General features: G+C 35.6%; 4 protein-coding genes and 3 long non-coding RNA genes across 8 annotated transcripts; 4 read left to right on the forward strand and 3 right to left on the reverse strand.

Annotated features, from left to right (window-relative positions):
- The first annotated feature begins 23,022 nt into the window (after positions 1–23,022).
- Positions 23,023–33,014, forward strand: LOC128221278 (inositol 2-dehydrogenase-like). Its single transcript, XM_052929832.1, has 9 exons — positions 23,023–23,059; positions 24,110–24,177; positions 25,025–25,184; positions 26,039–26,109; positions 29,927–30,035; positions 30,304–30,431; positions 31,054–31,277; positions 32,139–32,304; positions 32,905–33,014. Exons 2-9 carry the CDS (start codon positions 24,132–24,134, stop codon positions 33,012–33,014), a joined length of 1,014 nt encoding a protein of 337 aa, XP_052785792.1. The 5' UTR covers positions 23,023–23,059; positions 24,110–24,131.
- Positions 33,015–34,999: 1,985 nt separating this feature from the next.
- On the forward strand, positions 35,000–49,063 carry LOC128221276 (fibrinogen-like protein A). Its single transcript, XM_052929830.1, has 10 exons — positions 35,000–35,072; positions 35,517–35,669; positions 36,536–36,571; positions 39,473–39,552; positions 39,810–39,878; positions 40,536–40,662; positions 41,228–41,355; positions 41,798–41,894; positions 45,490–45,654; positions 48,778–49,063. Exons 1-10 carry the CDS (start codon positions 35,051–35,053, stop codon positions 49,014–49,016), a joined length of 1,116 nt encoding a protein of 371 aa, XP_052785790.1. The 5' UTR covers positions 35,000–35,050; the 3' UTR covers positions 49,017–49,063.
- A 6,795-nt stretch (positions 49,064–55,858) lies between these two features.
- On the forward strand, positions 55,859–78,481 carry LOC128221270 (angiopoietin-2-like). 2 transcript variants are annotated; one of them, XM_052929821.1, is made up of 9 exons: positions 55,866–55,954; positions 60,146–60,246; positions 63,526–63,652; positions 69,592–70,324; positions 71,210–71,380; positions 71,926–72,053; positions 73,874–73,970; positions 76,351–76,515; positions 77,856–78,481. In XM_052929821.1, the coding sequence occupies exons 3-9, from the start codon at positions 63,527–63,529 to the stop codon at positions 78,104–78,106; spliced, it is 1,671 nt and encodes a 556-aa protein (XP_052785781.1). In that variant the 5' UTR covers positions 55,866–55,954; positions 60,146–60,246; position 63,526; the 3' UTR covers positions 78,107–78,481. The 2 variants fall into 2 exon arrangements, with proteins under 2 accessions (XP_052785782.1, XP_052785781.1); XM_052929822.1 differs by lacking the exon at positions 60,146–60,246 and having other exon boundaries at positions 55,859–55,954.
- A 9,651-nt stretch (positions 78,482–88,132) lies between these two features.
- On the forward strand, positions 88,133–97,028 carry LOC128221288 (uncharacterized). The gene is made up of 6 exons (XR_008258941.1): positions 88,133–88,613; positions 89,356–89,499; positions 91,647–91,757; positions 92,781–92,858; positions 93,862–93,964; positions 94,761–97,028. It is a non-coding gene; the product is annotated as an uncharacterized LOC128221288 (long non-coding RNA).
- Positions 97,029–100,949: 3,921 nt separating this feature from the next.
- On the reverse strand, positions 100,950–104,899 carry LOC128221718 (cartilage matrix protein-like). The gene is made up of 7 exons (XM_052930319.1): positions 104,660–104,899; positions 103,671–103,929; positions 103,235–103,457; positions 102,751–102,835; positions 102,129–102,272; positions 101,603–101,750; positions 100,950–101,089 (listed from the first exon to the last, which is right to left on the reverse strand). The coding sequence occupies exons 1-7, from the start codon at positions 104,897–104,899 to the stop codon at positions 100,950–100,952; spliced, it is 1,239 nt and encodes a 412-aa protein (XP_052786279.1).
- An 11,348-nt stretch (positions 104,900–116,247) lies between these two features.
- Positions 116,248–117,688, reverse strand: LOC128221291 (uncharacterized). The gene is made up of 3 exons (XR_008258944.1): positions 117,581–117,688; positions 117,067–117,184; positions 116,248–116,361 (listed from the first exon to the last, which is right to left on the reverse strand). It is a non-coding gene; the product is annotated as an uncharacterized LOC128221291 (long non-coding RNA).
- A 318-nt stretch (positions 117,689–118,006) lies between these two features.
- On the reverse strand, positions 118,007–122,488 carry LOC128221298 (uncharacterized). The gene is made up of 3 exons (XR_008258951.1): positions 122,467–122,488; positions 121,760–121,861; positions 118,007–118,035 (listed from the first exon to the last, which is right to left on the reverse strand). It is a non-coding gene; the product is annotated as an uncharacterized LOC128221298 (long non-coding RNA).
- Positions 122,489–144,179: the final 21,691 nt, after the last annotated feature.

Here is a 144,179-nt window from a genome sequence, read left to right on the forward strand (position 1 = left end):
CAATTATAATCTGTCCATTTCCAGACATGACCGGCATCTGTAACGTTTTAATTTCGCGTCAGTTGGAATAATTGTAACGGATGTTAAACTCCAACTGCATAAAACAAACAACCGTAATTGGATGTTTAAACATCAAAAGAATGCTCAACGTAAGACCGTCAGGTTTATGCCCCCAACCAATCACCAGCACGTCCATAATAACAGCCCACGAACGGACTCAAACACATCGGAATGATTCGTAAGATTTACTCTATATTACAGTTCATTGAAAAAAATGTGTCCAAAAAACAAGACAACAATAATATAAGTTCCGCCGTAAAGGAACCTGAATTATCTCGATATTCCATTAATAATTTCATTGATGACTGTAACTTGAACACAAAAGTACTGTTCCAAACATTCAAAGGACTTAAAAAGCCACAAACTTAAATATGTGACAGTAGCAAAATCCTGGATCTGAACAGATAAGTATGAGGTAAAATCTTGTCTCTGTCGGCATTCCAGAACAATATCTAGAAGCATCAGACACAAACGAACAAACATATGTTCATGAAAAACACAGAAGCGATGCAGGAGTAAGACTCAAACGTCGCACAGAAATGGACATCGCATTCATTTATTCCCAATAATGAAACACTTCAAACCGAATCCAAATTGCATTGCAAAGAAAAATGCTAAATAGTCCGCATAAAACTGTTGGTTTGGAAGAAATATATGATCCAAAAACTAGAACGCTTGTGTTGCCTAAAGATATCAACAACAACATCAACACATATTTGCAAGTGTAATAGACCTTTCAGAAACAAACAGGTCCGAAACAAAGGCCCGTGTCGATCCATCCCTCATCACAAACGTAGGATCTGTATTTTACGACGCCCAACAGATATGTCACACTTTCTGACAATGCCAGTGAGTCCCAGTGAGAATCAAAACCATATTCAGATCTTCTCACCCCCCTTAGAGAGACTTATTTGAAAACACTACGGAGCCTTTCGTGTTATTCATGGAAAAATTGTGCAAATAGGTCATAGATGTCGATTTAAGGAATGAATTGTGGGTTGACGTCATTATCGGAGTAAACGCAATTGGGTTGGTCAAAGTGTGTGGAGTCCGATATCCAGACATGACAGACAACTGTAACGGACTGTTTGAGAATCGTAAGTCATACCATCGTATTATTTCATATTCAGACAAGAGAGACAATGATAGCGGAATCTTTTCAAATCGCCACAAGACAGACCATACATACTTTTTTTATATCCAGACATGACACACAAATGTAATGGAATGTTTTAAAATCGCTACAAGTCAGACCACTGAAATATATTCATATTCAGAGAAGACATACCAATGGAATGGAATGTTTTAAAATCGTGACAAGTCAGACCACCGTAATCTTTTCATATCTAGACATGACACACAAATGTAATGGAAGTTTTAAAATCGCTACAAGTCAGACCACTGTAATCTACTAAAATCTAGACAAGTCACACAAATGGAATGAAATATTTCAAAATCGCGATATGTCAGACCACTGTAATATATTCATATTTAGGCAAGTCACCCAAATGTAATGAAATGTTTCAAAATTGCGACAAGACAGACCATTGCATTTTATATCCAGCAAGATATACTATTTTAATACAATTTTTAAAGATGAAGATGAGACCAACAACTCTGAGTGAATGTATTGAAATAGTGACAAAACAGACCATTGTAATCTTTTAATATCCAGACAAGACAAAACAACTTTAATATAATGTTTAACATAAATACAAGACCAACAACTCAAATTAAATGTTTTAAAATCGCGACAAGACAGACCATTGTTATCTTGGCATATCTAGGCAAGACGAAACACTGAAATGGAATATTTTAAAATTGTGGCAAGACAGACTGTAATGCAATGCAATAATATTTTGGCAAGACAGACCATTGTTATGGAATGTTTTAAAATCTTGGCAAGACAGACAACTGTAATGGAATAATTTAAAACCGTGGCAAGACAGACAATTGTTATGGATATCTTTAAAATCGTGGCAAGACATACCACTGTTTTAGAATGTTTTAAATCGTGGCAAGGCAAACCACAGTAACGCAATGTTTTAAAATGCATCAATACCGACACTTGCAATGTTATGTTTTAGAAAATAAACAAATAGAATATTGCAATGGAATATTTTCAATTGTGTCAATGCAAACCACAGGTATTTATTCATGTTGTTTTTGAGAATTAAGCAAAAAAATACAAATTCATGTTATTTTATCAGGCACCGCTGATCTTGTTATTCTACGTCTGGCATTCTTGTTCTTGTATTATTATTTATTTTTAAATTGATAACAAAAACCTTATTAACAAGTTTTAACCAAAATATACGTTATTGAAAATTTGAAGTGAATAAAAAATGTGTTCCATACAGTTTGTCATGTTAAACACATGCATAATATGTAAACACTAATACTGGATGCAATTATTTTAATTACAGTATCAACATGTTTATGAACTAAATGGATTGCAACTTTTATAAAAAATGCTTAAAGAAAATCAGTTATTGAATATCCGTGATAGAAATGCTTATATATAACTATACATATATATTATTTCTTCACACAAATATGAATCGTTATAACTTTTTGTTGATTGAACACTTGTGTGCGTGCATACTGTAGTTGTGTTCATTATATTACTTAAATACACATCAATACAAACCATATTCAATAGTGAACACTGTCACAAGTAAACATATGAAAGTCCTCATTGTTTTACTATTTTCTACACTTTAAAAATTTAAGTGGTTCCTCTATAAATGTCCGCAGCTGAATGGGGCTTACCGTAGCTAGATTTTGGAGATCGGCCAACATGTCTAGGCCTTGGTACAAAGATACGGCGAAAATGTAATAAATGCTACCTTCCTTTCTTAAAATTCAATAAACTTGAATCGGCTTTGTTCTTTTTTGTGTTTCAACAAAGACTGTTTACGCGCGATAGTAAGTTTACTGCTTAAAGGACCTAACTGAAACGTATTGGATACTAGATATGGTATAGTGTTGCATCTACAAGTCTCCTGATAACACACTATTTCGTGGAATATTACGAAATTTCACGATACGCTTAACATACATCACATTGAACAAAGAGAACACCCTGGGTTTCTTAAAGCTGTACTCTCACTATTTCACCATCAGATAAGTGTTACAAACTTGGCCTAATATGATCAATGTGTATAATTATTATAGAAATGAGATATTCGAAGTTCAGGATAGAATGCATACATACATGGGACTTTGTATTCATTTTCAACAAGTTTATATTACACTAAGTACATATTTTATTTTCCCGTTCAATATTTCTTTATCTACTTTCTTCTGTCAACAAAGTAAGTGTTGAACATCATAACTTCTTTTAGTCTTTAATATAAAAAAAAAAACAATACTGTGAAATGCTAGTATTTCGTTAAAGAGATTTCGATGTTTCTGTATTAATCAGCTAAATCACCAGATCAAATTCAAAAGCTACTGACTGCGGCTTTTAACAAATATGACTTACGGACCATGTCATTCGTGAGGGTTTCCATGCGGGACAGTCTCTTTAAACGCCCTCTTAGCCATTAATTACTTGGGTATACACCTTCATTTTCTCAATGCCTGTTAAATTCAACCCTGTTAACTATTCAAATTGTCACCCGAGCTTTGTTCTTTACTTTATCATATCGAAATGAAATCGTCGTACAAAGATACCATTTAGGCTTGTTTATTTATATAATAGACACACAGATTCTTTATTTTCCTAAACACCATAATATAGAACAGAACAGAACAGAAAATTTATTTTGACTTAATCATATAAACAGCTCATCGTCACATTACACAACATACACAATACGTATATATATATATATATATATATATATATATATATATATATATATATATATATCTATATAAACCAACTGTATGTAGTTCTATTGGCATACGATATATTAGTTATTTGGATTTACCAGAATTCATATCAGATCGTACTAAATAATCTGAGCATTAGACACTGATAAATACCGACAAAAGTAATATGATGTGAATTTAATATAATATCAAGCAATGCAATTACCGGTAGAAGGCGAGATTCAGAGCCGGTAGTGACGGGGATACCTGGAGAGGGCGAGAGCGGAAGGCGGAGAGTGACGGGATACCGAGAATGGGCGGGAGCGAGAGCCGGGGGAGAGTAAGGTTCCGAGAGAGGATGATAGCCGAAAAGTGACGGGAATACCTAAAGAAGTCGGGAGCGAGAGCCGGAGAGTGACGGGGATACCGAGTGAGAGCAAGAGCGATAGCCGTAGTTTGACATGTATATCGGGAGAGGGTTAATGCGAGAGCCGTAAAGTGACGCGGATACCGAGAGAGGGCGTGTGCGAGAGCCAACGTCTAACGGATATACCGAGCGCGGGCGAGTGCGAGAACTGGAGTTGGACAGCTATACCGGGAGAGGGCGAGTGCGGTAGCCGGAATTTGACGGATATACCGGGAAAGGGAGAGTGCAAGAGCCGGAGTTTGACGGATATACCGGGAGAAGGCGAGTGCGAGAGCACTGGAGCGACGTTGCTACCGAGAGAGGGCGAGAGCGAGAGCGCGAGCGAAAGCCGGAATTTGACGAATATACATGGACAGGGCGAGTGCGAGAGCCGTAATGTGACGCGGATACCGAGAGAAGGCGAGTTCAAGTGCGGGAGACGGAGTTTGACGTGTATGCCGGGCGAGGGCGAGTGCGGGAGCCGGAGATTGATTGGTATATCGGGAGAGGGCGAGTGCGAGAACCGTAGAGCGACGCGGCTACCGGGTGAGGGCGAGAGCGAGAGCGAAAAAAGGAGTTTGAAGTGTATACCGGGACAGGGCGAGTGCGAGAGCCGTAAAGAGACGCGGATAACGAGAGAGGGTGGGTTCGAGAGCCGGAGTTTGACAGATATACCGGGAGAGGGGCGAATGCGGGAGCAGGAGTTTGACGGGTATATCGGGAGAGGGCGAGTACGGGAGCCGGAGTTTGACGGGTATACCGGAGAGAGCGAGTGCGAGAGCCGGAGTTTGACGGATAAACCTGAAGAGGGCGAGTTAGAGAGCCGAATAAGACGGGTATACCGGGAGAGGGCGAGTGCGAGAGCCGTAGGGTGACGCGGCTACCGAGTGAGGGCGAGAGCGAGAGCCGGCGTTTGATGTGTATACCTGGAGAGGGCGAGTGCGAGTGCGAGGACCGTCAAGTGACGCGTCTACCGAGCGAGGACCAAAGCGAGAGCCGGTATTTGACGTTTGTACGGGAGGGGCGAGTGCTTAGGTCGTTAAATGACGCGGATACCGAGAGAGGGCGAGTGCGAGAACTGGTGTTTGACGGGTATTTCGGAAGAGGGCGAGTGCGAGAGCCGGAACTTTACGGATATACCGGAAGAAGGCGAGTGCGAGAGCCGTAGAGCGACTTGGCTTCCGAGTGAGGACGAGAACGAGAGAGAAAGCCAGAAATTGACGAATATACATGGACAGGGCGAGTGAGAGAGCCGTAATGTGACGCGGATACCGAGAGAGGGCGAGTTCAAGTGTGGGAGCCAAAGTTTGACGGGTATGCCGGGAGAGGGCGAGTGCGGAAGCCGAAGATTGACGGCTATATCGGGAGAGGGCGAGTGCGAGAGCCGTAGAGCGACGTGGCTACCGAGTGAGGGCGAGAGCGAGAGGAGAGCGAAATCCTGAGTTTGACGTTTGTACCGTGAGGGGGCGAGTGCTTGAGCCTTACAATGACGTGGATATCGAGAGAGGGCCAGTGCGAGAGCCGGTGTTTGACGGGTTTTCCAGAAAAGGGCGAGTGCGGGAGCCGGAGTTTGACTGGTATACCGGGAAAGAGCGAGTGCGGAAGACGGAGTTTGACGGGTATTCCAAGAGAGGGCGAGTGCGAGGACCGGAGTTAGACGGGTATAGCGAGAGAGGGCGAGTGCGAGGGCCGGAGTTTGACGGATAAACCGGGAGAGGGCGAGTGCGAGGACCGTTTTTTGAAGAGTATACCGAGAGAGGGCGAGTGCGATGGCCGGGGTTTGACGGATATACCGTGAGAGGGCAAATGGCTGAGCCGGAATTTGTCAGGTTTACCGGAGGAGGGCGAGAGCAGGATCGAAAGAAAAGATTGGACTCTAGTCCACTCGTTGTTAACAGAAACGGTGGGATGGAAGAGTTTTGTACTAGTATTCATATCCGACATTTTATAACTTGACCCTTTAACTGGTTTTTATGGTGGAATTGGGGTGAAATTAATATTTATCTAATATCGTGACCAAGACTTCTTCTTTGAAACAGTTAGACTTGTACTGTTTTGCACAATAATCAAAACAGTTACACATAATGTTTAGTGAAATCTCGGTTTGGTGAAATTTGGCGGCCATTCTGGATGAAATCTTAAATAGAAAAAACTAATAAGTTGTCTACGTAGAATAAGAGAAGTATAAGAATAGTGATTAGTCGTGAAATGTACATACAGTTATTTTTTTGTAATGCCGAAGATCAAACATTACAAATTGAATATGAAGTACAAGATATTTTTTCTAGTTCATAACACTATTTTTAGTAATGTAAAATATTCAAACACATGAAAGGACAAAACATTTGCTAGTGAAATATCTCATAGTATCGAGTATCTCAGGCATTAAACATTATATTTTGTCATTATCATTTAAATGCAATCGTTTTGTATAAATACATTTCTAAAGGATGAGCATCGTTAATCTATTCATTTTTAAAACATATCGTTTTTGCCAATATTCTTGTTCAGACTATCCTAGATACGTTCATATATAAACCCATGACCACATCCTAGATCTTTCTTCAATTTAAGTGTTAAGCCAGTAAGATTAAAGGCCGGTATTAAAGTGTCCCATGTGAAGTGTTTGTTATGTAGAATAAATTATGTTCAGGTATTTTTGCGGTTAAGTATCTAGGCACACCTGCAAATTTAGTTACTTTTTGAAGTATTCACAAGTGTTCTGACATCACCATGTGGGGATTTTCGCTTAGTCACAGCATTCTGCATTTAAATATAAAAGATAAATCGAAAAACGTTAATGGAGGTCTAATGTGTATTAATGATTTCATATCCTCTTACAAAACAATTTATACAATTTATTTCAGGAAGAAAAAAAGGACAAACGAAGTCCACTCCTAATATTGCTTTTTAGTTCATGTTTGAAACAATAGATGTAGATTTGCACAATAATGAAAACAGTTACAAATAATTTTAAGCAAATTGTCGATTTGGTCAAATATGGCGGCCATCTTGGAAGCCATTTCAAAGACAAAAAAACTACAAAATGAGGCCTGAGGCAATTAATATTAAATAAGAGGCAATTTGAAATTAGGGAGTGTAGACTATCAATGTACATCAAACCATATTAAATACAAAACCACAGAAAGTTTAACTACCGACGATATTTGGATGCCTTTCTGTATAGGCTGGATAATAACCACGGCCTCTAAACGCCAGCTCCACCACTTTACGGTGGTGCAAAGAAAAAGAGCTGACATAACGTCAACAAAAATAGCATTAACAATATCTGTCATGTGTTTCCGTTCCGGGTAGAAAAATCCGACCCGAGGGCACCTGCGTTGCCAGGTAACGAGGCTTGCCGAGTTACCGGCAACGCAGCGTGCCCGAGGGTCGGATTTTTCTATCCGAAACGGACACACATGATAGATATGTTTTCTAGCATACATTAAATAACATATTTTGTGAAGAAAATATGTAAAAAGGCGCATTTTTGTACATACCACCAAAAAGCGCGTGCGATGATGTTTACTGACGTCATGACGCGCAGTAATTTGTATTCACTGCATACGTCAATAAGTTCCTTCGACATAACGTCTTTTAAGGGTTATTTTGTTTTGTTTTTTAAAGTTTTTACGTTAATGTTAGTGAAACTCATCTATTTAAATTTCATAATTATGTTTACATAACGTGTATTATAAAAGAAATTGAAATTATTACGTCACAGCGCGTGACTCATCTGGCATGGGGGGGATGCCAGATGGAGTTTTTCAGCACGGCTGAATTCACCGGAAATGCCTATCCGGTGTGCTAGAAAGGGTTATTCGGCATTTGATGTTACAGCACAAAGCTACATAACATAAACAACACATTGTCGTTTAGAGCGAAGATATGACCAACAGGCGTGTGATATCAGTTCAGAACTTCATACATATGAAATACCTTAAAACTAAGTATCTAATTTGTATATACTTATTAATATAGAGAATCGGATAACACTCATTGTTAATCTTTTGGTGCGTAGGTAAATGGTAAAAACGTAATTAAAGGTATACTTTTCATAAATTACTTTGTTTGACTCATACCAGGATGCAATTAACTTTTGTTACATAGGCCAAAGTCAGATATACTTCTAAATAATTCCTTCCTTAAATTATAATACTTGGGTCATTACATGAGGGAATATTATTCAGTTCTGGTGACATTCAAGATATGTTAATATCAAATTGTACTGTGTTTGAGGGTTTCTTTATTTCTTCGTTTTTCGTATTCCTTAACTTCAAATAGGATTTTTTTTACATTTTAAAAAGATGTTGGGCAAAAAAGAGCCTTTATATGCTTATCCCTTTATATATTTAAATCGGTATCGATTTATTTCAAATCGCTCAAGAAACCTGTCATTGTTCAATCATTTTCGGCCATCGTTAAAAACAATTCAAAGTGTATAATGATACGAAAAAGTAGTATGCAATGAAATTAAAAAGAGGATTAGAAAAAAAAATGTTATAGGGAAACAAATGAAATATGCAAAGGGCAACAACTCTAGTAATTCAAATGAACGCCTGATATAAATATATGTAAATGGAATCTCAAAACGGCATATACATATAATTTTGATGACATTTTTGTTTTTTGCTTTTTTCCAAACCTACTTTTGCACTGTGGACATTCCTATAGATAAGAATAAGGATTCATGAATTTCCCCTGCCTTTCTCCTTAATCCGACTTTTACGTAGGGGAGTATATGAACAACATATGTATTATTATATACTCATTATAAATCCACATATTTATTATAAAATACTCATTATAAATTCGCATATGTATTAGTATATACTCATTATAAATCCACATATGTATTTGTATAAACTCATTATAAATCCACATGTGTATTATTATATACTAATTATAATTCCACAAGCAATTCGCATTGCAAAGTGCAGTTGTCCGTATTCCATTCTAGTGAAATACGTTATATGCCACTCTGCTGACGTCACATCATACACGTATCATTGCGCAATACTTACATGACGTCATTAAAGAAAAACGTGCGTCCTTTATATGATCAATACTTTGTTATATAAAAAACATGTGATTCAACCAGTATATAAGTACTTTGTTTTGATCCGTAAAGTCATATAGATTACTCTGCCTTCGCCTCGTGAAATCCTATTCAGCAAAAGTTCACTCGTATCGAATACAACATCCCGGTTCAAACCCTATTGAATCTGATTACATATTTATGGATACATCTTGAGGTGAAAGCGAGAAGGTTATCTTGAGTTCTTTATTTGACATTCGCAGTTGCTAAGATTTTTGTATAGATTAAACTTAACGTTTATACTATATAACACTTAAGGAGGTATTTAATCTATTGCTTATACAAAGGCCTTAAAACACTTGTAGGCCCGATCGTTCTTCATGAAGGTGAGTTTGGAAATACCCATCCCAAAGATTTTTGTCTAAATTAGAAGCGTAATAGTGCAATTTGGAAGCATTCCAGGAGAAAAACAAAAGGCACAATGACATCCGTTTTATATGCACATTACACAAAATTAAATATATATGCAATTATCACAATAAAATCAAGCGATGCACATAGTTTAAATAAACACCAAACTTGCTATTGTTATAATAGCTTTATATACATCTTTTGAGTTGTTATAAATTTTTATTGCATTTTGGGGTTATTAAATTTTTGTCATTTTTCAAAAAAGTTGTAGGCCCAGGCCTACAAGGCCTATATGTAGCTACGCCACTGCTGGTAGGACTTATTCTTGCTATTTCAGATATTGACTATCATCAGGATTATTTTCTGACATAGCTCAAAATCATCGAAGACATGTGCAAATAAAATCGGGATCATTATTTTCCTTTGTTTAAGGCCGACAGCACAGACAAAGTTATTTGACAACGAGCTCTATTTTGGTACGCATGATTTCACATTGGAATCCATATTCTTAACAGTTCTAAGCATTTTTCCATCAACTTCTGGTCTATAAAGCTTTTGCCAGAGCTAGAGGCTATGTAAAGTTTCTGTATGAAAAGCACGTGTCATGTCAATACAATATATATCAAGTCTTCGTTAATTTCAATATTGCGCTCCGGTTGGATTAGCTCGACAACAATTAACCAATATTGTACGCCATTACAAACATCGGCTATTCTTTTATACAAACTTTTTTTCAGTTACATTTCTTAAAGAAGAAACACTCAATTGCTGAGATGATGCTAATGTTTAGCTGTATTGCATAATTATTTTAAAAAAAGTAAATACAAGTATTGATTGCATTTTTTTCTTGCGTTTATGCTGTATGCACGCAGAAGGGCAAGCGAGCAAAGTACCTAGATGCGAGTACGGCAAGCCAGGAAAATTACTTGAAGCGAAAACGGCAAGCGAGCAAAATACCTAGATGCGAGTACGGCAAGCGAGCAAAATACCTTGAAGCGAGTACGGCAAGCCAGCAAAATTAATTGAAGCGAAAACGGTAAGCGAGCAAAATACCTAGATGCGAGTACGGCAAGCCAGCAAAATTACTTGAAGCGAAAACGGCAAGCGAGCAAAATACCTAGAAGCGAGTACGGCAAGTGAGCAAAACACCTTGAAGCGTGTACGGCAAGCGAGCAAAATACATTGAAGCGCGTACGGCAAGCGAACAAAATACGGCATACGAGCAAAATTTGAAGCGCGTACGTAGTGAGCAAAAATACCTTGAAGCGCGTACGGGAAGCGAGCTAAATACCTAGAAGCGAGTTCGGCAAGCAAGCAAATAACCAAAAAAGTGCTAGCGCTAGTGCCTTCATCAAGCATAAAAGCAAGAAAAAATGCGATCGATTATTGAATTGAACGTTTTAGCTTTTGTGTTGCAAGTGTTCTGTTCACCTCGCACATACTATTACATAGTGTTGTCTATGTCAGACGCTTAACAACGGAAATTCATGTCAATATGTTTCGTGAGTGCCAGTAACAAAAACCAGATAAACTATTTTTTCGATAAAATCGTGTCACAACATCTCAGCCACGGTCGGTCGCAGTAGCAGTCAACACCTAAGATACTAACGCGTTCATCACCTTCTGTAATATCTAATAGTCAGGTGTGATATTTGTTTTATACAACAGACAGGTGTAATATTCATCTTATCTAACAGGCAGTACATTTCACACTGTTTCACTTTACCGTTAAGCATTCACACATGCGACACGAATTGTATAATGTCATTTTATATAATAATACAAAAACACCCACATAGTAACATCACTGTTATTCAAGCTCTCGAAGTTAAGCATTATTTAATACTGTATGGTTTTATATATTAGATATTCATAATTGCATTTTTGCAATGGATTTAGAGGTAAAGTTATTATCAATTATTTACAAAACTTTTATTATCTTTCATATGTGGTATTTTGGTAAACAGAAATAAATTTTAGTTTTTATGCCTATATTACGTGAGTAAAGGCGTTATGTGTCGATGACATTGTATTTGTATGATGTTTTTATTAGGCGATTTCATATTGGCCCAGTTGTTTGTCCGAGGTTAGCTGTTTTTGTCTGAGCTCATGTATTTTATTGATTTTATTAATTAAACATTACATACGGTTCGACATTTTGGTTAAAAGCGTTCAAATAACTTTCCTTACGTTTATTATTGAAGCCTGCTTATCGCATATTTATTCATGGTGTCCGAACTTGACATGCATCCTTTAGTGACATTGCACATACTTATGAATAAAGCGCTGTACAGTCTACGGAAGCATGTACTTTTTATCTTTATTTCGTAATCGTTTGTATAAAAGTCAAATATTTCACCTTCGTTGTCGATTTTATCGATGTAAAAAACATAATAGTCGTAAAAACCACCAACGGGTTAAACACAACTGATATATCTTATCATGGGTATTGTTTTATCCTAACGGAATAACGACATTGTGCCATTCGGAACTCCTCGGCCATTTTGATCGAAAACAACCTCGGATGTATGCCGGTACATTGGTTAAAGTAGTTCGTATTTGTTTTAATAATATCATTAATGAAATGCAGTGTTTTAGATTTGCATTAACTGATCTAAGTTTTAATTGATTGCCAATGAAATGAATTATTGCAAACATAATTAAGATTCCCACGAGTTAAGTAATAAACTTTAACTGCTAGATAAAATTACTTACTACGCGATCTACTTGCAGCGGACTTTAACGTACCGCTTTGAGTATGTACACCGTCCAAATATATCCGAGGTTGTTTTCGATAAAAATGGCCGAGGAGCTCCGATTGTGGGTGAATATGAGTTTGGTGCCTGACAATCCGTAACACGCCTTGTTGGTGTATGAGCGTGCTTACTACGACGGCTACACGTTTACACACGCACCTCGACATGATACAGGATGGTATATATAAATTAAACAGTTACATATATAGCCCACTACTTTATAAGTCTCATTAGAAATTGTGTCGAAAAGCAACAGAAAAAGGATAAGAAATGAGTAATAATTTGATTGCATAACATTGTATTGTCTGTTTCTTTCAGATTAACACAGAAAACCGTACTAAGAACAGTGAGTAATGGTTTACTTAATTTAATTAAGTTAAGTAGAGTTGAGTTGAGTTGTGCTCGTTCTCATTTCATTGGTTTTTATATATTTCATGTCAAATAAGGTTCATACGACAGCGTTAATTTTAGCGAATTTCTTCAGAAAAGATCTCAAAATTAAATCGGAAAAATAGAAGCTTATAAAATTCGTTGTCATTTTACATTTAAAACTTGGTAACCAGGGAAAGATATTTTTTTTTATTTAATTAAAGGCGCACAGCATAGGTTGATAAACATTTTTAAAAGGATTATCATGTTTTCCTCATTTGACTATAAATGACGAAAAACATAAAAAAGATTTTGATTCAGGTGCAAACACACTACATGACTTTTTTTAAATAAATAGCTACGTGGCCACAAAACGCGTTAAAATAGCGCTAATTTTCTTTGAGTTAAACTGATAATGCACTAATATTAAAGATGCACTCTTACTCCCAGATAATATTTACGACATTTGATAATATTGTTTTAATATTCTTAAAAATATAAATACATGTCGAAAACAATGGTCTTATGAAGGATAACGAGTTTCATTTGAGAGAAATGAGCATAAAACACGGTATTTCTACCTTATGAAACTTAAGTAGACCACAGTTAATATTTTAGCATTCACCAATCATTTAATATTATTGCGCGTTCTGCTATTAAATACACGGTTACAAAATTGTTATCCGTAATTAATATTATCCAAAAATACATTATTTAGTAAGCAGTTAAAAGTTTATCAGTCTAAATTGATGTTTGTAATACATGTGTATGTATTGATTTTGAATAAGAGTGTCACTTTAAAAACGAATGTTTTTTTTCTTTTACCTTATAGCGTCAACCTATATCGCGTTCTTTTCATTTGGCTGTTTTGATTTCCTATGCAAGGTTTATTACAAAAAATTGAAACTTCTCTTTTTGTATGCATGATTTTAATATGAGCTCAGTGATGATTCCTTTTTTCGAAATGGCATTTTAAAACGAAAGTATTGCGCTGAATTCTGGGGCTGTGATTACGAACAGTCTCATGTCCTCATAGACACAGACTCAGATAAGCATTTTTATAAATAAACAACAAGTCATATTTATTCCATTTGTATTACAATATATATAACGAATGACTTACGCATATGTACTTTTATACTGTTTTTATTCCTCAAAGCCTCTTTCCCCCCTGATGGCATCGTGGTATCCGTCCCCTCAACTCCTGTTCCACCACCTCCATACACTGATGACGTCACATGTTGGACGTCACTGAAGGGAAACTTGTTAGATGGTTCGTGTGTTTCGTCATTGCGTCATTTCTGATCGCGATCATCGGGGTTAGCCTCTTTTTCACTGGTAGGTACAAGCTATTCGGCTATGCGTGGTAAGGGTATTGAGTTGGTAACATGAACTGATTTATTATGATCTTTAAATAGACTTTTTCATGGTATGTAAAATGCGCTCATTTACGAAATTTTGTTTGTAACCAAATATTGTGTGGCAAACTTTACGAGCGTTTAAACTAAGATCTGACGACAGGATCCATTCCACAAATGTTGTAAATACCGCAAATATTGTCAACAAATTTAAAATTTGTTACTAACGCTATTTAAGAAAAGGCTGTAGCGTGATTGGTTGATTGCAATATCATGTGATGCTACCAATGTTTTCAAACAAAGTATAATATCCTTCACCTAAGTATGAATTCCTGTAGCAAAGTTGATAAGCGTGTGTTTTCTTTCAATCATTCAAGGCTCCATATTGTTGATTTTCTTCCAATATGACTTTGATACAAAGGCAAAACGTTAATTCTATGAACCGGTTACGTCCCTTTACTGTATATGATATTAACTACGGTTACTTTAATCACGTGCTTGAGATCTAAATCACGTGACTGTATTTCCATTCTCGATTATGTTTTTCGATTAAATTTAAACAATTTTTTATTCATAAAGATGCATTTGTGCGACAATAAGACAAACACAAAATGACAAATGACGAATGATGTAATTAGCTAAAATCCGGCTATCGTCGTCATCTTCTCTGCACTGCAAGGGAATTACTAAGTAGGGTATTGATCCAAACTGTCAAGCACAACACAGAGGTTTATTTCCCTTTTCTGTGTACACACTTGATTTGAATACCTTCTATTGTGTAAACACTGACATAACTAACACAGGAATTAATCATAAACTTGCTTTAAAAAAATAAACTTAAATGCACTATTCAAATAAATCATCCTGGAGGGCGATAAACAGCCACAATTTGAACACACTGCCAGTATTATTAAAAACAATTCATTTACTTTACTTTAAAGTAATTTTTCTAAGTTATATATCGCACTGGTGATATGCTATTATACATAATTTATATCTGAAAATCATGAGTGATTTAAATGAATAAAAAACTCAATATTACCAACACTTATTCTTTTCTTCAAATATCGCTTCTTAAATTTTAGGAAATAGGTTTGGAGGCGACTTAATGTGTTTTATGAATACACGTCTTAGGTAGTTTCTAAGTTTTGATATATTCTTTTTAATTGTAACTGAAAAAATCACGTACCATACGTTTACACAATTGGAACGTTTTCAGCCGTCAAGGGATATTCAATGTTTTATGTAGAAGAGTGTCAAGCTGTCAAGCTGTTTATGATTTAATGTTAATTTTATTTCAAGTGTTTCCAAATCGTAATAGAGACACGTATAAAAAGCATTAATTTCGGGTAGATTGTATAGCTATCGAATGGGTCTATTAAGCGTAATGATAATTGAGCAAATCGCTGGCAACGTCATTAAATGTTCGTAAACATGTATTTTGAAGCGTTTTCACAAGTATATCCCAAAGCTTGCCGATGATGACCGAGTATATAACGACTCTATTTAACCCTATATCTCATTCATCATGAACAATTACGCTATATGAAAGAGTCACGAAATAACAACTGCACTTTGGTGGCAGTGAGTAATAACCCCAAAACACCAACCGTAACAATTCGGCCATATCCGGCATGTTCCGGAATATACCTCGTACAATGCTTTCAGATGTACGGAAATTTGATGAGGCCGGCAGCGTTTAAAGGCCTAGTTTAAGGAATGTTTGGCATGATATTCCCCTGCTGTGCATATCCTGCTAATCGCACTGGTGTCACAGTTGGGGCCAATTTCCTGTGTATTTATTATTGGGTCAGGGCCATTTAGAGTCCATTTATATAATAAAACATCGAATACTGCACAGCAGGATACTAAGATTGGAGATCTGATAAGCCAATTAGGCAATATGATTAAGATGAATTAACAGAGGTTGTGTACTAATACACGGTATTTGTTCGTTTTTTGGGGCGGGGGGGGGGGGTCACTTGTAGAAGGTTAAACTAGGCCTTTAACTAAATTTTCGGAATGCTAAGTAGACCCTTTCAATAACGTAAAACATGTACTGAAACGAACAATTTTGATTCGTGTGTTAATAACGCTTTGGAGAAAATTGAACATTATATTTAGTAAAAGCATTTAGTGAATATTTTAAACTTAGTGAGAATTTTGTCATTTTTTAAATCGAATATTTTACATATTCGCTACATTTCATCATATTTATTCATAGGCATATATTGTTCAGACTATTCCCATGCTTATTTTTATTGTTCGTTTTAATAATTCCCAGATAAGATTTTTTTTATTTTTTTCAAGTAAGTTGAAAATTGTTACTAAGATGCTTATTGAATATGGCCATAGGACCGGTACAAGGTCTTAAATTCTCCTCCCTAAAACAAATATAGCCCTTGACGTTTGAAAGCGCAAACAACACGTTCGAGGTGATTGATATTTTCAGAGACCTAATAAGTTTCGGAGGTCAGTTGGATAATAGCCGAGGTGTTTCGATTTCGAAAGTCACGTGCCATTTGTTTCAGTTTTCAACTCCCCTGAAGGCGTTGACGGACATGGCCGACGAGGTGATCGTAAAAAACAGCAAATAAACAAACCAAGAACTAATTTACAACAAGGCCTTCGCGGTGTCAAAGAAGACGGTTTCCCTGATATCGATCATTTCGGAATACAAACAGGACTCCCAAAACGCAACACTGTTCCGGAGGACATAGCAGACGATACCAAATCGAAAACAGCAACGTTTAAAGGGCCAATTACCACACGACCTGTTCCCATGGCACTACGGCCATCTCCATTTCCACGGGGCCAACCGGGTGCTAAAAAAGACGGCCCCTCGCGACATCAAACAGGGCTTAAATTACCAGATGTTAGCGCAGATGCTCAGCCGAAAATCCCTTGTCCCTCGGACTGGATGCAACATGGAGATCGATGCTATCTCTTCATTCCACATCCCGTGCATTTCACCAACATAACGGTTAGTTCAGTTTATCGAACATCAAATAGCATAATCAATTATGCAAAAACTTAATCATTTTGTGAGAATATCAGATACTACGAACATCTGGCTCTGACTAATTTGTATACTGTGTACTACTGATTAAGAGTTAAAATGATTTTATGTTTTGCTTATTTAGAGTTTTAAGACTAAATTCATAAAAATCTGATCCAATATTTATAAAAAAACTACAAAAACAAGCCCTGTATTCGAAAGTTTAGACATTAACCCCGTTTAATGGCACAGGGTCGACGCCAAAGACATATAACGAAAAAACAAACAATCACAAACCAGAAACATGTAACAACTACAAAAAAACTACAAACAAACCAGTACACATACACTTTATAGAGATAGGAGTAAAGTGACTTAGAAGATTATTTAAACAAGTTCAAGATGAATAATGTTTCTGTTTTTCATGACTGTTTTGCATATAACTTTTTGAACAAAGCTATGTATAGATAGTATGTTTTAAGAATATTTGTCTGGAAGAAATCGGATTTGCCGAAAACGACCAGATATCCAAGAAATCTGACATCAATGAAGAAATCGAATCACCTTTAGAGGTTGACAGGACGTTCAAGAAAATATACCCTAAATCTCTTACATTTCATTGTTTGGTTGCAGAATGACTGTCTTAAATATAGCGGATCCCCACTACTGGCTGAGGTCGATATGCCATTAATACTTCTGAAATGATAATTTGTTTGTTTTCAGGAGTTCTGGTCTGAAGATATCACCTTCACGTTTTGCCCGGAGACAAACGGGATATACAAGAAATAAGCCCGAATATCCGATATGATTTTTGTTTTAGGAGTACTGTTCTGAAGAAGGCGGTTCACCTGCAGTACTTGAGGACGATAAAGGGACATTTGAGAAGTTTCTAGTGTCCGGAGCTCGTCCAATTTTAGGTATGCCATACTGGCGACTTACACTAATGGACTGTGGTCGCACGCCATAAGATGGGTGTAGTATGGGGTAAATTTTGACTTGAAAAATGAAAGCAGATATAAGTTGATTGGTTAGTAAATATTGACTATACACTACTATTACTTATGTTGGAAATACATGTACATATATATAAACCTAACATGTTAATATTTACCTGGTACTGAGATTTAATGGGGCGAAATGTTTAGAATATGTTAAGTACATGTAATACTTTTAATAAGTGACATTTTTTGCAGAGTTTTTATATATGGTAAATTAAACATCGTTTGACACATTGGGCTAACATGACCAAGTCTTAAATTCACCGAAGTACCGTATGTTTAGCAGGGTTGAGTTTTATTATATTGTTTTTATATTTTATCACACAGAATGTTGTCTGAACGAAAAAGGTAAACGGGACGGAAGACCAGAACTTTTACAGCGTCTAGACGATGATCTCATCAAATTTATGGGTAAAGAATGATGGTCCTTTGTTTGAACGTCCTAAAATCCCTTACACCAATACCACGATAAACATCATCAGTCATATCATACCTCAATATCAATGATATCATCAACGACTATAAACCACACGCACACGAACGCGCGCACGCAGGCACACACGTACGTATAAACAACACATACACAAACAAAAGAACAAAAAAACTAACACATTAATAGCTGTACCAAGTAAACGAACGGTAAGTGAAGCACGAATGATCAGTTGATGTTTCAAAACAGAAAGGTATGTTTTTAAATGTACTTTTAAATAGCGAAGCGTACTTTCCACTTGATGTTGATGAACGCCATTGCTCAACAATCTATAAAAACAACAAAATCTGGAACAAAAATAATAAATTAAACTTGAAATTTCAATTGAAGTTTTAGTTCTTTGGATTAAATATTGACCACCTGCTTTTATTAAAATAACGAGATATTGAAACAAGTAATGCAGAATAAAAAAAACTCCTCCTATGCGGTTATTTGGTAAAATGAGTTGATACTGAGATAGGCATTGGTAATTCTCTTAAATACTTTGTGTGGTAGAAGAGCCTGTCATATGTTCTCCATAACCTTGTTCCTAATCCGTTAATGCGGAATTCTTCATATACATTCCCACACAAATCATCAGTCAATAGCTTTTGCCATTTGACCGATAAATAAGGAAGGGTAAGTTTTGATTTACTTCATTTTTGGCTACATTTCTAATTTAGGAATTATATTCAAAGCATTATGTTTGATATAAAAAAAACAACACATAACTAGCCATGTTCTACAACGCTGATTTTGTTGATAAATATATTTTAAGATTGAATCTTAAATCTTAAATTGACGCATTAGTACGGTACTTGTTGCAAAGAGGAAGTGTTGGTTACATAACAGTAAGCAACCAGGGAAGTCTCTCCGGAATATTTGAATATTAATTTCGGGTGCCCGATACACTGTTAACCGCTAATTGGTGTGATTTGTGTTCTATAAAATATCGTCATGTGATTATTATCAAATCCAAGTAACGTCATTCATATTTTTCTTTTATTTAAAACTAAAAATAATAATAAGATATTTTTAAAATGGACCCTAAACAACGTTTTGCATACCTACATGCTTAACACTTCACTATTGTTCGAAAAAATGAGTATGAAAACTCACTATTGTCGTTCTTGGTGGCAGAGGTAACTTTTGTTGTCAGGGGCGATCGCTTTGGAAATTACATTCAATTTGGACCATTAATCATGCAACAACTCGAATCCGCCATGTTTTATGACCAGTATCTAAAGCGCATCACATTCTGACATATATTTATTGTTAATGCTATATTTATTATCCTCAGCCAAATTCAGTACCAAATGGCCCCAAGAGGAGGACAACCCGAAACCGGGACCTAACAACCGAATAATACCTCGCCACTTGTTGCTACGTAAAGGAGTGACAACCACATCACCAACGATTCCGGACATTGCCGGTTTGTAACTCCTAGTAAAAACATAATGATAATAATAATAAAATTTATCATCACAATCATTATCATCATCACCATCATCATCATCATCAATAAACGAAACATTGGTTACTCATGTATTGCCATTTTTTCGAGTCCTGTTCGTTTCAAAACATGAATAATAGAAAACAAAGTAATGCACAAGTAAATTAGTCAAAATTAACCACCATCTACGTCCCCCGCTGACCTAATCGCGCCCCTTTTCACGTTCATCAACTGCAGTTTTGTATATTAACAGCGACAGGAACATCGTCGTCCTTTATACAGACGAAAACGGATTCCATGCAAACTAATGCCGACAATGGAGGACAGCTGGATGGAGGGTTCGGCCTCATAAACCACGAAAAAGCTAACTCTACCACAACAACCACCACGACACTTAGCACCTCCATCATTTTTGCTGACATCACAACGAGTAGTAATGATTCTGAGTTAGAAGTTCCTGTAAGTGGAGACAAAAACACAGACCAGTTCTCCACTCTCGATGACGTCACACGAAATCGACTTGCTAAAAATGAGAATAAGAATGCTAAAGAGTTACCCATATTTACCGCAATTCAAGAAAAAAATGTGTAAAAGCTATCTAGGCGCGTACATGGACGAGTGGCTGAGTGTTGATTGTAACGTGGTTTATTTGCAGGTTTGTGTGAAAGGACAACAGTGACATCGACTAAATGGCGAACAATATACTAGGAAGAGGCCAAATGATTGTTTATATCATTTTAATGCATTACCGTATTTAACCTCTTTGATTATATATTGATCAAATAAAAAATTATAAAATAAAAAAATAAAAAATTAAGATAAAAAACAACAACAACCTCTTAGTGATTTTTGTGTGTGTTTTTTTAGCTGGGAACATGGTGGCCACGAACCTATTAGTTAAAACAATTGTTTGAATAATGGTTTAGATATGTTGTGTGTATCTAAACCATGTGCATTTTTTATTTGGTCATAAAGGTTGAGTGAGTTAAACATGATAATGCATTGAAATCAAAATGGATCGACTATAAGTGTGCGCCTTTATAGTGGACAACTACGTCAGTAGTTATATACAATCCAAGATAAAATCAGTGCATAATGTTGTTGTTGTTGTTCGTATATGAATTCCAACCGTTCAAATGAAGAATTGTGTATTCATTCGTGTTTGGTCCTTTTGCAATGAATTTCCAATTTACGAGAATGAAATATAATGCAAATACTATATGGAGAATGACATACAATGCACACTGATAATATAAATAAACTAAATGTTGTAATTAACAATTTTCTAAAATGAAAAAAAAAACAAAAACAAAAAACAATATGTTATGTAAGCATTATCCTAATTTGGGTCAAATTTACATATTTGACATGTCACGTTGATTGTGTACCAATGTTGTACATATGAGACGGGAAGATGGACACACATACCAAGCAAAGACCGTTTATGTATAAGATGTTATACGTTAGGAGATTAGTATCTCTTTTCAGTTGAATGCTGAACGTGGCAAACATTTAAGAAATACTGCAGTGAACACAACGCTGCTGATCTATTTCAATTCGAGATTGCATACATCTTTAAAACGTGGCTTAGTGCGAGTAATTGGCCATACATACTATGTGAGTCCCCTATAAACTCGTGTTTAAGTGAACTCGTGTTACACTTGCGGTCTCAAGACAGTTATCCCATGTTTTGTAGGTAAGAAGTATTAATAGCGCTTCAAAATTTGTTCTTCTTCTCCTTTAGCGGCGGGAACTGTTTTAGGCGGGAAGTTTTCTCGTGGTCTGTGTTTTACTTACGAAAACAGAGTGAAAAAAGCTATTTTGATGCATCTGTGGTATTTTTGTTGTTTGTGTATTAATTGTGTGCATGTGGTGTTAATACATTTTTGGCTCCATTGTATTGTCGTTCGGTGTCATAACAGGGTTATATATTGAATTTTGCTCTACTTGGTTTGCCCATGTAGTTCTCAGTAATGTTATTATAAATGCTATTCTATTTGTGATCAGGTAATTTATTTGACACCCCTTATACGTTTTTTGTCTCTAGTTCATTGTCATTCGGACTCTAGGACTCTAAGCAGGGTTATTTTTTTTTAAATTTTGTCCCTTCAGTTCTTATTGTAATATTCGTATTTGAACTCTGATAAATTCGTTGATAAACCTGTTAGTCTTGCTTGCCGTATTATCATGATGTCTTTAATTTAGGGCACCAGTATATGACATTAAATGATAAGACATTTATAAGTTAAGGCACACAAACAGTTTAGTTTTTCTGGCTCGCCTCAATCATTCTTTTTTATCGAATTTTATTATAAACCAAATGTTATTTATATCAATCCTCAGCCAAACAGTGATTTTAAAATATATTTGAAAACAATATAAGAAAACAATTTGTTTTGTTGATTGTTGATGATAGATTCTCCATTTAGACATGCATATATATACAAAGCGGATATGGGTACTTTCTGGAAGATATTCAACAATCTAAGAATATGTTTATAGACTGCTAATTCACCATTTGGGACCGTTCGGAACACATCACGTTGATAAAAAAATATCGTCATATTTTTTTTAATTTACTACTTGGGACTGTTTGAAAGACATTCAAAATCTTCAAAAATTAAGAAATTTTCGTAAAATGTTCATTAACTTCTTTGGACCTTTTAGAAGACATTTAACGTCTTAACAATATTCTTCTTAAATAAAAAATGAACTATTTTACATCGTATGAAAGGCAATACATCAAATAGTAATTGAGTCATTGTGGAGCAAAATACTATAATAAAAATGATAAGTGAACTACAACAATATCCTTCACTAACTTTAAATACATGGGAATCTAGAGTATAGTTTGTCTTGGCCTTCCTACACTATCTACATTTTCATTTGAAAGGAATACTGAGGACACCACTGCTCTAAAAGTAAGTTAAAGTTTAAGATCATTTAAAGGTTATTTCAAACAATCCTATTTGATGCTTTTAAATAATTAAAGCGAGCAGCATTTATTTATTAAGAAGTGTTTGTTTTCTGTTGATGTATATTAAAATAATCCAGTCAGTAGTATAATTTTATTTCATCATGGTATTGACTTAAGTAAAATGTTTAGCCGGTATTAATATGGTTGTCTTATCTACTTTAGTTCACACAGAGTACACAAATATTGACCTTCGTTGATCTTCAATTCAGAACTTGAAGATGTTTAAACATTCAACATAAACGTTAGGTCAGGGCGAAAGAGATAACGCATTGCTAAACCTGCTTTAATAAATGACATTGCTCCTTATAAAATAATCACTTTAAAAGTTTGGTTTAAAAAATCAATTCACAACTGATGTTAAAGGCCTAGTTTAAGGAATGTTTGGCATGATAATCCCCTGCTGTGCATCTCCTGCTAATTGCACTGGTGTCACAGTAGAGGTCAATTTCCTGTGTATTCGTTAATTGGCTCAGGGCCATTTAGGGTCTTTTTTCATAACAAACATCCCCAACTGCACAGCAGGATAGTTTGGAGATCTGATAAGACAATTAAGCAAGAAGATTAAGATCAATTAACAAAGGTTGTGTACAAATACACGTCGTTTGTTTTTGTGGCGGGGGGGGGGGGGGGGTCACTTACAGAAGGCTTAAACTAGGCCTTTAAACAAGAAACTGCCTTAATGTATTTGTGGTCAACCTTTCTGTTTGTTTAATGAGAAGGCAGTATTTTGCATTTTTCCAATTCATTTATTTCAGTGAATAAGCAGTCAGCAGTTATTGGTATAAAAACACGTGAAGCGTTTTATATTATTGTGACATATATAGTTTACACAATATAATGTTGACCACTTAAAAGATAAAGGTTGTTAGTCGCTTCAAACCTTTTTTTGTAAGGGTATACATACACATTTAAAACATTTGTAAAACACTCTTGTAAGCTCGATTTTACATCATTATTTAATTCTTAGTACATTGTGCTATTCAAATGTTTTCAGAATCAGAATTATATCCAGAAAAATGACCTCAAAAATTGGCCTGGCAGTATTTGGTATGGGCAAAATGGGTGAGCGTGTTTGTTTGTATGATTTGTAAAGCAGGTGTCAAATGTGTGTTAATATACGTCAGCTTACACTGATAATCATGTTGTTCCTTTTTGGGCTATAATTTACAGTGGATCCATATTCATATAATACTCGTCTTCAAGATGTTTTAAGTTTGAATGGCAAAAGCGGCAGTACAAAAGCCTGTGTCAATAAACAATGCACATAGCAATAGGATGTTTACAATTCTGAAAGTTTGAGTTAATAATTGCTATTAATAAAAACATTTCCAAAATGCATTTTGTTAAACACAGAGAATTTGTATAATTCAGTGTATTATCAAAGTATGAAGTAACGTCAACAAAGATTTAAGGACGTCGTAGAAAAGTCTTTTAAATATGTTTGAACCCTTTATGACAGATTTATCTATTTTGTAAACGGACTGTTGTCACATATACAACGGCTGTTTTTTACATTTAAACACTTTTCTGCTTTATTAAGGCTGATTAATTAATTATTGCTCTTTTCAACTAATGAAAGGTAAGATGGAAAGAGTAACCGTGGAGGTTGAGAGTTTAAACCCTACCAGGGTGTCAGTTGTCCAGTGATATATGTGTCCGCCCATCACGGAAAAGGTTCTCATTCTGACCTCGAACAGGATTAAAGTTGACACAAGTGCTGAGTTATATTCAAATAACGGAATCGAGCGTGATCCTATATTCAAAATATAGCTACAAGACATCATTATGAACTAAAAACATTACAACACTTTTATGCTTAGTTCCGCGTTTTTTTGTTTCATATATAACTATAAACATGTTTCATGAAATGATAATCAACATATCAATGCAAACCCATTTCCGTTGTCAGGATTAGAGCACGTACGGAATATTCTGCGATCGCCACGTGCCTCTCTCAGATGGATCGTTCGTGAGAACGTTGAAGAGGCACGTGCTCTGACGTCATCATACAACCTTGACACGCGCTGCGAGACGCCTGCTAATGCTCAAGTGGCCATCGAGGACCCAAAGTCGGTAGTTCGTGAGATAAATTTGATGAATAATTTGTTAAATGTCCGTTTTAGTCAAAATTAATCGTCAGCACATTACTATTGATTTATATATATATATGTGTGATCAAAAACGAGTCGACATATATTATGCACCTCTATTTAACGAGTCCATTAAATGTGTAAGTAAGCGAGCTTTTGGTGAAATTGGGTATATATGAGTTGGGCGAGTGGAATAAATTTGGCAATTATACATACACGAGTGTCACAGTATTTTTATCCCATGCTTTTGTCACCAATAAGACTTTAGCTTATGATGTGCCGATCACCAAAAACTGACAAAGCATGCCATTTCCCGCGGTACATGCAGTGCAGAAATTAAGTACCCGAAAAGAAATTCGACCATTTTAATTCCGTGTATAAAAAAAAATAATAATGTGTTGATATCTTATACGAATCATAAAATCGACTCTACATCTTTAACGAATTGTTTTATGTAGTATTTAAATGGTGAAATAACACCTGTTGGATCATAAATTTGTAATATGATTATGTCTTCATTGCCCATTTAATGCAGAAAGTGTTAAACGTTTGATTATTGTCTTTTATGAAATCAAGGGGGAAAAATCATGTTTGCCTCTAATTATCTAAAAGGAGAAGGAAGTACTTAAGACAAATAAAATTGTATCATCTTAAAACAAAATGAGAAATAAACGTATGCTTTACTGAAACATTATCAAGTTATCAGTTATTGGAACCAAATATACTGTTAACAAACAAAAGTGATATTGTTTTCTTGTTTAAATTTGTTAGTGAAGTTATCTTAACGTAACGTCTATTTGAAGAAATTTGAAAAGTGTTATGGTTGTTATCAGTGTAGAAGCAGTGCTGATTGTATCCCCATCATCCACCCACGAGGATCTCATTACCAGATCTCTTCATGCAGGTAAAATACAACAATACTCTAGAAGGCTACCAATTGCCTGTTAAAAAAGCATCAATGTCTTGCTTACACAAAGTACATACCATTTAAACGTAGATGGACAAACTCAACGGGCAAGACTTAACTATGACCCAAGCATTAAACTGATCTATTGGTAAGTAAAGATACCAACCAAGCAGCCAAAGCATTACCAATTTCATAGTTTTTATTGAACACAAGCGAACATAATTATGTAAGTGAATGTACAGGGATAAGCAAGTAAGAACGCCTTAACAATTATCATCTTTGCAAACACATAGCCTAATACAAAAACTAAAACTACACAGAAAAGCCCAGAAAGCAAGCCTTGACAATGTTCGTGTTTAAACACACGTAGCTCAATACAAAGTTTGAAACTACAGAGACAAGCCCAGTAAGCAAGCCTTGACAATGTTCATGTTTAAACACACGTAGCTCAATACAAAGTCTGAAACTTCAGAGACAAGCTCAGTAAGCAAGCCTTGAAAATGTTCAGGTTTAAGCACACAAGTTCATGTTTAAACACACGTAGCTCAATACAAAGTCTGAGACTACAGAGACAAGCTCAGTAAGTAAGCCTTGACAATGTTCGTGTTTAAACACACGTAGCTCAATACAATGTCTAAAACTACAGAGACAAGCTCAGTAAGCAAGCCTTGACAATGTTCGTGTTTAAACACAAGTAGCTCAATACAATGTCTAAAACTACAGAGACAAGCTCAGTAAGCAAGCCTTGACAATGTTCGTGTTTAAACACAAGTAGCTCAATACAATGTCTGAAACTACAGAGACAAGCTCAGTAAGCAAGCCTTGACAATGTTCGTGTTTAAACACAAGTAGCTCAATACAATGTCTGAAACTACAGAGACAAGCTCAGTAAGCAAGCCTTGACAATGTTCATGTTTAAACACACGTAGCTTAATACAAAGTCTGAAACTACAGAGACAAGCTCAGTAAGCAAGCCTTGACAATGTTCATGTTTAAACACACGTAGCTTAATACAAAGTCTGAAACTACAGAGACAAGCTCAGTAAGCAAGCCTTGACAATGTTCATGTTTAAACACACGTAGCTTAATACAAAGTCTAAAACTACAGAGACAAGCTCAGTAAGCAAGCCTTGACAATGCTCATGTTTAAACACACGTAGCTAATACAAAGTCTGAAACTACAGACAAGCCCAGTAAGCAAGCCTTGACAATGTTCATGTTTAAACACACGTAGCTCAATACAAAGTCTGAAACTACAGAGACAAGCTCAGTAAGCAAGCCTTGAAAATGTTCATGTTTAAACACACGTAGCTTAATACAAAGTCTGAAACTACAAGACAAGCCCAGTAAGCAAGCCTTGACAATGTTCATGTTTAAACACACGTAGCTAATACAAAGTCTGAAACTACAGAGACAAGCTCAGTAAGCAACCTTGACAATGTTCATGTTTAAACACACGTAGCAATACAAAGTCTAAAACTACAGAGAAAGCTCAGTAAGCAAGCCTTGACAATGTTCATGTTTAAACACACGTAGCTCAATACAAAGTCTGAAACTACAGAGACAAGCCCAGTAAGCAAGCCTTGACAATGTTCATGTTTAAACACACGTAGCTCAATACAAAGTCTAAAACTACAGAGACAAGCCCAGTAAGCAAGCCTTGACAATGTTCATGTTTAAACACACGTAGCTCAATACAAAGTCTAAAACTACAGAGACAAGCTCAGTAAGCAAGCCTTGACAATGTTCATGTTTAAACACACGTAGCTCAATACAAAGTCTAAAACTACAGAGACAAGCCAGTAAGCAAGCCTTGACAATGCTCATGTTTAAACACACGTAGCTCAATACAAAGTCTAAAACTACAGAGACAAGCTCAGTAAGCAAGCCTTGACAATGTTCATGTTTAAACACACGTAGCTCAATACAAAGTCTGAAACTACAGGGACAAGCTCAGTAAGCAAGCCTTGACAATGTTCATGTTTAAACACACGTAGCTAATACAAAGTCTGAAACTACAGACAAGCCCAGTAAGCAAGCCTTGAAAATGTTCATGTTTAAACACACGTAGCTTAATACAAAGTCTGAAACTACAACGACAAGCCCAGTAAGCAAGCCTTGACAATGTTCATGTTTAAACACACGTAGCTTAATACAAAGTCTGAAACTACAGAGACAAGCTCAGTAAGCAAACCTTGACAATGTTCATGTTTAAACACACGTAGCTGAATACAAAGTCTAAAACTACAGAGACAAGCTCAGTAAGCAAGCCTTGACAATGTTCATGTTTAAACACACGTAGCTCAATACAAAGTCTAAAACTACAGAGACAAGCCCAGTAAGCAAGCCTTGACAATGTTCATGTTTAAACACACGTAGCTCAATACAAAGTCTAAAACTACAGAGACAAGCCCAGTAAGCAAGCCTTGACAATGTTCATGTTTAAACACACGTAGCTCAATACAAAGTCTAAAACTACAGAGACAAGCCCAGTAAGCAAGCCTTGACAATGTTCATGTTTAAACACACGTAGCTCAATACAAAGTCTAAAACTACAGAGACAAGCCCAGTAAGCAAGCCTTGACAATGTTCATGTTTAAACACACGTAGCTCAATACAAAGTCTAAAACTACAGAGACAAGCTCAGTAAGCAAGCCTTGACAATGTTCATGTTTAAACACACGTAGCTCAATACAAAGTTTAAAACTACAGAGACAAGCTCAGTAAGCAAGCCTTGACAATGTTCATGTTTAAACACACTTAGCTTAATACAAAGTCTGAAACTACAGAGACAAGCCCAGTAAGCAAGTCTTGACAATGTTCATGTTTAAACACACGTAGCTCAATACAAAGTCTGAAACTACAGGGACAAGCTCAGTAAGCAAGCCTTGACAATGTTCATGTTTAAACACACGTAGCTCAAAACAAAGTCTGAAACTACAGAGACAAGCCCAGTAAGCAAGCCTTGACAATGTTCATGTTTAAACACACAACACTCAATCCGAACACCGAAACTACAAGAAAAGGTCCAGTAGCATTAAATGTTATCATATGTCCTGTATATAAACACAAAAGTCAAACACCTAAACAACATATAGCGCTGCAAGACAACATGTATTTCCGAATAATCATAATATAATCATTATTAAATGAACCGACTTGACACTGTCCATAAAAACTAAGACAGAAATCGCCTAATCGGATAATGATTAATAGTCCCAAAATGCAACGAAAATCTAATATGACTAACAATCTTATCGGCAAATCGGCATTGCCAGAGTGCTAGTAAACTTACACACCACCCTGAACATTATTTCTAGTATAATAAAACTGTAACCACATAGAATTGCTTCGCGTTCAACAATGAGTCAACTGTATGACCGAACGACATTATTTATACTGGAGCCGTTGCGCTTCTAGCGTATGTAATGCCATGACATTATGCCTCCAAACACTGAATTCGTTAAGCATTCGGCTACTTGGCAGGTCTCTCAAAAGTTGGATGGTGTTTTCTTTGATTAAATCTACAAAATAAATCAAATAGCGGAACGATAACAAGAATTGAAGCAATAACTAACGTGTGAATAAATAACAACGCCTTTCGCTCATAAGCTAGTAAGTTATTGAACGTTGTCCATGATAGTATGGCTCAAAATGATTACTTCATCCACAACCTTCGACAAAAATAAACAAACGACTCGTACTCGAGTACAATTTCAATAATTCGGATGGTGGATGTTTTAACATTAACATAAACACAAAACTCTTTTATGGATAGCCATCAGAACACATTATGTTTGCTAGTATATTTTAGGGAAGGCCGTGTTTTGCGAGAAGCCGCTGACCACGAGTATACAGTCCACCCGGGCATGTTATGACTTAGCTGAACAAAAAAATAAACCACTCTTTTGTGCCTTCCATAGGTGAGTAAACCGTCTACCCAGTAAATTACTATCTTGCTAAACAGAGAAACAAACCAAGTCTGTGTGCCTTCCATGAGTGAGTATTGTGTCCAACTGGGCATGTTACGGTCTTAGTGAGCAGAAAAAAAAAACACCTTATGTTGTGGTTTCTATAGGTGAGTATACAACCACACTACAATTCGAATACAATTATCAATATTTATTGGTGTTTACCGAGGACTTAGGAACACATTGTACCTTTTGAATAACAATTTTTTTTTCGCTTTAGGCGATTCGACCCCAGTCATTTCTCGATCTATCAACAAATTCTCACAGGAAGTACAGGACCGGTGCGCATTGTAAAATCTACCAGTCGTGATTTTAGCCACCCACCTATAGAATACGTCAAAACGTCAGGTGAGCTATGCACCAGCCATGTAGCCACGTCCCAAGGTCCTGGGGTATACCGGGGATAGCGGGGGAAATAGGCCTCCTCACCTAGGATGTCCCCGGGTGCGGGAGCATTATGCGGGGATCTTACAAGCGTTTTGTTCACGAAGGGCAAATATTTTACTTGGGATCGGCTGGACCGAGAGTCAAAGTCCTCATGAATGCTTAATGGCTAATATAAAGACATTTGCACTAAACACTTAAACACCTAAACAGTGCGGGCTGGATCTGTCGAATCGTTAAGAATACTTTATATAAGCACAAACTCAGCTTACAATACAAACTTCATATGTGCATATGCAATCAGTAATCTCATTAATATGTATAGCTGTTTTTGTCCTCAATATTAGTATATTATAACAGGAGTTTCCTCTGGGAAAAAACACATCAGACACCACTATCTAGGTGACAGTTGACAGATGTTCTTCAAAAAACATTGTTAAAATGACCAATACCGTGTACGTTGTAAATGATGTACAAGTATGTTAAGCGATTGCAGATCAAGAACATTTTGAGGGTTTTGCGAAAGACATGCGTTTTTCCTTATATTCATATGTACGCACGTTTCTCCACACGATTGAATTTTTAGGCGGAATTTTCCGGGACTCGACCATCCATGACCTTGACATGGGAGGCTGGATCATAGGAAGCCGACCGACAAGCGTCTTTGCACAAGGCCACGCCCACAAAGATGAGCTAAAGGGGGCAAGCGACAATGATCAAGTGGTTGTTGTAGTAACGTATGAAAACGGCGCCATTTCTGTGATAGACAACGGGAGATGGTGTCCCTTTGGCTATGATCAACGGCTGGAGGTATAAAAACATATAATTCACTCTTTCAGTATTGTATAAGTAAACATGTGGAGGTGTCTTTATTTCAAATATGGGAAAGGGCTTTAGAGTGCAATTGTTTGAATGGGAATAGCATATTACAGTGTAATACTTATGTAAACAATTAGACGCAACGACAGCTTACATAAAAATAAGAACATTGATTGGTCAAAAGTGCATTCAATTATTGATATTAACCAATCAAATGAATTAAACGTACAGACTAAACTTAACCATGGTGACAACTTTTCAAGATAATATATATACTTATATTAATTAATCATGGTATGCTTTGAAAACGATGCTACAAGATAAAATTATGTTGTGACGGTACAACATAGTAACTAGTAACGATAAAAGTTGTTCATTTGCTATCGCTTAAAGTGATCAATTAACAACAATACTTATTTATGTGTCGTGAAACATGGGGAATCATCTGTTGTGTTATCATATCTTTAACTTTTATCGTATTTAAAATCTGACTCTTTGTTAAATTGAAACGCGTTTTACAATTCAAAATATATTAATATGTATCTAACAATATCTGTTTACATTTGGGTATTTCACTTTTACGGAATGTGACGATGTCAAATCATAAGGTTTTTTTCGTGTTGATTTTCAATGGTTTTTCGATCTTTGAAATTTTGGTATTTCATACCGACATGCACGTGCCTGATACGAGTAAAGTGTGACGCGATTTTCTGATTTCTTCGAGCTCAACATCCTTTAAATGTACATCTTACCTGCAAAACAGTAGTCCCATAAACATGTGAACCGTATGGGTTGTTGCGGGGGGCCTTTTCCTTTTAGTCCCGATACATTATTTCTCCATCTGTTCTTTAGGTACTTTGTGAAAAGATGCAGCTCTCCGTTGAAAACAGGGGAGCTAACCACGTGGTTAGCGGTACGAACCGAGGTATGTTACAATCGGCTCCTGAGGCCAACTTCATGCGCAGGTACCCGGAGGCGTACGCCAACGAGCTGGAACACTTCCTTGACGTACTTGAAGGTAAAGAGAGTCCATCGACGGATAAATTTCAGCAGTTAATGTGAACCTTGTCTTCTAAGTAAAGTATTCAAATATGTATCATCCATACATTTTAAATTGTATTAGACAGGATCAAATCCAATATTTAACGTAAGAGGGGAAGAAAAATGTGGCTAAGTTTTTTTGTTTTTGTTTTATTTTGGCGTGGGGGGATCTTCTCCCAGGAGAGTGTGGCAGTTTTAGTTTAAAATGAAGCAATCTGATGTATTCATATTTATTATATAGACATTAAACTTCATTTGGTCAATTAACGCCTCCCCTTAATACGCTAGGGTTGTATGCAAGAAACTACATTTGAAAATTACACAGTATAAACCACAAGTTTGTAACGTTTTAACATAGCTTATAACAATTAAAAAGGTATTATTTCGATTCCCTTCAGGAAAAAAGGTGAAATACGAACAAAAAGCAGGGCTTAAATTGTGTAACTCAACATAAAAGTATGAAATAGTAGAGTGTAACCTAAGTAAGTGTTATGGAACCAGTAATTAATACTTTCCTTCATTCTCGTGTATCACATGACAACATACTTTTATCACACAGTTCCTTCCCCTGTTTCAGAAAAGGATGAGTTGCGAGTCACGAGGAGAGATACTTTACAGGCCATGCGTCTGGCTGACCTGTGTTATGAGTCACTTAGGACGAAAACAGCCGTACCGTACACGGATTAATATCTATGAATTAGGATTTCATGTATAGTACATTCTAATTAAACATACAATTTACGAATATTAGAATATTAGAAATACTTGCTACATTTTTAACCATGATAATGCAGATAGGCAATGAAAAATTGTTTAAGGTCCGTCAGCAGCCACTCATCCGATACACACTCCCTGACAATGTGCCGGCCAATGTGGTTATATTTGTATGACAGTTAGATGACCTGATGTAATCGAAATTATTAAGAAGGGCTCGTTTGCTACGCCCTCACCGCCTATTCTTAATTATTTAAATATGACTTCAGGAAATCTAACTATTACATTACTGCATTATATCAAGAAAATTTGAATACACAATAGATACTACAGGGCAAGACCAATACCCGAACAAAACACATCACCATAGCGGGATGAACATCCGTAGGTCTTTCGGACCATCTTATTTATGTATATATACATATCGTTTTAAACCGCATCGGTATCCCGACAACATGCTCAGTATCAAGTTAAAGTTTCTAAACAGAAAGTATAATGGTGGTTTTATATGGTCGTAGAAGTGTTGTTGTGGTGAAATGGTTGCATGTGTAAACCAACGGATCGTTTTCCTGCCTATGTGTGTTAGGAATACTTTTTCTCTTTAATATCTTTTTTTTATAGATCTTTGCTTTTGTACATGTTCGTCAATCGCCACCGTCTTTATCTTGTTGTGAGTTCATGTTATATAAAACAATAATTTATACAACATCACCAACTTCTTTATCTTATTGTGACCTAAGGAAGTTATATATCCGTCAATGCCTTTTTGAATATTGATGTGTTCGCACTGTCCCAGAATGACCATGAACAGGTTGATGAACTTTGAATGACTATCGGCATTCACTCACCAAAATCCAGCCGATGACTGACATAAATAAGCTGCTTATCAGTCGTCTACTGGTTGCCAATGTCGAACAACGATCTCTTACTAGTCGCAAGAACAATCGTTGACCAGTCCCCGACTGAGTTTGACATTTTGGTCGCCATTGGTATTCGTTATACGCTGCTAAAGTAGTTATTTGGTACTAAAATATGTGTGACAGGGGCTTTATATAGATATTCGAGACTAGTATCATCAGAAAACATAAATTACGTCATAAGAACAAAATATGAATCACAGCCGGATACGCTTTTTTACAATCAATACGTATGATTAGAATATTTCAAAATACTAGAAAGAACAAACTATAATCGTTTTCTATGCAACATTTTTATCGATATTTGAAGATAATTCCAAACTTATACACTCGGCTAATATCCTTAATATCCATCGTTGTAAAAATGGCAAATATTTAATTATATCATGTTCCTTTGTAACCCGAGTTTGGGATATGATAAACAAGTCGACAAAATGGCTCAGTAATTAGAGCATCGTGATAGTATTCTCGGGGAAGTTCGTTCGGGCCCCGCATGTCGTCACACCTGGTTGTACAGGTAATATGATACATATCATACATTTGTTTTATTTTTCTGAGCTGATACAAGAATGTATCCAAAACCGAGCCACTGGAAAGTAATTTCTACTGTTTACTGGTTTGTTCACGAAACTATACATATGCAAGCAGGTGTCTCAAGAGTATCTAGAACAACACGACCTCTTTCATTAATACGTATTTTAACATGTTTTGATATTTTGATTTGAATCGCACGAATTCAAGCAGGCGAAGTGCGTCAAGTCTGAAATGTTTTACCATCCGTCTAAACAATCTATGAAATAAATGGCCAACATAATAAAACCCATTGATAACTGAGTATAACTCTTTCGTCAAATGCGTTATGAAGGATGAACCAGAAGCCGTCCGTCAAACTGAATGGTAGGGACATGAGCTTCAAGACTAAAGCGTATTTTTGCTATCATATAAAAGAAAGTCCTTATATATGTTGTTCAATTATACATATCGTATAAAATTGTACTAGTTTCCACAATCAGGTCAGACAGAGCACGAACTTAAGATAAGCAGGACTATAATAGTTCTGTAATATAATATTTAATCGGAAAAAGTAAGGCCATGGCTTCTGTCAAAGAGAAAGGTAATTGAGCTTATTTTATTTAAACTATATAAAATACTTTAATGTTATAGAATATCATATAATATAACGTAATATCAATGTGGTATTGACTCGTCGACGGAGTCTTAAAGCTGCACTCTCACAGATTAACCGATTTGACTACTTTTTGATTTTGGTTTTATAATCAGTTAATTGTTACGTTCATGTTTGGAAACCAGTGATACAAGACTGTTGTCAAAAGCTCAGATCGTAGGTTACCGTATTTACTACTTTTGTATGCAAAGAAACCCTCAATTTTCTTAACGCGTAAGTAACGCTTTTAGCCATATAGCATAGCTTATTAAATGTTAATAAAAAACTGCGATCTAATCTTTTGTCAGCAGTCGTGAGAGTGCAGCTTTAAAAACGTATACTTGTTTATGAAAAATGTCAACATTATGTGAGATAGAACTAATTTCCTTGCAGCAATAATACTGTTTTGGGCGGTTTGCTTGCACGTGGACACAGGTTCAGGGTCATGCGTGGACCTGGATGTGACCGGCTGCCGGACCAACCCACAACTCTGTCAAGATCCCCTTCTTGCAGAGGTCACTTGTCCCGTTATGTGTAACAGATGCCGTGAGTATAGTGAACGGTTTTCTAGGCCATTGTGTAATATATTGTTATTAATTGGGTGATTTCATATTGGCCTAGTTAATTCCAAGGTTAGCTGCTGACCGATGACAAATAACTCCGCAAATATGACATCAAGTAAATTATTAGTATTTTCTAACATTTTAATAACTTACCTTAAGTATATATCGAAGCTTAGTAATCCCTTATTCATTCAAGGTGTCTGCTTGTGCTGATTTTGACATGAATCCTTTCAGTGACATTGCACATACTTATGAATAAAGCACAGTACAGTCTTAGGAAGCATGTTTCCTCTATATTATTCCGGAAATCGTTTGCAAAAAGTTCAGAATTATCACCGGCCATTTTGTCGGTTTTCGAAAAGATAATTATCGAAAAATCCACCAACAGGTTGAATACAACTGTAATATCAAACCGTGCAAAGTGGTTGAAATACTTTGTTTTAATGAGGGACACTCTTTTCAAAACAGTCGGTAACACGGAAAACATAATGGCTGTCTTTTAAGATAATTTTCTTCATATTTCTCACATAAGGGCGAGTTTCGACAGCCAATGAAAACGGTCCATTTGTCTAATCCAATATTTAGCGAGTTTAGTAGCCAATCAAAAAGGTAGAAACTCATATTGGCCGACTTTGTTCGATATTGGGCGAGTTTTGGCATACATTGTCGCCAAATTTTTGGTATGAGTGCTACGACTGCCCACGTATCGCGTCTAATACGTAATAGTTCATTAATAAAATCAACACTTTTGAAGTGGAACAAGTTGTGATTCAGTTGGTTGACAATAATAAAGACAATCAGTTCGAATTAATTGAAAACAGCAACTCCATATAAGATTATTTTTTCCAGCAACTGTTCCACAAACGACACCATCTGCATCATCAGGTAAAATACTTTTAACAGTTTTAGAAACAATTTTTGCACCATTAGAAGGCCAATACTTAATTTGAAGGGAATTGCACAAATGAACACACTAGAAAAAAACTAGGTGTAAATAATACTATACGGTTATTGCATTTAAGTGAAGTCGCTATGATTTCTTTTGATCTGCTAATAATCAGAATTGACATCGATCGAGGGCGTAGTTCAAGGTTGTAACACATTCACAAGGTCGATAAATCAACCCATTGTCCGAAATAAAAAAGTTTTAGAAACAACCTTTGTACCATTTTAAGAAGGCTGAAATACTCTTAGACAGATGTACATGCTAGCTTTTGTAACTATTGTATTCGCAAGCGATAACATTTGAATTATTGCATTTAAGTGAACGCGAATCGGACATTATTCCATCCGCTTACTTGACATCGACAGTGGGCCTAAGTCGAGATTCACTATGTCGATTATTCAACACATTGACCAACACTGAAATGCCCGAATTGCTTGTTATCAAATACAATGATATAATGACTGATACAATTAAGTAAGTGTAGACAACGCCCCAATCAAAAACATGACCAAATGATTATATATATACATAGGTGGCAAACTTATCATGAATGAACCGCAAGAGCGATGTAATTGAAATACATTGTACACATGTACTGAGGAATTAGAAAAGTATTCAATATTTCACAATATACATTTAACAATGGTACAATGTAAAAGTCACTGTTAAATTGATACTACTACTACTACTACTACTACTACTACTACTACTACTACTACTACTACTACTACTAATAATAATAATAATAATAATAATAATAATAAAATAATGATAATAATAACAAAAACATTCATTTATTTGCCCACAGACACCGAATTAATTGAATAACGTACACTATAACATAACTTACGGCGCGGCGAAGGAGAGATATAACCCAACGCAATATTTTTCATATTTTTTTTATATAAGTAGTGTTATAACTATGCACATAAGTTACCGCCACCACAGAAAAAAGTATTCATACGCGCTGTCAAAAAAGTAAACAAACATTAGAAACGATGTTTCAAAAGAAATCATGTCGGTGTCAACAAACTCAGCACCACGATGAGCTTAATCCAAACAAACACTTCCAGACAGTGCCAGAAATTACCTTGTCCAGAAATTGAATGCCAACAATGTTCCTACGAACTAGATTATGCAAACATAGGTACATAAGAACATTGTATCTATAAACAACTATAGCCTAATTAAATCCAAATCAAAACAAAAACATGTACAGCATCCTGTACTTCAGTGAAAATACCCCGTCTACTTCCTCGCAAAATGCTCGATCTATGCAGTTCGCCAGCAACGCTTCAAAGTTGACACACTGTCAGAGTCACTGATTCCTAATGAAATCCAACTTTTTCTGGTGGATTTTACCACATGTGTATAGCTCCAATTCACGGAGGTATTGTCCTTGTGTACATCCATTAAAATGACAAAATTCCATGCTTTAATCGACCAGCTACAAATCGAATTCGCACTATTGAAAGCGACTGTGACGCTGACTCATGTTCTTTTTAAACTTCAATCGCCAAATGTCATGTACACACTCGCGTGATTACTTATGACGTTACGCAGTTATGACCTTGCTTTTATTGTTGATTTGCTTGATTTAAATGGATTGAAATATATGTTTTGTTTGTTTTAAAGTAAAACTTTTGAAAATCAGTTGATAATTGAGACATAGTTTATGCTTTTATTGTTAATAAAATGATTATAGGTCGGGCTATTTTCTTTCCTGCGGATGAATCATCCTAATAACATACAGTGTAAATTCGTCCCACTATGACAAGAGAAGAGTATTGAAGAAACTTCGTCCTATATTTCGACTGTAAATGACTTATGTTATAAATAAATGTTTATTTTGTATCAAATTTATTAAACTCTTCATTTCAAACGATAAAAACTCGGCAGAGCCTCGTTTTCATCGTTTTAAAATGAACTCGTTTAATAAATTCGATACAAGTTAAAACACTCATTTGAGACACTCTATTCACATTGTTGTTATGGACTTTATATCTGTCATAGATAAAAATATTTGCAACGAAATTACTGAGGTGTAGTTTTCAAAAGATGTGTCTTATGTTTATATTTGAAGGTTGTTAATATCTTCTCATTTCTTATGTCATATGGAAAGTGATTCAGTATAACATTGTCCACAACAGATAGAGCAGACCTATTGTCCAAAATATAATGTTAGAATATTCACCACTATTTTTTCGTTATTCTTGTGTAAACACCAAACAGCATACAAGTAGATTATCAATACAATTATTTAAAGGTCGAAAAAGGTAGCCTTAAAAAACACATATCAATGATAAAGTTCAAAAAGAAAATATTAAGCAGATACATTGAGATATATCACCGGACGTGACGTGTTTAATGTAAACTGTACAATTTTTTTTGGGAAACAAGTGGCTTAATTCAAAGCAATCATGCGACTCATTCGTTCCTCTTGTATTTATTCTATTAATGACACCATGATAAATATTAAACTACTAACGGTACCAATGCAGGTGTCACACCATAGATTAAACAATTTCTAATAAATAATTTACTGTTTTTGTTGTGATTTTTACTCGTGAATTAAATACAATCGGCTTATTTGATTGTGGTAATAGAACACACTGCTTCTTCAATACTTAATATCTAAACTTAATTTGTATCAGTTAAACTCATACTTAGCCTGTATAAATATTATTATAATAAACATCTAGTGTCAAAACTTATTTAATACCGGTTGTTCTCATAATTAGCCTATGGAAAATAGCTCGTTAAAAACAACTTCAATATAAAAACGCATGTCCATATTTAATTCTGCTTCTTGCGCGTTTAAGTCTACTTTTGAATTATAGGCTCCCTCGAATGTTACAGTTGTCAGAATATAAAGACACCATCAACATGCAACCAGACCCAGATGTGTAGCTCGGGACAGGTTAGTGAAATGATTACATAAGCACACACGGTTATCATCTGAGCTTGGGAGTAAACGAATAGACGCACGTTTGGATTTTTTTAAAAATACCAAAATTCTAATACTTAATCTCAACAAGATAATGCTGAATTATGTTATGGCTAAAGCACACAAACACTTAACTAATATAAGCGTGTTGAATGAAATATCAAAGTACAAATATTGAAGAAATAATTTGTACTTGCATTTATATAATAAAATACATTTTATGTTTCCAGTCATGCTTTATGGAAACAACAGATACGGTGCATGGTGTTTTATATCACACGGGATGTCTCAGCAACAACGTTAGTACTTTCGTGTATAATTTGTATCATCGACGGGATAAGGTTTTACGGATCAAAACGGTTATGATGACATACTTTAATTGTAGAATATGCGTAATGATAAATAGTGCAAGCAATTACCAATTTACTTGTAATATAAACAATAATGCTACCACGTTCAATTGGACTTATATATACCGATAGATACAAGAAACAATCAATAAAAGACCAGCTCATTTACAAATAAAACCAATTACAAACAAACATATAATTGATAATCACTTGCCAAGACAAATCAAGCTTAGCTGCAAACATAGGGTCGCTAATAATGGCGACATTCTCACTATGACAGTACACAAATTAAAGGCACTTTATCAGGTATTTCCAAATACGTGGTAATAGTTATATACACGTCTGGACATATTGAACGATACGGATATTTAGTGGTCATTTGTTAAATTGAGATAATCCATAACTTAGTATCAAATCATGACTAGCTTGTTGATAAAACGTATCATTTGATGACATCGCAAACAGAAACTCATGGAATTCGTCGATTAAAGGATAGAAACAGTTCATTAAATTTACTTCTACTCAGGTTGACAGACTCGCCATCGTTAATTGTCGCACAACAATTTTGAACTGGTTTCAAGGATTTGTGTATTTTGCACATAACAGATGTGCACACCACCGGGATATGAGCATGGGATCGTCGGTCGCTCCACTGAAAAACGACAACGAACATCCTGCCATGAATGTTGCTTTGGAAATTTATGTAACGATCATTTGTGCACAAGCAGCAAATGTAAGCATTCCCTTAATACGATACACGTGTACATATTGTCCATATGTTCATGTATATAGCATTATAAAGAAGCTAGTATTTAATATCAGCATTCACTACAAGTATAACAGCCTCTTTTATTATTACAAAAAGGTATTACGTGTTCATGTAAATGTAATATAAAGGTTTTACTGTGCATCTGTGTATATATGTAAAAAATCCTTTATTCGCTTCTGTTACATAATTCTTAAGTATAGATTAAGAGACATTACAAAATCCCTTGCATATCATAGTTGAATTAGTGACAAAGAATTTTTTTTTTGTATATTTATACTTCATATTATTTTCAGCCATTGTCCAATAAACCTGAAAAGCTGAAATCATAAATCCAAATAAATGATCACATTCCTTCATTTGCCTTCCAGAACTTGAAAGCCTTCATTAGCGAATATAATCCAAATAGTCACAATTCATGGAAAAGTCATAGGCTTTATCCCATTTTATACTATTAAATTTGAAGCATTTTGAATTATGACATAATTGTGAAAAAAGATAAATACACTTTTTTTATATATTTACTCAACAGATGACTGCAGTGATGTGTTAAGATCGGGTCTTTCGCGCGGGTCGGGTGTTTACAGAATCACGCCCTGGAATATGCACAAGGAAGTGGAGGTTTACTGTGATATGGATACCGAGGGTGGGGGATGGACGGTGAGTATTATGTTATTCATGCTTATTGCTAAGTGGTAGTATTACTTGTGGTGATAAAAACTTTGTTAATTGTAAATGAAAATTATCGATTTTTTATGAAAATATATTAATCATTAAAGTCTGGTTTAAGCATCTTGAGGAAAGTATAAGTACAATACATCTATTGAGACCATGAACCATTTATCTTGATAAAGCTCAAAGCGAATCTGAAATATTTGTGGCTTCACAATCATCATGGTATCATTGGTCTTAATACTTGAGCCGGTATTCACATGATACCTTACCATGCTATCTAAATTGTTCATCATTCAGTATTTTCCTTTATTTATCAAAGCAAGTAATTTCGGGGGCCTTCCTTATCCGATTAAGCGTCATATCAAATCTGATATTAAAAACCATTGTCCTTTAGCCATTTAAAATACAGCCTTCTATTATCTTAAAGGTATTCCAACGACGCTTGGATGGGTCTGTGAACTTCAACAGGAACTTTTCGGACTACGAGCAGGGTTTTGGCTCCTTAGATGGTGAATTTTGGCTGGGTTAGTTTGATTAAGCTTATAGTTTAAATTCTGCAGTTATTAAGCACTGGGAATGATATGGATGAATATTGGGAAAACTTTAGGGTTGAGGTTTTATGATTCATTTAAAGAAGCAATTGACTTTCGTTTAAGCGTACTGTCACATGTAGTAGTGTGTGTCATTTTTATTTTGTGTATGTAAAATATTTGCCTTGCAGCTTTACGTATGATACACGTTGACGGCTTGGCTACTGGGTGTGTCACGTTGATTCTACTGTATCGCAAAAAGCACGCAAACGTTAAATTTTAGAAAATATTGTGGAGTAATATAATAATACAATGAAAGATGTAGGGACAAGCCGTAGTCGAAAATTCAAAAATAAACCCTGTTTATGGTACAAAGCAAGAACCAAGCAACAAACTTTAGCCACAAAGATTAAATACAATTACAAACATCACAAACAAACCATACCCTCATCAATAATGTTTTACCATTAAATGATGGGATTACCGCATTGAAACAGTCATTATAACAATAATTCACTGGAACTGGACTCCACAAGAGGCTTAAACTTGTAAGCATGACCATAAACTCACGCTTCTCCCACTATTATTTATAATTGCTAAATAAAAATATATAAGCCTCATCAGAACACGCATCCTCTTAAAAGCAATGACAAATACGGGAAAAATCCCCCATAAAACCTGATAATTTTAAGTACTTTATGACACATTGCTTTTTTCCAAACGCTTTGCGTTTGACATTATGGTTGGCCCTTTTCCCAGTCAATTGCAAATAACGCAATGTTTGGCGATTCTCTGAGCCTATTTGTATGAAACCATGATTGGTAATTCTCACAGCCCATTACATATTACGCCATGGTTAGCCATTCTCCCAGTCAATTTTATATGACACTATTGTTGGTCATTCTCCAAGTCCATTGTATATGGCACTATGGTTGGCCATAATCCCAGTACATTGTATACGGCACCATGGTTGGCCCTACTCCCAGTTCATTGTATATGGTACCATGGTTGGCCCTACTCCCAGTCCATTGTATATGACACCATGGTTGGCCCTACTCCCAGTCCATTCTATATGGCATCATGGTTGGCCTTACTCCCAGTCAATTGTATATGGTACCATGGTTGGCCCTACTCCCAGTCCATTGTATTATACAACATGATTGTCCCTTAACGGAGTCTTTGTTTACGACGCGTTGATAAGCCCTTTTCTTGGTGCATTGTACATGACACAATGGTCGGCTCTTTTCGAAGTCCATTTAATATTGCGCCATTGTTGGCCCTTCTCCCAATCCATTGTATATGACGGCACGGTTGGCCCTTTTCCGAGTTCCTTGTATATGTCACAATGGTTAGCCCTTCTCTTTGTCGATTGCATCTAACACCATGATTATTTCTACTCCCAGTCCATTGCACGTGGCTTCATGTGTATCCTTTTCTCCAGCACGTTGTATGTAACACCATCATAAGCCCTTCTCTGAGTGCATTGTATATGACACAACGGTTGGCTGTTCTCCCAATTTAGGGAATATGATGCCATGATTAACCATTCTTTAGGTAGTTAATATACGAAACCATGGTTTGCCCTTTTCCGAGTCCATTGTATATGACACTATGATTGGCTCTTTTCCCAGTCCATTGAATATGACCCACCGGTTGGCCCATCATTTAGTCGGCAATTTATTACGCTATGGTCGACTCTTTTCCGAGTCTATTTCATATGACACCATGGTTGGTCCTTTTCCGAGTCTATTGAATATGACACTACGGTTGGCTCTACTCCAAGTTTAGTGTATATAATGCTATTGTTTGCCCTTTTCCGAGTCCATTGAAAATGACAGGATGGTTGGCTCTACTCTCAGTTTAAAGTGTACGATGCAATGGTTTTCCCTTTTCCGAGTCTATTGAATATTACACCACGGTTGGCTCTTCTCCCAGTTTTAGGGTATATGAGGCCATGGTTAACCATTCTTCAAGTACTTAATATACGAAACCATGGTTTGCCCTTTTCCAAGTGCATTGTATATGACACCATGGTTGGCTCTTTTCCCAAACCATTGAATATGTTCCACTGATTGGCCCTTTATTAAGCCTCAATTTATTACGCCATGGTCGACCCTTTTCCGAGTCTATTTCATATGACACCATGGTAAGCCCTTTCAAAAGTTCAATGTTTAAGCCACTGTGGTTGCTTTCTACAAGTTAATAGTATGTCACTGCTGGCTGCCCATTTCCCCATGCATTGTATATGACACCATGGTTGACCTTCTCTCAGTTCGATAAATATGACACGATTGTTGGCTCTCCTAAAAGTACATTTAAAATTGACAGTTAGTGTATGCCATTCCCGTAGTTCATTCCAAATGAAACTAGCTTTTCCTCCTCTTCTAGCTAATTGCACATTATGCCATGGTTGGCACTTTTCAAGTCAAGTGTTTGCCCTACAGCCTTTTCATTGCATATGACATTATGGAAGGACCTTCTCCTAATACATTGCACATGACAACATGACACCATGGATGGTTCTACCCCCGGTCCATTGAATATGACGTCTTGGATAGCCCTTTTCAGAGTATACTATATTTGAAACCGTAGTTGGTCATTCTTCCAGTCAATAACATATCACACCATGGTTGGTACTTTTCCCAGTGCGTTATACATGACACCATGGTTGACCTGACTCCCAGTTGTGTATATGTGTTATCAATCTTTGCCATTTGTTAGTAAATTGTATAAGACATCGTAATTGGACTTTTCCAATCCATTGTATAAGACACCATGGATAGCCCGTCTCCCAGTCCAGTGTGTATTTCCTAGTACAATGCATACGACACTATGTTTTTTTTTATTTTCCTAGTTCATTGTTTGTTCATTTGGCACATTGGTTGGTTAATGTTGTAAGGGTAAATTCTAACGATTAACTTCTAAACTTCTATCGTGTACGCAAACGATAATGTGGTGATCCATTGTGTAATACATTCACTACACATTTGCATACCACCAACCTAAGCATTTTCAATCAGTGATATGTTGTTATTTATTTCTGAAGACTAACTGAAATTAAATAATGCTCATTTCCTAACACATACTTTGAGGTAAAGTTGGACGCGTCATTTTAATAATACTGATTGTTTCCTCATTTCGAAGAAAAGTTGATTCTATGTTTAACTTATTAACCGAATTTTTTTGTCTATTCGAATATATAAGAAGATCATGTACTGTTAGTTGTCAGTATATGGGCGTTATGAAACATCAATATATACTTAATTAACGAGATAACTTTCACACACCCTTTCATCCTTTTTTTTCAATTTCCAGTTAAACATCGAAATTCACACAATTCTCTGACTGAAAGATCATGTATTCATTATTTCCATGTAAAATGCAATGTGCACACAAAGATCTCACTGATAAACGCACATAGTTTGTAATCACAATTGCGGATAGGCTTACTACACTGGCTTTACGAGATGCTCAACGTGTTTGGCAGTAGGCTCTGTATAATGGTCAACAAAACAAAATCTTGATAAGTGAACGAGGAGCGTGAAATACACTAGTCATCAAGTCTAAATTAAATGTATCTTTCTCACAGGTCTTAGTCTTCTTCACTCAATGACAAGCCGGGCTAACATGACATTACGACTGGACATGAGTTTCTCGAACGGAACTACGGGATTTGACGAGTACTCGGGCTTCTATATTTCGCCACCAGAAGGGTACAACGTTAACGTTGACAAGAGGATCAACTCAGCCGGAAGTACGTTTTTTTTGTTTAAGACGCTAGGAGTGCATACAGTTAGGTCGAATACGGTTACATACGATCATAGAAATGATATGGACTTTAATTGGTGGCATACACGCGTTATTCTCTCACCGACATAATTTTATGAAGAATTTGTCACGTGTCGTCAAACAATACATAAAAATATTAACATATATATAAAATGTGTAAGTTAGCGATGATTTGTAATATACTCATAACTCCATTTTCTTGTCTTTGTGCAAAAAATGATGAAAGTCTCAGATATTTATATATAAAATTAAGAGAAAATATCACGTTTCCTCATTAATGAAAAATAAATACTGTATTCAAATAAATATTTATTATAAACAAGATTAACAAAATAACCGTATGTCTTGCAGGAATATTACTAATGAAGCAATTGTTGTTTTGAATTAAAAAGTTCATTCTGATTGATTTGGTATATAACACAATTTACATCATGTGTATACAGGACAAAAGGAGACGAATATAGGTTTACACGTTATTCGTGTATTGGTATACTTAACATTATTTTACATGTTAGGTATAATAAAAAAAACAAATACGTTTTTTAAAGTAAGTTGGTTCATTATGATAAGAACAAATCAATACGTGAAATAGCGGAAACATTTGTATCAATAAATTCATAAATATTTAGCATCTTTAAAATGGTTTATTATAACAGCCTATAAATGATAAATTTCTCTTATTAACAAAAGGTTTCATATCAGAAGAGAATTGGATTTATGGAAATGAGTGTTTTTGTTTAAACAAAGTATCATTGAAAGTAATTCAGATTCAAGACTCAAAACATTTATTCAGTATTTGTAAACAAGCGGGTTCTTCATTACATAATCAAAATGCTAATTCATTTATACATATATACATCGATAACGCAACGAGGTGCACATATGAGACAAGAAAAATGTTATAAAATAACCATTAATAGTCACCATATTAATATAATTAAATATGACACTTGTTTATAAAAAAGTTTTATATTAGCATTGAGGATGCACAAACAAGCGTTAAGTAACGTTTGCATGTACTTTTTCTCAAGCACAGAAACATATCATATTACAAACATGTACATTGTCAACAATTATATTGTATGTTATATTATAAATATAATTTTAAACGTAAGCACTTAACTAAGTAAATTTGGTAACGAAACAATATTAACAATATGAAGACAATTTAATCCTTTAAAAATACATTTGAACAGATTTAGTTGAATAGGATAGTTAGTAAATAAGATAAGGTCATCGTACTAGGTCTATCAAAGTATTTTCGTTTATGTTATGCGTAAATCATTATGAATATTACATATACAAACAAAGTGAAACTCATCTTCAATATCACCACATTTGCGTTTGGTGCACGAGCGTTGATTATAAGCAACTGTAAAATTACCATAAGGCCCAGTTTTAATACGTAACTGGTGAGCCGAAAGTCTTTAATTATTAAGGGAATTCGAGCGTTCGAAAGAAATTTAAAGAGGATTATACGTACACAAAATGGGACTGTTATTAATCGAGTTGTACCAAGATTGTTTAAATATGGCGTTATAAAAAAAACACTAAATTGTGCTATTTCATATCCTCACAGCTAGTCTGGTAAAACTTTACAGTACTTGCTCAATGGGACTTGTCCTTCCGTACAGTCAGCTACAATATCGTTTTTCTAGACATTGGTATCTACCAAGTTCACCATATATTGGCATTGTCAATTTGGTCTGCTTCACGGGTAATAATGATTTATAACACTTTAAATAAACCCTCTCAATCTCTTTATTAATTCCAACACCCCAAAATTCACAGGCATATTTCGAAATTGATGTTACAAATGCATCAAATAATTGACATATCGTTCTTGAGAGGCATGTTTTTAACTTTAAAAGGCCATAGAAAGCTTTTAAGCATATCCCCGTTAGTGTTGATTGGTGCTTTTTTGTGGAGACGGGCAATCCATGGTGTCTTCAGTGGAATGACCCATTATAACCATGTCATTTGCAAATAACATTCGCATAAAAATAATTTCCCCTAAGGTTATAACCGAATTAACATTAACCGATTAAACAAGTTGAACTCCAGAACTTCTAAATATAAATAAAATAATATCGGGGGTATATTCTTCGCTTGCTTTAAGCCTATGGAACAAAGTCAAAAAATGTGTTACTGGTTTTCACAGTGCCTTTTCTCATAATACATATCACGTAAGATTTTTTTTGCCACGTCCACCTAGATTATACAGTTTTAACCATAGGCCATTTCTCTATTTAATGTCCAATTCCTTCCCATTATCTAAAAATGCACAGGCTGTTCGTGGTTTTTCCTTTTGTTATTATGACAGCATTATACAGCAATCCTTAGTATTGCTATGATTATTTCAAAACTGCCCTGCGTGGTCATTCGATGCGGTCGGCATATCCTCATTTAAAGTATATAGTACACATCATTAGTACTATGTCTTATATAATACAAAAATCTAAAAAATTAATACAATGAACATTTTAAGTATTATCTTGTGAACGACACTCAACGGGCGAATTTGGGCAACATTCCGCATCATCAATATACATGTACACTGCGATCACACTCAATAAAAATCCTTCTGCTGCTTCCGTAAGCAGCATTCCAATCGCTTATAAACATTGTTTTACAAACAATTTGATAATGACTAACATCATTTTATACAATATCAAACAAACCATATCTATGAAATTAAATGTCCCTCGACCCATATATATACACCAGCTAGAAAAATACCAGAATCAATATTAAAATATAATTTACTACATTTGAGCCCAAACATCTGTATCCAAATTAATTTCAACAATTACTACGCCTTAAATAGGTAATACAATTAATCTCTAATCTCTCCAGATTTAGAAACATTACAGATTATCTCATTACGTTAAAACAAGGTATAGTTTGTGATAAATAATATTTATGAATACGTTAAATGTGTGTAGAAAAGTAATATGACTCTTAAAATCTGCTTGTAAATCGATACGTTTTTCTTTATCTTATTATCATACTGGTAATTAACATTCGAATTTATAATGATACACTCATATGATTGTGATATAAATGAGATACACCGATATATTTACAGTGTCGGATACCTCTTTATTCTCCGACCACAGTACCCCGTGGGATACAAACCACCGTCCGTTTGCAACATACGACAGGGACGTGAACGACTGTTCTAGAATCTCCGGAGGAGGCTGGTGGTTCAATAGATGCTCGAACAGTAACCTGAATGCCCCGTACAACACTAATGCTTTGTTTTACAATACAATGTACCCAGGAAACCCGAAGACGACAAAAATGATGCTACGATTGAGTTATTAAGATTTGACCGGTGTATTGTATGCATTAAATAAAACAAATATTATTCATTCCGAAGTGTTGCAAAATTACCAACAAATTTTGTTTAAAAGCCAAACCTCACTCGTACAGGCGGTCTTCTTTTTCGAATGTGTTTCAGTAATTATATGTTATTATTAAAATCATAGGAAGACAATTGTTAAAAATACATATTTATTTATTTCACTGAATATTTCATCGCAAAAAATACTGCTTTATTTTAAAACAATGTTTACATCTGATTAAACTAAAAAAAAACATGTGTATGTCCTTTGAGGCTAGTATGTATCAATATGCAATAAACAAACCAACATTGCATTCATCATTAACATGGAACTTTTAAGTTGCAGTTTAAAACACTTGATTCTTATTTTGTGTTAACAATTTGCTAACAGTTAAACAAGCATGAACACATAAAAGTAATCGCTTTTTAACGCACTTGCAATAATTGAATACATAATTTCGATATTTTTTACGTATAATGGCATACACATGGGCAAATATTTGGCAATCAAACCGGTAGCGTAAAGTGGGTACATAAACAGGTAAATTTGGTTAAAAATGTCATTGAGATAAAATAAAATGGCATACACTGCTATTGGTTAAAAATGTCATTGAGATAAAATAAAATGGCATACACTGCTATTGGTTAAAAATGTCATTGAGATAAAATAAAATGGCATACACTGCTATTGGTTAAAAATGTCATTGAGATAAAATAAAATGGCATACACTGCTATTGGTTAAAAATGTCATTGAGATAAAATAAAATGGCATACACTGCTATTGGTTAAAAAGGTCATTAAGACACAATAACATACGGGAACACGCCAGCGCATAAGCCATTTCTAAATTTTCTCAATACCTCAACGTTAACGTTTAAACGCCTTTCTAGCCTAGTCTAACTGCAAGTAAAAACTTAGTTTTCTGAAAGATTATATTGATTTGGCTCGTTTTATGAGGGAACCAATAAGTTTAATATCATGATACAAATATCATGGGAATTGATTCACTGGATACAATGTGATATGTTAGAATCTCTTTAGCGACCATGAAGCATACATAGTGTATAACTCGTACTATGAATGATAATATCCCTTTAATTTGATCATCTGTTAATAGATGTTATATGGAATGTTTGATAACACTTTTATTTCTATTGCATGATTTCCGATTGATATTAGAGATTTTTTTCATTGAATACAAATATGTTTTAGTGTTTAAAAGATTGAAATAACATTATGACAGTGTTAATTGTTTAGAAATTTTAGCCCGCTCATGATCACAAATCGAACTACAACGTTAATCAGACTAAAGTCACGCAGCGCTTACCATTAACAAAAAAGGTACTTAGTATCAATGATGTGAATATAATTTACACCAATTACATTACGGCCTACAGAAAAACAAATATTTTTTTCACGATTAATAGTAATATGAAAACTAGGTGTTGGTATAAAGTGACTTACATATAAAACGAGAAATGAAAATAAGCATTGTGAATATGTGATAACCATGACATATTTGTGTCGTGTACATGCCAATTCTAACTCTCAGACTTTAAGAAATCAGAACGGTTTGAACTTTCTAAACTGGAAGTGGTTCATACATGGTGGTAAATATTGCATGGACATATCTGAACCAATATTTACCCATACAACATTTTTTTTATCAATAACGGCTTAATGGTACAAAAAAGGAGAACAACAGCCTATGTCGGCAACTTGTGCAATACGTGGACCCAGATAATGGCGACATCTCACCTGCCAGAGTACATTGATTGTATTCACAATATACTCAAAAAGGTGGTTAATGGTCACACGAATCAATCCACACATAAACGGACAATCGACGACAAGTTAATTTAGGCAGTTGCGAATATTTTCCGATTAATGCAACATCCTCGGGTCGCGATGCATATTTTGACCAGCCAAACTTCATTTTAACACGTATAATGGCATCAATCACGCAATACATTCCTTAAACGAGCCATAACCTACCGATGTCGATATGGTTGCAATTCGAAACAAAGTCACAGTAATAACGTTTAAGTGTTGTTGTTTGCAAATGTGACTTTGTAATAATACTCGTTTTATAAAGTTAAATTAACACTACTGATCTGTTATGTTTAAAACCGTGTCATGTGACTATAAAAAGGGCAAAAGAAGCAATGCTACAACAAAGCCAACAGACCCAAGTCCAGTCAAACATTCAAACATAACCCTTATCTAGGACACTGACCTGTAAACACAAACGTACACATTCACGAATTCAAACGTCACACACAAATACGATTAACAATAGGAATAACGCCTTGTATTGGTCAATGAAAAAACATATAATATAAAAAGTCATTACAAAATGTGCTTCTGATATAAAATAATACGTCTGCTATGAACATCTTTCCCTGAAAATGAAGGTATGACAACATATGTGAAATAAAGCAACTCATTAAATATAACATATTTTGTGTCCACTCGGTGAAAGCAATCTCCTTACACATATTTTTAAATACTTTCAAAATTATTCAACTCACATGTAATTGTAATACACTCGATTGTTTTGTTTTTTCGAACGTACGATATCAAAGGTATTTCTATCAGTTGTAAACACATATTATATAGCAATATCGAATACAAACTTGAGAAAAGCGAGAAAGCAAGAGCTGAGTAAATAAAACAGGTCCTCTATTGAAACAAAAAAGATGCTGTTTTGTAATTAAATTATGTTGTTGTTTTGGTTGTTTTCTTATAGTTCGTAAACATCTCATCGGCATATGGTATTAATAATTTAAAAAAAAATGAAGGTATTTCCTCGAAGAGGTATATTTTGTTACAAAATTAATTATATGTGTTTAGTGTTTTGTTCATTTACCAAAACAAAACTTCCTGGCAGAAAACAACACAAAATACTGTTTATATAAACCCAAACCAGAACATATTATTTATAATTTCACTTCTTTGAGATAAACAAAATATAACAACTTTGTCGGAAAAACAATCCATAATAATAAAACAAAAAACGAAACTATTCTCTTGCAGGTTTATAAATGACTAAAGTCGTGTTTACCTTGATAATACACTTGCAAACATGTCTTCTGTAGTTTGGCTTCAAAATGATATTATATTGGTTTTGAGACTGATAAATTTTATAATGGCAAATAGGTTTGGAATAACCTTGATACAAATACAGTTTTTTATAGCTTTAAATGGTTGCCCTGTCCTGTATGTTTATGCATTAATTTTTAGGCCTGCTTTGATGATCGTTAAAGTTGATCGAGGAGTTTTTAAGTTAATATTAAGTAGAAAAATGAGTTGTTGTAGCTTTAGGAGAAAACATATAAACTTTATATACAGATATTTATTTTTTATTTTTTCAAAACCTTTTTCATTTGAGTACAAGAGTTTTTAGTACAATATTTGAGCATTTGTGTGAGATAAATTTTGTAAATTGCAATTAATGGTTTCTGATGTTAAAGGTAATATAGATGAACCCGTTATTAAAATATACTTTGCCTCAATGGCATTACACAAGGAGTGTGCATTTGTTCTTCGAAATGTAACCTAGTTTGCTTGTTAGGACATTGTTTAAAGCATTAATTTGGCAACACGTGTTCAACAGGTACTTGACTTCAATAATAAATCTAAGCAAATAAATAGTGTTTCTATGGCAATTTCTCATTGAAGAGGAGGTATGTTTGTACATCTTAATAGCTATTGCAATAGTAAACATATACTGTCAAATGTTTGTTGCAAAGGCTTTATAAAACTGACTAATATGTTCAGCAACAAAGTCCAAAATATTGTATAACGTATGCTTGGCTGTTTGGAATGACTGGGAAATACCATGGTGATTGTTACCTCAATTCATAATCCGGAATAGCGTCTTTCTTTAAAAAATAATATCCTACATTGTTGTCCAGATACAGCAGTCACATTTTTAGCTTTGGAAGATACCAGTTTAACAGTATGCGTATGCATAACACACATATATTGTGTCTTGTTGATATTACTAGTTAATGACAACCCGTTTATTTATATATAAAAAATAAACAATAATTACAATGTATAAAATGTGTTGTAACAACAATTGTTTAACGATTGGGTTAATAGTCAATATGAATAACTGCTTAAACATTATACAGTAATATTATGAACCAAATCGTTATAAAATGCATTGTTGTCGGTTTCAACCTCCTTTCATGTATATCATATCAGACACGTATCCGTGTGATAGAAACTAGGAATAGCTTTATTGCGATCACATCGGAAAGCACGTTCGTTGTCATATTTAAAAAAAATGATTTCAAATCAGGTAGCGTTGCTAAGGTTTCGTATTTGTAACTTTATTCAACATGTAACGTCTCTTAGGCTTCATTTGTGTGTCTTATTTCAGTAGGTAACATTTATTTGGCATTATAATTGTGCCTTAATCAACAGATAATTTCACATTAGTGTCTTTGATCAACTGGTATTGTTTCTTAAGCTATATATTTGTGTCTTTAATCAACAAGCAACGTATCCTAATCTTCACGTACGTTTCTTTTATATCTATGTACTTAATCAATCAGTAACGACTCTTAGGTTTCATACCTGTGTCTTCAACTAACAACTTACATCGATTAGGAGTCACATTATGCTTTAATTAAGATATAACGTCGCTTACACTTAATATGTGTGTCTCAAATCAAGGTAATATTTTCCAGGCTTCATATGTATGCCTTTAATTAGAAGGTAACGTCTTTTAAGCTTTATAGTTTTGCATCTGAGTAATAAGTTACGTTTCCTAGGCTTCCGTCCCGTATGCTCTATATTGATTGCGTACCTTTTCTACGAGACGGCGGGTTTTACAGAGTAAAGAACATTCACTATTATGAATCATTTTGTGTTGTTATGTTGTCATAGGAGTTGAGATGGGGAAATGATTTAATTATCAAGTGGCCTCGTAAACGTGCGACTAGCACAGTTGCACAATACATTTCCCCAAATCTTCCTTGCCGAACAGACGAGAGCATTACAACTACCTTTGGAAAAATAGATGGCTTTCGGATATATATTTGTGTTTAAAAAGTATTGCTAAATACTTTATTAAATCTCCATTTATAACGTTGTTGTTTTTGCTGTTTGAACGACGTCATGTGATTTTGATAATCATTACAAGATATGCTTTAAATCAATGACAACGACAAGTATAACCAATGCAAGCCATTTCCTAACTCAACTCCTACGACCTCAAAGTTATGTGTTTACCCCTTTTAAATCAATATTTTAAAAACAATATTTATTTAAAAGTTGGATTCTGGAGAATAATATTTATAGGGGGACTTTAAATAAAACTATTTTTAATATTTACAGAAATTATGCAATTAAAGTCTGTGTTCTACAAACGACACTTGTTACAAAATTGATAAATAATGTTTATGAACATAAACATAACAAAATGCGAAAATTAAACATGGATTTATTCATACACCTATGTAGAACAATCATTGGGTCTTGAGAAAGAACATCATTAATTAAATTTAAAAAAAAAATGTTGAGATTCGGTAAACATGCGGAGATTAACATTAAAATTTGATTGGCTTAAATGAGACATACTACTACTACTACTACTACTACTACTACTACTACTACTACTACTACTACTACTACTACTACTACTGCTGCTGCTGCTACTACTACTACTACTACTACTACTACTACTACTACTACTACTACTACTACTACTACTACTACTACTACTACTACTAATAATAATAATAATATATAGATAATGTTAACGATAATAATAATTATGATGATGGTAATGATATTAATAATGATAATAATTCGGCATGCAGTTATGTATCGCATGGCACTAACAGGAATCCATTAGAAAAACATGATAATTATCTGGCAAAGGTACACGTTGTAGTATGAGGAATTTATTCAGGGTACGTGCATGTTTTCTTCTACAGCAGATGAGCTGATTGTTTAGTCTTCGATACCGGCAAATAAACGGAACGTACAGGTAATGCGGTATGTTTCTAGTTAGCGAAGAACTGTCTGCTCGTAATGCCAATTCAAAGACAACAATGCAATTCTATTGTACACTATCCAAAATGACACTTGAAGAACTAAAGTACTGACTCTCATGACACCCATATCGCTGATGGCCGGATAGACTACGCATGCAGGGGACGTTGATAATGCACGGACGAAATAGGGATTATCTTATATGTAGCCCTCGTCCGTTTTTTAAATGCAATACACTATATTCCCAAAATAAACTCTCCGTTTTCTTAATAACTTTAATTTTGTTGACTTGTAAATATTATCTTTAGTGGAATAGACTTATACTATATTTTAATTTACAGTGTCGATATCACAGATGGATTACGTGGTTTAAATTGTTCATAAAATTATCTCGTGCCTCCTTTTATTACAAAGAACGGTGTTGTGTATTACTTGGGGAGGGGTAACCATCCAAAAATTAAACAAAGTGTTTAACAATTCTTTCAACAATTTTGCCTTTAATTTCGAAACAGATACTGATGAATTAATGTTTGCTTTTTATGCTTTTAATTCAGTGAGTAAAAATAATACTGCTCGGTCAAAACATTTCAAAAACACTTATTTTAATCTTCAATTTAGACATTACTTAATAAATGTTTTACTCGACATCCGGGGAATGTGTCTATAAGATGTGCTGCTACTTGTTTTTTTCTTTTGATAAACATTCTGCAAACTGCAGCAGTGCGCAAGAAATAGGGCATTTAAAAATAAACCTGCACGAGCGGAAGCTCGAAATAGCTACCTATATAACAGTGCTGGTTCCTCCCAGAAACCAGACACGCGGATGCCTGCCTGCTGTAACATTGAGAAACAGTGGTAACGTTGAACTGGATAAAGTTAAGGCGTAGTAGTCATTTCAATCTGGACAAGGTATGTTTGTATAATAGTAAATATATTTTTTATAAAACAAACGTGAATTTTAAGTTATTCCCAGTGGTTTTCAAAACAATATTATGAGCTTATGTATATTATAACGGAGAGTTGTATACATGAATAGTTAGAGTGTATTTTCTTATTTTTCTAGAGCGCTTTTGCTTTCAAATTACATTAATTCGCAGAAAGCAATACGTTTTAATATGATACCAAAAATAATGTGATCATTCATTATTCATATAAAGCATAAATGACTCAATGCCAAGACAAGTACGTTTGCATATCGAATATATTCAGATAACACAATTTTGAGGAATCATAAATTAACATTAGCTATTGGTGCAATTGCAACAATTTTTTGTGGTAGTTTGGCTTAAGCCTGTTGCTGTTTATAAGCTTATGGTGTGAGACAACAGTTATTTTTGCTATATGTTTCATATAGACACTAACCTGGCTTTTGACTTTATACACATCCCAGTTGAAAAACAAGGACATGGCATCTCTAGAACAATTCAAGAAACAAAATATAATCACAAGAAAACACCATGTTGACCATTGACCTGACTGTCAAAATTGAGTTCAAATACATAACCCTTCCGCCAAGGAGTCAATCGGCTACAAACAACTAATTTTCAGACTTACACAAGCTATGATTTTTCAAATATTTACACTAAAAACTATCAATTTCTGCAATGGAGTGTCATATTCAGTCAAGTTCTCTGCAAATAGAACATTTTTTGCTTCTTTTTCATTCAATATTAATAACATATTGATACTTGAACACAAGCACTCTTTTTTCTGTATTTACATCCGGATTTTGGTCAACGGGGGGGGGGGCAGATAACTGTGGTCTTGAGCCATATGCTAAACGTTATCATTTACTACGACACTTGTTTATTGCGCATGCGTTTTAACAGCCCGCTCGCTTTATTGCTTATCAGCACAGGTATATAAAGTATTCTAAACGAATAACGCGTGTTGTGTTACAGTAATAGTAATTAGTATGTTTTAATGCTACGAGTGTATCATGTTCAAAACGTCGCGAACACTTCGGACGAAGATAAACTTGATTTGCATTTGTGCATTTTAAGAATTTGTTTTTCCGACCAATCAGTTGTAAATGTCTTACTGGGAACCGAGGGAAATGGAGTTAAGATTTAGACGGGCAGTCAGGGGAATAATATTTCATCAACGCAAGTTCAATACTAAGCGGTAAAATTAGAATAACAAGCACCTGAATCCAGACTATTATCATACACAGGTAACCAATGGGAATTTCAAGGCAGAGACGGCAGATAACGTAGAAGTTTATGTTTTAGCATTCCCGTGCACTGATTAATCATAGCACTGCACGTAACCTTTATAAAGTCAATTGATGTACTATATTCAATTTGAAAATATTTTGCGTGTCAGAACATTGTTTAAAGCATTAATTTGGCAACATGTTTTCAACAGGTACTTGACTGCAATAATAAATCTAAGCAATCTATGGCAAGTTCTCATTGAAGAGGAGGTATGTTTGTACATCTTAATAGCTACGGCAACATTAAACATAAACTGTCAAAGGTTTGTTGCAAATGCTTTATAAAACTGACAGATATGTTCAGCAACAAAGTCCAAAATATTGTATAACGTATGGTTGACTAATTGGAATGACTGGGAAATACCATAGAGGTTGTTACCTCAATTCCTAATCCGAAAAAGCGTCTTTCATTAAAAATTAATATCCTATATTGTTGTCCTTAAACAGCAATCACATTTTAATGTTTGGAAGATACCAGTATGCATAACACACATATCTTATGTATTGTTGATATTACTAGTTAATGACAACCCGTTTATTTATATATAAAAAATAAACATTACGTACAATGTATAAAAAGTTAATCAACAGATAATGTATCTTATATTTCACATTAGTGTCTTTAATCAACTGGTATTGTCTCCTCAGCTATATATTTGTGTTTGTAATCAACAAGCATCCTACTCTTTACGTGTGTTTCATTTATATTTGTGTACCTAAACAACCGGTAACGACTCTTAGGCGTTATATATGTGCCTGTAACGAACAGCTTCCATCCATTTGGATTCATAGTATGCTTTAATTAAGATGTAACGTCGCTTACACTTAATATGTGTGTCTTTAATCAACAGGTAATTCTTCTAGGCTACAAAATTATGCCTTTAATTAGAAGGTAACGTCTTTTAAGATGTATAGTTTTGCATTTGAGTAATAGGTTAGGTTTCTAGGCTTCGTATTTGTCCCGTGCTCTATATTAATTGCGTACCTTTTCTACGAGACGGTGGGTTTTAAAGAGTAAGGAAAATTCACTATTACGAATAATATTGTGTTGTTATGTTGTCATAGGAGTTGAGATTGGGAAATGATTTAATAATCACATGTCATCGTAACCATGCGACCAGCCCCTGATTATCAAAGTTGCACATACAATTCTTCCTCGCCGAACAGTCAATAACATTACAGCAACGTATTGAAAAGTAGATGGATTTCAGCTATATATGTGTCTTTGAAAACTATTTTTACTCTTTTTATAAAAAATGATTGATTAAAGCTCCATTTAATAACATTGTTATTTTTGCTATTTAAATGACGTCATGTAATTCTGATCACCATTATAAGACATGTTTGTAATCAATGACAACTACTAGTATAACATAGGCGAACCATTTCCCATCTCAACTCCTATGACCACAAAGTAATGTTTTTACCGCTTTTAAACCCATATTTTAAAAAAATATTGATTTAAATCTTGGATTAATGTTATGGAGAACAAAAATTATGGAGTGACATTAAATAAAAACTATTTATAATATTTACAGACATTATGCAAGTTAAGTCTTTGTTCTACAAACGATACTTATTATAAAATTGAGCAATGAAGTTTATGAACATAAAACATAACAAGATGCGAAAGTCAAACATGATTTATGTTATACATATATTTATCATGGTATACATCAAATGATGTTCTGTAGAACAATGAGTGGATATTGGGAAATAACTTAATAATAGATCAGGTGAACATGAGGAGAGCAACTTTAAAATTGGATTGACATAAATTTGACATCATGATAACTATAATAATAATAATAATAATAATAATAATAATAATAATAATAATAATAATATTAACTATAAATAAATATAAATAAATAATTATGTATTGCATGGCGCTAACAGGAATCCAGGAGAAAAAACAAGACGATGATTTTAGTTTCAAATAGCATTATTATTATTTGGCAAAGGTACACGTTGTAGTGTGGGAAATAAATTCAAGGTACGTATGGCGATATTTTTACTTCTACAGCAGATGAGCTTGAGCTGATTGTTTACGCTACGATACCGGCAAATAAACGGAACGTACATGTTATGCGGTATGATTCTAGCTAGTGACGTACTGTAACTGTCTGTTTGAAATACAATTTCAAGCACAACAATGCATAATTATTGTACACTATCTAAAATGACACTAGAGGAACTAAAGTACTTACTCGGAGATTCTTATGACACCCATATTTCTGACGGCATGACTACACATGCAGAGGACGTTGATCTTGCACGGACAAAATAGGGATAAGCTTATATGTCTCCCTCGCACGTTCTCAATTGCAATTCAATAGAATACCACAATAAACCCTCCGTTCCCTTATTAACGTTTATGATTTTGACTTGTAAATATTATCTTCAGTGAAATAAATTCATGCTATATTTTAATTTACAGTGTCGATATCATAGATGGATTACATGGTGCATGATATTTCATAATTTGCTCTTGTGCCTTCTTTTATCACAAGTTACTGTACATAACTAGAGGAGGGGTAACCATCCAGAAAATAAATATAGTGTTTATCATTTGTTTTTCACAAACTAATATTGATGAATTAATGTTTGCTATTTATGCTCTTAATTCAGTGAGTAAAAAATAACTGTTCGATCAAAACATTTTAAAAATACTTAATTTAATCTCCAATTTCGACATTGCTTTATATCTGTTGTACTCGACATGCGTGAAATGTGTCTGTTAGATATTATGCTAGTTGTGTTTCGGCTAATAAACATTCTGCAAACTGCTGCAGTGTGCAAGAAATAGGGCATTTAAAAATAATAAACATATGTGAGCTTAGGCTCGAAATAGCTACCTATATAACAGTGCTGATATATCCCAGGTATCAGACACGCGGGAGCCTGCTAGCTGGAACATTGTGAATAAGTGTTTACGTTGAATTGGATAAAGTTAAGGCGTAGTAATCATTTCCATTTGGCAAAGGTAGGTTTGTTTATTATTAAATATACTTGTTTATCAAACAAGCGTAAGTTTCAGTTATTCAGAGTTATTTTCAAAACAATATTATATTAGTAGGTATGTTATAGCACAGAGTGGGATAAATGCACAGTAGGTGTGTGTTTCCTTTATTTGTTAAGAGCGCTTTTGTTTTCAAATAACATTAATTCGCAGAAAGAAATTCCTTAAAATATGATACCAAAATTATACAGGGTCACCATGAAGTTATATTAAGCATTATTGACTCAATTCTAAGACAAGCTTATTTGTACATCAACTATTCTCAGATAATTAATTTTGCCGAAGAATAAAAGAACATTAGCGTTCGGTGCAATTTACATGATTTGTTTTAGCACTTGGGCGTAAAAGTAAAAAACCGTGTAAATAGGGGTTTTTGTTGCTGTTTATTAGCACGTGCTAGAAATCGTCTTAAACTATACAACTTTTTAATTTTGCATGCGTATAAACAGCCCGCTCGTCTTATTGCTTTTCAGCTCGGTTGGATAAAGTAATCTAAATGTTTGTGTTACAAAGAATAACGAGTAGTTTTTCATGTCACTAGTGTATCATGTTCAGAACGTCGAGAACACTTTGGACGAAGATAAGCATGCATGTGTGCATTTAAAAAAAAATATTCTACCGACCAAGCAGTTATAAATCTCTTATTCGGAACCGATTAACATTGAGTTAAGATTTACACGAGCAGTCAGGTGAATATCATTTTATCAAAGCCAGTTCAATAATAAGCGGTAAATTTAGAATAACAAGCACCTGAATCCAGACTATTATCATACACAGGTAACCAATGGGAATTTCAAAGCAGAGAGTGCAGATAACGTAGAAGTTTATGTTGTAGCATTCCCGCTTACTGATTAATCTTGGCACCGCACGTAACCTGAATATAGTCAATTGACGTACTATATTGAAAGTAGCATGCCCATTGAAAATGTCACGGTTATGAATAATTTCAAAGTTTGTTCATGGATTTGGTCTGTTTGAAGGCCTACATTCTACCAATCTCTAAATTGATGATCCGTCCGTATGTCAAAAATGTAAAGCACGACATTTGGGAAAATTAACGGGAGTTACATATATAGAAGAATGGGACTTCGGATATCACAAGATGATTAAAATAGGAATATGGAAGAGGCATTCCAAGTCTTCATTGACGTTGATAATTTATTGTAACGGCGAAACGAGGGCCGAACGAGACAAACGTTTGCGCAATTTGCTATTGAGAGCACGCGATTAAGGTGTTAATACTAACCAACAATAAACGGTCATCGGTCATGTATGATAATTCAGTCATTATGACGTCCACAAATAAGGACAAACATACCGCAATACTGAACTTGAAGACGTTTGAATCTAGGTCAGATAAAAAACACTCCTTGACATGGTAACGTGTTGTCAATGCTCGCGCCAAATCTTGCAGAAATAAAGGACACTCACACAGAACTAAATGCGATGGGCTTAAATTGAAAAAAAGCTAGCAATAATGTTTGTGGTTTGTAATTCAAACAATACGTTTATTAAAAGCTGACGTTATTTGTGATCGATTGCAAACATATTCACTCGGAATTGAATAAGCCGAAAGGTGCTGCACCTGCAAGGTTATAAAGAATAATGATGCAAAAACAGTCCTTTGACATATATTTTCATTCACAAAAAGGCACATAAATACCAATCGGTGACGCTTAACAGAAACTTTTATCCGGAAACCTTCGCGGGAATTTTCGTAGACGTTTATCCACACGTGCACACAGTTTAGAATAAATTAGATACAAAACACAAAGCTATGAGACTCTCCAGGACGTGAAACAAATCATAATATAAGTTTGGCATGAAAAGCGTAAACTAAACTAAAGTTCCCAGGTCATATTTTTATGTTTACACTATGTTGCAAAAACTCATTTTTATGAATATTAGTAAAGTATTGGAGAAAACTCTTCTTCGAAAGAAATTGTTTGATAACAAATACATACTCTTTAAATAAATAAATTAACACTCACGATATAAAGGGTTTTTGTTTCGTAATATAACTAAATATGAAAAAGAACATACGACGTTATCCTAGTCGGTATCAAAAAAACTGATTCAACAATTACCCATGATAACAAGATATTCAAAGCGAAATATCCCACTGCCACGGTACTTAATTGTACAAAGGTTAAAATCAACAAAGGGTATAAGACGATGCATTCAAATATGACATAATAATGCTTTTGACATTGGAGCACCATTACATGTATATGAATTGCAGGATTGATTTCAGTTGTTTAATTTGTGTAAGAAAGATAAAATCGAGATTAAACAATTATTATATTCTTATGCAACTTCTAACATCTTCATCGTTTTCGATTTAATGATCATACAAAGGATATAAGAGAGTTGCCCGCCTTTTCTAATTAAACATGATACAAATATTTTTAATCATTTATAAAATTCGTACATTATAGTAAAACAAGGAACACCCTTTTTTGATTACTTTAATGCAGTCATATGTTGTTTTTTTGTAATTTCTGATTGCAATCCTTTTATTTTCGTACACTCCTTATATGCATGACAAGCATAAAAAAATACATGGAATTATAACATATTCGTTATCATATCATCAGGGAAAATTAATAGCTATGATATATATTGAAGGAATGAGTTGCAGGATTGATTTCACTATCGGGATATGAACGCAATTTAGATTGTTAAAGCGTGTGGTGTTCTAAGGCCTCCACGCGCACTTCGACCAGCCCAATTGCATTTTTTATCCCCGATAATTACAATTACACGCAATTCATTACTTATATTTACACCAAACGTTAATCTTTTTTGTTTTTTACAGTAAATACTTTATTTTGCAGAATTTTTTCTCATCTAGTATGTTATTCCGTAATCGAAAGCAGTTTATCAAATTACGCCAAACAACGCGGGAAATAATAGTAACTACAAATATATTTTTAAAGTACAATTTAAATACTATGAAAAACAACAGATTTAACATATCATGTTTTCGGAACCTGCTGGCACATTATAAACAAAACCACGATTTGTGGCCAAGATTCCATGTTGTGATGAAGTTTATACTTAAACAGGTCAATTTTACGTTGGCTAAACAAACGAAAAATATATACTATGAACGTATGATACAGTCGTATAATACTGTCGTATTGTTCAGACTATAAAAGTTTCATATGTTTTAATCATTCACATGTAAAGACTATTCGTTTCTTATTCTAAAAATATTAATCTTGTCATGTATTTTTACAGTATGATGTTCTTACGTCCGTTCGTCATCGTTGCGCTGGTAATGTTGACGACCTGTGAGGCGGACAGGTTGAGAAAATTGGAGTTACAAATGAACGGGATGAAAGCTGTTCAGTCCTACGTAATGGCGGTAGGTGTACATTAAACAATTATATACGTCCGTTAACGTCAATGTGAAGTTTGACTGACCTGATCAACGGTATTGAGCGAGAAAGTGAACTACTTGATCATACTTAATGGCGATTGGTAGAGATTGTAAAATTATATATTTTTGGTTTGTGGTCAATATGTAGTTTTGCTGTACAATTAAATAATTATGATGAGCGCAATATGTGGTTTTGCTGTACACTTATATACTTTTGTTGAGGGCTATATGTTGTTCTGCTGTACAATTATATACTTCTCTTGAGGGCAATATGTAGTTTTGCTGTACAATTATACACTTCTCTTGAGGGCAATATGTAGTTTTGCTGTACAATTATATACTTCTCTTGAGGGCAATATGTAGTTTTGCTGTACAATTATATACTTGTCTTGAGGTCAATATGTAGTTTTGCTGTACAATTATATACTTCTCTTGAGGGCAATATGTAGTTTTGCTGTACAATTATATACTTCTCTTGATGTCAATATGTAGTTTTGCTGTACAATTATATACTTGTCTTGAGGTCAATATGTAGTTTTGCTGTACAATTATACACTTCTCTTGAGGGCAATATGTAGTTTTGCTGTACAATTATATACTTCTCTTGATGTCAATATGTAGTTTTGCTGTACAATTATATACTTGTCTTGAGGTCAATATGTAGTTTTGCTGTACAATTATATACTTCTCTTGATGTCAATATGTAGTTTTGCTGTACAATTATTTACTTGTCTTGAGGTCAATATGTAGTTTTGCTGTACAATTATATACTTCTCATGAGGGCAATATGTAGTTTTGCTGTACAATTATATACTTCTCATGAGGGCAATATGTAGTTTTGCTGTACAATTATATACTTGTCTTGAGGTCAATATGTAGTTTTGCTGTACAATTATATACTTCTCTTGAGGGCAATATGTAGTTTTGATGTACAATTATATACTTCTTTTGAGGGCAATATGTAGTTTTGCTGTACAATTATATACTTCTCTTGAGGGCAATATGTAGTTTTGCTGTACAATTATATACTTCTATTGATGTCAATATGTAGTTTTGCTGTACAATTATATACTTGTCTTGAGGTCAATATGTAGTTTTGCTGTACAATTATACACTTCCCTTGAGGGCAATATGTAGTTCTGCTGTACAATTATATACTTCTCTTGAGGGCAATATGTAGTTCTGCTGTACAATTATATACTTCTCTTGAGGGCAATATGTAGTTCTGCTGTACAATTATATACTTCTCTTGAGGGCAATATGTAGTTCTGCTGTACAATTATATACTTCTCTTGAGGGCAATATGTAGTTTTGCTGTACAATTATATACTTCTCTTGATGTCAATATGTAGTTTTGCTGTACAATTATACACTTCTGTTGAGGGCTATATGTAGTTCTGCTGTACAATTATATACTTCTGTTGAGGTCAATTTGTAGTTTTGCTGTACAAATATATACTTCGGTTGGAGTCAATATGTAGTTTTGATGTACAATTTTATACTTCTGTTGAGGGCAATATATAGTTTTGCTGTACAATTATATACTTCTCTTGATGTCAATATGTAGTTTTGCTGTACAATTATATACTTGTCTTGAGGTCAATATGTAGTTTTGCTGTACAATTATACACTTCTCTTGAGGGCAATATGTAGTTTTGCTGTACAAGTATATACTTCTCTTGATGTCAATATGTACATTTGCTGTACAATTATATACTTGTCTTGAGGTCAATATGTAGTTTTGCTGTACAATTATATACTTCTCTTGATGTCAATATGTAGTTTTGCTGTACAATTATATACTTGTCTTGAGGTCAATATGTAGTTTTGCTGTACAATTATATACTTGTCTTGAGGTCAATATGTAGTTTTGATGTACAATTATATACTTCTCTTGAGGGCAATATGTAGTTTTGCTGTACAATTATATACTTGTCTTGAGGTCAATATGTAGTTTTGCTGTACAATTATATACTTCTCTTGATGTCAATATGTAATTCTGCTGTACAATTATATACTTGTCTTGAGGTCAATATGTAGTTTTGCTGTGCAATTATATACTTCTCTTGAGGGCAATATGTAGTTTTGCTGTACAATTATATACTTGTCTTGAGGGCAATATGTAGTTTTGCTGTACAATTATATACTTCTCTTGAGGGCAATATGTATTTTTGCTGTACAATTATATACTTCTCTTGATGTCAATATGTAGTTTTGTGTGTACAATTATATACTTGTCTTGAGGTCAATATGTAGTTTTGCTGTACAATTATATACTTGTCTTGAGGTCAATATGTAGTTTTGCTGTACAATTATATACTTGTCTTGAGGTCAATATGTAGTTTTGCTGTACAATTATATACTTGTCTTGAGGGCAATATGTAGTTTTGCTGTGCAATGATATACTTCTCTTGAGGGCAATATGTAGTTTTGCTGTACAATTATACTTCTCTTGATGTCAATATGTAGTTTTGCTGTACAATTATATACTTGTCTTGAGGTCAATATGTAGTTTTGCTGTACAATTATACACTTCTGTTGAGGGCAATATGTAGTTTTGATGTACAATTATATTCTTCTCTTGAGGGCAATATGTAGTTTCTGTACAATTATATACTTCTCTTGAGGGCAATATGTAGTTCTGCTGTACAATTATATACTTCTCTTGAGGGCAATATGTAGTTTCTGCTGTACAATTATATACTTCTCTTGAGGGCAATATGTAGTTTTGCTGTACAATTATATACTTCTCTTGAGGGCAATATGTAGTTTTGCTGTACAATTATATACTACTGTTGAGGGCAATATGTAGTTTTGCTGTACAATTATACACTTCTGTTGAGGGCTATATTTAGTTTTGCTGTACAATTATATACTTCTCTTGAGGGAAATATGTAGTTCTGCTGTACAATTATATACTTCTCTTGAGGCAAAATGTAGTTCTGCTGTACAATAATATACTTCTCTTGAGGGAAATATGTAGTTCTGCTGTATAATTATATACTTCTCTTGAGGGCAATATGTAGTTTTGCTGTACAATTATATACTTCTCTTGAGGGCAATATGTAGTTTTGCTGTACAATTATATACTTCTCTTGAGGACGATGTGTAGTTTTGCTGTACAATTATACAGTTCTGTTGAGGGCAATATGTAGTTTTGCTGTACAATTATATACTTCTGTTGAGGTCAATTTGTAGTTTTGCTGTACAAATATATACTTCGGTTGGAGTCAATATGTAGTTTTGATGTACAATTTTATACTTCTGTTGAGGGCAATATATAGTTTTGCTGTACAATTTTATACTTCTGTTGAGGTCAATATTTGGTTTTCTGTACAATTATACTATTGTTGAGGGCAATATATAGTTTTGATGTACAATTTTATACTTCTGTTGAGGTCAAAATTTGGTTTTCTTTACAATTATACACTTCTGTTGAGGGCAATATGTAGTTTTGCTGTACAATTATATACTTCTCTTGATGTCAATATGTAGTTCTGCTGTACAATTATATACTTGTCTTGAGGTCAATATGTAGTTTTGCTGTGCAATTATATACTTCTCTTGAGGGCAATATGTAGTTTTGCTGTACAATTATATACTTGTCTTGAGGGCAATATGTAGTTTTGCTGTACAATTATATACTTCTCTTGAGGGCAATATGTAGTTTTGCTGTACAATTATATACTTCTCTTGATGTCAATATGTAGTTTTGTTGTAAAATTATATTCTTGTCTTGAGGTCAATATGTAGTTTTGTGTACAATTATATACTTGTTTTGAGGGCAATATGTAGTTTTGCTGTGCAATGATATACTTCTCTTGAGGGCAATATGTAGTTTTGCTGTGCAATGATATACTTCTCTTGAGGGCAATATGTAGTTTTGCTGTACAATTATATACTTCTCTTGATGTCAATATGTAGTTTTGCTGTACAATTATATACTTGTCTTGAGGTCAATATGTAGTTTTGCTGTACAATTATACACTTCTCTTGAGGGCAATATGTAGTTTTGATGTACAATTATATACTTCTCTTGAGGGCAATATGTAGTTTTGCTGTACAATTATATACTTCTCTTGAGGGCAATATGTAGTTCTGCTGTACAATTATATACTTCTCTTGAGGGCAATATGTAGTTCTGCTGTACAATTATATACTTCTCTTGAGGGCAATATGTAGTTTTGCTGTACAATTATATACTTCTCTTGAGGGCAATATGTAGTTTTGCTGTACAATTATATACTACTGTTGAGGGCAATATGTAGTTTTTACTGTACAATTATACACTTCTGTTGAGGGCTATATTTAGTTTTGCTGTACAATTATATACTTCTCTTGAGGTAAATATGTAGTTCTGCTGTACAATTATATACTTCTCTTGAGGCAATATGTAGTTCTGCTGTACAATAATATACTTCTCTTGATGTCAATATGTAGTTTTGCTGTACAATTATATACTTCTCTTGAGGGCAATATGTAGTTCTGCTGTACAATTATATACTTCTCTTGAGGGCAATATGTAGTTTTGTTGTACAATTATATACTTCTCTTGAGGGCAATATGTAGTTTTGCTGTACAATTATATACTTCTCTTGAGGACGATATGTAGTTTTGCTGTACAATTATACACTTCTGTTGAGGGCAATATGTAGTTCTGCTGTACAATTATATACTTCTGTTGAGGTCAATATGTAGTTTTGCTGTACAATTATATACTTCTCTTGATGTCAATATGTAGTTTTGCTGTACAATTATATACTTCTCTTGAGGACGATATGTAGTTTTGCTGTACAATTATACACTTCTGTTGAGGGCAATATGTAGTTCTGCTGTACAATTATATACTTCTCTTGAGGTCAATATGTAGTTTTGCTGTACAATTATATACTTCTGTTGAGGTCAATATATAGTTCTGCTGTACAATTATACTTCTGTTGAGGTCAATTTGTAGTTTTGCTGTACAAATATATACTTCGGTTGGAGTCAATATGTAGTTTTGATGTACAATTTTATACTTCTGTTGAGGGCAATATATAGTTTTGCTTTACAATTTTATACTTCTGTTGAGGTCAATATTTTGGTTTTCTGTACAATTATATACTATTGTTGAGGGCAATATATAGTTTTGATGTACAATTTTATACTTCGGTTGGAGTCAATATATAGTTTTGATGTACAATTTTATACTTCTGTTGAGGTCAATATTTTGGTTTTCTTTACAATTATATACTTCTGTTGAGGGCAATATGTAGTTTTGCTGTACAATTATATACTTATGCTGAGGTCAATATTTTGGTTTTCTGTACAATTATATACTTCTCCTGAAGGCAATATGTAATTTTGCTGACCTATTCAGCGATACTGACCGAGAACGCGAGTTTCTTGATACTACGTAATGCGATTTGTAAAGATTGTGCAATTATATACTTTAGCTGTGGTAAATATTTACTTTTGCTTGCATGTCAAGTGATATTGACCTAGGACGCTAGCATATAAGTGGTTCTGAATTGTGAACAAAACATATCGTTCATTTATATATGTTTGAGGGCAATATGTAGTTTTACTGACCTGTCAAGTAATATTGACCGATGACAGTATAATACTCATTGGTAATGGCGTAGGGTACATAGTAGCATTATGAACTCCTTTTGTGGTCAATATGTAGTTTTAGTTTTATTGATATGTCAAGTGAAATATACCGGCGACGCTAGCTTCTCAATACTTCTTTATGTATTGACAACTTGATAAGTGATAACAATCTTAAAATAGGTCGTATAAGTTTGTAACATATCTAAGATAAAAAAAATCTTGTTAGAAATGACTTTTCTCCATTTGCAACTTAGATTTTATTTCTAATGAGTTAACAAATGTTATCATGCAGTTACAGCCCTTTTTTAAAGGAGGATTTGTTCTTGTTTCAGAGATTGGACACAATTGAAGGAGATTTTAGTACATTAACTGATAGAGTTTCAATGCTTGAATCACTTGTTAACACATCCTATAGCGATACTCGGGAGACGGACAGTGTCGAATCAAAAACCGGGCATACTGTAGGAAATACATATTCAAAATCTGAAATTAGCGACATCACAAAAACGCTTACAATGTATAAACATTCGTTTAAAAAGCATAAAAAAGAACTTACTAATGTCAATAGCGTTTTCAAAGACACATTGTCGGCCTTTGTTTCGAATGCATCCTCGACTGTAAGCTCATTAGTTAGCATGGTCAATGCCCACGTGCTACAGAGCGCTGAAAATATATCAGCTACTTTGCAAAAGGTCAACAATACAGTAGCTGAAAGTGGGCGGAAATTGCGCTCTGATAGTTTTATATATTTGAGCAACTTAAGCTCCGACGTTAGGACTGATATGGCCATACAATTTGAAAATGAAAAACAAGAAAACAATAAAACTTTGCTTGCTATTAATTCTCAAGTGGGAAAACATGTCGCAAATGAAACTGATACTCTTGAACGTTTTAAAACAAATATCCTTCAAGACCTTTATGCTGCACAGGCAAATGTCCAAAACGAAACAATTGAGATGGAAAAGAAGGTTGAAGAACTAATAGGCAGAGCAAATGAAGTTGTTGGCATCATTGAGGAGCAGAGATCTACAATAGAAGACCGTATTATGGTCACCATCAAGGCGCGTAAGTAGCTCGCACCTAACGTGAGTATATCATATATTATACAACCGTATTCTTGCTTACTTGTTTAAAGCAATTATATCTTCTACAATTGACTACCTGTATTAGTTACTCAAACATATGTCGATTAGGTTATAAAAAAGGTTCATTAAAAGGTTAATAGATGTGTTTAAGCGGTGTACCGATCAATGTACTGTGTTGTATGGTCACTTCAACAGTGGAGTAAAGTCAATATGACATAACGTTATTTAATCTGCCATGAATAGATACTATTTAGGACAAACATTGCTTCGACAACCTTTGTAAGCATGGTTATTAAGGATTGGGTCATGTTGGTAATTCTACATTTCTAAAATGGCTCGCGTCAAAGAGACAACAGCAGACGTTTGTATACAATTGTAGCAGTGTTAACACATCATTACTGAACATTCTAATCCATGTCTCCCATTTACAACATACGAATCAATGAATGATCATTTATGAAATTGACGATGCATTTTATTGATCTATTTCCCTATCGAGATCCGACTTAATGGAGTGACTAGTCTGGATTATCGTTTTGACAGGGGCAGAAGAAATATTCAAAGAACCTGCTTTGCTCCACTGTTTTCAATATTTCTCCGTCTAGTTCATAATATATAAGTATGGTTTTGTATGGTCCGACTGATCGCAGTCAAGGGACCGGGCGTAATAGAATGAGTTACAGAACCTTGGCTGCTCTACTGCCGTTAACTAATTCTCTATACCTCTATCTATGTTACAGTTCACGACAATAATGGTCGTCATGGTATTTCTGTTCTAATTCACGTGACACGTGCAGCAGATTTAGTTCCAGCACTAGCGTTGCTACACCGCCTTAAAATATTGTTTTTTGTTTTTTCTATCTAGTTCACATTTCGTGGAGTGACTGGTCTGCATGGTCCGATTGTTCTCGGTCATGTGACAAGGGCAGCAGAAGTAGACACAGGTCATGTGATGTAACTCCGCCTTTTACTGATGGCATTTGCATTGGAAGTGATACGGATACAGAGGAATGCGTCATTCACGAGATATGTCCATGTGAGTACGTGGTGTTCACTTTTAAAGATGAATAGTCTCTCACAAGTAAATATTGTTTGTGTATGTTATACCTTTAGCTTTTCAATTTTTGCGAGAATAAAGAAGAAGAAGCTAAACTGAAGTGTTTAATATATCGTACGAGTATAAGGTTTAACATGCAGCTAATAATGTTAAAAGGAGACAAAGTTTTAAGAGAACATTATGTTCAAATGAATGAAGTAAATCACAGAACTAGAAGTTTTTCTGAACGTATTTATCAAAATAATATACCAACTCGAGACATGCCTGTTGTCAGCCGAATGTCTACGTAGTTTTACTATTTATAGTTATTGCAGCAGTTTTATACTTTCAATATAATAATATTTTGTTATTTCAAAGCATTTTTATTACAGTTTTAACCTCAACGATTTCAATATCAGTGATTATATATATGTAGACGTAATATGTTGATGTTTAACTTAATGCGAATGCAAGTTCTTTCACAATTATACATATGCCAATAATCAAACTTTCTTTCTTAATTGTGACATTATTATACTAACCAGATGACTGCAGCGATGTGTTAAAACTAGGCATGTCACGTGGGTCAGGTATGTACATAATCACGCCCTGGAACACGCACAAGGAAGTGGAGGTTAACTGCGATATGGATACCGAAGGTGGTGGGTGGACTGTAAGTATGATTGTGTTTAAATTAATGTTACACTAATCTCATTAAATTCTAGTTTCTTATAAAACGATATGTTTATGAGCCAGGCCCCAATTTCTCGAAACTTCTTAAGTCTTTTATAACAGGATTAAGCTTATTTCACTATTTTTGTTGTTCTATAAAATGTGTATTATTTACTTCTTAAGAGTTTGTAGAAATTATGAAGGAATATTCTAAATGACAATAAAAGATTTTTTATTTTTCAAAATCCATTTTTAGTATGTTTTTAGGCTAACTGAAATAAGCGACTTAAGCCTGTTAAGCTTAAGAAGTTTCGAGAAATTGGGGCCTGGTCAGTGAATACCTTGGCATTGGAAGTAAGATACGAATTAACGTTTCTTAACCGAAAGATGTTTATAAGAAAGGCATTGTGACATTATGATTATTGATAAGAGTATGAGTGGGCTACTTTTTGCGCTCTACGTCATCAACATATATTTATTTCGTACAAGTTCTAAATGACTTATTAAATTACACGAGGAAAGTGATAAATGTTTGTATCATCAAACCTACGAGCAAAAGTTGAAAGTAATATAGGAGAACGAGTTTAAAATTCAACGGCACATTTTACATGCACGTGTAACTACACTAACGTGCTCATGTCGTGTTTTGCAATATCTCTTTTATCTTAAAAGAAATAACGCAATAATCTTTTCAATCATATTTTGTGCAAAATAAAGACATTCTATAGAGATCAAAACTCTTATCTATCAAATATGTTTATGATGTTGTCCCATTAATAGTAAAAGTATTGTTGTTCGAAATGCATGACCCATTTATGGTAAAGAATAATGCAGGTGTATGTTCAAAAATAGTAAAGATCAATGCTATTTAAAGAAGTCTACCCATACACAGCGAATAAAACTGTTGCTTAAAGCAGTCGACCAATAAGAATTACGACTTATGCATAAACTGTTCCCAGATATATACAGTAAATGTTTATGCTGTTCAAGGCATTCGACGCATATAAGACACCTTACATATGAAATTATTTGGAACATACATACTAATGAATAATGTGTTTTAAGGTATGTAGTCAATACTTAGTTCGAAAAAATGCTATATGAAATATTCGACACATTAAAAGTAAGAATCAGAGTGTTTCAATGTGTTGGGCCTTTTTACCTCAGAAAGTATGCATTGTGTTCGACTTTAATATAAATATATATGATGAAAACTGTTTCGTATATTTTAGCATATTTATGAGTGTGTATAATGTAACGACAGTATGACACTAGACATGAATAGGTGGCATTGTCCTTTACAATAATAACTATATTATATAGAGCTATGGAACATTTAAATGAAAACATGTCGAGTTTCTTTAAGCTTAATATTCCGTAGTCTTATAATGTTTAGTTAGAAAGGAAACATGTTATTAAAAGTATTTGACAGAGCGAAGTTACAGCACGTGTATTTGACCTTTATACATTAGAAATTATTGGCAACGTTTATAAGTATTTGAGATATAATGTTTTTGGATATATTCTGCACAATTTTAGAGTAAATCATGTAACTGCATAATATAATCGACATACATGGGGATAAATATAAACTTCACAAAAAATGATTATATTTTCAATTAATACACATCGGTTTTCTTTAAGGTTTATTTAGTATTTTCAATGTCATTTAACCGAAAAATGACGTTTATGCCAACTTTTTTTCGCGGCTTTTTTTTTAAAAAGTATTGCTTTTAGTCAAGCTCAGTGCATTATCCAGGTATTCGGATATACAAATGGTTTGTAATCAAATTAGTTATTAACATTGCTTTCCATATGTAGGTGTTTCAAAGACGCTATGATGGTTCTGTTGCCTTCAACAGGAGCTTTGCGGATTACGAGAGGGGATTTGGTTCATTGGATGGTGAATTCTGGACAGGTGCGTTCTTACGATAACGAAACCTTTCATCGTATGAACAAACGATAATTGAATGATACTCTTCGTTATAATATACTAGACATATATATATCAAACAAGACATCTCAGAAAGTAAACAGAAATTTAAAAATGCCCGTTCACAAACATTAATTTTGACGTAAGGGTTTTCAGTTGTATGCGCCACGTAAATAACACTAAATGATATTAAGTGTTAATTTGCGAATAAACTAAAACCATGAGTTCAAATGCCTATAACTAATGTATACTCTGTTCGAAGAATGGTTTATTTATAGAATAATTCATGGTTGACCATGGCTTTTGGTTGATAATTGCCTCAGTAGAAGGAATAATTGCCCGAGAGCTTTAGCCCGAGGGCAATCATTTTATTTGGGCAATTACTCCTATATCTTATGAAATGGGTACACATAGAGTTCACTATTAGACGCCCACGTTTCTTCTATATCCAGTAAAATATGTACACATAATATTCGCTATTAGACGGACAAGTTTCTTCTATATCTAATGAAATATGATCACAAAGTCTTTACCGTAAGACGCACACGTTTCTTCGATATTCAATGGAATATGCACACATAGATTTCATGGTAAGACGCCCAGGTTTCTTCTATATCTTATGAAATATGTACATATAGTCTTCATTATTGACGGACACGTTACTTCTTTATCAAATGAAAAATATGTACACAAAGTTTCCACTGTTAGACGCATTCGATTTTTCTATATCAAATGAAATATGTACATATAGTTTTCACTGTTAGACGCATTCGATGTTTCTATATTAAATGAAATATGTACACATAGTTTTCACTGTTAGACGCCCTCGATTTTTCTGTATTAAATGAAATATGTACACATAGTTTTCACTGTTAGACCCACTCGATTTTTCTGTATTAAATGAAATATGTACACATAGTTTTCACTGTTAGACCCACTCGATTTTTCTGTATTAAATGAAATATGTACACATAGTTTTCACTGTTAGACCCATTCGTTTTTTCTGTATTAAATGAAATATGTACACATAGTTTTCACTGTAAGACCCATTCGTTTTTTCTATATTAATTGAATTATGTACACGTAGTTTTCACTGTTAGAAGCACACGATTATTTATATAAATGAAATATGTACACATAGTTTTCACTGTTAGACCCATTCGATTTTTTATTTTAAATGAATTATGTACACGTAGTTTTCACTGTTAGAAGCACACGATTTTTCTATATTAAATGAATTATGAACACGTAGTTTTCACTGTTAGAAGCACACGATTTTTCTATATTAAATGAAATATGTACATGTAGTTTTCACTGTTAGAAGCACACGATTTTTCTATATTAAAAACGAAATATGTTCACATAGTTTTCACTGTACGACGCACACGTGTCTTTTATATCCAATACAATATGTTCACATAGTGTTCACTGTAAGACGCACACGTGTCTTTTATATCCAATAAAACATGTTCACAAAGTGTTCACTGTAAGACGCACACGTGTATTTTATATCCAATAAAATATGTTCACATAGTGTTCACTGTAAGACGCACACGTGTCTTTTATATCCAATTAAATATGTTCACATAGTGTTCACTGTAAGACGCACACGTGTCTTCTAAATCAAATGAAATATGCACACATAGTCGTCATCGTAAGACGCACACGTGTCTTCTGTAGCTTTTCGCATAAATATTTATATATCTTATGGCATTTGTACACATAGTTTTCCCTGTTAGACGCACACGTTTCTTCTATATCTAATGACATTTGTACTCATAGTTTACACCGTAAGACGCACACGTTTCTTCTATATATAATGACATTTGTACACATAGTCTTCACCGTTAGACGCCCAGGTTTCTTCTTTATCTTATGACATTTGTACTCATAGTTTACCACGTTAGACGCACACGTTTCTTCTATATCTAATGACATTTGTACTCATAGTTTACACCGTTAGACACACACGTTTCTTATATATCTAATGACATTTGTACACAAAGTCTTTACTGTAAGATGCAATCGTTTCTTCTATATCTTATGAAAATGAACACACTTTTTTTCTCTGTTCGACGCCCATGTTTCTTCTATATAATGACATGTGCACATATAGTTTTTACTCTATCACAAAAGTTTCACGAGTTGTTGAACTTAAATGGCAATACGCCGTGTCCATCGATATAAAGAGATTTTAATCAATTAATTATTAGGATGAAAAGCAACTAAGTCACATAGTGGCCTTCACAACCTGCTATTTGTGTTACTATATATAGTATTGTTCGTACCCTTTACCTATAACGCTCGAACACGAGTGTACACATCGCATAAGATTATAGTTGAATTAAATTTATCTTTTTCACAGGTCTGGATGTTCTCCATTCAATGACAAGCCGTGGTAACATGACGTTACGAGTGGACATGAGTTTACCAGATGGAACTACTGGATTTGACGAGTACGCGGGTTTCTATATTTCTCCACCTGACCAGTACAACTTTAACGTTGATAGGAGGATCAACTCAAGAGGAAGTATGTTATTCGAGGAATTTGGGAGAAATTGATACACTGTTTAAATACAATACGTCTAACTAAGATCATTACCCTTTATTAGTTTCCAAAGAGACATAATTATACTAAATTATCCTTTTATATCAAGTATATTAGAACAATTTAATGTATTTAAAACGGAATAATTCACCACAATATTTATTTTGTCAAAATATATTAGTGCCCAGTATATTTAAGTCTTAGTCGATGCTAGAAGTTGCTATATTATTTTAATAAAATACGTCGCGATTCGATAATTATCATGACATGCCTTTTAAAGGTAAAACTTGTAGATGGGTGCACAAGGGAAATGTTTTAATTATAATGAATGATAATGTTTAACGCATTCGACTTTAATTATTAAAAGAAAAAACACGTATAATTTGTGCACATATAAACAATCTTTATATGTGGGGGATGTAATAAAACTAAGGACTAGAAACCAGATGATATAAGTGCAAGGAAAAAATATTTTTTTCAAAAACTTACATTCAATTAAATCATTGTATACAACGCATTAAATCTTACTAACTGATGTATTACATCGCTGAAGAAACAGGCATTTTTTTGCGTATTTTTCCAATTCGAAATGTTCTGGTTCTGACTTCCGCGTAAATCCCAGTTAATTTTAGAAAATAAATTAGGTGTATGTATCTGTACTTATTACGTGACTTTCACATGCTAAATATACGCACTTTAAATAGTTGTAGCCCGGAATTAAAGCTTTTTCTGGTTTTCCCTACCTAATCCTCCGGTACAAACAAAATTAAACCGTAATATACTTCTGAAAAACAATAGAGTCATTGGACTGTTAAATGAATTTCAATAGCTCGAAATTCACTTTTTATTTGTACCGGCATGGGAAAACCCAGTTATGTTAATTCCGGGCGATATGTATTGGGAAACCATTATGCGCTATTATTATACGGCTAAACTCAGCTGAGACAGCGACAACAAGGTGATCTACTATTATAAAATGATGTATTATCGGCTTCATATTAGCTCGTATTGACAGATATAAGCTTGTGGGTTTTTTTCCGATTTGGGGACCGTCTGGTGTCTAGCCCTTAAATAGCAAAGCCAGCACAAACTCTCCAGTTAAAAAGCGCCAAAATATCGCATATATGATTCTAATTAATTAATATCTCTAGACACTGTACCTTGTGTTCCAAAAACGAATATATTATCTCATCTACATTCAAGAAATTAAAAAAAAAACAAGTCTGTTAGCAATAGGTTGACTTGTTTATACCTTAATATGATTGACAAGCAAACCCTTTTATAGAGATCAAATAATACTTATACTAATTGTATATTCACAGTGTCCGATTCCTTCCTTCTGTCCAACACGGGTGGAAGGTATGATATCAACCACCAGCCCTTTTCAACGTACGACAGGGACGCGGACAACTGGCCTGACAACTGTGCCCAAAACTTTGGAGGAGGCTGGTGGTACAATGGTTGCATGGGCAATAACCTCAATGGACCGTACACCAGTGATTATTTTTATTACCTGTCATTTAAACGGGGCGATCCTCAAAGACTGAAGACGTCTACCATGATGTTTCGATAGAGCCGTTAAGATTTGAGTAGACTATTAAAGCATTTCATCGTTTGTGTGTTTGTTAATTATCAGTAGCTATAGTATGCAACATTATAAACTTGATTTTATTCATCCCAATGATATAATTGATACAGATGTAATGCAACTAAAGCAAAAACGCTGTTCTCAACAATATTGTGAACATAAATTTATGATAAAAATCATGGGTTGTTCCATTGTAAAACAAATGCTCATTTGAATGAACTCTCTTATATATTTAGTAAAGTAGCTATCAAAACCGTTTTATCATTTTTTTAAATTGTTAGTTCTTGTAATTTATCTATTGTGTATATCTTTATGCTGAGAAACCCTAATGGTTTCAGTCGAATAAACTCTGTTCAGATATGTTATTTTCTGTTAACCAGAGATGACTGAGAGCTCACGTCATACAGGCTGTTTCTATAAATTATTACAACAAGTCTTTAATTTGAATATCGTGAATAATGTGATTGAGACAAACACATATCAGGCAGTACAATGCATTACTATTTCTAGTACACCGGATAGGCATTTCCGGTAAATTCAGCCGTGCTGGAAAACTCCATCTGGCATCCCCCCAAAATAACCCATAAAAGACGTGATAGAGAAGGAACTTATATACGTATGCAGTGAATACAAATTACTGCGCGTCATGACGTCAGTAAACATCATCACACGCGCTTTTTGGTGAAATGTACAAAAATGCGCTTTCTTATGTATTTTCCTCACAAAAAAATGTAATGTAAGGTATGCTAGAAAAAATATCTATCATGTGTGTCCGTTCCGGATAGAAAAATGCTTGCACACCGGACGTGTGTTTCCGGTCATGGTACCGGTGCTGGAAAAACTCATCTTACACCCCCATGTAAGATGAGTCACGCGCAACAACGCGCCATTTCTGATTTCTTTTATTGTATGGTTTATGAAAAGTATATTTTGCAGTTTCTCTAAAGCGGAATCAAAAATATAAGTATACAATACTTTTAATTCAAACTGAAAATAATCGTAAAAGCGCGATTTGTAAAGGAACTAATATCCGTAGATAATGATTTAAAACTAATGCGCTTTCTGACGTCAGTACACAACGTCACACGCGCTTTTTTGTGAAATGTACAAAAGTGCGTTTTCTACGTCATTTTTTCCACAAATTCATAATTTTAGGTATGCAAGAAAAAATATCAATCATGTTTCTTATTCTTAATTTGATTGCAATTATTCACGTTTTTCTCCTGTCATGTTATAGGTTCCTACCATTTCATTTCAACAAAACGGTACATTGTTTTCCTTCCATAAAAAACTGTTTGGTGCGATTTTATGAAATTGCTTATTAAACTAAAGCCGTTCATTGCTATTAAAATTGTACCCCGAATTCTCATTTGTTTGTCTTTGCGTTTAACAATTCAACATTAACAATTTATTACCACAATGCATTCGCATACTTTCGTTGCCATTGCATATACATGAACAAATAAATGCATATTGCATTAAAATGGTGGATATACAGACAACCAAAAAACATCACGAGCGTTTTAGTTTTTATAGCCCTCTCGATGGAATCACATAGATTCTAGAATATTTTCCGTGCTTTGTACTGCCTATTTTACTCTTGTAATATTACCGCTAGCCGGGCTAAGTATTGCCTATTATCATTAAGAGTGCCGCCTTTCACGTTCGTGAATACTCCTTTGGCCACCATGTGCACCGTGGAGTACTGCCTATCACCATTGTGTGTACCGTCTATCACCATTGTGAGTACCGTCTATTACCATTGTGAGTACTGTCCATCACCATTGTGAGTACTGCCCATTACCACTGTGAGTACCGTCTATCACCATTGTAAGTACCGCCTATTACCATTGTGAGTACTGTCCATCACCATTGTGTGTACCGTCTATCACCATTGTGAGTACCGTCTATTACCATTGTGAGTACTGTCCATCACCATTGTGAGTACTGCCCATTACCACTGTGAGTACCGTCTATCACCATTGTAAGTACCGCCTATCACCATTGTGAGTAACGTCTATCATCATTGTGAACACCGCCTATCACCATTGTGAGTACCACCTATCATCATTGTGAGTACCGCCTATCGTCATTGTGAACACCGCCTATCATCATTGTGAACACCGCATTTTACCGTTGTGTGTACCGCCTATCATCACTGTGTGTACCGCCTTTCACCATTGTGAGTACCGTGTATCACCACTGTGAGTACTGCCTATCACCACTAACAGTACCGTCTATCATCATTGCGAACACCCTCTGTCACCATTGTGAGTACGGCCTATCGCCATTGTGAATAGCGTCTATCACCATTGTGAGTACCGTCTATCATCATTGTGAACACCGCCTATCACCATCGTGAGTACCACCTATCATCATTGTGAGTCCCGTCTATCACCATTGTGAGTACCGTCTATCACCATTGTCAATACCATCTATCATCATTGTGACCGTTCACCATTGTAGTCACCGCCTATCACCATTGCAACACCGCCTATCACCATTGTGAGAACCGCTTATCACCATTGAGTACCGTCTTTCACCATTGTGATACCGCCTATCACCATTGTGAGTACCGCTATCACCATTGTGAGTACCGCCTATCATCATTGTGTACCGCATATCATCATTGTGAGTACCGCCTATCACCATTGTGAGTCACCATTGTGAGTACCGTCTATCACCATTGTGAGTACCGCCTATCACCATTGTGTGTACAGCCTATCACCATTGTGAGTACCGTCTATCACCATTGTGAGTACCGCTTATCACCATTGTGAGTACAGCCCACCACCATTGTGGGTACCGTCTATCACCGTTTTGAGAACTGTCTATCACAATAGTGAGTACCGCATATCACCTTTGTGAGTACCGTCTATCACCATGTGAGTACCGCCTATCACCATTGTGAGTACCGCCTATCACCATTTTGTGTACAGCCTATCACCATTGTGAGTACCGCCTATCACCATTGTGAGTACCGCCTATCACCATTGTGAGTACCGCCTATCACCATTGTGAGTACCGCCTATCACCATTGTGAGTACCGTCTATCACCATTGTGAGTACCGTCCATCACCATTGTGAGTACCGCCTATCACCATTGTGAGTACCGTCTATCACCGTTTTGAGAACTGTCTATCACATAGTGAGTACCGCATATCACCTTTGTGAGTACCGTCTATCACCATTGTGAGTACCGGCTATCACCATTGTGAATACCGTCTATAACCATTTTGAGTACTGTCTATCACAATTGTGAGTTCCGTCTTTAGCCATTATGAGTACCGTCTATCACCATTGTTAGTACTGTCTTTCACAATTTTGAGTAACGTCTATCACCATTGTTAGTACTGTCTATCACAATTGTGAGTACCGTCTAATTCCATTATAAGTACCGTCTATCACTATTGTGTGTATTGTCTAGGACCATTGTGAGTACCGCCTATCACCATTGTGAGTACCGTCTATCGCCATTGTGAGTACCGCCTACCACCATTGTGAGTACCGTCTATCACCATTGTGTGTACTGTCTAGGACCATTATGAATATCGTCTATCACCATTGTCAATACCGTCTTTCACCATTATGAGTACCGTCTATCACCGTTGCGAGTACCGCCTACCGCCATTGTGTGTACCGCCTATCACCGTTGTGAGTACCGTGTATCACCTTTGTGAATACCGCCGATCACCATTGTGAACACCGCCGATCACCGTTGTGAGTACAGTCTATCGCCGTTGTGTGTACCGCCCATCACCATTGTGAGTACAGTCTATCGCTATTGTGAGTACCGCCTACCACCATTGTGAGTACCGTCTGTCACCATTGTGAGTACCGCCTATCACCATGGTGAGTACTGTCTACTACCATTGTGTGTACCGCCTACCATCACCATTGTGAGTACCGTCTTACGCCATTGTGAGTAACGCCTATCACCATTGTGAGAAACGCCTATCACCATTGTAAGTACCGCCTATCACCGTTGTGTGTACCGCCTATCACCATTGTGAGTACCACCTATCACCGTTGTGAGTACCGCCTATCACCGTTGTGTGTACCGCCTATCACCATTGTGAGTACCGCCTATCACCGTTGTGAGTACCGCCTATCACCGTTGTGTGTACCGCCTATCACCATTGTCAGTACCGCCTATCACCATTGTCATTACCACCTATCACCGTTGTGAGTACCGCCTATCACCGTTGTGTGTACCGCCTATCACCATTGTGAGTAATATCTATCACCATTGTGAATACCGCCGATCACCGTTGTGAGTACCACCTATCGCGTTGTGTTTACCGCCTGTCACCATTATGAGTACCGTCTATCACCATTGTGAACACCGCCGATAACCATTGTGGGTACCGCCTACCATCACCATTGTGAGTACCGCCTATCACCGTTGTGTGTACCGCCTATCACCGTTGTGTGTACCGCCTATCACCGTTGTGTGTACCGCCTATCACCGTTGTGTGTACCGCCTATCACCGTTGTGTGTACCGCCTATCACCATTGTGTGTACCGCCTATCACCTTTGTGAGTACCGCCTATCACCATTGTCAGTACCGCCTATCACCATTGTGAGTACCGCCTATCACCGTTGTGTTTACCGCCTATCACCATTGTGAGTACCGTCTATCACCATTGTGAGTACCGCTTATCACCATTGTGAATACCGCTTACCACCATTATGAGTACCGTCAATCACCATTGTAAGTACCGTCTATCACCATTGTGAGTACCGTCTATCACCATTGTGAGTACCGTCTATCACCATTGTGAGTACCGTCTATCGCCATTGTGAGTACAGCCTATCATCATTGTGAGTACAGTCTATCACCATTGTGAGTACCGTCTATCACCATTGTGAGTACCGCCGATCACCGTTGTGAGTACCGCCTATCAACATTGTGAGTACCGCCTATCATCATTGTGAGTACAGTCTATCACCATTGTGAGTACAGTCTATCACCGTTGTGAATACAGTCTATCGCCATTGTTAGTACAGTCTATCACCATTGTGAGTACCGCCTATCACCATTGTGAGTACCGGCTATTACCATTGTGAGTACCGCCTATCACCATTGTTAGAACCACCTATCACCATGGTGAGTACCGCCTACCACCATTGTGATTACCGCCTATCACCATTGTGAACACCGCCTATAGCTAATGTGTGTACCGCCTATCATCGTTGTGAACACCGCCTATCACCATTGTGAGTACCGCCTATCACCGTTGTGACACCGCCTATCATCATTGTGAACACCGTCTATCACCATTTTGAGTACCGCCGATCACCTTTGTGAGTACCGCTTATCACCATTGTGAGAACCGCCGATCACCATTGTGAGTACCGCCTATCTCCGTTGTGAGTACCGCCTACCACCATTGTGAGTACCGCCGATCACCATTGTGAGTACCGCCTATCTCCGTTGTGAGTACTATCTATCAACATTGTGAGTACCGCCGATCACCATTGTGTGTACAGTCTATCACCATTATGAGTACCGTTAGTCTACTCGTGAGTACCATCTGTCGTCCTTTGAAAATGGCCCTTTTCCATAAAGAGGGCAGTGTACCTCATTCTTCAGAATCGTTTTTTTCCCACTTCGAAAACTGTGTCAAATGTCACATTCATTTGTAAACATGATTTTTCATCGATATAAACTTTGGTAGCCTAATCGGAACTATTATATGAATGAACCAGAGAAACTTTCATTTTCTTCAAACCCCATTTTCCAAGTACCAAGTTTGACGAATCAATGTGAATTTATAGCCTTGAGGCCCGGCAATGTCATGTGGAAAATACTAGGTGATATTAATAGTCAACATGTAGGTAAGGCGATGACGATGAAAGCCGTAGACCTTATTAGGCCCATGTTAAGCCAAGATCGCTTACCCTTGACAGATAGTCAAAATCTTGAAAGACAGGCCCTCCCGGACGCACACATGGGCAAATATTTGCGAAACAACATTTACGGGAATTGAAAGAACTATGTGCAACATAATGCCGAAATATAAATACCCCTGAAGACATAGAAACCTTGTAACCAAATTTTGGCCCTGGTAAATCCAGGCGTTTTTGTTGCATCTAGGTCAATCTGGAATGTAATAATGGTTTTGTTTAAAATATTGAATTGGTACTGTATATAATAGCATGTGAGTTCAAACTTGATCTACCATTGTCACGTTGAAGTTTAATGTGTTATAACAGGCAGAATAAACAACAAGATTGTTAAAATAATACGTATATATTGTAAATCAACTGATGCTGTTAAACTCTGAGTAAGTGTACTAATGCAGAAGCGTTTTGACCAATATTGTGCTATACCTCAATAGCTTTTTAATAAACAACAAAGTGATAGCCGCTTAGGAATAAAACATTTGGTTACAATCAATGATGAGATCAAATGCAAGTGTTTATTTCGGCAATCATCAAAAAAGTAGATATGAAAGTCGTACAGAATGTTGTTGACGTATTTGCATAGATGAGCTGAATTTATCATCAACCATGTCATTTATTATTTTTTTACAATTGAAATACTTATTTTATGTCTCCTACCAAACTTTTTCTTTTTGAGGTCTCGAGGACCTCTTTTATTTGCCCAGTAATAGGGGCCATCCTCATAGGCCCTTACAACATTCAAAAACAGTAGTAGTCAAGTGCATGCAGTTATCAAGTTAAAGTTTTAACAAAAATGTTTAGATATTTAGAATAGCAGTAATATATATTGCATATGTTTAATAAATCTGAGTTTGAAATGTTTTTACCTTCGAAAGCAAAAGTGGTAAAAGCATAGCAGCAGGTACAATGCACTTCAAAAGTGCCTTTTTAATGATTGAGATCAATATAAAAATGTACATTGTACTCGTATGATTTTGTTTTTCTTGTCCGAAATAAGATATTATTTTACTCTCGAAAGGAAAATGAGTAAAATAAGGCAACGGATGTTTATCAACAAATTATAAATAAATAACAGCTAAAGCTTAATAGTAAAGCTGGTAAACACTTATACTAGTTTACACATGACAACAGTCGTCCTTAAGGTATCTGACTAAGTGTCATACATTCTGAAAAAAAGAGCCAAAATGAGACATCAAATAATAAAGTACCTACCAAACTTAACAAAACTGATTGCCCAAACAGTGAAACAGGCATTGATATGTTATAGGTAATCATTTGTAGTGTAGATCAAACATTTTTAAGCTTGATGTTTGTACACTATTCATTCACACAGTTTGAAAAAAAAAATGATCTGAGCTATCTTTTCTGAGAGTCAATTGAGTTCAAATTAAAATATTTTTGTCATATTTCTAAAGCTGTAACAGTTCTCTTTATAAACATTTGAAACTGTATCGTTGTGAACCTGTCCACAATAATACATTTTTGTAATATAGACTACTTCAAGTAATTGTTATTTCACTTGTTTACTAATAATATGTTAGTAATGGTAGGAGGTTGTTAGTATTTAATTACAAATAAAACTTCGTTTGATCCTACGCAATGGAGCCGTTAGAATTTTAAGACTGTGGAATAAATCAAATTTAGATAAAGCTTTATCCTGGGCGTAAGACAAAAATCTTAATTTTAATAAAACATTGTCTCTACTTAATTAGTTAAAAATGTTTAGATGGTGTCTTCAATTTGTTATCTTCCATTGTTTCAGCGATACCAATTTGAGGAATTTCCAAACATGAAAACATGTTGTCAATCATGTCAAGTTACTTTCACAGCTACATTTCAACTTTATTTGTGATTTTAAACAAAGCGTCAATAAATATCTTTGTAATAAGACCCGATTCTAAACAAAAAGTACAAGTTGTGGTTTAATATAGTCGTAAAAGTGTTGTTGCCAACTTATGCTAAAACAGGTGTCATGAGAGCTTCCTCTGAGTTATGGAGGAAAACGCATTCGGAGCTCCTCGGCCATTTTTTTCAAAAACAACCTCGGATGTATATGGACGGTTTACATACTTAAAAAGTGGTACGTTTAAGTCCGCTGCAAATAGATCGCGTAGTAATCTTATTTAGTAGTTAAAATTTATGACTTAACTCTTGGGAATCGTAATTATGTTTGCAATAATACACTTCACTGGCAATCAATTTAAACTTAGAGCAATAAATACAACTCTTAAACACTACATTTAATTAATGCTTTTATTCAAAAAAATACGGACTACTTCAACAGATGTACCGGCATACATCCGAGGTTGTTTTTGAAAAAATGGCCGAGGAGTTCCGAATGGAGGAAAACGTTGTTGAACTGCTCCCAAGCATGTGTAAACTAACGGATCGCTTTATATCGATATTCGAGACTAGTATCATCAGAAAACATACATTACGTCATAAGAACAAAATATGAATCACAGCCGGATACGCTTTTTTACCTTTACAATCAATACGTATGATTAGAATATTTCAAAATACTAGAAAGAACAAAATATAATCGTTTTTCATGCAACACTTTCTTCTATATTTTAAGATAATTTCTAATTTAAGCGAAAACGGAACACACTCAGCTAATATCCTTAATATCCATCGTTGTAAAATTGGCAAATAATTAAGTATATCATGTTCCTTTGTGACCCGAGTTTGGGATATGATAAACAAGTCGACAAGATGGCTCAGTAACTAGAGCATCGAGATTTTTTTGGGGGGGTCATTGGTTCGAGCTCCACATGTCGCCACAACTTTGGTTGAACAGGTAATATGATACATTTTTAATACATTTTCTTTTTCTACTGTTTTGTGAAAGAAACTATATATATATATATATATATATATATATATATATATATATATCTACTACAGATATTAAGGTGACCATATATATATTAATCTAGGCATTATGGGGACCGCTGGATTAAGGCGACAAAAATTGGTCTCCTTAATATTTTCAGTCCAGATTTGATGTATCAAATGTCAATAAAAATGTCCATTGACAGTAAGTTGATAAGCTTGAATGTTTATTTACGAGATCATTTCATTGTTTTAAATCTTATTATCTTTTAATATTAAAAAAAATATTCTTAAACTTTTGTGTGTGTATATTTGTGTATCCATAAAAATAGCTATTAAGGCGACAGGGAAAAAATCATAATTTTGGTCAAAAATAGCTATATACTAAGCATTTTTTATTTGTTTTACTTTATTTAAAGCCTATTGTATAATATCCCGAAGTTTCATTCCATAAAATACAGAAATAAGGAAATTCGATATTTCGTGTACCATCAACATCCAAATTTTCAAGTATACAGAAATTTAACTTTCCGGAATATAACGGAAATTTTCGGGTATCTCCGTGGTACCATCTCCGTGCAATTATGCAGTATGGCGTTTCATCTCTTACGGAAAGAGAATGGTAACTTGGTAAGTGTTTTAAAAATACATATTCAACGTTTTTTCGTTTATTTTTATGACTTTTGTACAGTAGTATAAATCGTCCACCCTTTGGATGAAAAGCAAATGATTTATCCGGATTTTGTTCATCCGAAAACTAAATCACTAGTATCAACATCCGGTGTAATTTTTGCTTGTATTTTGGAGAAACTCGATTGATTTCTAACAAACTTGGTTTACCACTACATCGTCGCTTATTATTTTTTGGTATGTTCCAATCTAAAAAGGGATTTGCTCCCTTAACATCTCAGATTTTAATAAATAAAAGACGAAATGATACAAATGCCTTACATTTTGTTCGTCAATGTCATGTCATTAGTCATTCTCACCACCTTTAAATAGCAGAACAGAACGAACACTATCACCAATTCGTATTGTGGCTTTTTGCATGTGTCTTAAATTCTCATATTTGATAATAAATGCAACAATAAAATATTTCCCTTATTCTGCCACAGTTATGCACCAGTCAATTGTAACCATGGCCCCCAGGCAGGTCTTGTTTATACCAGGGATAGCAGGGGAAATGGGCCATGTTTTTACGTTCCAGGTGGACCGGCAGTGCTGAGTGAATGCGTGGTTATTGTTTTTTGCGCTGAAAAACAGGGAATGGGCCTAACCTAGGATGTCCCCAGGGGCATTTGACGGGGATCTGGTCATTTCGTAACCTTACCATTTCGTAACTGCTGAATCTTGGTTATTTCGTAACCATTTTGTCAGTCAATTCGTAACCGTCAAGAAATCAATTGCTCATATGGTAACCACCATTTAACAAGGTGATAAATAGTACACTTAGCACCTCGTTAAGTGTATTGTTCGAACCTGGATGTATATGGCACAGCAACCAAGACACCAATTGGAAGACATTACTCAAATTCTCACTAGTAACAAGCCAATAATTTATGTTACTCAATAGTTATTAGATATATATATATCATGCTAAATTAGAAATGATTTGTCATTACGTCAAAATTCTTTCAGCAATCGTATAGTTTCAACTTGGAATAATTTGCCACATGAATTAGTGAACACCACATCTCTACCAGACTGCAAGATTCATCTCTTCCAAAGGATGTCGTACCTTTCCAGGTGGGTGTGCATTGATTGATTGATTGATCGATTGATTGATTGTGAGTTTGTGTAAATGAATAACTGTGAAACCATAACCAAATGTTGGGCTGTAAAGGTGTGTATGTGCATGTTTTCACATATTCTCCGTCCTGGTTGGCATACTGGATACTCAGACACTCTGCCATGAATGTTAGAGAGTTTAAAGCTATTTCTTATTTTCCTGTGTAACTATATTGATGTTAGATTAAATTTACGCCGCCGTGTTACTGAGTAACAATTTGAAATTGGGCCAAAATCATCAAGCTAGAGCTTTGCATAATCTTTTTCAAACTTCTGCGAGATTTCTGCCCTTGACAATATTTGCTCGCAGCCCCCCTCAAAGTTGCACTTCGTTCAGTATTTCAAAGCTTACGGATACACTTTTTTGTTAATTTGATATCTTAATGTGGCTACTTCTAACTAAATAGATGCTCAAAGTAACAAGATGCTCTGGGTGTTCACTGGGTGACAAAGGCTACCCAGTATTGGTTGTTTCTTTTTTCTGAAAAGATGTTTCTAGTGAATTGCCCAGTTGCAGTGGTTTTGACGCCACAGAACCAGCATAGCTCCATGACAGATATATATGTTTTCGTCAATGATGTCAGTACTGCTGTATTGGAGGCCTCACAATTTCTGTGTGGAAATGTCATCTGATACACTCATAACGGCGTATTTCTAGCATAGCTTTCATAAGTGCATGGCCATTCTCTGTCATTTTCAGATACACTGTGTTTTGTGTGGATAAGAAATGCAGAGTGGTACCACCAATCACCTAAGCCACCATTCCCCTAACAGACAATAGGCTCATGGGGACAGTTCCTGCAATTTACAGAAAAGCTCTCAATTGTAGCCCTACGAACATCAGGTAAGCGATAAATCTGGACTTCAAGATATCTCTGTACTCACTGTAAGTTTATACTTCATTTGAACAAAACATAGGGCCGAATTCAGAACAATCACTCTCACTCACACTCAATGAGTTAATCCTCTGTAATCACATAACGGTCGAGATATTTTCGAGTGAAAGGTATATCTGTATTCACAGGTGTGAGTGAGACTCAAGTGTTTTGCGTGAGTGGGACATTTGTGAGTGCTCGGCTAGGCCACTTGAACTGCCCTTGAGGATTGGTTGTGAATAGGAATTGAATGAGTGTATGTGAAAAAAGTACATGGCAAGTAGAAAAGATGAAATATATCAAATATTTGGAACAAATAAGGGACATGCTCGTTCCCAGACAATATTTAAGAGAATGGGATAATCCATTGAAGTACATGTTCATTCAATAACGTGGCCATCTATAAACAAAACAAATTCAAAAGGATGCGCCTATCATATATTTGTTTTGTTTCGCAATGATCTTGATCCCCCAGCAATGTTGATGTTTGCAATTCCTCAATGGCTGCAAAGACAGGCAGCTAAAGGTACGTGAAGTTAGCATCCTAGCGGCATGAAGTTAGCGGCCTAGTGGCGTGAGATTGGCGGACTAGCGGCCTAAATTTGTTATCTATTTCAAGGTTCAATGGTTTAAATGGGAAATATGATAAATCAATGTTTTTAGTCGTACATTAGCGGCCTTAAATTGTTTTCTACTTCAGAGCATTTTTATATGAGTTTTCGTCTAAATCAATGCTAAAATAATTGTTTTCCTATGCAAAATACATCACGCTTGAGCGGTCTTGCAGCGTGAACTTGGCGGCCTGGTGGCCTGGCGGCCTAAAAATCCCCAAAACTCAATCCAGAAGCCCAGGAAAAGGGGGAAATGCTGATATTGGCTAAAGGATGTTGATTTATGAAAAGGACATTTAATTCATCATTGTTTTAGAAAAGAACGCATATAAAATGCTTTGGAATAGGAAAACAATTTTAGGCCGCTAGTCACATGAGGCGGCTAGGCCGCCAGGCTGCTAACTTGACGCCGCTAGGCCATTTCATAGCGTGGTAAGGGAATTGATATGTATTTTCCAGCCTACATTCAGCTGGATTATTATTACTATTATTATTATTATTATTATTATTATCATTTTCATTATCATCTGACATCATCAGCAGCACCACCACCAGCAGCAGCACCACCAACACCACCAAATCATCATCAACATCATCATTATTATTATTATTATTATTATTATTATTATTATTATTATTATTATTATCGTCATTTTCATCCATTTTCCCCTACATTTCTTGAGTTGTTTTTCACTCCGAGGTGTTATTTCCCCATAAGAAGTAGATTCATTCGCTAATTCTATCCATCTGCTATTTTTTCAACTTCCATTTTTTCAACTTCCATATATTATTTTCAAACGCCCAAGACCGCTTTATGTAGAATACAAAAGGCAAGATTATATATGAATACATATTTAAATTACGTGATACAATGGAAAACGGCTACATATTTAAAACAGCAACAACAACGACAACAACAAAAAACATGCATTTAAACGTATTTTGCAACAGTTATTTACAACCCAAAACGTTTATTTTTATTAACCAATTGTTAAATGTAAATTTCAGTTTCAGAATAACACTTATTATCATTTGTTTGTTGCTATAACTAACAATAAGGTACTCAAATCTCAAATAAACATATGTTTACAATGTATAATGTAAACATCACCATAGTCAAACAGATAATCCGATATGATCATGTAAACATACGTGTATAATTATATACTGTATTGCTCACTTGATGAAGTGGAGTGTTAGCGAGGCGTGTGAATACGAACAGATCACTTGAGTGTCACTCCCCATATTCCACTCAAGTGATCATTTGAGTGTCCCTTACGGGAATGTGGTTGGAGTGTGAGTGGGAGTGGATGTTCTGATTTCGGCCCTTACAATTTCAGCATCAAAATCCAGGTTAAGATCCCAGACCGAACTTTGTCTCCTTCATTAAACTTAATTTCAGATGTTCTATAAGCCACATACATGTTCACTACTTATGACGGATAAGAACTTTCGCAAATTGATTATAAATGCGTTTTTCCCAGATTTACACCCTCCTCTTGCAGATACTGCCAATGGTGAAGCTTGGGTGCACCGGGCCGGTTTTCCAGCCGTGTGGAATCAACATCTCCAGCTGAACTGGGGCCGGGAATTATATAAGACTCCTTAGCAGCATGGTGAGCTTTTGCGTATTTATTTCCAGGCTCATATACCCGGCCAGGCTTCTGCGTTTAAGCTTTCCTTTCGTCATTTTTTTAAATAACGTATCTCAAGTCTTTCAATGAAATCACAACTGTGACACCTTTGGAGACTAGATTTAAATTAAGGAACCATTATGTGTAGAAAGCCTTTTGGGTGATTTAAAATCAAATTAGTAAACAGGATTCTCATGGTTCATGGTTTATAATTGGCCTTGTGGACCTTTCATTCTTTACTTTGGTAACAGCCGCTTAAGTATGTAAGAAGGGGGGGGGGGGGGGTACAGATGTGATAGTAAACAGTGTTTAATATGGTATATTTGTTTTTATTTTATCACCATTTTGAAGGTAATGATTGTGTTAAATCAGGGATAAGTAACAAGTTTAACACAAACACTGTAACATGTTTTTTATTTCAAATAAAATCTATAAATTATCTCTGGAGAATTTAGTCTGATCTCCATTTCTCAGAAAATGTAGCTGTCTAAGTGCCTATTCCATCAATGAGTATCACTGTCTTTAAATTGCTGTTGCGGTACAGTTTAAATAGCAAAAGTTTTATGGCCCTGCTTGTTTGCAACTCCTCATTCATTTTTGTACAGCGAGAAAAGTAAGGGAATTCTAGAGATTTACTAGAATTATGGATTGTTTTTCTTGAGTTACACAGTACATAAGGAGGAATAAGTGTGTACACAACTCCTCATTTTATTCCTGTTTATTATTTATATATGTAACATAGATGTGTACAAGACTTAGAAACATGACATAAAAGAGCTCACTTTGATAAATTTTCTCAGAGAAAGATATCTTTACTGTTAAAGTAAGAACTTTTACTGCATAGTAAGTAATGTCTTCTGCTCATCTTTATGACATCATTACATGGAATGGAAACTTCCCAAGATACATTTCCACATGGCGCAGCTCATTTATATATATTGCTGATGGATTGTTTAGAAAGGGACAGTTTTAATAGGACAAAATGTTTTAATCGCCATTTTACAGAGTGCCAGCCAGTCATTGCTGTTCTTTTCATTGCTGAGGAGGACAGTCCTGCCAACATAACAGTTTGTTCAATAACAGGTAAAAAACTGGTCTCACTTTACATTTTCAACCACTGCCAGATAATATAATCTTATATAATGATAACTCCTTCTTCACAACTGGTGTTAAATATATAATGATTAAACTAACAATAAAATGGAAATTATGCTCTTTAAACTCAGAACCATTATTGACTGTCTGATGCTACTGGTAAATGAACTGGTCTTGATGTCCTTTTCTTGAGATAATAACTATTTGCATATTACCCCGGTACTACTATTGTACATTCAATAGAAAATCGTCTTGTTTGTATCGTTAAATGGCTTTATAATGTTCCCCACTTCCTGATTCTTGAAAATTATGTGAACAAATGACAATCCTACTACCATTTAAAGTTTGATTAAATTTCGGACAAATGTGTGTGTTTAAATTTGCCTTCTGCTTAAAGTAAGGGTATATATACTGGGCAAGAAGTGCTGAATTTCATCGTGAATGACAGTGATTATCCATAGTTTGAATTTGGTTCGGACATGTTTGACGGGAATTTAAAGACATTTTTTTTGTCATCATTTTCGCATACATTGTTTCATTCCAAGATAAAAAATATAACCTTTTTCAAAATGTTCAATCTGTGAGAGTGCAGCTTTAATAGACCAGTAAAGACTTGTCGATGTGAAACTAAAACTCTCAATCAAACTTTGGTAAAAGATCAAATGCGGGGCTCCGTGTGCGGCATAGACTGTGTTAATATTTATTTAATATGATGAAGAGCTAGTTAAGTTATTTTTGTTAAAAGTCTTCATTTGAAGCAAAATATGTTGCAATACCCTGTATGAATTTTCTTCACTGGATATTGATTCATAAAAAAACATTGCTCCAGGGTGCGGAGCTATTTTTTGCTATATGTCTATACTGAAAAATCTTCTCCTCAGAAGTCAACTTTGTTCCCCAATGTGCAAGGCACAATCGGTGAAAATAATTTCAATAAAAGTCACTGATTATTATTATTGTTATTATTATTAATAAACTTTTACTATTTCAGGAGACAAACAGAAACACAGAGGTGCTATACATTCTGATTGAAAAACAAATGCTTCTCCCATCATTTTGGCGTGGCTCAGATCAAGAGGAGAATTTTAAGAAAGGTAATAACTGAGCAACTAAGAACATGCAAGTTGCACTGGTTAGAGTGTAAGACCCATCTCCCTTCATAAGAATTGATAATCATCACTGTATTAAATCAAGAAATTGAAACGTAAGTGTCTTGTCTTTTGCAGTGTTTTTGAATATAATATAATTTAAAAAAAACTAATTATTTAATATGATTGTGAATGTGTGATGTTTTCTTCTGATCATTCACTCTCAAAAACCAGATACTAAAAACATATTTGTAGATTTTTTTTGTTTTACTTGTAAATATAGTTTTAAGGTTGTATTTTAGGCAAAGCCTTTTATTCTGCTCAATACAAACTTAAATATTGTAAGAGTTATGGCCCTTTGTAATTTTTAAACAAATACATTTTTTCATGTTTTTGTAAGCCCATTATTAAGGGACTTTTAATATTTTCACCAGCTGCATTATAAAGTCAGACCAAAAGTGTTCAGTAAGTGTCCAAACAATAAGTTAGAACAAATATTGTTGTAGAATGTTTTGTGAAGACATACAATTGGATTACTTTTGTGTCAATAGGATTAAGGTTTCTGCACATAAAAATTATTTAGAATTGCATTTGGGTCAGTCGGTTCACGTTCAATATTACTTGCAGTATAAGTGGAAGCAGTGACTTAAAATTAATTACCAAACAGTTTCTGCTCAATTGCTTTGAGTTAACATACGAGTTATGAAACTTGGAATACTAGTTCTTGGTGGCATAAATGAAAGACCTTGTTTTGTCACATTGACTTGTTAGCAAGCACTAACTTCCTCTAAATTCTCTTCAGGTGATGATTGGGCACACACAAGAAGACATAGATCACAGGTGTCTAGCCATATGAGTAGATAGGAGTGTCACACTCTGCCAAACTTACTTCATCAGACGAGCAGAAAGCTTCTCAAGATCCCGCACTGCACACTAAGACATAGTCTTTGACTACAACAAGGTGATGAAAGTACAGAGAGGTCCAATTGAAATCAATTCTGTGCTGCGTCATTTCTTCATTCTGGAAGTCGATGGACGTGATTTATCATGGCATAAAGTGTGCAGTTTGCCGACTATCAGCAGTCTTGTTCACCAGCTGTGCAACTTGAGCTGGTAGCTTTATTGCTTGAAGCCACTGCACAAGAGGGGGGAAGGTGCAGGCTCATCAAAAAGTCTCAAAAGTTGAAACTAGGAAAAGAAGTTTATCAAGAGTGTGAATCTATTTTGAAAACAATCGTTACAATGATTTGGTTTCCTTTGAAACTTGATACATACTATGAATTGAGATGCTTAAATAAAAAACCGCTATTCAAATATCAGGAAACTGCCTTTTTCATACTAAAGGGTAAATGATGTCGCCATTTCCTGTATGTATTTAAATAAGATATGTCTCCACAATTAATATTTTTAGGGAATTTTTCTCAACCTAATGAATGAGATTAAATTGTACAGCGTTATATGAGCTTAATATGTGTTTTCTCATTCTTTAAAATTGGTGAAAAATTGTCAGAAGATAATTAGACCAGTATCCATTACTGCAATCATACAATCAAATATACAGGGACAAGCCCACTGGGCATATAATATAATTAAACCCTGTTTAGGGGCACGAGGCAAACAGAGTTACTTTCAAACGTTAAAGCTGCACTCTCACACTTTAGATGTTTTGACAACCTTTTTCATTTTATGTCTTGGATTGGAACCATCCAATTTTTGCGAAAAATTAAATCCCAGATTTTTCTATTTAAGTTAAAACATTGATGTTTTTCATGCACTTTTCTTAAACCGTTAGTAACATTAATTTTCGAACGGAAATATGAAATCTGCGATCTGATCTTTTGTCAGCAATCTTTTATCATTGGTTTGCAGATAATTACGCAAAAACTTGCTCATTCCAAGACAAAAAAAGTTGTGGAAACGGTATATCTGTGAGAGTGCAGCTCTAAATGTTTAATTGCTTGATTTTACTACTGTATTAGAAATTACAGGGATTGGGGTATATTTTTAGTGTTTTTATTGCTTGTTTTTGATTCATACAGTCATACTTTATTCTTCAGGGCACAACTTACAAATAGACAAAACTGGAAAATGGTCATATCAAAAGGTCAAAGATAATGCAAGTTGAACAATCATATTGTTCATGGCTTGTATTTTTGGTATATTTTGTTGCATATGCTATAGAAAAGTTGAAAGTTAAAAATAAATTCATAGTTGAAATGATGGCTTTGAATGGTATTGTCAGATGAGAAACGGCACTATTAAGAAATAGGTATAATGGTACTTTATTTATTTTAATCAATTTTAGATATTATGAAAATTATTATCTTATTTAGTACATGAGACCTTTTAAACAGTTATTGACAATATAACAATGTGTATATGAAGCTTTAGATCAACACTTAAAGCTGCACTCTTACAGATTGTCAGTTTAGACACAAAATTGTCTCAAAATCGGCTGATTTGGTTATCATTCCTTTAATTCAGTCATATTAGATAATTCACGATAGAACCAATCAAAAATGTTTGGTAAAACTGCCGAAAAGTTCATTTACATTAAATTGTTCGTAATGCTTTTAGTCATTGTTCGTAATGCTTTTAGTCATAAAACATCATTTTTTTAAACATAAATATGATGAACTGCAATCTAATCTTTTTTCAGCAGTCTTATATCACTTAAAATTGGGTCTAGACATTTCTGCAAAAAATACTCCATTAATAGACGATCAATAAAAGAGTACCGGTAGTCAAAACGATCAATCGGCGAGATTGCAGCTTTAAATACACCTTTTAAGACCGCTGTAAAATTCCAATGGTTTGCCTAAATCTTTAAAGCTAGCATACTGTTTAATTGACAACCATACTTATTGTTTTAAAGTGTCATGATATCTTTGTACAATGTTTTTATATAATTCATTAAAGAAGTCAAAACAAATTTGTTTATCTTGTAATTTGTTATCTATTATTTAAATGACTCAGACAAAAATGGGAACGTCAGTGCTAGTTCTTTTACTATTAACATCCCATGAAGTTTCTATTGGTGTAGCAGCAAGGAGGTGTTACATTAAGGATGCATCATTTAAACCAAATTATACATTCATATGCACATCATACAGGCGTGTAGCCGCCTATACGTGAATACGCCACTGAATCCACATGATTCTGACAAAAAAAATCAACCAAAGTTGCAGTATGCGAACTTGACTACATGAATCTAAAATAGGTTATTTTCCAGTACTAAATAATGCACATCGGAACGTCCAGAATGCACTAGATTGCACCATGGTTTTCAAAATTTTCTGAGGGGGCACGCCCCTGAACCCCCCAGCACATTTATGAATTCACATGAATAGAGGGGTAGCTACGCCCCTGACATAATTGAAACCACAGTGTGGCTAAACAACACTTGTATGTTTATCATACGCAGTGATCTCCCATGGAAATGCAATCGTCAAAGAATCTGAAGGGGCTGTTTATATGGACTAGATTTGAAATGCACCAAGTGTTTAAAAAGTTGATTTCAGTCACGAAGAGAATCAACCATACCCCACACTTGTTGGAGTAAGATGAAATGTCCACTTTCCGCGAGAAAGAAAGTACATTGAAAATGTTCATTTGATTCAATTGACTTTATCTTTTTATAAATATGTTGCAATACATAAAATACGTTATTTGTTATAATTGTTTACCCATGTTGAATTTTATTTGGCAAATTTATAAGAGATTTATATATTAAGAAACTCAGCCGCTAAAGAGGATATGATTATGACATACTTTTTTTTTATATCTTTCGAACATGAGTTTTTGAGTGAATATAAGCGAATGTTTTGAAAATGCATCTTTTACTTGGATTTTATAGATTGTTATTACGAAATAAAGTATGGCGAATCAAACGAAGTGTTAAAGCCAAGCTATTGATGGCTGAAACCCTTCAATAAATGTTGATATGTGCTAAAATATAGTCTTTGAAGTCCAAAATTTTGAAATGCGTTACTAACCCGATTCAACAAAAGGCTGTTGCACAATCAGTTGATTGACATAATCACGTGATAAATCAATAACTTCCATTAAGGTTAAAATATTCAACAACTTAGTATGAGTCCCTGTGGGCGAGTGGATAAGCGTTCCGTTTTTTATTCTATGTGTTATCTGCACCCCCATGTGCTTGCTCCCAACTTGAACAAGATTAATTTTTAATACTTTACTGTAAAATGCAATTGAAGTATAAAAGAAAATCAACCTGGTTACTATTATTTCTGCAATTTCAGTACCAAGGAGTAAAATAAATATACATGTAAGTGTTTTCAGATGCATTACGAGGAAAAATATGCTTGGTGCCAAAACATGAGAGAGTCTTTTTAAACGGAAAAGTTTTGGCAGTTACTCAGTCAGTCAGATGGTGATAAATATAATGCATAGCATCATCGCTCTGGAGTACGAGAACGTTGTATACAGAGAATGTTTTTACTGAACATGCGTCTGTTTATTTTGATGCCATAAAAGGTTTAAACTGTTTAAAGGAACTATAACATTATGAAACAACAAATCTGATTACAGATATCAGTGGCAGATCCAGGAATTGACTTAAGAAGGGGTACGTGAAACTCATGGGCTTAATCTTTCCACATCCGCCCCTCCCTCAGAACAGAAATTGAATGGCTTAAAATGTTGACCGGGGTGGGGGTTAGACTCCCCTAATTTATAGTCCGAAATAGTGCATTTTTATCTTAATATTGTATTTTTTCCCGATATTGACTGAGAACGTATTATAAACGGACGATTCAAAGGGGTGGGGGACGGCGCGCGCGCTGGGACCGACCCCCCCCCCCCCCCTGAATCTGCAATTGAGTACATGCATTAAAACCGTCTCCGTAGCCTATTGGTTAAGGCGTTCTATACCCTTCATCTAATTGACTTAAAACACTTCACACAATTGTTCAGGACCATCAGCCAATGAGGTTACATAACTCCATAATACAAGTTATGGCCCCTGATTGACTTCGGTTAAAGTTTTAGGCAAGTAAAATTTAAGGGGAAGTTGGAATTTAATAAATAAAACTTCCATGGGTCACAATGGACCCAATGAACAATGTTCTTTTATCATGAGCTAACTGTTCAAGCGTTAACAGACACACGAAACTTTTATTGTTTTTACAAGCACAGAACTTGTATTTAGCATTTACAGTTTCTATATAATTCAACTGAAAGTTCTATTTAACCATAATATATCAAATATTAAGTCACCATTCACTAGCGGATTGAGAAGGGGGCGCAATTGTCTTTAAAATCGTCCAAGTTTACTTTTTGTGTCAATATATGAGAAGAAAATAAATACGCACATAATGCATCATTTCCGACTACAAATTGTTAAAAATTTCTTGATTGAGTAACCCTCAATCCTCCTGCAAACGCCCCTTAGTAACGCCCCCTTCTAACGACAATTCCTGGATCCGCCCCTGGCCATTATATTTTTTGTTTATCAAACGGTACACATACCAAGTGACTGAAGCTGAATTTCATTTAATGAATGAGATGGTCTGTAAAAGATTTCCGATGAATATCCTATGAAATTTGCAGTCCTCCCGTTTCGACCGGTCATTGTTTGTGGATTTATTACACACAATTATATAAAAATACTATTACAAAGTTGTCTCTTAAGGTTACGGGAGCCTTCACTGTCAAAAGTAAGATATATATAATTTGTCCCCCTAATGCCATAAAATATGGATGGTCCCCTTAATGCCTCAAAAATAATATAATATATACACTGGTCTCCATAAACCCTTCGACATATATACCTGTCCCCTTAAAACCTGCAACATACTTACAAATTATTAAGGAGACCGCAAATTACGTATATTTTTTGTTAATTAATTTAAGAAGCCTAAATCTTGTACACATAATAAATGATCATTTCAATACTAAATTATCAACAAAAAAGCAAAATAAAGTATAAAACAAAAAATATACAAATTGTCTCCTTAATGCCGTAAAATACATACGGTCTCCTTAATGCCCTAAGTAGATATATATATATATATATATATATATATATATATATATATATATATATATATATATATATAACTATATATATATATATATATAATGGTTCTTATTAAGGATACCGGGCTTAATTAATAAAACACGGTATTTCAACCTTATGAGACTATAGTAGATCACAGTAAATCTTTTAGCATTCACCAATCATTTAATATTTTTTTGCGGTTTCTGCTATTAAATACACGGTTAGAATCTTACTATAAGTAGTTAACATTTTCCATAAATGTATAATTTAGTAAGTAATTAAAGGTTTATCAGTCAAAATTGATGTTTGTTATACATGTGATTGTATTGATTTTGAATAAAAATGTCACTTTCATAAGACGTCTTATGTTTTCAAATTTTGGTATTACTTATAATACAGTGTAAATACGCGTGTTTATTTTATCAAAAATAAAAGTGAATCTAGTCTTAGTGATGTTCCCTACATGATATTAGCTAGTATATATACAAGAATGTATTAAATACAACACGCTCGATGGCGGTGCACTTCATTTGTGTAGTCTTGGACATCGGCATTGAGCTTTAAAGCTGCACTCTCACAGATTAAACGTTTTGACATTAATTCTATTTTATGTTTGTCTTGGAACGAGCCAATTTTTGCGAAAATCCATTGACACCAGTTATATAAGACTGCTGATACAAAATCAGATCGCAGATTTTTATATTTAATTTCAAAAAAATGATGTTTTATGCATTTTTCTTTAACCGTTAAGCCATAATATATTAATTTTCGAACTGATTTTTGTCAGCTATCTTATATCATTGGTTTGCAGATATTTACGCATAAAATTACAAGACAAAAAATAAAATAAAAAGTTTGCTAAAATGGTCAATCTGTGAGAGTGCAGCTTTAAAGTGTACGCAAAAGGTCTAAATTAAACACAATAACTCTAAATGTACATATTAACATGATATAGTCATTTATTACTTACGACAGAAGCCACAGCTTGCAGCGCAGTTGCTGTGCGACCACTCGGCGTAGCTCGTGCACACCCCGGGTAATGCATACGCTTTGCAGTTTGGCAAGTTGTCCTGGCATGCGTGCGGAGGAATCGTTGTCATCACTGTCTGGCCAGTTGGGGGATCGCTAATGATTTGATAGTATTGAGTCAGTCACCCATCCGCCTTTAGTGTCGAGTTTAAACAGTTTGTTATTTTTCTTCTATTTTTGTCCTTCGAATACTTTAATACCATTTATATAATCTTTGGATTTGTAAAAGATATCAACACGGTTAATTCTTCTTCATAAGTAATAGTTAAATGACACGAATTAAAATCCTTGTGATTAAGAATAGGCGGAACGAGCGTCGCGAACGAGCCCTTCTTAATCAATTAGATTTTAATTCAGGCTATCTATGTGACTTAGAATACAACCTCGTTGGCTGATACATTTTAAACGCAAAATCTGACGCAGGGAGAGTGTATCGGATGAGCGGCAGTAGGCGGACCTTTAAACACCCGCGAAAGTTGAAATTCTTAATGATTAAGCCTAAAACTAAATGATTGCCTATCTTAAATTCCATTGGCTGAAAATGTAGGTTATATTCTAATGATTTTAACAAACTGGCACCCAAAACCTACCGGCGCATGCCTGGCTGTTGAGGGAGGCGGTGATTGAGGCAAGCTGGCTGAAATCCTGCACGGTAAGCACATGGGAACTGTCCGGGTCGCTCGCGATTGCATTTAGCTCCGACGTATCCACACCGCCACCTACACCGACAGCAAACACCTGTATCATAGAAACTAAGATGTTTCAGGTTCCCAATACACTTTTTACAACATCAACGAAGTTCACCTACATCAATGTTAAAAGGACGATGCACGTGCTTTGGTGCCCGTCTATCATATTACATGTTCTTCGAGATACAGGGATCGATTAATCAAATAATATGAGAGGATAGTTGACAATACATATGGAATGGAGTATAGTGAAATCTTATGTAATCCGTCTTCAGAATTACCCCGTAAATAACTGCCTACAGGTGGGGTATAAAAATCGTACCTACTCGCGATATAGAATAAATCAAAACGCATCAAAGCTGAGTATCTTCAATAAACAAAACATTTATGTTACACGAAGAATACTGTTTCCACAAAACTGCTGTACTTGAACGCCAGAGTTGCGAAGTTTCTGTGCCTCAGCCAGAGTGTTAGGTCGGTTTGTCGACCGTCCGTCTGTAACTACGATGGCGATGTTGGGTATGCCAGGACGGTCACCGTTGTTCTGGTTGAATATCGTGGTGTAGGCGTCCTGTTACACAAAAGGCGAACGGGTGTGAAATAACAACAACAACCTCTACTACTACAACTACAGCAACAGCAACAGCAATGATATAATTATCACCATAATTACCGGAATGGTCTTCAAATTACAGAGCTTTGTCCCTATCTCGTCAACACCGTTATGCCAACGCCATTTTATGTGATTGTTTATATTAAGGCCGATGTCCCATAGTAACTTTTAAATGACATAAAAATTAATACTTTTACGATAACCGTGCGTGATGGTATATTGTGAAAAAAGAAGGCAGCAAGTCATGTTAATTATATAACTTCTTTCGTGTCAATCAGAGTCCAATCAGAACGAATTGCTGAAATAAACAATAGCGTCATTATCGCTAGCGGGATATACAATATGACCCTGTATTTTCTATACAAAATATTAGGCGAAGGTAAATATATGACTTTAAACGCTGAACATGGACGTGTTAATACTAATATACGCGTACATGGAGAGCCTGTCCCGTGTTGGTGGTTCCCTGCTTGTACGGGATGTTGGCGATGGCCTGGTCCACCTGCTGCTGGGTCGTATACCTGGACAAATGGAATTACCTGGTAATTTGTGTTCATAAAACATAGATGCCACTAAATATAAGTGTCGTTAGTTCTTACCCGGGCTGTAGTAAACGCCCCTAACACATTTTTTTTTTGAATACGAGAGTACCAGCTAGACAGACTCAAGGTTTTATAGGCACAAAATACCAGACAAAGTGTTCACGTTATAATGTGTTCTCTATCAATTCAGTCCGTGCAAGGAATTCATTTTATTCGTGCACTTAAATCGCGGTTATCAAAACTTACCCATATTTACGAAGACGAGTGCATATAATTCGGATATTCTTTTCGGACATATTTTTTTCGGACTGTCGAGGTGAATGTAAACATCTGAACAAGGAACATACGGGCAAATATGTTTCAAATCTCAATATTTACCTGTTCAGATTAAATTGTGGGAATGTTCTGTCGCTGAAAATCTCCGTTGCAATGCGCACCTTGTCTGGACCGACGTCAAACTTAGATGTGACGTCACGAACGAACTGGAGCATTTTTTGGTAGTTGGTGGCACCAATACTTCCGGAAGAATCGAGAATGAAAGCGACGTCGGCCTTGGCCGCACAGTTAGGGGCGGTATGCGGCTGTGCATGAGGTTTCGATACTGTATTGAACAAAAGAAAATTTATATGAAAATATAAGAAAAACGGCTAGAGAAAACCTTGGAATTCAATACCATTCAAAAATACACAACCATTATACAAACTATTCTTCAATCACCAAGAGATAGAAAGGTAGTGAACATGGCAAACACTTGTTAACCGAAGACTCATTATACAGTGTGTTTATGTGTTTAGACTTATGTTTAGATCGTCACCTTCACACGCTTTTGTAGACAGGAGGGCATTCAAGGAGCTCAGGGCAGAAAACGAGTCGGCAGTAAAAACGTGGGTACTGTCTGGGTCAGAAGCGATCTCGTTGAGTTCCGACCGCACCACACCGTGGCCGACACCGATGGCAAGGATGGTTATGCCGGCGTCCCTGGCCGCCTTCGCCTTCCGCAGCCGTGAGGGTCGGGTTGTTTGACTGTCCGTCAGTGACCACGATGGCGATGTTGGGTATATTGGCTCTGTCACCTTGGTGTGGGAACATGTTATATTGTAATTTATTATCGTTTTAAGATGATTTTTAAGTCGATTACCTACACATTGACTAATGCCGATAGTTTAATAATGAGTTTCTCGTTTAGTGCATGTATTGTATTGATCGATGTGCTTTTAAAGCTGCACTCTCACAGATTTACCAACTTTTTTTTAATTTTTGGCTTGGAAAGAGCATTTTTTGCGTAAATATCTGCAAACCAATGATATAAGATTGCTGACAAAAAATCAGATCGTAGATTATCATATTTCCGTTCGAAAATATATGTTTTGTGAAAAATGCATAAAACATCAATTTTTAAAACTGAAATATAAAAAATCTGCGATCTAATTTTTGGCAGCAGTCTTATATTACCGGTTTCCATGGACTTTCACAAAAAATGGTTCGTTCTAAAACAAAAAAAAAATGTCTAAACGTTCAATCTGTGAGAGTGCAGCTTTAAAAAGGATCTGGGTTACTTGTATATTAGGCTTCAGCGATTATAGAGTTTCCATTATTTTTCTTAATCTCAGTGTTTATGATTTTATTTTTTTAACAGACTGCAAATAGATATTAATGCACGCAGTATTATCGAATTTGCATGCTGATATGACGCAGTGATTATATTTGAAATACACAAACTGTCATTGTGTGAAAAACCAAACTTTTTATGATGTTGTCTGAGAGGACAGGACAATACAATTAACTGGCATAAAAACGTTCAACTGGCATACCGTGCGCGGCGGAGAAACTGTCAGTGTGCATGAATCGGAGAGCCTCGCCAGTGTGGGTCAAGCCGGAGTGATAAGCGATGTTGTTGATGGCCTGTTGGACGCTCGGGCGGTCTTGGTACGTGTTCATGTAGAACTCTGCCTTGACGCTCGTCTGGAACGTGTCCACGCCCACCTGGACGGCGTTAGGCCCGATGTTGAAGCTGTTCATCATGTCGTGGACAAAGCCCTTCATTGTCTGAAAGTTCGGGGGAGCCCACGGAACCGGAAGAGTCCAGCAGGAACATAATGTCCGCCTGGGCTTGGCAGTCCGCCTTCGGAGCAGGCGTCGTCGGCGGCAACGTTACCACTTTGACTATTTAAAAAAATCTATATTAATAAAAACATGAGATGTATATGTGAGCGTACCTACTGTGACGTTGACGTTAACTGTCATCCAAAAAGGTTAATACTTCATAGCTTAAGTATCATCAATTAAAAGGTGATGCAATGGTTATAATTAAAGTGACATTCTTATTCAAAATCAATTTATACACATGTATAACAAAAATAAATTTTGATTGATAAACATTAGACTTCTTACTAAATAATGCATTTATGGGAAATATTAACTACTGAAAACAAGCTTGTAACCGTGAATTTAATATCAGAAAGCACACAAATATTAAATGATTGGTGAATGCTAAAAGATTTACTGTGGTCTACTATAGTCTCATAAGGTAGAGAGAGCGTCTTTTATGCTCATATCTTTCAAATTAAACTCGATATCCTTCATAGGAAACCACTGTTTTTGACATTTATTCACCCTTTTTGGAATATTAAAACACAATATTATTACTGGTAGTAAATCTTATTTGGGAGTGAGAGTGCATCTTTAAGATAACACGGAATAAGCCAATTAGGATCGTTGAACGCTACAAACCTTCACACGCCTGGTGTGACAGCGAGGCCTTGATGTTGGCGAGGTTGTTGAAATTGTCCACTTGGAACACGTGGGAGCTGTCCGGGTCCGTTGCCATTGAATTCAGCTCGCTCTGTTGGGCGCCAGCCCCAACACCTACCGCAAACACGGTGATACCATGTGCGCGCAGGCTGGCTGCCTCTGAAGCCGTGGCAGCGGCGTTGTTGGATTTGCCTGCGTATGAAGATCATCAGTATAAAAGTGCTGGATATGTTAAACGCAGCAACATATATCGATTGGTAGACAAATACCTTCTCTATTTTTACATTATGGACAAACGCTCGTTTTAAGTAAATGAAGAAATACTCCTTTTAAACTCAATCGAAACCCACAAGTTTTAAGCCATATATCAGTGTAAGCAGATGTCACGAACCGTCAGTGACGATGATAGCGACCTTGGCGACATTTGCCCTCATGCCGTTGGCGGTGGAGAAGGACGTCTCCCGGGCGTACTTGATCGCCTCAGCCGTGTGCGTTGTGCCAGATGTGTACCTGGTGAATTAATGATGAATACTATTCAGGCGATATCTGAAGGATCATCACCATCATCATCATCATCATCATCATCATCATCATCATCATCATCATCATCATCATCATCATCATCACCACCACCACCACCACCACCACCACCACCATCATCATCATCATCATCATCATCGTCATCATCATCATCATCATCATCATCATCATCATCATCATCACCATCATCATCATCATCATCATCATCATCATCATCATCATCATCATCATCATCATCATCACACCACCATCATCATCATCATCACCATCATCATCATCATCATCATCATCATCATCATCATCATCATCATCATCATCATCATCATCATCATCATCATCATTTTTTTTTTGGTTGCATATTAAAGTGTGACGTCATTTTAACGTTTAATACAAATGTATGAGTAAAACATACTGAGTGCTTGTAACTGCGTTCTTGATGGCGGTCTTGTCGTTGTACTTGTTCAGATGGAACTGGTTGTAGACCTTCGTGTCAAAGGTCAGCAGTCCGATATGAGTCTGCGTGGGCCCGATCGGGAACCCGTCTACCAGGGTGTTGACAAAGCCCAGCATTTTCTGGAAGTTCGAAGCCCCGACGCTTCCGGAAGCGTCCAAGATGAACACAATGTCCGCGGGCTCAACACAACCTAAAATGAACAATGTGTGAGATTGTCTATTGTTTATGGTATACTAACCATCGTTTTTGAGGAACTTTGTCAACAACTTAAGATGCACAAACGAGTTCGTATACGTGTATTGTTTATGGTCTTATTGCCATCGTGTTAAAGGATTTTCGCCGACAACTGTAAGATGTACAATGCACTTTTTCGTATACATGAATTGTTTATGGTTAAAACTTTTATTGCCTTGATGTTTAAGGAACTTTGCCAACAACCATATAAAAATAGTTATGTCCTGCTAAAAATAAAACGCCGGGATACAGAAATACAGCGCGGAAATAGCCGAACACGCAAGAACTCATACTCGGAACGCAATACAACTAATCTATTTTTATGATTTTGTCGTCATTCTGCTAAACATAGAGCTCATTGAGACAAAAAAATGGGTTAAAACGACAGGAATAGAAGTAGTTCTTTGGAATTTGCGGTCTTAAGACTACCTGCGCGCATGCGCAGATAGTCTAAAAATGAGCAATGCATGAGAGTGTCTACCGTTTATAATGATCATTGAGTTTTTGGAACTTCGTCTTCATAACATCAGTTAGAATCGATATTTGAATATCCCTGTCGATCAAGGGAAGCACGTGCCTTTATTTTCAACGAATATGCAACTCGTAAGGCCGTTAATAAAGGTTAAGCAGCGAGTATCAGGATGCATGCCTACACGTATGCAGAGAACTTTGAACAGATGCGTACCAGTAGCCATTGTGGCTGGAGGGAGCGTCTGAACCGTGGTTGTCGGTGGAGGTGCCGTTGGGCAGGCGGCTGTGTTACACGCGTGATTCTCTCTGGCGTTTCCGGTACAGTCTGCTCCGCCGTTAGCGGGCGCGGGTTGGTGCAGGAGCGCTCACGGAACTGAGTGCCGCTTCCGCAGGACTTTGTGCACGGGGAGTATGATCCCCACGTTGTCCAAGCTCCGTCAACTGAAATATTTTTATCAATACTAGAACACTATGATTAACGGGCAATTTTAATATATAATTTTACTACCTTATTAAGTACAGTCTAACCGTTCCCGTTGGCTCAAACTGAATGTTAAGGACCGATTTCTTAATACTGAACGTAAGCATTCCCGGTTGGCTCAAACTTTCTGAGGCTTGAGGTATTTTCGCCGGTTCCGGGGAGTTCCGAATTGTTTATAATATACGTAAACGATATATTATAAAAACGGTAGGAGCACAGTGCCGCGTTAGCTTGCACGACTACTGTACTTTCAAAGGTCATTGAGTCTCTATATCGCTCAGCTGTATATACAAACACACCATCAATGTTATTTCTCATTAATATGAACAAGACTGAAGCAGAAAATATGGCATTTAAAACGTTAACAAGATTGTTCTAAACACGACATTGTGACCTACTGTTTACTCAGCATGACATCTGCACTGGTTAACAAGCGCTCACGTTTGTTAACTGTTTTGTATCCCAGGTATATGTATATTGGTTTGTTTATCCATTGCAGCGCATACACTAAAACCGCGGAACCAACTCGCAAACATTAGGACCATGTAGTAAGCCTTCATTGAACCAAGGGGTTACCTTGAACTTTGTATAGTCAGCTAACCTTGAACTTTGTATAGTCAGCTAACCTTGAACTTTGTATGGTCCACTAACCTTGAATTTTGTATAGTCAGCTAACCTTGAACTTTGTATGGTCCGCTAACCTTGAATTTTGTATAGTCAGCTAACCTTGAACTTTGTATGGTCCGCTAACCTTTAACTTTGTATAGTCAGCTAACCTTGAACTTTGTATGGTCCGCTAACCTTGAACTTTGTATGGTCCGCGACCTTGAACTTTGTATAGTCAGCTAACCTTGAACTTTGTATGGTCCACTAACCTTGAACTTTGTAAAGTCATCTAACCTTTAACTTTATATAGTCCTTCAATGTTTAACTGAATAGAAATGTGGTTAACGTGGTGTTCAATGTGCAACGATTGAGTATGTGATCGGACATAACCAATAAACCACTCTTAATCTTCTGGTCAAGTGTTAAGTAAGATCGGTTTGACACTTAAGTACATACTGTAGAGTGCAAACCGGGCTATTGTTTGTATTATTTCACCTAGTGACCTACTATTTACCCAACACAGTTCATACTCGTACTTGACCTAGATTCCATTAATACACACATTCCGACCAAGTTCCGTGAAGAGTGTGTGTTGAGGTTAGCTTAAGGTAGACGATACGTACTTCTGCACGCTGTTCTCTTCAGCTCGGCCTGTAGGGTGTTGAGGGCATCGAAACTGCTCACTTCGAACACGTGATGGCTGTCCGTGGCGATCGTCTGCAACTCTGCTTTGTCCACGCCGGATCCAATACCGATCGCGAAAATCTGAAATCCGCGATCTAACAGTTAAAGCATAAGTTTTTAGAATACTTATTTATATTTTGATGTCTTTAACAATGTCGAGTTAAATGTGAATGTTTTTATAACTTGGAGCTGCAAAGTAAAGACCCAAAATGTAAAGTTCTTTATGCACCAGCCAATTGTACCCCCCCCCCCACCACCACCACCCAAGTCCGGGGAACAACGGGGACTTTGACTTTCGGTCCAGTCAATCCCGGGTAAAATCCCCGCCCTGCGGGAACAAACTGCTGCGGCCCGCCAAATGCCCCCGCACCTCGGGGACATCCTAGGTTAGGCCGATTCCCCGCTATATTCGGCGCAAAACCAAAATTACCGCCTTCGATCGGCTCTGCGGAGCCACCTGGAAGGTAAAAACACGCCCCCGCTAACCCCGGTATACCCCCGGACCTTTGGGGGCCGTGGTCACAACTGACTGATGAATTACAAGATTGTATCCATGTGCATACCTTAGCGTTCAAGTGACTATGAATGCTTGCAGCCTCTTTGACGGTTTCCACCGGCACGTTCGACTTGCCGTCTGTCATAACAATGAGGATGTTGGCGACTCCCGCTCTGTCGCCGGCGGCGTGGGTGAAACTGTTCGCCTCCACATACTTGAGGGCGCGGTCAGTGCGGGTTCCGCCAGATATGTAGCTGAAAGGTGGAATAAAATAGTTCACATGAGTAACCAAAACACTCAAGTCATGTATGAAACAGGGGCGGGTCCAGAAATTTACGTTAGAGGAGGCGTTACTTAGTGGCACAACCTTTTGACATTCGCCCCTCTCTCAGAACAGAACTTGAAATAGTTTAATACGATGGTAGGGGGAGGGGGGACGATATGGTGCTTTTGAGCTTATTTTTTTTTCTCCTTCAAATTCAAAAATATTACAGTATAGAGAATTTTTAATTTTGTCAAATCTCATTTTATGTTTATGGCAATGTATTATTTTGGTGATATACATGTTCAAATATGTATAAAATATCATTTTGGCTAGTTGAAATCATTTATTGTGACTTAAATGAGCCTTTGTCATCAAGCCACTGTGATTCAGATAAGGCTAAGGTCCGCACTATTTTTATATTGACGTAATTTCGTGATAAAGGTAACTTGTATATCTGTCATAATTTTGTACATAAAACAAAAAAGGAGTGAAGCTAAGGCCCGCCTCGCCCCAGCCGCCCCACCACACACACACGCACACCATTACAAAATCGGAAACAACCCTACATTTAAGACTTCTCTCCTTATTTATATCATTTAAACATGTGCGTGAAGTTAGCACCGTAGCACCGTATCCCCATATCACCGCGGTGATGCGGTGCTAGCACCGTATCACCATCAAAATCTATACAATAAGAGGACATGCAATATTCTCGAAGAAACATGTAAGGCTCGTTCTCGCAGAAACGAGCAAGGGGACCATAGGGGCCTATGTCACTGTGTAGCCGAGACCTGGCCCTAGGTGATGGCACATGTGAATACCCTAGGATTTTAGGCAGGCTATGCGGGAAGGGACATGAACTCGATCCCCCATGCCAATTTGGCCCATATTCAGACACTGTTATGGTGCGGATGCCTTAAAAACGAGCAAGGGGACCAATGGCACTGTATCCAAGGGTTACCTGGCGGTGTGATACATTCGGGGAAACTGTTAATACTACGAGGATTTTAGTCTGGCTCCGTCCTTAGCCCAACATTGTGCGTATATGGGCAATATAAGCCCTACTGACCCCTACCATACATGTAAGGCTCGTTCTCGCAGAAACGAGCAAGGGGACTATAGGGGCCTATGTCACTGTGTAGCCGAGACCTGGCCCTAGGTGATGGCACATGTGAATACCCTAGGATTTTAGGCAGGCTATGCGGGATAGGGACAAACTGACCCAAAAATTTTACCTCGGGGACATAACGATAAGTGTAGGGATGAACTAGGCCACGAGGCTTACTTTATGATCAATTTTATTTCGCTGGAGCTGCTGTACTGAATAGCCGAAAATAGAGCTCGAAAATTGAACTTTGCTGCTGCAAAAGCCATTTTTGGGACGAACTGACCCGATTATTCGACTAAGAGGTCCTTAACAGAAAGTGTAATGATAACTAGGTTCAGGGCCTATAATGTGAAGTATAGATAATAATAATACTCTTTCATGGCTCATGTTCTAGGCATTGACACGTTTGCTTAAAATTATCATGGCTATTGCCACTATGCAAGAGTGGTCGGCATTTGGAATCTCTTCAACCTCAAATATACCATTGTATTCGGAAAAGTCTGGTTTGAGCACATTAACATGTGAGCATTGCCTTATACCTCAATATGCTGTGATGGCTCATGTTCGAGGCATTCACGAGTTTATGTTCAATTAACATGAATATTGCCAGAGTGGTAGGAATTTGGAATCACTTCAACCTCACATAGGCCATTGATCTGGGGAAACTCTGGTCTGAGCATAATGAACGAACACATGAATATACATCGCTAAGGTGTTTGAGCACACAACATGAAAATCCCGTGTCAATAGAAAAAAAGTTATTTTGGTAAATGAAATGTAAATTATTGAGAACACTGCGTTGGAGATTGATTAACACCGGGTTGCAGACATCAGGTTTAAAGCTGCCCTCTCACAGATTTACCGTTTTTCCATTTTTAAAAAAAAAAAATTGTCTTGGAATTGGAAAATATTCCGTAAATATCTGCTTACCAGTGAGTAAAGATGCTGACAAAAAATCAATCGCAGATCTTCATATTTCCATTCCAAATTTAATGTTTTATGGCTTAAACCGTTACTACGAAAAATGCATAAAACATCAATTTTGGGACGGATCTTTAGTCAGCAGTCTTTTACCATTAGTTTGCAGATATTTACGCAAAAGAAATTCTCGTTCCAAGACAAAAAAGGTGTGAAAACGTTCAATCTGTGAGAGTACAGCTTTAAAGCTTAGCTTCAGATTTGAAAGGTAGGGTGTTTCTAGCACAGTTTCGAATTTAAATTGGCCCTATATAAGAAACAGTCGTAACATAGTACCTGTTTAACAAAAACAATAGCTTTATATTTTTTAGAGACAGATATTGCCGAAATTTACCTTCAATGCCTTATAGATAGAAATTTGGGATCCCCGATTCGCATCTTACGATGAACAATCGAATGATGACTAAACGATTGACTGCTACCGAACATCCGTATTAACGGAGGGTACACAGGGGTAGCATTTTGGATGGTATAAGAGGTGCAGGAGAGAAAACAGTGATTACTTACAGGGGAAAAGAGGGCTTTTCGTTTAGCAGTGTTGTTGAGTATCCAATATGTTTACTTTTAGATAAAGATAAGTAGCATTATCTTTATGTTTAGGTCTATAAACGTATGCTACATATATACAATATATTTCTTGAAAGAATTATATTTAAAAATATGGTAACATTTTGTAAACTTATGAATGTGTTAGTATCCTTTCCTGAATGGGGCCATTTGAAGCGGTAATTTATCAAAGCCTGTCATTAATAAGCATACTTTCGAAGTTAAAAAATGCGCAAAATCTGCGAAAGATGCAAGTGTCGTTTGCGATGTGATAGATCAGTAAGTTAGATTCAATACGATGTATAAACGATGTCAATGTTATGTAAGTGTTCGACTATTTTCTTTTCTTCTTGCAATTGTATCATCTGGTGTCTAGTCCCTTCAATCTTATTTTAAAAAAATGCGTACAAACCTTTGACCTAACATGACCGACATTTACTGACAGTGTACAACATAGGAATCCGTTGTGTTTTCGCTTATTCGCCTGTTTCTTTTGCTCCCCCACCACCCGCCCCAACCCCACCCAGGACCCCGTCTCTCATGTACGGAGACATTGTTGTTGTTGTGAAACTGAGTTTAAAATATAATGTTGCAAACCGTTTAAACACCTCTTAAGTATAAACTTAACTATGCGTCATCTCATAGCGTTTTATCTATTTGGGAGCCTAACATTTGTAAATAACTACTGTGTTGTTCCCTAAAAAATAATTATCAGTATACAAATAACTTACAGAGTTTGCGCTTCTAAGCCTATTTTATAGATGTATGTGAAGTAAAAAAGATATCGATGAAATCTATGCATTTGGTAGCATTATATCGCAACTGGAGTTGTTCAGTCTCGTTAAAGAAGCACTCTTACACCCAAATAAGATTTACCATAGTTAATACAATTGTTTAAGTATACCAAAAATGATGAATACATGTAAAAAACAACAATGGTTCTTATGAAGGATATTGAGTTTAATTTGAAAGAAAGATGCAGAAAACACGGTATTCTACCTTATGAGATGATAGAATTTCATGGTAAATCTTTGATCACTCATTATTTTGCCTTTGTTAGCTTTTAAGTACACGGTTACAATCTTGTTATCAGTAAGTTATATTTTCCATAGAAGAATTATTAAGTAAGTAGATAAAGGTTTATCACTCATGTTTGTTATACATGTATATGTATTGATTTTTAACAAGAGTGTCGCTTTAATCGAACCAACACCCAACGCAAAGTAACATTATTAAAAGAATAAACAAACAAACAGAACAGGAACATTTCAACATCTTGTAATTTATTTACAAAACACAATGAACAAATATTTCAAGAAAAATCTCAGACAATTAAAACTCATAACTTTTGTACAAAAAAAACTTTATAAAAGTGACCGAACGTCTTGAAAACGTCGTGAAGCGTTTCTTATTCCACCGTATAGCCTGGTGGGTAACTTAGGACGACATCTGAAGGGCAGTTGGGAGTCTGGCAGCACTTTCCGGGGCTGGAGCGTCCCAGTGGCAGTCGGGGGAAGGTTCCACACCACACATCTGTTAAGAGAAAAATGTTCATTTAGCAAACTGAAGGACGTTAATGATATAAGACTTGAAGAACAGACATATCCATGGCTTACAATACACCCAAGCACGTGTAAAGAGACATAAAATAAATAATAGGAGTCCAGGAAACTTGGGATAATATTCAAAGATATGATCTACCGTGAAAGTAAAGTTTCTAGCACTTGTCAAAATGACACAGGGGTTGTATTCATTATGCATATCAAATCAATCTTACAGTCATTCATATTTGACATAATTCACTCTATTGGTTAGTTATTAATAATCATTAATCCGATTAGCTACATCGTTCTTAGATCCAACATTGAATACCAGCCTGATCTACATGTGTATTTAAGCATATCAGTATAGGTTCTTGTTACACGTTAATGGTGAAGAAATAAATATTAAATTTGGTCAATCATTTTTGCATTGGAAAGTTCACGCGATTAAGATCAGATTTAATCCATGTATGCCGCAAATAATGATACTGGTGGGCAAGAACGACGACACAATTGTTCATGGATTTTGCGGTGCGACATTCATAGGAGAACATAATGGCATGGATAAGTAGTTAATTCGAGTTGTCATTCTTGTGTAAATAGTGTCGGATATGGCGGAACAATGGTCGTTATGTTAAATTTTGAACTAAATGGAAAGTTGTCCTTTTTTCAACTTGCATTTTAAGGAAAAGAAACTAACAATGTTTGTATACAAAATATGGACACGAATAGATGCATATGCATAAAGTTCATAAAAATATACCCTTTCTTGAAATAATCTTCTAATATTATATTGATTTTCTTACAATTACTCACTAATATGCTTTGTAAATACAGCCCGAGGGGATCGTATGCATAATGCATCTTAGTGACAATTTTTAAATTAGTGAAAAATAGCCTTTTTGTTGAATTGAAAGAAAACACACAATATTTGTACATGAAAATATGAAAATAAGCAAGAAAATGGTTTAAACAATATAATGTATATGAATAAATTTCATGTAAAGTAGAGTGTGTTTTAAATAATCGTTGTCAAATACTACGAAATGTTCACTAACTTCGAAATATTCACAAATTTGCTTGATCAATGCGGCCCCAGGCCCTAATGTTTCGAAACTTCTTAAGTCCCTTATATCTAAGAATGTATATTGGCATATTGATATAAGCCATTTTAATCCTGTTAAGCTTAAGAAGTTTCATGAAATTGGGGCGGTCTTCATTTCTTTAATTTTAATGGCGGAATTACTTAAATTCTCATATAATTTGTATTAAGACTTGGGTTCTATAAAAGTGCTGCATTGCCATTGCCTTTGAAACCAGCAGGTGACCAACTTACAGAGCAGTGCATCTGTATCGTCCCATCGAGGCGTCGGTACATTCACATTTATAGTCGCACCCGTCCCTCCACGTCTGGCTCTGCGTATACACGTTGTTCTTGTAGTAACAGCCGGTCGTCTGATCTGTAAGACCACAGGCAAACTCAAAATACAAACTACACAGGGTGTGTGTAAGCTTATTTATTCTCACACTTGGGCAAGGCCCATTCGGCGAGTGCTCCGATAAGATTGTTAGTCATATTAGGTTTTTGGAGCAAAGTGCACTGACAGAATGTAGCCCTGGTTCTTTAACGTGCACCAGTGTATGACCTCCATTGAATGTCCCTGGCGGAAGACGATTAGAAATATTCTTAGTGGTGCGGCGGGGAATCGAACCTACGACCTCTGGATTGACAGTCAAGTGTGTTACAACTAGACCCCGGATCCGCCACAAACCGTAATGTTCTACATACGTGCAATAAACACTATCAATAAAATGCAAGATTTAAATATAAAGTAAATGCGAAAGATAATGTTATGACAAAACTACACAGCTTTTAAAGGTATTACGGAGTGATTCTTCTTTTCCGTGCAAAATCGTTCAAACTGCATAAAGGAAAAAATAATAAGGATCGATGCTTATATTTACATTTCCCCTTTTCACAAATTTATCATTTTATTTTTCCGCGATTTAATTACAATAAAGGAAAGAATACTTTCGAGAGTGTTTTTAATTCGTGTTTTACATATGCATGCCCAGGTCAGTAAGAGGTCACGAAGGGTCGAACGGATCATGCAAAAAGAGCGCAAAATTTATCGTTCAAAAAATCGACTGCGAATGTAGATATTTTCCTATATATGGTGCTCATAGTACAAAAGTAATAGTACGTATCCAAATTCCGGTAATGTTGCAACACGTACCGGTCATGGTGCCTGTCCCTGTGCCCGTGGCTCCCGTGCAGTCCGGTACACCGCAACACTGTTCAGCAACCGTCCTCAATACGCAGCCCGCCGCCAAATTATACGTGGGACACCTGATTGTGATAAAGCATGTCAATATTGGGGTTTAAAAAGTCATTGGCTTAATTGTACATACAAGACGAAACATGTTTTGTCCGTCTGCCAAATTGCATTAACATATAAACATATTTAAGAAGCATGAACAAAACTTGCTTTAAAATCTCCTTAGTAATAACTACCAAGCCCTCACGGTTACTAACGCAATTGAATTTCACCAACTACCATTTATTATGCCAATATTGTAATCTGATTCTATTGGAGCAACCTAGCCTGAACCACATCAAACAGGAACTTGTTTTAGGAATCCCTATTCAAGACAAGCCCCTCCCGATGACCCAGCCTGTACAGGTAATACATTACCTATTCAAGACAGGCCTCTCCCGATGGCTCAGCCTGTACATAATACATTCTATTCAAGACAGACCTCTCCCGATGGCTCAGCCTGTACAGGTAATACATTCCCTATTCAAGACAGGCCTCTCCCGATGGCTCAGCCTGTACAGGTAATACATTCCCTATTCAAGACAGGCCTCTCCCGATGGCTCAGCCTGTACAGGTAATACATTCCCTTTTCAAGACAGACCTCTCCCTAACGACTCTTCAGCCTGTGCTAGTTATATATCATGTATCATATACTTACCATATACATCTCCTATTTAAGACAAGCCGCTCCCGAATGGGACAAATTAAAAAGAACCTATCCCTTGGTTTTCTCTTACCTATCTCCACACCTGTAGAAGCCCGTCTGTCCGTTTTCACATGTACAGTTGTAGTCACAGCCGTCATACCAATGGTCACCAGCTCCGTAATACCGACCCTTATATACGCAACCGCCACCTGAAAATACAACAAAACACTGCTGACTCTGTCCAAATGTCATTAAAATCAGATCCCAAGTAATCGTTTTACGGCGGCAATGGCCTCCAAAACCATGTTCTCTGATCGCATACTGCGTAGTGAAATAAAGCGAACATCACGATATGATTTTAAAGAGATTGATTTTGTCTAAGAATATCATTGAATGACCTCGGGCGAATAACTGCAATGGTGAATATATTGTCGCTTTAACAATTACTCTCAATGAACAGTCAGAAATTTTGACTGCTTTTGTAATACTTTAGATATAGTTTATGTTTTAGAATCATAACGTTAGAATGTATAAAATGTCAGGAAGTTTCAGACTTATTGATATAAGAAGTCTATTTAAATAAAGGAGGAGTTTAAAATACTCACTGTATCCCACATATCCCGAGCCAGTGCCGGTGCCGGTTCCCGTTCCAGTCCCAGTGCCCGGTGCCGCGGTACCGGATCCGGTTATTACACCACCAGAACCCGTCGCTGAAACAGCGGTTACAACAAATGTTTTGTCAATTACTTTACATCATATGCAGAGAACAGAATATAACACATTTTCTTAACTTAAAACACCTCTTAAGTTCTTAACGACGACGCCAACGACGGGCGACGGACAATGACTAATTGTCTACAGTAACAGTGGGTGTTTGGAAGATGGTTCTCATGAGGTCTTAAAGCAAGTGTATGTACAAACAGGTACCAATTACCTGGACAGAGGTTACAGTAGTGTGCGCAGTTGTCACGTGCCCATTGCTCGTACAATCCCGTGCACGCATCTTGAGTGTAGGCAGCGCAGTTGGATAGCTTGTCCATACAGCTACCAGACCCAGTTCCTAAGAAGAGTAAGATTACAGTTCCAAGTTAATTTGCAATATCGGCAATACATAAGCCTTTGGCCATAAACATACACATAGGATGAAATGTACACAAATTGAAAAGGTGACAAATACAAAATAAACTAACAAAAAACATTTCACACGTACATAGTATATACACAATAACAATTTACTTGATTGTAATATCTAACTATGAAGCAACTGCGTCAATACTGGCAGAACGTCGTTGAAAAGCATTGTAAATGTATTAAGATACATGTCTTATATTGTTTGTGCTTTTGAGGATATTAAAACCCTAAATTTATTCAAGGTATTCCACAAATTGAAAACATTGAATTGTAGACGTAAGTCATAAAAAAGGACAAGCAAGCAAAAAATAAAATTCAGATTGTACCTTCCAACTTCAATTTCAAGAATGTGAGAACATAGTCGCAACCCCGTTAATGCAATTCTATATTTCTATGAAATCGAGATTCTTTTCAAATTCAAAATTTAACTTGAGTTGTTTATAATAATTTAACTTCGGTAGTGAATGAATGGTGTCAGTCCAGTGTTTTACATATTGATCGTGGCGGCGTTGTCTTAACGATATAAAACAACAATTTGATATATGATCAGAAGACCAAACATAACTAAAACCGAGGGTGTCTAACACATTCTTCATATATTTAGACCAGTTATCCTTAGCATTGCAGTAAACAAAACTAACATCATTAACTTTTCACAATATATATTATTTATAAGCGAGGTTGGGGAAGATTTGATATTGCACCAAACTTTAAGTGCTCTGAATCGTCCTTGCTCTCTTAGTAGAGCAGCATTAGAAGTTTGAGAGCGAACTCCAAGAATGTTTTTACAATATTTAAGGTGGAGTTTATCCACCTATTTCATGTCATATATACCCCAAACCTCACAACCATACATAAGAATAGGAGCAATCATAGAGTCGAACAATAAGAGTTTAGTCTAAACGTCGTGTTTAACTCTACCAAAAAATGATACAATGTGATTATATGCTTTCAAAGCTTGATCTTTCAGCGCTTTAACTGCATTTACAAAAAGTTCCATTGTAATTGAATTTAATACCCAAATAACAGAAGATATCCATTGTTTCGACAACATTATTATCAATGGACCAAACAAAGCGATTCAATGTTTTTCATTTTTCAAAAATACATATTTTAGTTTTTTAGATTAATTTTCAAGACCCAACTTGCATAAATATCTATGTATTGCATCAAGTTGTGCTTGAAGACTATTAGGGTCAGTTGTGAACAGAGCAATGTCGTCAGCAATTAGTAACGTGTATAGAAACAGCTTAATTATATCGTTCTGGGTTAGATTTTCAAAATCTAAATACTCCCGAATGTCATTAATAAACAAAATAAATAAAAGAGGAGAAAGAGGTTCCCCTTGTTTCACTCCAATAAATATATCGAACAGTTCTGAATATAACATATGTTTAACACACGCCTCAACATTTGCATATAGGGACATAAGCATGGTTATCATTTAACTACTTGTACCAGACGGAACTAATTTAATCCGCAAAGCATCGTGTATAACAGTGTCAAAAGCATTTTCATAATCAATAAAAGCACAGTACAATTTCTGTTTTGCGCTGAAACCTTCTAAATAATAGTATGAAGTAAAGGATTTTCACCAAGCATGTTCTTATTAAATGCATTTTTATACATTCATACTTTGTCTGCTGCATCTTTAATTTCCTTTACATGTGTCCCTTCACTTTACAATTTCTAGTCCTCTGCATCCTCGGTACCCGATCCATCCATAATAGATAGACCTTAAGCTGCCAGTTGACCCTGCTCCCCAGCCCCGGGGGCAATTATGAAGGATATAATTTTCCCAAAGCTTAAGCAAAACGCCACAAAATGAGATATGTTTACGCTCTGAGGGAGGGGGCATAAGTGAGCAACGGACATTTAAACTACGTTACCCTACGGTTTTTTTATAATTTTATCACCACTTTTTCTTCCATGTATAATGATGGTTTTCAATGAGATAAAATAAGTTGGTAAATGATCCATCTTAAGTTCTATGAAGGGTTTTTAAATAATTCAGACTGCACGAATTGGTGTATATTTCGTGACTTTTTAAATGTAATATAAAAACAACGTTTTTACAAAAATGATAGGTTACACAGAGTGCTTAAACAAATAAAGTTATGTCATTTCGCTTGATAAAAAGGTATGTCATATTCAAAATACGTATTACACAATTTCATCAAAATTTCCTTAAACTTCCTTATGATTGCACAGATAATGCGTGTGTTATCTACGTAGCTTACAATTGTATTTTGCACAACAACGATTCATCCTGATAAAGCACTAATACTTTTTACAAATTAAACACTGTAGTTATACACTGTTTTATTCCTAATTTAAACCACTAGTATAACTTACGTAACCATGATTTTGTTACTAAAACAAAAGTGTTGAATGTTAAAAATTATGTAAAAAACGGGTTAGATCAAATAGAATAGCAAACTATTAAATGTAAAAACACAATTACATAAAATATATGTATTTGTTCAACAGAAATTGTAAAATGGCATATAAAAGAGATATATTTTATTCATACTCAATACAGCGTCCATATTTATTACTACAATTTACAGATGCAATGTTATATCCGTTTAATATGTAATTGTGATATTTCTATTCCATTAACATAAAACATTTAGGAGTGTTGTGTTATCTAGTCAGCATGTCAAGTGATGTGAAAGAAATTTGAAGTAACGTATTTAATATGAAAATTGGTGTTTTTTGTCGTATGTCTTTAAATTTTAGAGTCGCTCATTTTTTGCAACTAAAACTTGCATAATATAATATAACATGATAAGAAAAGTGTTAAGTCAATAAATTTTGTCCTTTTAACATTAAAGTTGTTTGTAAAGTTGTTTTTTTTACAAAGTAATGTATTCTACATGCACATTTATCACAATATGTGATTGGTTTTCTTTATTATTTGTGCACTTTGCTTTTATGCCATGAACAAGGAGCATTGTATAGATAGCATTGCAAAGTGACATCAAATGCTCACTGCAGGCCTTATTTGTAAAATATGTATAAACAGGTAGTTTTCTTTTCTTATGATGTGACGTATTACACGTAAATTTATTACAGTGAAACCATACTTGAGTTTATGTCTTAATGTTGAATTAGTCTTCTCCGAAAAATCGATGCAGATTATTTTGTAGTTTTTTGTTCATCATAAAAAATTGCAAGTTTGGAAGTAACGTAAATAACAGTTTTTTCAGACATGAAAAAAATTCGCTGAAAAAAATTATGATGTTTTATTACGTCATGTATAATTAAATTAAAACAGTTTTCTATACTTTTTCTTTTATATTTTTTTACAAGTAAACATTATGTTCAAAAGCTGATAATTATTTAGTAACGATTTTTTAACATGGTGCTTTAGTTTCCAGACGCCCCAACGGCCAAGGCGTAAACATGTCTTAAAATGTTTATATGATGATACACTTTCATAAAATCATGTTCTACAAAATTGCCCTTGGTGGGAAGCAAAACAAGTTTCCCTTATAATCTAATACAACTCCATTGGATACAATACTCTGCAGAGTCATAGAAATAGCAGAGCGCGGAATTCGACAATGTTTTATTGATAATTCCAAGGAACTATCGTGTAAAATGTCCCAACAACCATTTGGTACGCTCCAAATCCCTTGTATCATTACCTGTGATAGTGCCAGTTCCTGTACCGGTACCAGTTCCCGTACCTGTACCAGTGCTAGTTCCCGTACCAGTACCAGTGCCAGTTCCCGTACCAGTACCAGTGCCTGTTCCAAAAATCAAATAAGTATAGTCTATATATTCATTATATCCTTTTTAACAACAAAATATGTGGAACGACAGCGTTTTGGTATATAGTCAAACATACATACAGATAATTCTGAATAAATCATCAATCCCGGCCTTTATCCATAAGCAAGCTGGTCGTCCTCGGCTTAAAGATTTACATTCGGAACTCCTCGGCCATTTTTTTCAAAAACAACCTCGGATGTATATGGACGGTTTACATACTTAAAAAGTGGTACGTTTAAGTCCGCTGCAAATAGATCGCGTAGTAATCTTATTTAGTAGTTAAAATTTATGGCTTAACTCTTGGGAATCGTAATTATGTTTGCAATAATACACTTCACTGGCAATCAATTTAAACTGAGAGCAATGAATACAACTCTTAAACACTACATTTAATTAATGCTTTTATTAAAAAAAATACGGACTACTTCAGCAGATGTACCGGCATACATCCGAGGTTGTTTTTGAAAAAATGGCCGAGGAGTTCCGAATGAAAGATTTAAGGCAAAGCCCGATCTAAACCTAAGATAAGCAAACGCACATATCAATAATAAAAGCCTTGCAAACTATGAACATGCCTTACCAGTGATTATCCCCGTCCCTGCTCCTATGGACATCAAGTTCATCTCGTTATTAACTTTCAAAACGATTATGCATTACTTTGGTTTACAACTGTTTTCAAATCGGAATCATAGGGGCAAGGTGCGATTTTGACAACCCCCTATGACCATGCCCCCATTGTTTTGAAACAATCCAAGGCTTATAGGTAATGCTGGGAGAATTGTTACTAATGATCAATTACAAATCAAAGATTATAGAATAAAATTTAAAAAAAATGTACAAAGATCTCCCATCATTATCAATAAGCTTGGGATTAATTCAGAACAGTGGGGTGCGTGGTCATAGGTTTGTGTCAAAACAACGCACCCTGTCCCTGTCATCGGAATTGATTATTCATATCATTAGTTTTAACTTTTAAAATAAAAAAAAAAAGTTTACTTTAACCTACAATCTGACTAAAACCTTATCTGAATATACTCTCTGTATCATTCGGAACTCCTCGGCCATTTTTATCGAAAACAACCTCGGATGTATTTGGGCGGTTTACATACTCAAAAAGTGGTACGTTAATATCCGCTGCAAGTAGATCGCGTAGTAATTTTATCTAGCAGTTAAACTTTCTGACTTAACTCTTGGGAATCTTAATTATGTTTTCAATAATACACTTCACTGACAATCAATTTAAACTTACTGGTGTTAAAAGGTGAAAAATACAATGAACGATGAATACAACTTATTTATCTAAAATATGTCAAACTCGAATAAATGTTTAATAGTAAATAATGGGAATACATATCTTAACAAAATAAAACATATCATTGTCTTATGGGAAAACCTATATATAACTTGTTCGTACTTGTACTAGTATTCTTGACTAAAAATGCTTGCAAGGGGGTGGATTTCAATAAGCATCTTAGAAACACTTTTCAACTTAGAGAAAACTTGCTATTTTCTTATTTGAATTATAAGAAAAAGAACAATCTTTGTACACCAAAACCATGAAAATAAGCAAGAAAACGGTCTGAACAATATATGCACATGAATAGATCTGATCAAAAGTAGCGGATATTTAAAAAAAAATGGCCGTGAAAAATTACGAAAATCTAACTAAGTTGAAAATATTCACTAAGATGCTTATTGAATACGACCCCAGGTAAACATAGACCGTTTGCCTGTGACTAGAAAAAGGTGTCAAAAATTGACGTGGAATTGAATGAACATTGATATATTTTTCATTTTATGCATTAATCATATTTTCTTGGCGCTAGCAAAAAACAAGTATGCATTCCATTGCTTAAATTGTTTCCACATACCTCCACACATGTTGCAGTGTTTTGGGCAATTGGCGACGGCCCATGGACGGTACTGGGCGTCCGTGCACACACTGACATCGTATTGGGCACAGTTCGGGATCGCGTCCACGCATGCGCCGCTAGGTGGCGCCGTCGCCAAGTACGGGTTGGTACCTATACGTAAAAATAAACAAAAGAAAGTTGACGGTCACAATCTAGCGCTTGGAAACCACTATTACATCCAACAATAAAGTTGAATAGTATAGAAGAAATACAAAACCTCCATTAATACACCATACGCGACAACGTGTTTAAAATTCGGAAATTAGCAGCCGCAACTCTATCTATAGCCTCATGAATAACCAATTTAAAAAACAAACAAGGCAGCCCGTACCGCCACCGCAGTAGCCACAGAATTTTCCGCAGTTCTCCCTCGCCCATACTTCATACTGCTGTCCACATACGTAATTGCCGTACGATTGGCAGTTGACCTTGTCCTGGCACGTGCCGAACGTCTGGGCCGCGTCACACTTCAGTACCTGGCAACACGCGTCGCGCGGGTCCTGGCCGAAAGAACAGCCAGTTGGTACGGACGCGATTCTTGCGCATCTGCGTAAAAGGAAACGTATTGAGTCGAACGGCGTACATGAAATAGTTCCAAGTAATTTCATAGTTCCAAAGGCAATAGCGATTAAAAGCTTTCGTTATAAACAATGGAGTTGTTCTAATTTCATATTTTCATGAAGCGTTCTTTCAGTATTTTCATTTTATAACTACATATGTCAAAATCTTTCCTGCGTGAGGTATTGCACTTACTATCTCACTGCGTGAGGAAATGGATCCCCTCTACACTGGAAATGACGTCACTCACCTCTCATTACACCTGTACATTCCCTTGCTGGCGTCCACACATTCACAGTCGTAGGCGCAGCCGTCCTGCCACGTGGCGCCCTGGGCGTACACCTGACCCTTGTACAGACATTTGCCTGAAGGATAAAAAACATATATACAGGACTGAGCAATTTAGATCCCCTTGAACTCAAAATGTAATTAAAGGCAGCAGTATTCGATGCCGTGAACTGGGAATTGCAGACCAGATCGAGGTCCTTTATGCCATACTACTGCGATATTGATATGTGTCTAGTGTTATGTAACAAGATAAACACAATCCATAATAACATGGAATGTGTGAACAGTCAACATTCGAATGCCGATATTATTTTTTAACCGCTTAAATGACAATCGGAACACCTCGGCCAGTATCGATTTAGGAATTGGCTCGAAGCTTGCCGGAGATGGCCGAGTTGTTACGATTGCTTAAATAAACATATTTTAAAGAGGAGCTGTTTTTTGTCGGCACTTTTCGTTATTCAATTTGAAAGTTTGAAAGGGGGCTTATGAAACTTATTATTCATTATCCATGCCTATATACACATACACTGGCCGAAGTCACAGAGAGTTTGGCTTCATAAATAGGATGCAAATATGTGTTGGTGCTTAAGCAGGGGCGCATCCATATATGACGTTAGAGGGGGTGTAACTTAGGGGCGTAACCTTTTGACCTGCGCCCTTCCCTCAGAACCGAAATTGGTTAGGTATAACGTGTTGGCATGGGGAGTTCTCACCCAAAAATAGCTCAACAATTACGAGTCCGAAATGGTGCATTTGGGCATATTTTATTCATTTTTGCCATAAAAAACCCGGACGATGGACGTTTTTAGCTCCCCCCCACCCTTAAGGTGTTAACTGAGGCAGGTGTTAAGGTATATTGAAAACCATCATATCATTTTTTGCATGAACTTCATTTTTGAGTAACACCAGAATGATGCTACGATTATGATATATAAATATATAAGAGAAGTAATGAAATATAATATCACTATGATTATAAAGCAATTGTGTTAATTTATTTCTTAAATAGCACAATATCTATATAAAACAGCACTCGGTTAAAACATTAACAATATTCAAATTTAACATTTTGTAACTTAAAACTATACCACATCTGTGTTTGAATTAATGATTGGTTGATCACCTTACACAGCGATAAAAAGAACTCCGTTCTTACTGTTGTAACTGGTATGGCTGATCTGCCAAAATATGATGCTGGTTGGGTGGCCATATCCGGTGAAGGCGCCAACAAATCCCGTTGTTCCTACATTTCCGCCGGCGTTCTGACACTGTGGTACCCGGCAACACTGTGGGTCCTTGGGGTCGGCGACGAATGTGCACGTGGAAGGCACGTTGGTGTACTTGGGGCACCTGTAGAGGGTTATATTTAGAAGTGAATCTGATTTTTGGACACAAATCAATCTAAAGACTAAAAACTCCATAATAGGGTTACAACGAATAGGGCAAGGAAAAAAGAATAAGAGAATCCAAATGAAAACAAATAAAGTTACTTGTAAGGTCATGGTCGTGTCCATTGTAATATACGACTACAATAGATCCCCGTTGGCTCGAACGCACGGTATTGCTTACCTTCAGTTTAATGAAATCGGTCCTTTACATCCAGTTCGAGCCAACGAGGAATTCGAGCTAAGCGAGTTCGACCAAACGGGGTTCGACTAAAGTTCAAACGATGTCTACATGTTTTTCCGAATATCATCCCGTTTACTACTTAATAGATATTTTACGATGGTTAAACAATCATTGCCATCATGGTTGGGTGTCCATGTTTACCTGTCCGTGCACTGGTAGTAGTGGTTCAGGGCGTCCTCACAGCGGCACTGGAGTCCACATCCGTCATACCAGGACTCGCCCTGTCGGTAATACAGGCCCTTGTAGTGACACAGGGCTGAAACAGTTATTTAAACAACGTAATATTAAAGCATGATAATAATGTAATAAAATCATACTTTCAGACCTAGTCACACGTTCAATACATTGAAGTACAAGGCAGCAATGGAGGCAAGCATCACAATGTATACTACTTCAGGTTCATTATAATAAATAAAAGAAAATCCGTCGGAAAAAAATGCAGCCTTTTCCATAAGCAAGCTGGTCTAATTCAGAGCCATGTTGATGTTTCACAGAAATAATTTTGTAAAAGTAAAATGTTACTGTTACAGAGGTGATAAATCAAACCGCCTCAAAGACGGGGTGGTATGGTAAGGAGTACAGATTTTACTTATTTTATTGGAACAACATCTTAAAGCTGCACTCTCACAGATTTACCGTTTTCACAACTTTTTTTGGAATGAGAAAACCAGTGATAAAAGACAGCTGGCAAAAGCTAAGATCGCAGGTTTTCATATATCTGTTCAAAAATTGATGTTTTATGGCTAAAAGCGTTACTAAAGGTTTTTAGAAAAGTTCATAAAACATCATTTTTTAACTCAAATGTGAATATCTTCGATCTGATTTTTTGTCAGCAGTTTTATGTCACTTGTTTCCATGCATTTTCGCATAAATTGGCTCGTCCCAAGATAAAAATTTAAAAAAGTTGTCAAAACGTTCAATCTGTGATAGTGCAGCTTTAAGCTTCCCGAACATCCATATAAAAAGTTGGTTCTTATATTGATATATGAAACATAAATCTAACATTGATAAGCATTCTGTGTTCACGTATTAATTTGAATAAAATATTACTTCTGCACGCTGTCTTTTTCAGCTCGGCCTGTAGGGTGTTGAGGGCGTCGAAGCTGCTCACATTGAACACGTGCTGGCTGTTCGTGGCGATCGTCTGCAACTCCGCCTTGTCCACGCCGGACCCGATACCGATCGCGAAAATCTAAAACAAATAATCAACTTTGGTAAGATATTTTTCGGAAATAAACATTATATACGCTCTGCCTTCGTTTTTATCCGTTTCAATATGTTATGTATATGACTGTATAACATATATACATTTAATTTTGTAATCTGATATTTGATAAACCATACGTTGTTTTTTTTCATTCATAAATGTCTAGACGGACATGTGCAATTAATACCTATCCCGATCGGCGAGTACTTGCAGTTTGAGTTATTGAAGTAGCAGAAGAAGATCTTTATAAGCTTTTTACCTTCAGATCAAATTCTTAAATTTTGTGTAAAATATACGTTGCCTTTTGTACCATTTCATGAAATAAAATATGTTTACACCACATGTACGTGAAATTAGCGGCCTAGCGGCCTAGCGGCGTGAAATTAGCGGCCTAGCGGCGTGAAGTTAGCGGCCTAGCGGCGTGAAGTTAGCGGCCTGGCGGCCTAGCGGCGTGAAGTTAGCGGTCTGGCGGCCTAGCGGCCTAGCTGCGTGAAGTTAGCGGCCTAGCGGTCTAGCGGCCTGGCGGCCTAATTATTTCCAAGCAATTGTTAATGCGTTTTTTTTAAACAATGATAAATCAAGGTTTTTTATTCATATAGTTACATAGCGGCCTTAAATTGTTATCTATTCAGAATATTTATCTTTACCTTTATTCTAAAACAATTTTAAATTAACTGTTTTATGCACAAATTATCACTCTGAAGCGTTTTTCAACTTTTTTTCAAAAAAGTCGATCTAGCACTTCAGCGACCTAGCGGCATAGCGGCGTGAAATTAGCGGCCTAGCGGCCTAAATTGAATCCTATTTCAAAGAATAGTATACATGAATTTTCTTCTAAAACAATGACATTTTAACTGTTTTTATGCACAAATTAACACATTGAAGCGATTATCAACAGTTTTTTCCCAAAACGTCGATAAAGCAGTCAGCTAATTCAAAGCATTAAACATGCCTGTTCTTGTAAAACAATGATGTATTTACTGTTTTTATGCACACATTATCACTCTGAAGCGTTTTTTAAAAAAAATCCAAAAAGTCGATCGAGCACTTTTAGGCCGCCAGGCCGCCAGGCCGCTAACTTCACACCGCTAGGCCGCTAGGCCGCTAGGCCGCTTAAGTGCTCGATCGACTTTTTTGAAAAAAAAACCCGCTTTATAGTGATAATTTGTGCATAAAACAGTAAATACATATCATTGTTTTAGAAGATCAGGCATGTTTAATGCTTTGAAATAGCTGACTGCTTTATCGACGCTTTAAAAAAAAATGATGATAATCGTTAATAGCTTCAAAGTGTTAATTTGTGCATAAAAACAGCTAATATGTCATTGTTTTAGAAAAAATGCTTGTATACATGCTTTGAAAGTAGGATACCATTTTAGGCCGCTAGGCCGCCAGGCCGCTAACTTCACGCCGCCTAGGCCGCTAGGCCGCTGAAGTGCTCGATCGACCTTTTTGAAAAAAGTTGAAAAACGCTTCAGAGTGATAATTTGTGCATAAAAACAGTAAATATATCATTGATTAAGAAGATCAGGCATTTTTAATGCTTTGAAATAGCTGACTGCTCAATCGACTTTTTTGAAAAAAAATATGTTGATTATCGCTAATAGCTTCAAAGTGTTAATTTGTGCATTCAAACAGCTAATATGTCATTGTTTTAGAAGAAAATGAATGTATACATGCTTTGAAATAGGAAAACATTTTAGGCCGCTAGCCGCTAGGCCGCTAGGCCGCCAGGCCGCTAACTTCACGCCGCTAGGCCGCTATGCCGCTGAAGTGCTCGATCGACTTTTTTGGAAAAAAAAGAAAAACGCTTCAGAGTGATAATGTGTGCATTAAAAACAGTAAATACATCATTGTTTTAGAAGAACAGGCATGTTTAATGCTTTGAATTAGCTGACTGCTTTATCGACGTTTTGGAAAAAAAAAACTGTTGATAATCGCTTCAATGTGTTAATTTGAGCATAAAAACAGTTAAAATGTCATTGTTTTAGAAGAAAATGCTTGTATACATGCTTTGAAATAGGATTCAATTTAGGCCGCTAGGCCGCTAGGCCGCTAATTTCACGCCGCTATGCCGCTAGGTCGCTGAAGTTCTTAATCGACTTTTTTGAAAAAAAAAGTTGATAAACGCTTCAGAGTGATAATTCGTGCATAAAACAGTTAATTTAAAATTGTTTTAGAATAAAAGGTAAAGAAAAATGTTCTGAATAGATAACAATTTAAGGCCGCTATGTAACTGTATGAATAAAAAACCTTGATTTATCATTGTTTTAAATAAAAACGCATTAACAATTACTTGGAAATAGAAAAAATAATTAGGCCGCCAACTTCACGCCGCTAGGCCGCTAACTTCACGCCGCTAGGCCGCTAACTTCACGTACATTTACAATAAATATCATTTTAAAGACAGATTAAGAGCATGCGAAACACAGGGTTACAAAAAAAATCTTGAATTATCATTTATCATCTTTTCACATATGCAGGTCTCTATGGAAGCAATCGTTTGAAAAATGCATATCTCGACATAAGGGTTAAAATTATAATATTTATGAAATATCTTAAATCAATGTTCTTTGAATGGTGAACAATAAAATATTTGATGTTAAACAAAACCATTTCTGTGCTCCATATAATCATTATCATCATCATCATCATCATCATCATCATTATTATTATTATTATTATTATTATTATTATTATTATTATTATATTTTTTTATTTATTTTTTATTTTTTTTTAATATATTTTTTATTGTTATTATTAGTATGAGAATTAGTTTTAGTATCATTCTTGTTCTAGTTCTTGTTCTTGTTCTTCTTGTTCTTCTCTTCTTCTTCTTCTTCTTCTTCTTCTTCTTCTTCTTCTTCTTCTTCTTCTTCTTCTTCTTCTTCTTCTTCTTCTCCTCCTTCTTCTTTATTATCATTTCCGTCATTATTCATACAAGTCAAACGAACGGTTTTAAAAGAGAAAGAAATATTTTGTAACAAAATATGGCCGCGTTCCGAAAGATACCGTACGTGTTCAACAAGCACGTTCATGAATCTATAAACAGGAACACCAAGAGGATCTTGTGTGATAAAACAGGTCTCAAATGATATTCAAGTGGTTAAAAGTCTTTGATACTCATTTATTAATCTTTTAAAATGTTTATAATCTAAACTTTTGATATCAGTAATCCGTAAAGTGTCGGAAGTTTTATTCAGGATGTTAGTGAAACTTTCCTTAGTAACATTATCTTGTCTAAACAACTCGGTCTTCAATTCATACAAGGTTAAAAGTAAGGTCACCTAGATGAGTTACAATTTTGTCAGAACACTTAACGGTTATTTATACTCAATAGTAAGTTCACTTTTAAATTCCATCGTAACTATATAATGTATAAGCATGTAACTGCTGCTAAATGGCCCAGACTTACACAACTTCAAATACGAGTGCATGCACATACAGTGTGTGTAAACCACGTGATAAATTACGTCATATATGCTATGTCGGAAGGCAACATTTTGCTTAAAATGAAGACTTAAATTATATTTTAAATGAAACAAAGGGCAGTCTATGCCTCTTAAAGAGCCCTGCATTTGTTTTATGACCGAAATTTGGTAAAGTCATTAGTTTCATCAAACACTTCGACAAACCTGTTTCCAAAATCATGTTTTGACAGTGCTACGTCAGACGGCCGTATTGTGAAAAGGTTTGCCGAAGTGTTTAATGAAACTAAACTCTCAATCAAACTCTGGTAAAAGACCAAAGGCAGGGCTCTGTAATCGGCGTAGACTGCGCTATGTTTCATTTAAAATGGTGAATAGTGAAGTTATCTTTGTTTAAAGTAATTTTTTCAAATCAAAATATTGCCTTCCGACGTAGCATTTATGACGTAATTTATCACGTGGTATACACACAGTGACATATAACGTTAACATATAACCTTGATGTCTGGCAAACAATAATCTCTTTTCACTAACAAATGGCTGAATTTCATCTAGAAAGGTAAACCATGTAAGCCACCCAGTCATGCACTCGTATTTGAAGCTGTGGGACCCGTCGGGGCCATTTAGCCCAGTTTGACCCAATTGACTTTTCCATTATAGTACGGTAAAATATAATTTCATAATGCATCGGATGTTTCCTTAATTAACAAATACAATGTATTTGTGCATACATGTGTTCGCTTGTATGTTAATCATGCAATGCTATGTTTATGCATTGAGTATTTTGTTTGTGAAACTGATGCCCATATGGGCCTAGTTTTTGAATAAAAACTATAATTGAAACTGACCAAAACTTAAACGAAGGTAAATATAATGTGTGAATTACACATTAGTTCAGATTCAAAGCAATGTCGGAAACTACCGGGGACATTACAGTAGCCAATACCTTATTGTTGTTAAAGCAAAATACACAAAACAACAAGAAATGCCTTTAAAGGTCTTCCTACCTTAGCATTAAGATTGCTGTGTATATGAGCAGACTCTTTGACGGTTTCTGCCGGCACGTTCGACTTGCCGTCTGTCATTACAATGAGGATGTTTGCGACTCCTGCTCTGTCGCCGGCGGCTTGGGTGAAACTGTTCGCCTCCACGTACTTGAGGGCAAGGTCAGTGCGAGTACCGCCCGTGTGATACCTGTCAAATATGTTGATAATTGCATGTACTTGAGATCAAGGTCAGTGCTAGTACCGCCCGTGTGATACCTGCCATATATGTTGATTATTGCATTTACTTGAGGGGAAGGTCAGTGCTAGTACCGCCCGTGTGATACCTGTCATATATGTGATTATTGCATTTACTTGAAGGGAAGGTCAGTGCTAGTACCGCCCCTGTGGTACGTGTCACATATGTTGACTATTGCATTTACTTGAAGGCAAGGTCAGTGCTAGTACCGTCCGTGTGATACCTGTCATGTATGTTGATAATTGCATTTACTTGAGGGCAAGGTCAGTCCTAGTACCGCCCGTGTGATACCTGTCATATATGTTGATTATTGCATTTACTTTAGGGCAGTGTCAGTGATAGTACCGCCCGTGTGATACGTGTCATATATGTTGATAATTGCATTCACTTGAGGGGAAGGTCAGTGCTAGTACCGTCCGTGTGATACCTGTCATATATGTTGATTATTGCATTTACTTAAGGGCAAGGTCAGTGCTAGTACCGTCCGTGTGATACCTGTCATATATGTTGATTATTGCATTTACTTGAGGGCAAGGTCAGTGCTAGTACCGTCCGTGTGATACCTGTCATATATGTTGATTATTGCATTTACTTGAGGGCAAGGTAAGTGCTAGTACCGTCCGTGTGATACCTGTCATATATGTTGATTATTGCATTTACTTGAGGGCAGTGTCAGTGATAGTACCGTCCGTGTGATACCTGTCATATATGTTGATTATTGCATTTACTTGAGGGCAAGGTGAGTGCTAGTACCGTCCGTGTGATACCTGTCATATATGTTGATTATTGCATTTACTTGAGGGCAAGGTCAGTGCTAGTACCGTCCGTGTGATACCTGTCATATATGTTGATTATTGCATTTACTTGAGGGCAAGGTCAGTGCTAGTACCGCCCCTGTGATACCTGTCATATATGTTTATAATTGTATTTACTTGAGGACAAGGTCAGTGCTAGTACCGCCCCTGTGATACCTGTCATATATGTTTATAATTGTATTTACTTGAGGACAAGGTCAGTGCTAGTACCGCCCCTGTGATACCTGTCATATATGTTTATAATTGTATTTACTTGAGGACAAGGTCAGTGCTAGTACCGCTCGTGTGTTACCTGTCATATATGTTGATCATTACATTTACTTCAGGATAAGGTCAGTGCTAGTACCGCCCCTGTGGTGCCTGTCATATATGTTTATAATTGCATTCACTTGAGGGGAAGGTCAGTGCTAGTACCGCCCCTGTGATACCTGTCATATATGTTGATAATTGTATTTACTTGAGGGCAAGGTCAGTGCTAGTACCGCCCCTGTGATACCTGTCATATATGTTGATAATTGTATTTACTTGAGGGCAAGGTCAGTGCTAGTACCGCCCCTGTGATACCTGTCATATATGTTGATAATTGTATTTACTTGAGGGGAAGGTCAGTGCTAGTACCGCCCCTGTGATACCTGTCATATATGTTGATAATTGTATTTACTTGAGGGCAAGGTCAGTGCTAGTACCGCCCGTGTGTTACCTGTCATATATGTTGATCATTACATTTACTTGAGGTCAAGGTCAGTGCTAGTACCGCCCCTGTGGTGCCTGTCATATATGTTTATAATTGCATTCACTTGAGGACAAGGTCACTGCGAGTACCGCCCATGTGATACGTGTCACATATGTTGATAAAAACATAAATAAAAGGCTTATGCATCTTATTTTATGATAAGGTGCGTTCGAAAGATAATTTGTTGGTAATCTTTTGCATTTTTAAGTATCGTTTGATAGTTTATGCGACCTTTGACAATTGACAATTTTCGTAATTCAAAAAATGAAATGCAGAGTTTTGCTTGAAATATACTGAAATGCGGCCCCTAAATCATTGCACCCCTTAAAAAACAACAACTATACATGTTCAATCTGATACTAATGCAGCCAATGGTGAGGTCTTTAAAATTGTACGATATTATACGTATCTTCCATGGCCGAGCTGTTAGGTGTAACCCAACCCGAGTGTAGGGTGTTTTGCGCAATCCAGGTTTACCGAATTTCCGCAAAACACCTTGCGTGAGGGTTGGGATGAACTTATCTTACCCGAACGGCCATGGTAGATGCTTTTTCTCCCACCTCATTAAAATAAAATATAGCAAAAATGTCTTTAATTTAATTTTTGCATACGGCTACTTTTTTATTTTTGCTAATGGGCAAGAAAAGGATTTCCAGCATGGCCATTCATTCATCTACTTATCAGGGGTGGGAGAAAAGGATTTCCAGCATGGCCATATATTTGGATCTACTTATGAGCGGTGGGAGAAAAAAAAATAAAAGTCTATGTAACTGCATCAGTGCAAGCAATGCCCCCAAATAATTAATAAGACACTAGTCTTGAATTCAAAGAAAATGAAACAATTTGTGTTGTTTTTGTGACTCAAGAGCTTGTTTCGACCAAATACGGCCTTTCATTCGTTAAAGCTCATAGACGTAACAGTTTTGGAGTATTAGCAGGTCGGGTTACAAAGAAAGAACTCACGCTTCTTGCCCAACTTTGTGGATGGCTGCAACCAGATCATGTTTGGTTGAGTATGTGTTGAGATTGAACTCGTTGTGCGGGGTGGTCGCGAACGTGACGATGCCGATTTCGACATTGCGCGGTCCGATGTCGAAAGTCTGCGCGAAGCGTGAGACAAAATCGAGCTGTTTCTGGAAGTTCGTTCTCCCGACGGAACCGGAAGAGTCGAGGAGGAACACAATATCGGCCGGGTTCGATCCGCAGTCTGTGAAACAGAATTGTTAAAGTGACAATCTTATTCAAAATCAAGACATACACATGTATAACAAAGATAATGTTTTGAGTGATAAAACTTTAACTACTTACAAAATTATGCATTTATGGAAAATATTATTTACTGATAACAAGATTATAACCGTGTAATTAATAGCTAAAAACCCAGAAATATTAAATGATTGGTGAATGCTAAAAGATATACTGTGATCTACTATCGTTTCAGAAGATAGAAATATCGTGTTTTCTGCACCTTTCTTTCAAATTAAACTCGGTATTTTTCATAAGAGCCATTGTTTTCGACATTTGTACAGCCTTTTTGGTAAATTAAAACAATTGTATTAATTTTGGTGAATCATATTTGGGAGTAAGAGTGCATCTTTAAATAAGTAATAGTTTCGTTAGATTCTAAAAAATCTAGTAATCGTTTTCTTTAGGATGTTGTTGTGGCACTCGTGTGTTTCTTCTGTTATGGTTACATGTGGTACAAATAAGATATTGGGAAGAGTTAACGGACCGTTTTACAATCGCAGTGACGCTTGCTCTACATTTGTTAAGATTGCATCCTTCTGTCATTCTGTAACGGTACATTACCTTTCACTCTATGAAACTATTTTTTGGTGCATTCGTCAGAATCGATGAACGTTAAATTAATGAACAGAAAACTTGAAAAAATGCCCCACACACAAATGGAAACACCCAAGTTATATAACAACTGATTCATAAAAGCAGATAAAGACTGTAAGAAATAAACAGAATCTTTCAAATAAAACGTATTTTTTCCCATTTAATTGCCTCCATGTGTATAGTTCTAGGAGACCGACATGTCCATATACATATTGATAGAAAGGAGAATATAGCAATTACATTTGAATAACAATTATAGTGTTGCATTTTTCATTGATAATAACTTTTATAGAAACACTAAGATTTCTTCAATTTAAGAGCGTAAAAATAAATAAATAATGAATATCGTGTTATTGTTTACTATCACCCGATGATATTGCTTGCCTTATGTGACCACATGCGCGTGAAAGTAAACAATCACTTTAACCACAAACAAAATATATACAAGTACAATTATGCAACAATAACCTCATCAGACATTGTAGTATTCTTCTGATAGCGCGTATAAAATTGAACTATTGCAAAAAATAAGAGTATTGTGGTTTGCTTGTTTCTCCTCGATATTACTAATTGCCTTATTTTTTTTATAACAGACACGGGTACAATTAAGTTAGACAAACATTTATGAGCATCTAGTTATGAACGCAAAATATTAATAAACAATCGCAAAAATACAATAAGAACCCCAGGGGTGGTACTTACTTGGTGCCGGGGTCGTGGCCGCTGCCTGGACCCCTCGGGCTGCCGTTAGACCCACGAGGGCTACCAGAAAATTCCTGAGCATTGTCGGAGGATAAATGCCCGAGTTTCGTAGGAATGCGCTTTTTATAGATGCCCCAAAGCGAGCCATGGGCTCAGATAGCGCTTGTACTTAGATATGGCGCGATTTGGGTCACTCGCCAATGGGTTTATCTGCAAGTGTGAATAGGAACATCCGCTGGGGGGGAAGAATTTTGTTTGCAATTTATTGTTTTAAACTGTACTTTGTATTTGTATGAAACTATTAAAGAGATAAATTATCGTCTCTAACTCGGGTTAAACGGTTTAAACAAGTTTCATTTTCTTTCCTTTTCACCTAAAGTTGACATTGGTCATGTGACCTGGATGTTATTATGTGTATACAAACAGGTCCTGGGAGATGGTACCATCTAAACATTGAAAATACAAAAAAAAAATCTAGATCTATTTTTTTATTTACCACAACATTGGCTTGACGTGGGTGGTACAGACAGTGATTTGGTTATAAAAATAGAATGTAGATTAAAACGCTTCCGTCGCTATATATAATATGCATAGGTTTGCAACTTATGTTATGTCAAAGCTAGGCTTTTTTAAAAAAAAAACTTGGTTAATTTCCTTGCTGTGTGAAACTGGATGAACATACGACTTTCGGCATTCAACATCCAAATATAGGTATAAACGACATTTGCGACATTCGAGTTTGTATGCTCAGAGCACCTTCGCGAGATTCGCAATATTCAAGACATTGTCGACATTCGTAACATTCAAGATATTTATGACATTAGCAACATTCAAGATATTGACGACATTCGCAACATTTAATATATTGACGACATTCGCAACAACATTCAAGATATTGACGACATTCGCAACATTCAAGATATTGAAGACATTCGCAACATTCAAGATATTGACGACATTCGCAACATTCAAGATATTGACGAGATTCGCAACATTCAAGATAATGACGACATTCGCAACAACATTCAAGATATTGACGACATTTGCAACATTCAAGATATTGACAACATTCGCAACATTAAAGATATTGACGACATTCGCAACAACATTCAAGATATTGACGACATTCGCAACATTCAAGATATTGAAGACATTCGCAACATTCAAGATATTGACGACATTCGCATTAACATTCAAGATATTTACGACATTCAAGATATTGACGACATTCCCATTCAAGATATTGATGACATTTGTTACATTAAAGACAAGACGACATTCGCAACGTTTAAGATATTGACGACATTCACAACATTCAAGATATTGTCGACTTTCACAACAACATTCGCAACATTAAAGATATTGACGACATTCACAAAAACATGCGCAACATTCAAGATATTTACAAGATTCGCAACAACATTCAAGATATTGACGACATTCGCAACATTCAAGTTATTGACGACATTCAAGATATTGTCGACATTCAAGACATTCGCAACATTCAAGATATTGACGACATTCAATACATTCGCAACATTCTAGATATTCGCAACATTCAAGATACTGACGACATTCGCAACATTCGAGACATTGACGACGTTCAAGACATTGTCGACATTTGCAACATTCAAGATATTGACGACATTAGCAACATTCAAGACATTGACGACATTCGCAACATTCAAGATGTTTCAAAAAGTGATCAACATTCCCTTTCAACTTAGGAAATTTTAATGCAGCCAGGTGTCCATTCGAGTATCCGTATAAGATGAAATACAAAAGGTAATAATTAAGTATAGGATGTATTAATTTGTTCTTTTAAGGAACTTTTGCCCTGAATTGTTAACATCTCTGTCGTACCTAGTATATAATAGCATAATCAACATTTAAGTATAATTTTTCATTACAAAACGACTTGAAGATCGTCATTGTCATCCTAAAAAGGAGTGACTGCATGTATAATTTTAAAACTATTATCAACTCTTGAAACAAACACTTATCTAAAAGAGCGAAGCATATGGTGTACTTCGGTTTAACTAAATGTCCCTTTCGCACGGGGGTAAAAAGTGGAACTGGTGAAGTTCGCCAAAACAAAACGCACTAGTTAAGTGCAAAACGCACCAATATAGATGAATAAAATACTGTTTAATGTTTCTTAAACGAAACAAGAGCGCCGTTGTGCGAACACCAACGCCCGTCTGTTTTGTTATTTTTCGGAGTAATATCATTAACTATTAAAGACAGCGTTGCTGACCTATTAAACATAGATGTGCTAATTGCCTTTGGCAACATATGTACCAAATTCCATTTGAATATCTGGAAAGGCTTTTGAGCTATGACAAAGGTTAAATTGGTACCGTTATAACAACGACGCCGACAAAAACACCAAGCCTACGACAATGCTTCCAGTCGTTTCTTTGAAAAACAGGCGATATTTATGCCATTTAAGAAAAAGTGCCAATAAGAATTCTAGCTGTATTTTTATAGAAACTTTAATGTTCATGTAAACAGTATTTAAATAAAGGTTTTGGAAAAATATAAGTACAGTCGAACCCGTTGGCTCGAACTCGCTTGGCTCGAATTTATCGTTGGCTCGATGTGGATGTAAGGGACCGATTTCTATTTACTGACTGTAAACATTCCCGCCGAGCCAACGGGGTTCGACTGTATGTATAATGTATTTCCGATTGAGAACAATCGACCTGAGGGCACGTGCGATAGCTGTTTACCATTTCAATGAATCGCGATTACGTTTATATTTATACTATTCACCTTTTAAGAGAAAATACGAACAATAATCGCCAAAAGCGGAACTGCTTGACACCAACATGCGTTTTCTATGTGAAATTTTAAAGAAACAGTTTTAAGATATGCAAGAGAATATATTCCATGTCTTCGTCAAGCCTCGTTACCGGCTTCCTCGTGGGAGAAAGAATATTATCACTTTGTGTATTGAATTGTTTATTTGTTAGTACTAAGCAAATCAAATACGTCTTGTTAATAATAATTCGATATATGGCCGGCCCTGAATCATTAGATAATACTAGTTAGTATCTCTCAAAATAATTTATTTCTGAATAGTACTGCTTATACATGTATATTTATTTATGTCTTCTGGCAAGAATTTCAGTGCAAACCGTCATTCAAATGATAAATAACTTAAATGGTCACTAGCTATAACAACCTTGTTTCTGCTGAAATAAATTTGTGTTTACTGTTCTGTTCTAAAAGCAAAATAATTATGTTTCTCAATAGTTATTTTGTTCGATATGTGCATGGCATGAATGTAAAATGAATTGAAAACCTTTTTTGGAGTTTATCACCCCAAACCATTATGTAAAAAGTCTGTCTTTAAAACTGTTGAACATGAACATCAAAGTTTCAGCTGGATCTCTGAATAGCACATTACCTTAATCGATATTTTTTACGAATTTTACATCGACGAAAAGTACTAGCTGTTAACCTTAAATGCACCAAATGTACGCTTACATCGCGGCCTATATGCTTTAAAAGTTCAGGGGTGGTTCCAAAATTGACGTAAGAGGGGCTTAGATTTGGACCTTTTGACTTTCGGCCCTCTCTCAGAAATTTTTAACAATTTCTGGTCCAAAATAGTGCATTTCGAGCGTATTTTATTATTATTTTCTCCGATATTAACATATAAAGTAAACGATTTTATTTTACTTTTATTTTTTATTTATTTTTTATTTTTTATTTTTGTTTTATTTTTTTTTATTATTTTTTTGGGGGGGGGGGGCGCCGGGTGCCCCCATCCCTGGATCCGCAAGTGAAGTTTGTCCAAAAAGTTCATACCTTTTCCTACATGAGTCATGACAGTAACAGAGGACATTTAATGTCTTTTGAGCTTATCAAACAAATGTATCAATTTATTTGTCAGTGTGACTTCTATCGCTGAAAAGATTAGCTATGCAAATATTTATGTATGGATTACGAAATGGAACATTGTCTAGCACTCCATGAATTTTTATCCTACATATATTTAAATATTCATTCGTTATGAAGAACAAAACCGATAATGCATTTTTAAATGTGAAGCAAACCAATAAACACACACAACTGATAAAACTTGAACTTATGGAACGACAGCAGGTACAATTTCATTATCTCATTGACCTTTTTTCCTAACCCAAAACGTTTCATAACTGCTTTAAAGGGACCAGACACCAGATGGTCCCACAATGGGCATATACAGTATTTCCTCCAGACAAGCTGCGAGCTAGCATGAAACCGATAATGCATTTTTTACATGATTTAAAGAATAACCGCCATTGTCATGTCGCTGTCTCAGCTGAGTTTCCCCGTTAAAAAGCGCAAAATGGTTTCTCAGTTTAAAAAAGCGCGGAATGATTTTTTTTCCGACAGCTTGCAAGTCATGTGATGGCTACACACACAAAACTGTCAATACGCGCATCACAACTCGCTGTCATTTCCAGCAGAGTTAAAGGCTCTTTCAAGGGTTTCCTTTGATCAATTGCATCACTGATGTTGATGACAAATCTGTGTCTACGTTGTTTCGCAGCAGTTTTCCTATATATACTTTTATATATACTTTTATTTCCTCCATAATGCTATGAAGAGCAAAACTACAGTTTATAAATGTACAACATACAAGTTTACAACATGACAGTATGCAATTAAAGAAATATTTAAACAGCATTCACACTTATATAATTCATTTTCGAGTACATAAATTGGAATTCCACGAAAATGGTATTACCAGACCTGTGTCTTTTTCATATTGCTTTATCAATATTTACTTAACTGTATAAGTAAATATAAAGCACAATTTAGAGACCAATATTATATACACACACTTTAAGACAATATCCGTATTGCATGCATTTCCTAGATACGAAAACGAAATATCTAGATAAATTTGCTTAATGAATATCACATCCTTTCTACAGATAAATAATACATATAAATAGTCATAACGATATATCAGTTATGATGTGCCAGCATGTTTGGGTTTATAAAATTTCTCAGAAAACTATGTGAACAAGCTGCAAATGAGGTTCACAAGATATACAGATGTGTTTCTTATGAGGCAATGAACAGCACATTCAATCAGTTTATTGCTCTGTATGACTGGCCTTAAAGAAATGAAACTAGCATAATTCAATGGAGTGTCAGAGTTGGTGAGAACATATCTCCACATCAAATGCCGTTTCGCATCATGAGCACTACAGAAGCAAATTCGATGCACAACTTAATTGTCTATTAATAAATCACAATGGGTGCATTGTCGTATATAGTCCCTTTCAGTTCTTAGACTAATAATATTCATCATTTGTCCGTTTCTTCCGGAAAGCCATGAAGTGTGAATATTAAGTATTTGAAAGTCACGTGAGGAGTACAGATAAATAAGCTGACGCTATTTTCAAAATAACTTGATTATAAGTAAGAGACAACCCCGGTAACTTTCGAAGTTTAAAAATGCGCAAAATCTGCGAAAGATGCAAGTTTCGTTTGCGATGTGATAGATCAGTAAGTTAGATTCAATACGATGTATAAACGATGTCAATGTTATGTAAGTGTTCGACTATTTTCTTTTCTTCTTGCAATTGTATCATCTGGTGTCTAGTCCCTTTAATCTTATTTTAAAAAATGCGTACAAACCTTTGACCTAACATGACCGACATTTACTGACAGTGTACAACATAGAAATCCTTTGTGTTTTCGCTTATTCGCCTGTTTCTTTTGCTCCCCCACCACCCGCCCCAACCCCACCCAGGACCCCGTCTCTCATGTACGGAGACATTGTTGTTGTTGTGAAACTGAGTTTAAAATATAATGTTGCAAACCGTTTAAACACCTCTTAAGTATAAACTTAACTATGCGTCATCTCATAGCGTTTTGTCTATTTGGGAGCCTAACATTTGCAAATAACTACTGTGTTGTTCCCTAAAAAATAATTATCAGTATACAAATAACTTACAGAGTTTGCGCTTAGAAGCCTATTTTATAGATGTATGTGAAGTAAAAAAGATATCGATGAAATCTATGCATTTGGTAGCATTATATCGCAACTGGAGTTGTTCAGTCTCGTTAAAGAAGCACTCTTATACCCAAATAAGATTTACCATAGTTAATACAATTGTTTAAGTATACCAAAAATGATGAATACATGTAAAAAACAACAATGGTTCTTATGAAGGATATTGAGTTTAATTTGAAAGAAAGATGCAGAAAACACGGTATTCTACCTTATGAGATGATAGAATTTCATGGTAAATCTTTGATCACTCATTATTTTTGCCTTTGTTAGCTTTTAAGTACACGGTTACAATCTTGTTATCAGTAAGTTATATTTTCCATAGAAGAATTATTAAGTAAGTAGATAAAGGTTTATCATGTTTGTTATACATGTATATGTATTGATTTTTAACAAGAGTGTCGCTTTAATCGAACCAACACCCAACGCAAAGTAACATTATTAAAAGAATAAACAAACAAACAGAACAGGAACATTTCAACATCTTGTAATTTATTTACAAAACACAATGAACAAATATTTCAAGAAAAATCTCAGACAATTAAAACTCATAACTTTTGTACAAAAAAAACTTTATAAAAGTGACCGAACGTCTTGAAAACGTCGTGAAGCGTTTCTTATTCCACCGTATAGCCTGGTGGGTAACTTAGGACGACATCTGAAGGGCAGTTGGGAGTCTGGCAGCACTTTCCGGGGGCTGGAGCGTCCAAGTGGCAGGTCGGGGGAAGGTTCCACACCACACATCTGTTAAGAGAAAAATGTTCATTTAGCAAACTGAAGGACGTTAATGATATAAGACTTGAAGAACAGACATATCCATGGCTTACAATACACCCAAGCACGTGTAAAGAGACATAAAATAAATAATAGGAGTCCAGGAAACTTGGGATAATATTCAAAGATATGATCTACCGTGAAAGTAAAGTTTCTAGCACTTGTCAAAATGACACAGGGGTTGTATTCATTATGCATATCAAATCAATCTTACAGTCATTCATATTTGACATAATTCACTCTATTGGTTAGTTATTAATAATCATTAATCCGATTAGCTACATCGTTCTTAGATCCAACATTGAATACCAGCCTGATCTACATGTGTATTTAAGCATGTCAGTATAGGTTCTTGTTGCACGTTAATGGTGAAGAAATAAATATTAAATTTGGTCAATCATTTTTGCATTTGGAAAGTTCACGCGATTAAGATCAGATTTAATCCATGTATGCCGCAAATAATGATACTGGTGGGCAAGAACGACGACACAATTGTTCATGGATTTGCGGTGCGACATTCATAGGAGAACATAATGGCATGGATAAGTAGTTAATTCGAGTTGTCATTCTTGTGTAAATAGTGTCGGATATGGCGGAACAATGGTCGTAATGTTAAATTTTGAACTAAATGGAAAGTTGTCCTTTTTTCAACTTGCATTTTAAGGAAAAGAAACTAACAATGTTTGTATACAAAATATGGACACGAATAGATGCATATGCATAAAGTTCATAAAAATATACCCTTTCTTGAAATAATCTTCTAATATTATATTGATTTTCTTACAATTACTCACTAATATGCTTTGTAAATACAGCCCGAGGGGATCGTATGCATAATGCATCTTAGTGACAATTTTTAAATTAGTGAAAAATAGCCTTTTTGTTGAATTGAAAGAAAACAGACAATATTTGTACATGAAAATATGAAAATAAGCAAGAAAATGGTTTAAACAATATAATGTATATGAATAAATTTCATGTAAAGTAGAGTGTGTTTTAAATAATCGTTGTCAAATACTACGAAATGTTCACTAACTTCGAAATATTCACAAATTTGCTTGATCAATGCGGCCCCAGGCCCTAATGTTTCGAAACTTCTTAAGTCCCTTATATCTAAGAATGTATATTGGCATATTGATA

Source organism: Mya arenaria, chromosome 16 (assembly GCF_026914265.1).
Source record: "Mya arenaria isolate MELC-2E11 chromosome 16, ASM2691426v1".
NCBI classification, from domain to species: Eukaryota; Metazoa; Mollusca; class Bivalvia; order Myida; family Myidae; genus Mya; species Mya arenaria.

What these genes read in the sequence shown, in the direction of transcription:
- LOC128221278 (XM_052929832.1), top strand. Translation starts at nt 24,132, where the DNA reads ATGACCTCAAAAATTGGCCTGGCAGTATTTGGTATGGGCAAAATGG. An exon ending in TACCAGATCTCTTCATGCAG is followed by an intron (nt 26,110 to 29,926) that starts GTAAAATACAAC and finishes AGTATATTTTAG; the next exon opens with GGAAGGCCGTGTTTTGCGAG. An exon ending in CTTCCTTGACGTACTTGAAG is followed by an intron (nt 32,305 to 32,904) that starts GTAAAGAGAGTC and finishes CCCCTGTTTCAG; the next exon opens with AAAAGGATGAGTTGCGAGTC.
- LOC128221276 (XM_052929830.1), top strand. Translation starts at nt 35,051, where the DNA reads ATGGCTTCTGTCAAAGAGAAAG. An exon ending in CGTTATGTGTAACAGATGCC is followed by an intron (nt 35,670 to 36,535) that starts GTGAGTATAGTG and finishes TATTTTTTCCAG; the next exon opens with CAACTGTTCCACAAACGACA. An exon ending in TTTGTGCACAAGCAGCAAAT is followed by an intron (nt 40,663 to 41,227) that starts GTAAGCATTCCC and finishes TTTACTCAACAG; the next exon opens with ATGACTGCAGTGATGTGTTA.
- LOC128221270 (XM_052929822.1), top strand. Translation starts at nt 63,527, where the DNA reads ATGATGTTCTTACGTCCGTTCGTCATCGTTGCGCTGGTAATGTTGACG. An exon ending in TTCAGTCCTACGTAATGGCG is followed by an intron (nt 63,653 to 69,591) that starts GTAGGTGTACAT and finishes TTCTTGTTTCAG; the next exon opens with AGATTGGACACAATTGAAGG. An exon ending in TATGGTCACCATCAAGGCGC is followed by an intron (nt 70,325 to 71,209) that starts GTAAGTAGCTCG and finishes TTTTCTATCTAG; the next exon opens with TTCACATTTCGTGGAGTGAC.
- LOC128221718 (XM_052930319.1), bottom strand. Translation starts at nt 104,899, where the DNA reads ATGAAGGGCTTTGTCCACGACATGATGAACAGCTTCAACATCGGGCCT. An exon ending in GTCTACAAAAGCGTGTGAAG is followed by an intron (nt 103,458 to 103,670) that starts GTGACGATCTAA and finishes TGTTCAATACAG; the next exon opens with TATCGAAACCTCATGCACAG. An exon ending in CAACAGCCAGGCATGCGCCG is followed by an intron (nt 101,090 to 101,602) that starts GTAGGTTTTGGG and finishes CCAACTGGCCAG; the next exon opens with ACAGTGATGACAACGATTCC.